Source organism: Mirounga leonina, unplaced genomic scaffold (genome assembly GCF_011800145.1).
Source record: "Mirounga leonina isolate KUSES-001 unplaced genomic scaffold, KU_Mleo_1.0 Mir_99, whole genome shotgun sequence".
NCBI classification, from domain to species: domain Eukaryota; kingdom Metazoa; phylum Chordata; class Mammalia; order Carnivora; family Phocidae; genus Mirounga; species Mirounga leonina.
This window is the reverse complement of record NW_023270971.1, coordinates 6,544,338-6,650,182: the sequence shown is the minus strand read 5'-3', so window position 1 is coordinate 6,650,182 and position 105,845 is coordinate 6,544,338. Positions and strand designations below refer to the sequence as shown.

The 105,845-nt window shown below is 52.2% G+C and overlaps 4 protein-coding genes across 9 annotated transcripts in view; 2 read left to right on the top strand and 2 right to left on the bottom strand.

Moving 5' to 3' along the window:
• Window positions 1-20,445, top strand: part of ANXA6 (annexin A6) — a 45,673-nt gene extending 25,228 nt beyond the window's left edge. The window contains exons 14-26 of one of the 2 annotated variants that reach the window (XM_034999587.1): window positions 131-209; window positions 1,862-1,943; window positions 3,104-3,198; window positions 3,803-3,916; window positions 5,830-5,920; window positions 6,576-6,655; window positions 7,198-7,251; window positions 12,421-12,438; window positions 13,222-13,315; window positions 14,481-14,576; window positions 16,007-16,065; window positions 17,357-17,479; window positions 19,651-20,445. In XM_034999587.1, coding sequence (XP_034855478.1) covers window positions 131-209; window positions 1,862-1,943; window positions 3,104-3,198; window positions 3,803-3,916; window positions 5,830-5,920; window positions 6,576-6,655; window positions 7,198-7,251; window positions 12,421-12,438; window positions 13,222-13,315; window positions 14,481-14,576; window positions 16,007-16,065; window positions 17,357-17,479; window positions 19,651-19,710 — 1,045 coding nt within the window. In that variant the 3' untranslated portion in view covers window positions 19,711-20,445. The remainder of the gene's footprint in view (window positions 1-130; window positions 210-1,861; window positions 1,944-3,103; window positions 3,199-3,802; window positions 3,917-5,829; window positions 5,921-6,575; window positions 6,656-7,197; window positions 7,252-12,420; window positions 12,439-13,221; window positions 13,316-14,480; window positions 14,577-16,006; window positions 16,066-17,356; window positions 17,480-19,650) is intronic. The other variant, XM_034999589.1, reaches the window with a different exon arrangement.
• Window positions 20,446-31,204: 10,759 nt separating this feature from the next.
• TNIP1 (TNFAIP3 interacting protein 1) lies at window positions 31,205-81,010 on the top strand. Of its 5 annotated transcripts, none has more exons than XM_034999576.1 (18): window positions 31,205-31,225; window positions 52,021-52,192; window positions 53,372-53,506; window positions 54,861-54,946; window positions 56,296-56,379; window positions 59,005-59,196; window positions 62,805-62,899; window positions 64,479-64,599; window positions 68,695-68,784; window positions 70,609-70,674; window positions 70,831-70,962; window positions 72,999-73,127; window positions 75,232-75,363; window positions 76,654-76,779; window positions 77,264-77,329; window positions 77,638-77,829; window positions 78,664-78,754; window positions 80,257-81,010. In XM_034999576.1, the coding sequence occupies exons 2-18, from the start codon at window positions 52,057-52,059 to the stop codon at window positions 80,289-80,291; spliced, it is 1,908 nt and encodes a 635-aa protein (XP_034855467.1). In that variant the 5' UTR covers window positions 31,205-31,225; window positions 52,021-52,056; the 3' UTR covers window positions 80,292-81,010. The 5 variants fall into 5 exon arrangements, with proteins under 5 accessions (XP_034855467.1, XP_034855468.1, XP_034855469.1 ...); XM_034999578.1 differs by lacking the exon at window positions 31,205-31,225 and adding an exon at window positions 37,120-37,283 and having other exon boundaries at window positions 78,668-78,754; XM_034999575.1 differs by lacking the exon at window positions 31,205-31,225 and adding an exon at window positions 37,120-37,283.
• A 536-nt stretch (window positions 81,011-81,546) lies between these two features.
• GPX3 (glutathione peroxidase 3) lies at window positions 81,547-90,505 on the bottom strand. The gene is made up of 6 exons (XM_034999581.1): window positions 90,324-90,505; window positions 85,411-85,564; window positions 84,114-84,231; window positions 83,339-83,438; window positions 82,470-82,705; window positions 81,547-82,389 (listed from the first exon to the last, which is right to left on the bottom strand). The coding sequence occupies exons 1-5, from the start codon at window positions 90,408-90,410 to the stop codon at window positions 82,484-82,486; spliced, it is 681 nt and encodes a 226-aa protein (XP_034855472.1). The 5' UTR covers window positions 90,411-90,505; the 3' UTR covers window positions 81,547-82,389; window positions 82,470-82,483.
• A 13,825-nt stretch (window positions 90,506-104,330) lies between these two features.
• Window positions 104,331-105,845, bottom strand: part of LOC118006757 (zinc finger protein 300-like) — a 17,250-nt gene continuing 15,735 nt past the window's right edge. Inside the window, exon 5 of the mRNA XM_034999529.1 lies at window positions 104,331-104,617. Coding sequence (XP_034855420.1) covers window positions 104,469-104,617 — 149 coding nt within the window. The 3' untranslated portion in view covers window positions 104,331-104,468. The remainder of the gene's footprint in view (window positions 104,618-105,845) is intronic.

Sequence of the window (105,845 nt, the reverse complement as noted above, 5' to 3'; positions counted from 1 at the left end):
TGTCCGAGCGCGTGCCGACACGTGGCCGTGTGTGTCCGAGCGCGTGCGCACACGTGGCTGTATTGTATGTGTGGAGGGTTGCCCACGATGACGGGCCCTCCTATCCTCTCCCCAACCCCCTCCCTTCCAGTGCCGCTGGCCAGTTCTTCCCGGAGGCAGCGCAGGTGGCCTATCGGATGTGGGAGCTTAGTGCAGTGGCCCGAGTAGAGGTCAGACCCTCCCCTCCTGCTGCTTGACCTCTTGACCACAAGCTTCCAGTCTTCTGCTCGCACCTTCCTGCTGCTCTGGTTGGCACCCAGCTGCCCCCTGGCTGCCAACCTGAGACACTGGTTCTCACATCTGAAGCTTCCTTGTCTTCTAGGAGTGAGGAGCTGGTGGGCGGGCACTCGGGTGTGGGCGTCTGATTCCTGCTGCAACTTCTAACGCGCCGGGAAGCATTCTGGCCCCCCGACTACTAACAGGGCTTGCTGAATGGAGGCATGTCTGGTTCTGTGGAGGGGCCTGTGTCGTCCTGGGTCGGACAGTTGGCCTTTGGAGGCATGACAACGAACAGAGGGCCACCGCTCGGTGCACTGGATGATTCAAGGTTGTTCTGACCATCCTGAGACCCAGGGTCCACAGACGGACTTGGGGCAAACCATTCCCGGGACTGGTAGCACTTGGTCCACATGAAAATATTTGGAACCTTGCCTTCTCTCTGTGACTCACGGAGCCATTTTTGGCAGGTCCCTACCCCTTTCCGGGCCTCTGTCTCCATCTTCAGAATGAGGCGTTAGACACGGCAAGCCCAGTGTCTTCCGAGGGCTCTTGAGCTCTGATGTTCCAGAACAGCATTTCCCAAATGACAAGGCAAGAACTGTCATTGCAGATGACCTTAAATTATATAAGAAATGAATCCTTTTGGGTGAGGAACCTCCATGGTATTCAGTAACACGGAACCTCACGTAGTGAGGGAGCGACTCCTTTTCGATTGCATCCACCTTCCTCATTCTGTCAGAGTCTGGTTTGGTGCTATACTCACTAGCTTTCCTTTTTCACAAACAGAGCTGAGAGAGCTCGCTTTAAGTGCAGAGCTCTTGACAAGCAACAACGTCTCGTCAAATTTGGTGATATTTGACAACACGGTTTTTTCTCTTTATTACATTTATTGTCATGGGTTATCATCTGTTGATGGCACATAATACCAGTTTTCTCTTTATGATAGTGATATAAAATTATTCTCATTCATTAATCCATTTAACAAATATTTCTTGAGTGCTTACTTCTGTTGTAGGCACTTGGGATCTATCCAAGAACAAAATGAACAAAACCTCTTGCCCTTTAGGAGTATTTAAATACTTAAACACTTAAAAATGAATGCATTTAAGTAAAACAGAACAGATGTTGAATTAAGTAAAAATATTAAGAAATAGCACAGGGTGTATGCAAATAGGGAAACACTGAGAACCCCACTGAAGGAGTGACTGAAATTTGGGAGATTCTGCTCTGGTGTTTCAGACGTTTTGGTTGCCTTTTCAAGGGGAGGGGCTCTTGAAGAGGCAGGAGGGCCTTGGGGACAGGGCAGGATTCTGAGGGACTGGGGAGGCCCCAGTGCAGCTGGGCCAGAGCCGACTCCTGCGGCAGGAAGCTGGCTTGACCAGCACTTGCCACGCTCCCAGGCCTGGGTCTGTCTCTCCCCTTCTCCTTTCTCAGCTCTAGGGCAGGGGTCTGTCTGCTGTGCCTTCACCCCCGCCTCTTTCCCCTCAAGCTGCTTGGTGTGGAGCTCGTGGGGAAAGCTTCCCCTCCCTTGCATGCTCCTCTCTTGGCCTGGCCCCCAGGGGGGCCTCCAGACACCTGCTGAGTCTCTTTCTGCTTCTCCCAGCTGAGGGGAACTGTGCGTCCAGTCGACAATTTCAACCCTGACGCTGACGCCAAAGCACTGCGGAAGGCCATGAAAGGACTCGGTAAGGGAACAGGAAAGGGGCGGGTTGGCCTCTGGGGCAGCAGATGTGGGAGCTGAGGCCTCAAACTAGGGTCCACAGAACGAGGAGGGTCCTGGCTCCCTGAGTCTGGGGAGGAGGGGAGTGAGGGAGTTTGTAAGGAACTGGGCACAAGCCCTTCCCTGAGACCACGATGTCCCCAGCCTGTCAGGACCAGTGTCCTGGTGTAGAAGAAAGTACTAGGGCTTAAGGCCTGGGTTCTCCCCCTGGCTTTGCCTGAGACTCACCGTGTGACTTTGGGCAGGTCCTTCGGTGCCTCTAAGCGTCCATTTCCCCAAGTGTAGAAGAGATACAGACCCAATTCTGGGACGGGAGCGCCCCCTGCTGGCTCCCCCTTCAGGGCCTCCATTTGGAACTAGTGGGAAGAACTACTCTATGGGTGGATGCCCTGTTCTCAGAAAGGCCAGCAGGGACGGAGCGTCCAGGTTTGGCCTCCGTCACTCCCCCTCCCTCGCCCCTGCCCATCTAACGGCACCTCCCAGAGGCCTTGGCTTAAATCCTCCCCCTCTGGGCCTCATCTTCATTTGTCTCTTGGGAATGATAATATCCACCGGGCATATGTAGGACTGTGAGAATACAGGCGTACTGGAAAGGTAGAGTCCTGTGCCGGATCTGAGGTCGAAGGCATTAATCCGAGAGGCGGGCAGTGGCGTCCTGATGTCTTCCAGAGTTGACCTGCACCGATTAGAAGGACTTGGGCTCCAGCTCCCGGGGAGTTGAAGAGAAAGGACCCGGGGTCCCCATGGGGTTTAGAATGCCAGATTGGAAGGATCCTTTAGTAGCCACTCGGCCACTTCGTGGCGTAGGTGTGGGAATTGAGCCCCAGACAGGGGCCAGGCCTTGCTCCACCATGGCCAGAAGCAGGGCTGGACCAGAGACCCTGACTCACCGCAGGCAGGGCTCTCTGCTCCTCTGGGGGTCTTCTCAGCAGTGACCCCACAGAAGGCAGTGCAGGGAGGAGCCTGGCCTAAGTCAGCGGTGTGGGCCAGAGGCAGGGCTCCTGCAGGCGCTTGGAGCTCTAGCCAGGCTTCTGCCCTGACAAAGATCAGTGCAGCCATGGGCAGGGGGATGTGGGGAAGCTGGGCCATGACCTCCCTCTGAGCCACGCGGCTTGGGTGATTCAGGAACTGACGAGGACACCATCATCGACATCATCACGCACCGCAGCAACGCCCAGCGGCAGCAGATCCGCCAGATCTTCAAGTCCCACTTCGGCCGGGTGAGGCCTCAGCCGGGGCCCCGCACCACCCCCACCCCCCACCCCCCACCCCGGGGCTTGGCCTGTGACAGCCAGCTCTGTGCACCTGGGCGCCCGGGTCTTCACGGTCACCTGTTCTTGGAATACCACCCTCATTGGTTTTGGGCTGCCTGCAACACATTCTGTCCATCCCCCAGTTCCTTGGGATCAACGCCTATGGGAATGGTTCAGCGCAGGGCTGAGATGAGGGACATGAGTTGCTTTCACACAGCATTTTCTGGATCTCGAAGTTCCAGAGGCTTCAAGGCTGAGCGTCAGTGATTACCGTGCCTTCGTGGGGAGCTGGCGAGTCGCCCCCAGGGTGGGAATGATGGCCTCCAGCCCTGCCCCCTTTCCTGTCCGGTCTCCTTGCCACCAAGGAGCGTGGATCTTCCCGCTGCTTGGGTTTTTTCCCCTGTCCTCTTTGCTGTCCTCTAAGGAGTAAGCATCAGCAGAGACAGACGCGGGCTCCCGCCATCCCCTGCATTCACACGGAGCCCCTGTTTCCTCGTTCCGCATCTCCCTGTCCTGGGTCACACGGGAGCATGTGCTGATGTTGGCATGACCTCAGCCCTGCCCTTTGTAGGACTTGATGGCTGACCTGAAGTCTGAGATCTCTGGAGACCTGGCGAGGCTGATTCTAGGGCTCATGATGCCACCGGCCCATTACGATGCCAAGCAGTTGAAGAAGGCCATGGAGGTATGGTGGGGGCACCAAAGGGATGGGATCCAGTCTGCAGGTGTTGGGGCGACACAGGTGCTCCCCACGAGCCCAGGTGTGGGTTGGCTGTAGCTCCTTGGCAGAGCCCTTCCCACGCCCAATTCAAACTGGCATGAACACCAAAGGGGACGTTGGTTCCCGTAACTGAAAGATACAGGACTCCATCTGGTTTTAGACGTGGCTGAATCCAGGGACTCGAATAATGTTATATGGACTCTTGTTTCTCCCCTACCTTGGTTGGCTCTCTCCTGTGGTGGCCTCACTCTCAGAGAGCCTTTCTCCTCGCGGTTGTATGTCCTACCAGCGAGCACCTCTGTTCCTTCTCCCCAGGAGTTCCACCAGTCTTGGCTTCTACTCTGGTTGATTCAAGTGAGGTCACATGCCCAGTAATCAGTGGTGTCAGGGGGATTTCAAGGAGCAGCTGGTGGAAGCAGGATGGGTCTGGAAGGGAAAACACCAGCAGTCGGAGTCTGTATTCTAGTCCAGGCCTGCCACTAACTCACTCTGTGATGTTGGGCCCCTTACACTTTCTAAACTTCCATGCCTTCGGCAATCATCCCTGCCCTTCAAGCATTGGAGTGGGTCAAGCAAGGTCATGGGTGTGAAGGGCACTGTTAACTCTGACGACTGATTAGCAAGAAAGGACGTGGTGTCCCGGCCCAGCTCTTGCTGCAGCTGCTTTGCTTCCCAAGGCACCAGCTGTCCGGGGCTCCTCTCAGTCGTTAGAGCATACAGAGACCCGTCCTGAGCCCAGCTCCTTGTCTCATCAACCCACGAGGCAAGGCTATCGTTTTGTCCCCATTTTACAGATGAGGAAAGTCAGGCTCAGCCTAAATCACTTGATCAAAGTCACAGCATTACGAGGTTTAACAGCCGGGGTTCAGACCCAGTCTGTCGGACTCTGGAGCCTGACTTGACAACCACGTGACACCACTAGGGCTTTGGGTCCCTGGAGGATTCGGGGAAGAACAGACATTTCCCTGGGCAAAGCAAATTGAGGTTCTCGTCCTTTTAAAATGCCTAGACAAAAAAACCAAAGGATTTGAAAACATGGAGTTTAGGCGTTGAAGGGACTAGTGAGCTAAACTGACCCAACCCTTTCCATGCCCACAGTTGGGACCAGCCGCCCCACAGGCACTGACCTCTAAGGGCAGTGAATGTGCTTCCTTGCCTTTTTTTTATAGTTGTGGCCGCAGCGGCTTGTGCAGTGACGGGCACATTGCAGGTGTTCAACAGATACTTGAATCTATCGATCCGTCCGTCTCGTTCGCCTCCCTCCCCTCCCCCAAAGTGAGGACCTTTGAGCAGCTGTTTCCCAGAGCTGTCTCAGTCTAGAGGACCTAATGTGTCGGTCCCTAGGTCACTCCTCAAATGCAAATATCAACAGACACAGCATGTTTTTCCCTTAAAGCACAAAACCTTTTTTCCTTCTGACAAAATAATATGTGAGAAAGTCTACACAGAGCAAAAAAGAAGAAATGAGAAATCGCCTGTGATCCTTCGCCCACCCAGAGACCACAATCACTGTTACACTATAATGCATGATCTCTGTTCTTGTTATATACTTAAACATAAGTATTTCTATTCAGATATATATGTGTGTGTGCCTTTTAATATACACATGCCTATAGACCATATATTATTTCCTTTTTAATTTTTGGTCCAAAGCAATTCTCATGGGAGGTTCTGGAAATCTTGACAAGCTGGCATGTTCCGCCCTGATTGTGCTGTCTCTGGTCTGGGGGTAAGGAGAAAATCCAGGAAGGCTTGGTGGTCTGAGCATTTGCCTCCTGGGTGGTTTCTTGAACAGGGGCCTTCTTGGCCAGGGCTCCTCGGGTCTCTGCATGGGGGTCAGGGCTGTGGTTCAAGTCTTCTTGGTCTTGACATTCTAGGGGGCTGGCACCGATGAAAAGGCGCTCATTGAAATCCTCGCTACTCGGACCAATGCAGAAATCCGGGCCATCTGTGAGGCCTATAAGGAAGGTGAGTGTGGGAGGCCTTGGGCCCAGCACCACTGGGAGGAGGTGGCAAAAGAGCCAGCTCACCCCACAGCACTGCCCACCTCCCTTCTCTCAGGCATGAGGCTCTGATAAGCCCCTGGGGATGCCCAGCCCTGTGCCTGAGAAAAGGGCACCCCATGCAGAGAGTCCCGGCTGGAGGGGAGGAGTGAGAGGAGAGCGTGTCCAGGCTGCCGGGGAGCCGGAGGGCGGCCTCCTGGGTGGGCAGCCTATGCAGTCACTCCAGGCCCTCGTTCAGAAGGCCTGTGCTCGGTCAGAATATTATTTTGAAGGATCTTAAGTACCAGTCAGAAATGTTTAAACTTTTCCCCTGGTAAGCAGCTTTAAAATGGGAGAAATTTTGAGTGGGGGAGTAACCTGGCCAGAACTGTGGCCAGAGCTTATGGGTCCGGCGCCTGTCCTACGGCGAGGGAAGGTAGGCGAGGGAGGACAGGGTGGCTGTGAAGCAGGAGAGGCAGGATTCCAGGAGCCCTCAGCTGGGACGGGGAGGGAGGCGATGGACTGAGGCGTCAGTGTGTCAAGATCCGCAGTGGCATGGCAGGTTGCTGCCAAGAACCAGCTTCTAGAAGCACCCCCCATCCTTAGCCAGCAGCTGCCCACACCCCCTTTCTCTGTTTCAGACTATCACAAGTCCCTAGAGGATGCTCTGAGCTCAGACACGTCCGGCCACTTCAAGAGGATCCTTATCTCTCTGGCCACGGTGAGTTCATGGCCCCAATGCCTGCCTGGCTGGGAGAGGGGCAGGGAGCTAGGAGCCCAGTCCTAATGAAGAAAGGGTGTCCTCCCCACTTGCCTTCTCGGGCCCACTGCTGAGGCCATGACTGGCTCGTGTAAGGCCTTCTTCCTCTGTTCACTTTTCAAAGCTGGCCACTTCTCCGGGCAGCCCTCCCTGATGGCCCTCAGCCTGGGTTTTCGGGCTCCCAGCTGACAGGACAAGGCCATGTGCGTGACCCGCATGTTACCTGCAGGTTTCCTTCGCCATCAGTTGTATTCCTGCAGCCCAGACACTAGGCTCTGATGCACAGTATTGAAGATCCTTGTGTCTGAGTCACCTTGGGCTGAGTGTCTTCAAATGTAATGTTCACCACAGGCTCCCCCATGAGGGCAGGATCATTGTCCCCCTGTTACAGCTCAGGAAGAGGGTTCAGAGAGGCAGAGTGGCTGAGCCAAGGTCCTGTGGCTGCTGAGGGACAAAGAGGGTGGATGTTTGGGGACTGACCTTTCTCGCTGGTCCTGTTGCAGGGGAACCGTGAGGAGGCAGGAGAAGACCGGGACCAGGCCCAGGAAGATGCCCAGGTGAGAACCGTCCCCTCCAAGTGGCTCCAGCTCATGTCTGTCCATGCCAGGCCCTGGCTGTCCGGGAGTGGGGAAGGTTCCTGGCAGGGACATGGCTGATTTAATTGGTGAACCCTTAGACTTGTGGACCCCTTGCACCTCTCTACCCTTAGAAGCGAGACTGAGTATTTTCACAACTTTCAGAAAGATTCTCATGAGGGCGGTGTTGGTCTTACTGGCATTTCCTATGTGGAAAGTAGGCTGAGAGCCTCCAGACCTTCAGAGCTGGAAGGGACTTACAGATCAGCCAGGTCAAACTCCTTATATTACAGTGGGAAAATGGAGGCCCAGAGAGGGAGGGATAACTTCTGAAGGTCACACAGCAAATCAGTGGCCCAGGTAGAACTGAGCCAGAGGGAGCAGGTCTGGGAGCCTGCTAGGAAGGGGGCCTAGGTGCTAATGGTCTCAGTTTATTATCTATGAAATGGGACCAAGGTTGAAGGAAGTGTTCTGAGAGAGCCTAAAAGTGAGTTCATCAAGGGCTGGGATCTTTGTTTTGTTCACTGATGCATCCCAGGTGGTCACATGGTCAGAACTCAGTAAATATTTGTTATTAAATGAATAAGGGAGTCAGGGGTTCTCTTGGGTCACTTGGCTGGTCTGTTTCTGCCATGCCCCCTAAGGCTAAGGAACTTGAGGTCTGGAGATGGTTTCTCATGGAGGCTGGACAACCCCACATCCCCTAAGGGTCCTTATGGTTGGGCAGGCCCTCTTAAGGCCCCATGCACTGTCCCCACTCGCCTGTGCCTTGCTCCCCGCACCCTCTGGCCTGGCCCAGGTCCAGGTGTTGGGCACAGACATCACTGACTGCAGATCCGGCCCCCTCCCTTGACAGTTGCTGGGTTGAAAAGAGCCCTGTTGGATCGGGAGTGGAGGCACCAGCTCTGTGCCCTGCTCCACTTATAGAAAAGTGTGGAGTGTTATAGCAGCATCTGAGCTGGAAGAATCCTTAGCTATAAACCTGACAGTTACAAAACTATAAAATGCGTACTAAGTACTGAGCATGATGCTAAAAGACTATTTTATACTTTATTATGCCCCCTTTTTTACTGGAGGAAAATGAAACTCCTATCCAAGGGTATGGTTTCTAAGTGGCTGTGGTATGATTTGAACCCAGGCCCGCCTGACTCCAAAGCCTAGGTTACTACTATTTGATACCCTCCAGGACCCAGTACAGCAATTTCCCTACAGCCTCTGGACCAGGTAGCTGCTACTCTCCAGTTATGCAGCCCCCGGTTTGGAATGCAGCTGTCTGAAGCTGCAGGGCTGCATTTAAATGTGGTTTTCCAGCTGCATGTGAGAGTGTTTATGAGGGCTCACTTGGGAACCCAGCCCCTGGGGTGGTCTGTTGAGGCCACATTTCATTCACTTACTCAACATATATGTATTAAGTACTACTACAAATACACTTTGTCTCATTGCGCCCTTGAAGGTCTTTGATCCTGGCTTCCTCCCTAGAGCTCACCCCAAAGCCATCCTCTACCCTGAAATTCACCCTCTAGGGAATGCTTCCACCTGGGTGCTGTGCTGGGGGGGTGTGCTTCCAGTTGTTGCCAGCAGGGGGCAGTGGCGGGCTGCATTGGCAAACACTTTGCAGACGAGAAGGGGTGAGAGAGAACCTGGGGGCGCAGAAACAAGGGAGCCCGGCCCAACTCAGCTGCCTGTCCAGATTCACAGACGCTGGACCCTGATTAGTCTTAGTGGGGACTCATTTTCTTAGAGCCAGAATATTCGGTTTCTAAAGTAAGACCTATCCTTTTGTAGAAACTCTAGAAAATAGAGACAAGCCTAAATAAATAAACAGACCAATCAGTCAATCAATCCATAACCTACTAGTGACAGCCATTGTTAATATTTTGGAATATATCACTCTAGTTGTCTTTTTATGCATATATATAAGTGGATCCCTGAATTAGGACAGTTAGAAAGTAATATGCCGTGAATGCGGTTCATACTATTTTTAAAAACCGACGTCACCTAATGGCCATGTCCTATTCCACTGAAGAAGCTACTACCAAGCTTTATTTGAACAGCCCTCTTCCTGGTCACCAACTCTTCCCTTGTATGCAGGAGTGTTTTCCTTAGATAGGTTTTCTGGAGGCAAAATGTGAATGCCAGAGGAGGATGTGCACAGAAATGGAAGGTGTTCGATCTGCAGGGCCAGGTTCCTCCTAGGAAGATGATGCACAGGGGGACTTGGCACAGTCTGTGTCACGCCTCCTCTTTCCCACACTCTACCCTGGGCGTCCAGCACACCCCTGAGCTCTTGGAGGTCCGGGTCTGCGACCACGGTGCATACAAGTGCGCGATGTTCACCCATGGTCCCACAGGGATCGCTGACCACTTCCCTTTCTCCGTGTTCCAGTTTGAGCAACAAATAACATAGGCAGTCTAATCCAGAGGGAAGTGAAGACCTGTGGCCAGTTCAGGATGATTCAGTCCCCAGGCTGTTTTGTAATATAACAGTTTTGTTGAAATTGAACCCAGACACCATGCTATCAGCCCATTGAAAGCAAACACTTCAGTGGCTTGTAGCGTCCTCACAGACGTGTGCAACCATCACAAGTCAATTTTAGAACGTCTCATCACCCCCAAAGAAACCCTGTACTCGCTCCTCATTTCCTCCCCGCCCTTCGTAACCACTAATCTACTTTCTGTCTCTTTAGGCTCACCTATTTCATATAAATGGTGTCATACAGTATGTGGCCCTTTGTGACTGGTCTCTTTCACTTACTATTTCCAACATTTGTATTTAGGCTGTATCGCTACTTCATTCCTTTCTGCTGCCAAATAATATTTCATTGCATGGCCATATCACCTTTTGGTATGCATTCAGCAGCTCCTTGACATTTGAGGTACTTCTCAAGAATAATGCTGCTTGCTGTAAACATGTGTGTACATGTTTTGTGTGTATGTATATTTTCATGTCTCCCAGGTAGATAGGAGTGGAATTGCCGGGTCATAGGATAACTCTTATGTTTAGGTTTTGGAGGAACTTCCCAGGTTAATTTTTGCGTGAAGTAGCTAGGCTAATAAGGAAAAGCCTTTATGTTGAGTATTTGGATATTTGTTTTAGTAGCCTACTGCATTTATCATATTACACGTATTATTGTCTTAAAGATGCTCTGACAAAACAAATATGTCTGGGGTTCTCTGACCCAAATAAATGAAGAATGGCACGTTAGATTCTTTTTTGTTTGATATATATATATATATATTTTTTAGAGGGGGAGATCTCGAGAGAGAGGAAAAAAAGGGAGGGGAGGGGCAGAGGCAGAGGGAGAGAGAGAATCTTAAGCAGACTCCACGCCCAGTGTGGAGCCCTACGCAGGGCTCGATCTCACGACCTGAGCCAAAATCAAGAGTCAGACACTTAACCGAATCAGCCACCCAGGTGCCCCTTTTCTTTGATTTTTAAAATTGCTCCCTCTCTAAAAAAAAAACAGGTATTTTTTAGCATCGCTTTTTAAAAATTGTGGTAAAATCACATAATACATAATAAAGCATGACACAGTAAAATTTGCCATCTCAACCATTTTTAAGTGTAAAGTTTAGTGACGTCAATCAAGTACATCCACATTGTTGTGCAACCATCACCACCATCCATCTCCAGAACTCTCTTTATCTTGTAAAACTGAAACTGTGTTGTTCTCATTAAACAGTAACTGCCCCTCCCCCTCCCCCAGCCCCTGGCAACCACCAATTCTACCTTCTGTCTCCGAATCTGACTATGCTAGGGACCGTGTGTAATTGCAGTCCTACAGTATCTACCCGTTTATAACTGGCCTATTTTCACTTACCATAATGTCCTCAAATTTCAACTAGGTTTTTAATACAGAAAGGGATGAATAAAAACCAGAGGTATCCCATGATCCCAGTGGCCCTGATAATTCCTACTGGACATTGAAATAAAACATCAAAAGAACATACTTGCATGTTGAGAAAATGTAAACATTTCAGGAAAAATCAAATGCAAAAGCTTTCCCAGTCCTTCTCAAAGGTAACACCACTGCCCATGGCATCTTGACCATGCCTTTAGCATGACTTCCCATCAAATATGTAAGAGTGACATTTGTCTTTTCAAGAGTGCATTTATCTTTTCTTATCTAGATAAAAGGAACACTGTTGTAAACAATATGCTATACTTTACTTTTTTGCTTAATTTAAGGGGAAACTCTCTTTTTGGGCACTGTAGACTCATTCTTTTTAATAGCTGCGTGGATTTCCATTATTGAATAACCATAGTCTGTTTAACAGATCATCTATTGGTAGTTTCCAGTTTTTCTCTATTACGAAGAATGCTGCAGTGAGCACCCTTGCATGATATCTTGAAAGGCTTTCCTAGCAACGTAATTGCTTGATCAAATGTCACGTGCATTTAAAATTTTGAAAGACATTGCTAGTGTATATACTGAAAAGAGCTTTTTAAAGCATAAGGCTATTGTGAAGTTTACAAGGAGGATGGTTTGGGTCTGCCCAATAGAATCAAGTGGTCAGTAGAGTTGTAGGGAGACAGGCAAGGGCAAAACCCAATCTGGGGCACACGGGGCTGCCTAGATTTTGTTCCCAGGCACTCCAAGGCACTGCTACTTACCTAACAGAATCGCGTCCTAAGGACTCAGCATAATGCAGTGATCAAGTCACCCTTGTAAAATGACTGGAGAGCTGGCATTTTCCCACCGGATTTTGGCTGTGTGCCCCCCCACAAGTCCCCTCCCCTTCCAGCCTCAGCTTCCCTGTCTCTCCTGCCCATAACATAAAGGGGTAAAATGGCAGGTCTCAGACCCCTTGCGGTAAAGGGTGTGGGGGATTCAGCACTTCTCTTGTTCTCACTTCTGGGCGGCTCTGTGGAGACCAGCAGGCTGAGGGTGGAGTCGCCCTAGGTGGCCGGGAGTGACAGGTAGAGTGCCCTGTTCTGTGTCCTCCCCGACCCCTCAGGCGAACACTTTAAATAAATTCCCAGGCCTATCCCCATTTGAGGCTCCAGCCCAAAGATCAGGAAAAGGTGTTTTCCCTCCTTCCCGCCCCCCCCCCCACCAGACCCCTGCCCCTGCCCCTCTCCCAGCCTCCTCGGTCTCCTCTGACTCAAGCCTTCCCTCTCTCCCTCCTCTCTCTCCTCCCTGCTCTCAGGTGGCTGCTGAGATCTTGGTGAGTGTCCTGTTCTTCAAGGGGATTTTCATGGCTTCTCCGAGTGAGGGCTGAGTGGCTGTGCCTCTGGGCGGGACGAGCGGCCAGGCAGGCAGTGGTTGGGGGGCTTGCCCGTAGGTTCTCTCTCTCCCTTTCATGACTTTTTAGGAGCCCCACTGGGTAAAAAATGGGCCAGGCAAGTGTTTCCCAAATTTCAGCCACTTACCTCCCACATAATTTGTGCTACATACCACCAGCTGTGGGTATTTTTCTTTAAATGGATCCTTTTTAATCTGAAATGAATTCTTCTGAAGGGAAGTTTAGTGTCGATATGAATGGAGCTAGTAACTGGCTGGAAGATGCTTGTGGGAACATATATATGCGGTGTGTTACAGTATGTTTGCCTGTCTGCCACACTGGGGGAAACCCTTAGCTCAGCCATTTTCCTTGCAATGACAGACCTGCGTCCCCAGAGGACCTCTCAGAAGGGCTTGAGAACAGGAGAACTCCGAGTCCCCGTGCCCAGTGCCTGTTTGCCCTCCCTTGGGCCCCAGTCTTGAGGTCCTGAAGCCAGAGTGGAAGTGCCCTGTGCTAAGCCCCACCCCATGTCAGTCCAGAGGGTTCCTAGAAACTGGAGGAGGGGATGCAGAGGCTGAGGAAGGAAGGGGCCAATGTCAGCCTCCTTAGGTGGGTTGGCCCAGCTTCTGACCACCCTCAGCCTAGTCAAAGACATGAAAGTGCATAATAACCAAGGCTTTCTGGTGTTTTCCCTCCCAAATCCTTGCCCCCACCTGGGATCCGCAGGAAATAGCAGACACACCCAGTGGAGACAAAACTTCCCTGGAGACCCGCTTCATGACGATCCTGTGCACGCGTAGTTATCCGCACCTCCGGAGAGGTGAGGTCTCAGTCCCTCCCCTTCCCGATGCAGCAGGAAGGTCCCCAAATCTGATGGGAGCCTCTCAGCTCTCTATGACGAGAGGAGCCAGGTGTCCACCCACCCATTCCTTACCCCAGCAACGGAAGATTGTGGCTGGTGGGGAGTCTGGTCCTGGCTCTAACACTCAGCCTGGGGCCAACTCCCTTCACCTCCTTAGGGAAGCAGGTGGGATGCCTGGGATACGGATGGCAGGTGGGTGCCACCTCCAAGGCCACTCCAGTAGATTGGTGGTGGCTGCCTCCAGTGCTGCGCTGAGGATTCAAAGGTTCAGTGTCATGGCCCTTTGGTGGTGTCTGCCAGGAACAAGGCAATGAGGTGTGTTGATGGCCCAGGACCACCCACACGTCTTGAAGCCCCAGGCGGCCACATGCACAGGGCGCACCTGACGTTAGGTGCTCATGGAGTGCCCTGGTCACGAGGACATTTATATTTTAACATGGATTCGCCTGGCATTGTTCAGTAAAATACTTACGGTGCTTTAGCATAGTGGCCGGAAGAATGCACTTGGGAGCCGGATCGCCTTGATTTGAATCTCCCACTTACCAGCTGTGTGACCTTGGGCAAGTTAGCGAATATCTGTGCCTTAATTCCCTTACCTGTCAATTGGGATTTTAGTTCTACCTCATGTGATTGTTCTAAAGATACAAAAAATATAATGCATGAAAAGCACTTAGCATAATGCCTGGCGCATGGTAACTTCCTCAGTGTCCTCGTTATGATTACTTACGTTAATCTCTATCCCAACTTGACACAGGAGGAAGGGGAGGCCCAGAAGGGGGGAGGGGTTCTCCCAAGGTCATTCAGTGAGCTCAGGGCAGAGCCTTTACCAGGACCCAAGCTCCTTTTGCTACCCCAGCTGAGGTTCCTAGAACGCGTCTAAGGCTCTGGGGCAGCATCTGACTTGACACAGATTTGGCTCTGAGACCAAGGCAGCCTTGAGGTCAGAATTTCCCTCCCACCACGATCCTGCCTTAGGCCTGGGCTGCGACCATACCTGCTGTCCCTTTTCCCTTTCCTGGGGCACGGCCTGCGAGGGGAGCTGGGTGGGCAGGGAAATGGTGATCTCTCCCCTCCCTCTGAATTGAAGTTCACCCCCCACCTGTGGGGCTTCTCTTGGGGCCAGTCTTCCAGGAGTTTGTCAAGATGACCAACTACGACATAGAGCACACCATCAAGAAGGAGATGTCCGGGGACGTCAGGGACGTGTTTGTGGCCATCGGTAACTGATGGGACCAAGGGACGGGGATGGATGTCCTGGGAAAGGGCTGGGGGTGCTGGGAACGTGGCCAGATTCACTGGACAAGTGTGGCCTTGGCAGCTTCCTGAGCTCCTAGTATTAGAGAATAAACCCCAGCACTGGGGGGGTCCTGCCAGCATGTGGTTGGGGGCGGGGGGTTATTGTGAAGACTTGTTCCAGGTTGCGGGGCAGGATGACAGAACAGCTCTCCCCAGGAGAGGTCACGGGGAAGGCGGTGGCAAGGCGGGGAGGGGCCCAGTGTTCTGCAGGACTAGGGTGTGCATGCGCGTGCATACACACACACACACGCGCGCGCGCATACTATACATGAGGAGCTGGGAAGGTTGGTGTACGATGTGAGCTTTCCCGTGGGTTCCTGAGCCCGTGCATGACACATAGCCCGAGTGACTGTGCCCTTGGAGTGTGTAACCCCAGCCTCTTGCCCCTTGCCCTCCTCACAGAGATACTTTTATATCCAGAGTCATTCTGGATTTCTGATACAGGTGTCTGATTCCTGCTCCTTAAGCTGCCTGAGACATCCCTGTGTGGGCCCTGGAGCCTTGAAATTCAGCAGCTGCCGAAGGCTGGAGCCCCCCCCCCCCCCAGGCCTTGAGAAGGGGCTGGGACTGGTAGAGCCAGGCAGCATTATGGGGGGGGGGGGTACGTGGGGAGCCGGGGCTGCCAATGCACCTAGAGTGGGCAGGCTCTGGGGCCACACTCAGCCCCAGGGATGGGCACAGTGCCTTAAATTACACCTACAGACAGTCATTCTCTGGCCTAGTCTTCCTCTACATCAGTCGCTCTGCAACATGAGGCTGCACCAGAGTAGGGAGACCAACCCTTCTGGTCTGTACTAGAACCAGGGATGTCCCTGGTGGAGTGGGACAGTTCGGCCACCTCCTTTCAGAGTTGCAGTCTGAGCACATCTGGGATGGGCCATGAGAATTTGCATTTCTACCAGGTTCCCAGATGCTGCTGCTGGAGCCGTCCAGGAACCACGCTTTGCGAACCACTTTGCAAAATATTTCTTGGATCTGAATCTGTGGGGTGGCACCTAAAACCCAAGTTTTAATCAATTACTCCAGTGATTCTGAGGCACTTCGAAGTTTGAGGCCCGGTGCCTGGGGTTAATGAGGAGTTTCTTCCCTTTGAGTCCTCGTCTGACCTTGGTCAGCTGCAAGCCCCTTAGCAGGAAGTGAGTTGCAACCCAGTGAGAGCCAAGTCGAAGGATGAGCCAGAGGAGGTGGCATCGGGAAGGAGGAGTGAAGGTCTCGGGCCCTGAGTATGAGCCTGGGGTTGGCCATGACCTGCACCCCAGGCTGGAGGGAGAGGAGGTGGGAGAAGACAGCCCAGCCCATAGTCTGGGCACACCGCCTCTGACCAAGTTTTCTGCATCTCTCTCTTCCTCCCAGTTCAAAGTGTCAAGAACAAGCCTCTCTTCTTTGCCGACAAACTTTACAAGTCCATGAAGGTAAACAAACTGTTCCTTTCCCTTCCAGCCCTTCTGCCCACTCACAAACACAGATGTGTGCAGTCACCTAGGTCAGGACTGGTGGCCACTGTTTCTTCCCCCTTGATGTTTATCAGCATCTGCCCTGTATTTGGCTCTAGGATAGTGATTTTGTCCCCTGGCAAACATTTGGCCATGTTCAGACTCATTTTGGTCGCCACTACTTGGGGAGTGTTGCTGCTGGCATCTGGTAGGACGAGAGCAGGGGTGCTGTTAAATCCTACAATGCACAGGATGGATCCCCAAAGCAAAGAATGACATGGCCCCAGAGGCCAAGGTTGAGAAACTTGCTCTGGGGACACAGGGCTGAGTAGGGCTCAGTCTCTGCCCTCTTGGAGCTCACAGTCGAGCAGGTGACACAGTGTCTCCCGTGACAGATGATCACAAAGGTAGCCAGTGCTGGACACCGGGACTAGCCCTGGCTTCCTGAAAACCCAGGTCGCTCTGGCCACCCTCTCAGCCCAGTGAGTGGAGACTCAGCTGCTGACAGAGCCTGGGCAGGCTGTTTGGTGGGAGCGAGCCTGAGACCCCTCTCCGCCTACAGTCCCCAAACATGACGGCCATTTATTGAGCACTCGCCTTTGCCAGCTTTGACTCCGAAGATGGTGTTGCTGAGCCCCCTCGGAGCTGTTCCTTGGGCCCCCTATTCATTTCCCAGGGTTGCTTTAACAAATGACCACAGACTGAGTGATGATGGAAATTTTACTTTCTCGTGGTTCAAGAGGCCAGATGTCAAGAATGAAGGTGTTAGGTTCCTTCTGGAGGCTCTGAGGGGAGAACTCTCCCACGCGTCTCTCCTAGCTCCTGGTGGTTGCCGGGAATCCTGGTGTTTCCTGGCTTGTGGATGCGTCCCTCAGGCTCTGCCTTTATTTTCACATGACCTTCTCTGTGTGTATACCCATGTGTCCTCTTCTTATAAGGACACCGGTTGTTGGATTTGGGGCCCACCCTAATCCAGTATGCCCTCAACTCATTACATATGCAAAGACCCTATTTGCAAATGAGGTCATGTTGTAAGGTTCCAGGTGGACAGACTTTGGGGGGCACACCATTCAACTCTTACAACTCTTGTGTCTGGCCAGTCCTAGGCACAGGGGAATCTGGGTGACTATTTGTGGAAGACTGAGGCAGAATATCTCACCTGGTTTGGGAGGGAAAAGGAAGACAAGCAGATGGACACCCACGAGTTCTTGCCTGACCTGACCCTATTTCCCCTCCTGCCCTGTGTCTCCCTCTCCCCTGGCTCCACCAGGGTGCTGGCACAGATGAGAAGGCCCTCACCAGGATCATGGTCTCCCGGAGTGAGATCGACCTGCTCAACATCCGGCAGGAGTTCATTGAGAAATACGACAAGTCTCTCCACCAAGCCATTGAAGTAAGGGGGAAGGGCTAGAGATCAGTGGGGAAGGGCGTGAGCGTCACATCCCTGACCATGGGATTACGAGTCCTTTCTATTTCCAGTCTTTTTTTTTTTTTTTAAGATTTTATTTATTTATTTGAGAGAGAGAGCACATGAGAGGGGGGAGGGTCAGAGGGAGAAGCAGGCTCCCTGCCGAGCAGGGAGCCCGATGCGGGACTCGATCCAGGGACTCCAGGATCATGACCTGAGCCAAAGGCAGTCGCTTAACCAACTGAGCCACCCAGGCACCCTCCAGTCTTTTTCTCTATGAGTTCTCTCTGACAACAGAGATGTTGATAAATGAAATGACCACATTTCACTGTGTATACAAAAATAAATTCCAGATGGCTCAGAGGTTTATAATGAAGGACTTCTAAATAAAATAGCCCATTTTGGGGGGGCTTTTTAAAGACAACTTCATGGAAGCATAATTTATATACCATGAAGTGCACCTATTTTAAGGTGCATTTAATATTTTTTAGTAAGTCGAAGGAGTCATGCCTCATCGCCACAATGCAGTTTTAAAACATTTCCATCACCACACTAAGGTCCCTTGTCCCTGCTTACTTATTTCCATGCCTGCTGGTAAGCACCCATCAGGTGACTTTCTATCTCTGTAGGGTTGCCTTTTCTGGATATTTCGTAGAAATAGAGTCACGTGATATGTGATCTTTTGGGTCTGATTTCTCTCACTCACAGAGCCCATTTTTTTTGTCTTAGAGGTTGGCCAAGATCTTAAAGTTTGATACTGTGCTTGGTAGATAGCCTGTGGGAAATCTCACAGAGGCTTCACCCAGACTTGGTGGGGATGTACAGTAGTAGCACATCTTTGAAGGGTAATTTGGCAGATTTCAGAAATTTAAACGCATACACTTTGAACTTGGTGATTCTGCATATGGGAATTGATCCTACAGACATAGCTTACAAACCAGCAGTCTGGATACCGAGGTTCAGATTTGCATCCGCATGCACGTGCTTTCCAGCTTCTGGCCAATCTCCTTCCCTCCCTGAGTCTCTACTTTTCTTATCTACAAAATGAGAGAGTTGGGCAAAAGGATGTTGACTTTCTCTTTTAACATTGACATTGTAGGATGTGCCCCCAAATCATCCCCTTTCCACTTCCCTCCTTCCATAGCTACACATGTTCCCAAAGATGTGGAGAATTTATGAATTTATGCCAGCATTGTTTACAGGAGCAAAAGACTAGAAGCCTTCATACAGAACTGGTTAGAGAAAGTGTGGTACATCCATAGGATAGGATACGATACAACCATGAAAAAGTGCGCGGGGGCTCTATCTGCTGATTTGGGATCTTCTCTAAGTCAAAAATGTATGTCCCAGAAGAGTGTGAATGCTGTGTGTCCATGTGTGTAGAAAAGGGACATTCTACACCTACACCTGTTAGTATATGCACAGACTGTTGCTGGAAACCCAGACAAGAAAATAGTCACCATGCCTCTCTCTTGATTTGGGGAAAAAGGGGTCAGGGATGGGAGATTTTTATCGTATAATCTTTCCTTTGACTTACATTGTTTATAATAATGATTTTTTAAACCAAATACCAAAAATTATAAAAGAAAAGAAAAACAGCATATATCATAAAAATGACAGGAGCCACTGTAAAGGAGGGGGAGTCTGGCCTCCCATCGCTCTACTGTAGGCCAGACATTATGATGTGTCATAAAGACAGTGAGGTTCCCATAAATTCCTGCAAGGGCCTGGTACTCGGTAAGTGTTCCATAGTGTTTGTTCAAATGAGGAGTCTGGTTCATACATGTGTTAATGGCTGTGGGAGGAGGAAGGCAAGAATCGAGGGCAGGAACACTTCACAGAGGAGGGGGCATCAGAGGGCAGGCAGGATTTGGGGGCGGTGCAGAGCGCGTGCTGGTCGGAGGCGTGGTAGGTATTAAAGTGGGAAGATGAAGCAAGATGCTCCCAGAAGGGAGGCGGGAGGTGAAGCCAGACCACAAAAGGCCTTGAAGCCAAGCTGAGAGCTTGGCCATTTTCCTGAGGGTAGTGGGGAGCCACAGAAGGACGCAGTCACATTTGTGTGTTTGGGAGACATTACGCTGACAGCAGCTGGGAGGAAGGGGCATTGAGGCCATCAGGATTGTTTTCACTCACTGCTCTCCCTCTGCTCCTGCCAGGGTGACACCTCTGGAGACTTCCTGAAGGCCCTGCTGGCTATCTGTGGAGGCGAGGACTAGGGCCACCAGCGTTGGTCAGGAGCACCAGCCGCCATGACTGAGCCTGATTGCTCCAGCTGTTGAGACTAAGGAAGGGACGGGTGGGGCGGGGGGGGGTCGGGTGGGCTCTTGTCTTCAACTGGGGTTTAGGGAAGGCTTCCGCTCCCACAGGCCACTGAAGGCCCAGCACGGTCACCCTGCTCCCGTGAGAGCAGCTGAAGAACCGTAGCCACAGATCCCGTCCACCTCCACTCCCCGTCTTCCTCCTCAGCCCTTCTCGGCTTCCGTCCCTCGCTGCAGCCACTGCCCTGGTTTGGGCTTTGTCAAATCCAGAAACATACTGAGCCTCTGTCTGTGAAACGAGTGGAGTGTGTGCTTTGAATGGGTGGGGTGGGGTGTGGTGGCTGGTACCAGCTGAGTGTTCAAGGGGAAGGGAGGGACGGTCAGTGTCTTCCTGCCAATTGCCAGGCCTCCCACCATTTCACTACCCGCCCCATGCAGGTTTTTGCGCGAGAGATGGAACCAGGAGTCTGGATACCAAGGTTCAGATTTGCATCCGCACACACGTGCTTTCCAGCTTCTGGCCAATCTCCTTCCCTCCCTGAGTCTCTACTTTTCTTATCTACAAAATGAGAGAGTTGGGCAAAAGGATGTTGACTTTCTCTTTTAACATTGACATTGTAGGATGTGCCCCCAAATCATCCCCTTTCCACTTCCCTCTTGAAATAAAAACAGACCTACAGACTCACAAACACATTTCCAGGGGGGATCTGTGTTTTTGACTTAGACCTGCAGCCTGAGGTATTCACCCACCAGGGAGTAAGTCCTTGCCTCCTCCTGTCGCCGAGTGAGAGCGTGAGCTAAAGCTGGCCCAGCCCCCTCCAGGTCTCGGCTTTCCTCTCATCCCTCTGCTGCCTGGATGTTTCTCTGTGTTCTTCATCCATTACAACCCAACCCAAACTTCCTCTTTTGAGCTCTTCAAGGGCACCAGATGCGATTGTGATCTGGGGAGGCCTGTGGAAAGTTTCTCCTTTGTGAAGATCACTGATAAGCAGCAGGCTCAACTGCAACTTCTCGGTCTCCCTTCCGTGAGCTGTGTTTCTGCTCTGACACTTGGGTGTGAAGCTGTCCCCTGAGTGCCGTGAGGGTGCGGGCTGGCTGGAGGGCCCTTCTCCCTGGCCTGACTGGCCTCATCTCTGCTGGCAACTCAGAGCACGTCTACGGTAGTAGCTGCCCAGGGAACAGGGGGTTTGGGCCAGCCGCTGTCCTCCCTGGGCATCTGGACAGCGGGGGTGGGCCCACCAGTTTTAAAGAGCCCCATCTTCATCTCTGCCATAATGAGGCTGAAAGCAAGAAGGTTACCTTGTTCTTCCCTCCACCAGGCTGTGAGCCCGGACACCAGGAGGGTCCGCTGAGAGCTTTTGGGGGGGATTTACCCAACTTCACGCAACTGTTACCAAAAGATAGAATTAACAAAGTGGTTAAGAGCTGTGGAGTCAGATCTTTGCCACCAAATGACCGTGAGCATGGCATTTCTGAGCCTCCAGTTACACCCATCCCCTAGCCTTTAGAGGAGGAAATGAGGTGACACCTGCAAGCGCTCAGCAGGGGGCTGCCCTGCCTGGATTTGGCTGTCAGCACCACCAGCCTGGGGGCAGGCCCCACTGTAGGAGCTGGTAAGTGGATCCCGAGATGATTTCTGAGCTCTCTTGTCCAGAAGTCAGCTGCACATCACAGAGACATCCAAAGACAAGCACGAAGTGCCTTAAAAATTTGTGCCAAGAGGAAAATAGCTCTGGAGTCGAAAGAGTGATGGAATCTGAGGGAATAGAATTGGGAGGCCCCTGAGGCCAAGGGGAACACAAGCAGAGCAGGAATTTCTAGAATTCCTAGAAACCAGGAATGAGCTCAAACGGAGCGCTTGCAATGTACAAGACCGCTCTAATTCCTCACCGGGCAGTTTTCACTTACTTTTCAGTTATGGTGGGCTGCAGTCTGGGATTGGTCTCTGGTAGGAGGGAGACCCTCAGGGTTTGTCGGGCAAGGCAGATGAGATTGGAAATGGGAGTTTGCTCCCTCCACTTACAGAGGCCGTCAGGGTTTTTTCTTAGAACGCAGGGGGAGCCTTCGGAGGTTCTTGAGAGGGAAAGTATGTGGCTAGCCACCCACTTGAGAAAAACGTGTGAAGGAGGGCTGGCCAGTTGGGAGGCTGTTGTAACAGTCCCACTTGGGGTAAGACCCAGGTGCCTGCAGAACGAGCCACATTTTCCCTCTTGGAGCTGTGGCAGAGGGCAGAGTGGCCTCTATTCCGAATCCCGGGCACCTCCATCGGTCATTCATGCAGGCAGCGTATACTGACCGAATGCCCCGCCTGATGCTAAAGCTGTAACACGGGAGACTGTTGTGTCCTGATCCCCAAGAGCTGACACACGAGCGTCCCTCCCACCCAGCCTTCTCCAAAACGCGGTGTTGAGTGACACCAGAGATCGTTTCTGTGGCCAAAGTTCAACGGAGACAAGTGGCAGGGACTAAATTAAAACTAAAAGGAAAGAGAAAGCAGAAGCCCAGACCGCTGCTGTCTCAAAGAGGGAGAAAAGGAGGATGGTGATGTTCTCAGTGTGGAAGGGGCCCTCGGAAAGTCTCACCTCCTTCTCGCACTTACAGACAACTGTCACTTCCACAGAGGAAGCGACTGGCCCCGGGGCACTTGGCGTTTCAGCGGACGACCGAGCTGGAGCCCCGCAGTCCTGCCCGGCCCGACCTCCCACTGCCTTCCCTCTTGCCCTGGACCCCGGCTTCTCCCTCCCGCAGCCCCGCCCCGCCCCGCCTCTAGCTCCTCGCCCCGCCCCCTGCCTCCACTCCCGCCTCCACTCCTGCATTTTCCCTAACGAGGGAGCAATTCTCAGAAGTTCTAGACCGGGGTGCTCCGACCTCGGTCTTCGGGGCCACAAGGAAATGTCCCAAGTGACCGGCTGGGAGGGGGTTGCCGGGAACCGCCGTGGCCACATTTCCAGCCGTTGGAGAGCAGCGTGGGGACAGCTGGCTGTCCGAAACCCCCTGACTGTCCGGTGCCCCGGTTTTGCTGAGCAGCCAGTAATCCCCTAATCCCGCAGGAGGAGCTTCTCCTCCGCAGCCGAGACTTCAGTTGCGGTAGTGCCCGGTGATCCCCTTATTCTCCTGATGAGGAATCCGAGGGACCAAGCAGTGAAGCAAACTGCCTGAAGGTACAGGCGACACATCATGGATGGAGCCGGAAATGGGCCGAGAGCTCATCCAAACCAACGCCTCTTGTTTCACGAGTTTGAAAATCAAGGCCCCGTGACCATGGTATTGCTAAAGGCTGGATCTGGGGTCAGCACCCCGGTCTCCTGATTCCTGCTGTGCTCACTACTGACATGTCCCCTTCCTCCTCCTCTTGATTAAGGGAAGCCAGACCGCGCTGAGGATGGGAGGGAGAAGTGTCAAGTTGCCCAACCCGAATTTCAGAACCCCAAAGCAGCAAATCGGTGTTTCTAGCAGGCCTCTGAGACCTCAGGTTTCCCCAGGCAGACTTCCCCACTTTACAGCTGAGTTAGGCAACCAGGAAATTCTAGTTCCTAACTGAGCCCTCTACTCAGCAGTTAATCTATAGAGGCAGGCAGGCTGGCTGGATTGGAAACTCAGCCAACCATTTAGAAGTAGCTAAGTCACTTGGCCTCTCTATGCCTTGATTTTCCCATCTGTAGAATGGGAATCACAAAAGTTTCTATTTCACAAGGTTTCGTGAAGATTAAATACAGCAACGCATGGATACCTCTGAGCACACTATCTGGGACATAATAAGGGCCCCATATTGGGTCTTTGGTATTAATACATAGGCTGGATTCCATGTCCTAGAGAAAGACTCGGAGGGGGAGTCTCTATCAACAACCTCTGATGACCACTGAGTCCCTACACTGTGCCCCCTAACCCCTCAAGAGCTAAGTGGGGAAAGAAGAGAAAAATATAACCAAGACACAGAGCAAGGGGTACCTCGTGCAGAGGCCACAGATAACCACAGAAGGACTGACACAGGATCCTTGGAAAAGGGGCATGTGCGAGGCACCTCAAAAGGTGAGGAGAGATGCCTTCAACACTAAAGGATATTGAAGGAGAAAGGGAGTTCCAGGCAGAGGCAACAGTGGGAGCAAAGGCCCAGAGGTGGGAAGTGGAGGCCATGGGAAGTGCCCTTGGGGGCCTTGGACCCCACATCCAGGGCATGAGGACTCGGTCTGGGAGGGTCACAGAGAGTCCAGGCTAGAGTGTGGACCTTACCCTCCAGGCCCCAGCCAGCCCCGAAGGTGCCAGGGACGGGGGTAGCGTGAGTAGAGCTGTCCTTTAGAAAGAGGTCTCTGCGGCCAGTGTGGAGAAGGAAACTGGCCGGGAGACCAGTGGACAGGCTTGCAGTATTTCTCAGAAATGGAGGGATGGGGACATGAGCCAGGGCGGAAGAAGCAGACATGGAGAAAAGAGAAGAAAGACGTGGCGGTGTGAGAAACCAAGAAAGCTGCCCTATCTGCTGTGGGGAATTAGAGAGGGAAGCAGATATACAAAGCCAGATGTCATTACCTGGGAACCCAGAGGCAGGAAGTGCTTTTAAAAAGCAAGATGTGATGCCAGAGGCCACCGGTGCCTGCTTCTCAGGTAAGGACTGAAGAAGTCCTAAACCAGAGCCAAACCCTTCCCCCTGAGGCCCAGCTGTTGTAGCAGTTTCCAGAACATTCATTTCCTTCTGTGGGATGGTCTCACCCCTTCCAGCTACCACCATCTGCCTATTGTGCTGCCAACTGCAGTCAGAACCACCTAGCGGCCACCTCATTACCATCACCATGGACCTTGACCTGGAGATAGCCGTGGGTGGGGACAGGGTGGCCTGACAGGCGGAGCCGGGAGGGTGGGGAACGGACCTAGAGATCCCACGCCTGTGCCGGGCCAGTAATTTCTGTTCTCCCACACAGCTGGTATCCACTCAAAGCCCATAAATGCTATCACACATGCAGAATTCCAAATCACTGCCAGTCATACCCACAGGGACACACCGTGTGTATCCAGAATCAGGAAGAAGCACACTGCTGGTAACACACACACAGAAACACACACTGCAGACCACGTGGGGAAAAATACAATGATTGCGCCCACAAACACACTGCTCAGAAGTACAGATATTGTCATCCATACATGTACTACGGGCCGTACAGGAATCTCTTCGCACAGCTACCTAGACTTGCCTCTCACACACTTGCCTTTCACACACACTCACCAGGGCGTGCATGCACTCGTACTTTGCTCGGCACACAGCCTTCGTGTCTGGCACACAACTCCAGACATCAGTGACCTGCCTGCTCTCTTACATACGTTCTTCCACAGGAGAGCCAACCACCGGACTCTATGGAGGGCAGACTTTGCACCCAACTGCTCTGACTTGAGCCCTGTTCCTACTTGCAGCCCTGCTCAGAGGAGGCAGGAGCAGCTCCTCGGAGAACCAGGCTGCAAGTGGGGTCAGCCTTCGGAAGGAACAAAATCCCCAGGGAGGTCTTCCTGGAGTAGTGAGGCTCAACGTGAGTGAGATGGCAAGAGACAGGAGGGAGAGGTTTTTCCTTCAAAAGCCCCCATCCCATTCTGTTCCCTTTTCTAGGAATGTTCTAGAAGCTGGCAGTGAAAGGGTTAACAGTGCCGGGGCCACACACCCCACCCGTGGGCTTTGGAAAACCTGAGTGCAGGGATTTGCCCAAGGGAGGTCAGGGTCAACTATCTCCCCATCTGCGTTTTAGCTGTCCACAGGATAAAACTCCCCAGGTGAGTGAGATGGAAACCCAAAATGAAACTTTGCTGCAGTTCTCTGACTCTAGCCTTGTCACTGTCACTCTGGTCAGCAGCAGCAGCGGCAGCTCCAAATCCACCCTCCTCGTGGCTCTCCCAGGCCGGCTCTCCCCTCGGGGTGGTACTGCCTTCTCTTGGGCCAATGTACCCTCCCCTCACCAGGCCTCAGGCTCCCAGCTCTCCTGGGCTGCGAGGCTGTTGCAGGAACGAAATGAGATGCAGCCTGGTCGAGGAGCCTGGCACAGGGCTCTGTGATCAGGCTCTATCGCTTGCCTTCCCCATTTCCCTGTCTCCCGGGCCTCTCTCCCCAGGCCCCTCTCCCATCCTGGGGTCCAGGTTAATTGGACTGCATTATTTGCATAGACATGAGACCTCACCCCCGGGGAAATTCCCCTTGGTGACCAGGCTTCCTTTCTGAGGTCAGGCCACATCATCAGACGCAGCGCCTTCCTTTCCAGCTTGCCCCAGCCTCCCGCTGCCTTTGGCCCCGATTATCTGGCAGGTGGAGATCCAGGTTCACAGATTTAGTCCCGCCATGTGACCTGGGGGTGCTGTCCGAGAGAATGTGAGCATAGAGGCTGGGCTGGGGGCCGGAGCAAAGTCAGAAATGATAGATACTGGAGGCCTAGAGGAAAGACTGTAGGCAGGAGGCCGTTGAGAAGCCTAGTAATACTAGCTCTGTCAGCAACGCCCTACCTGACCTTAGGCACATGCCTTCGCCTCCCCAGGCCTTAGTTTCCCTTTCTGTCCAGCCAAGGGAGTGGTCAAGATAATCTCTACGTTTGTTCCAGATCTAATGAGCTAAAAAGCCACTTCCTTTAGCAGCACAGTCTTGCAACATTTGTCCTTGGATCTTCTTCCTTTGACAAGAACCTTGCAACATAGTGCCTTGAATCCATTTCCTTTCCTCTCCTTGGAAAGCACAATTTTGCAAAATGCATTCCTGAATCCCATTTTTTTCAGATGCTGCCAGAATTACATGTACCTCCTCTCCTCGTAGTGACTTGGTTTGAGGTTGAATATTTCCTTTCAAATCCACTATGTATAATGTCCTGTGGCCCACAAAACATGGAATAGAGCTCTCTTCTCTCCAGATTCTAAGATCTGTTGTCCTCTTAGTCTCTGATGCTGGTACTGAGAAGGCACATTCCCTGGAACAAAAAGGGGAACAGTGAGGTCCTGGGACCACCTGTATCAAAAACAACTGTTAGAAAGGCAGCTTTGAGAGCAGGAGTCACAACTTTGAATCACCTGGGGAGCTTTTAAATGCCAATCCCAGGCCACACCCCCCACACCCCCCAGATCCTGATATAATTCGTCTGGGGTGGGGCCTGAGCATCTGTATTTTTACAAAGCTCCTCGGGTGATTCTAACATGCAGTCAGGATTGAGAACCTCTGATCTCAGGCCCCACCCCAGACTAAATGGGTCAGATGATTCTGGCAGACTCTCACATTGATGACCGCCTGACCTATGATACTCTTTATGAAATGATCTCAACGGGCACTTCTATGCACACAGGTATTCCCAGGATTATAGATGGGCAAGGAGAATCGCGACCCCCTTTCACAGATGAGGAAGGTGAGGGACAGAGAGAGGAATTGCTGCTCATGTCACACAGAGAGGTAGTAACAGTAGTGGGCCTGGTCCCTAGTGGGAACTTGTAGACTTGAAGCATTTTTGCAAAAGTCATGGATTTGATGCGTGGGTGACCCAGAGAAGTACCAGGATGCTAGGTATCTCCCACTGGTCCATGACAGTGAATTCTTGGCTGCCTTTATATGAGCAGTTAATGCTTACTTTGGAGCTGGAAGACCCAGTAAGGGAGCTTGGGCCTCTCAAACTACTAAGTACTACGATAACCCCTGGGAGCTTACTAAAAATGCTGCCTCTAGGGCTCTACTCCCCAAAAAATATGATTTCTTAGGTCTATGGTGGGTTCCAGAAATCTGCCCAGAGGCCTGGACTAGGTCCCTGTGGCATAAGGAATTCCCATCCTTGGGGAGCATCAGCAGACTTGGTGAATCAGAACACCCATGGAATCAAATCCATTCATTTGCTAAATAAATATTGATTGACTATGATGAGACTGGCCCAGTTCTGTTCTCACAACATCAGCAAGACCAGAGATGTCAGGGTGGGAGCGGTGGGGCTGGGCAATTAGGTATCAAAGGAGTGGGCCTGTGAGAGGTTCCCTGTGTATATCCAAATTTCAGCCATCTTTTGAGGTCCAGCATGGATCATGTCTCCCCCAAGGTGAGTTCTGCTGACATGACCTGAGTTTGAACTCCAGTTGTGCTATGTACTAGGTGTGACTTAAGCCACGTCATCCATAAAGTAGGGGCACCTATGTCCTAGAGTTCTGATGAGGAAAGCATGAAACAGTTTAAGAGCCCTTAGTATCATGCCCAGTACACGTTAATCTTAAATATTAGCTATTAGTGGGCACCTGGGTTAAGTGTCTGCCTTTGGCTCAGGTCATGATCCCAGGATCCTGGGATCCAGTCCAGCATGGTTCGCTCCTCAGCGAGGAATCTGCTTCCCCCCTCCCTCTGCCCCTCCCCCCTGCTCTCCCTCTCCCCCTCTTTCTCTCTCAAATAAATAAATAAAATCTTTTTTTAAAAATTAGCTATTAGTGTTATTATTTCCTAACCATCTTGGCCTGCCCTGATTTCTCCTTTTTCTCAACTTTTGGACTTCCTTACAGTGTCAAAATGGAAGGTCCCTTAGTGATCATCTAGTCTGATTCCTTCACATTATAGAAGGGGAAGCTGAGGACCAGAGAGGGGAAGGGACTTGCCCAGGCCACACAGCAGAGCCAGGACTCAAACTCAGCTCCTCTGATGCGCAGTCCAAGGGCCCCTTCCTCCTTGCTATCCATCCCATGGCCTGAACAAGGAAGGCAACTTCAGGGAATCCATGGCTGAAAGAAGAAGAGGTGTGAGAGAAGGTGGGAGAAGCTAATTGTGCTCAGCATTTCAGCACGGAGAGCCCAGAGCCAATCATCCCCCAGGACGTGCAAGCCAAGTGTTCCTGCCTAGAGATTCTAGTTCACGTGGGGCCAGCTTCTTGAGCCTCCTTAGCCCTTCAAGGTCATTCCACCATCTAAGATGCCATGAGCAGGAACCAGTCCAAGCAAGGCCTTGTGAATTCACCGAGGTCTATGATTACCGTGGCCTGTGGAGAGAAAATGTCATGTTTAGAGGAAACATTGTAATCCAGGAACGTCAGGGCTGAATTACACACTATACTGATGAGGAATCTGAAACCCGTTTTCCTCAAGGAAGGGACATTCCTCAATTTCACAGAAGGCCCTGGCTGACCCAGATGGCTGGTCACAGGCCACCAGGAGGCTTCCCAGAGGGAGCCAGGGACAAGAGCCTTCTCCCTGATGCTGAGTCCTGTCACCATCCTGTTCCTGCCCAGTTGGGGACATGGGTGAGGAAGGCCCTGCAAGCTGGTATGAGAGGACAGAGAGGGGAGCATCTGACACTGTCAGCGTGCGGTGTAATTTACTCCCTGCAGAGAAAAGGGTCTATGTGCTGGGAAGTGTATCATCCTTTCCACCTGATCTAGCTCGAGGATTGGTGCTGCTAGACCTGTAGAACTTTCTGTGTTGATGGAAATACCTGTACAGGCTGGTATGGAAGGCACTTGCCCATGGGGCTATTGAACGTTGAAAAAGTGGCCAGTGCGACCAAGGGACTGAGTGCAGTGTGGGAAAGAGCACTGGACTAGGAGTCAGGAAGTCCCTTCATTTACTCACCTGGGAAGTCACTTCCCCTGTCTGGCCTTCACTTCCTCATCTGTTGGGCCAGGAGTTCTTTCCAGCATTCCCCATGGAATCCCAGTCTGGAGAACACAGAAGCAGCAGAGGATTGGATTCAGGGCACTCACCTCCTATCCTCCACCTCCCAACCTCCTGCTCAAGCTGAGTGTGGCCCCTTGTGACTTGGCCTTGCTTATCTCTCCAGGCTCACCTCTTTACTTCCCCCTTGCTTCACACTCCATGTTCCACTCAGAGTGAACAATTTTCAGTTCCATGAATGTATTCTCTCTTTGCATATTCTATTCCCTTTGCTAAGAACAGTCTTCCTTGTGCTCTTGCTTGGCTGCTTTCAGGTCTCAGCTGATGTGTCACTTCCTCCAGGAAGACTTCCCAGATCCCAAAATCCTGACTAGATGCTCCTGTAGCTCCCTGTATTTCTCCTGTCACTCCCTGTATTTCTCCTGTCATAACACATCTCTACCACTCTTCATTATAATTACTTATTAGCCTACAGCCCCCAGAACAATGCTATCCAGTAGAACTTTCTGTGGTGATGGAAATGTTCTATACATGTGCAGCCTATGGGATAGCCACATGTGGCTACTGAGCACGTGAAATATGGCGAGCTCTACTGAGGAACTAGTTATTCATTTATTTAACTTTAGCTAATTTATATTTAAATAGCCATGGGTGGCCTATGGCTACCGTACTGGACAGGGCAGCCCCAGAGTCTGTGACCTCTGACTGGGCAGGAAGTGGGTCTGACTTATCCATTCCTGTATCCTCAGTGGTCTGTAATGTTGCTGTTAAGAACAAAGAAATTCCGGGGGCGCCTGGGTGGCTCAGTCGTTAAGCTGCCTTTGGCTCTGGTCATGATCCCAGGGTCCTGGGATCGAGTCCCACATCGGGCTCCCTGCTCCGCAGGAAGCCTGCTTCTCCCTCTCCCACTGCCCCTGCTTGTGTTCCTGCTCTCGCTGTTTCTCTCTCCATCAAATAAATAAATAAATAAAATCTTTAAAAAAAAAAGAACAAACAAATTCCGGAACCTGCAATGATCAAGAAAGGCCAACTCATCCACAGTCAACCCATGGCCTCACCAAGCATCTTTTCTGTGGATAATGAGCTAAGATCTTATGTTTGTAAAGTACTCAATCCTTTAGAAAGGATGTCTGCGAATCATTCTATTTTAATCACCCTCATAGGAGGCAGGCCCAGAAGGACTCATTATCCCCATTTTACAGCAGGGGATTACTGAGGCTCCCTTGGGATGGGGAAGTGAGGCGCAGGAGAACCACCTGGTTAGTGTAGAGCTGGGCTGCTCCTTGGTGGGTAGGTCACTAAGGCCCACTGGACATGGAAATGAGACCCAGCACAGAGGGAAGGAGTGGCCTTTTCCTTCCCGTGGAGAGTCCACAGACACTAAATGGAAACAGATGGAATAGGGATGGGGGGAGGAGGATATGGGCTGGGCATCTGGCCATTTCCTGAAGGCCCTGGGTGCTGGAATCCCCCACCTCAGGCAAAGAAGGAATTAGCAGTCTTCGGGAGAAGTGGGGGGGGGCGGGGGGGCCAGTGGGATGTTGGGTGGGCAGACTGGGCTGCCCCTGTGCCAGTTCCTGGTCCAGCCGCAGAACCATCAGGCTTCCAGCGACTCCCCAGAACTCCCTCCCCTCTCAGAATGCTTGGCAAGTGATAGCCAGTCTGGGAAGTGACAGGTGGGGCACTGACAAAGAAGGGCCCTGTGCTCTGCCAGGGGGGCAGGATGGGGCCTCAGCTGGGCCTTGTGGGGCTGCCTCCAGCTCGGGGAATTCCCCTCCTGCCTAAAAGTCAGCCCAGCCCAGCCCTCCTTCCTGCAGAAGCACAGTGAGCCGAGGAGCCTTCACAGGGTGGCAGCCCCAGCTGTACCCACCCTCGTCTTCTCCTGCTCCAGGTAAGTGACCCAGCCCAGGAGCAGCGGGCCAGGACAGGGCTAGGGCTCACTTCACGAGGGTGCCGGGGCTGCCAGACCACCCCCCAGCTCTACGCCAAGAGCCACCTGGCCTCCTACTTTCCTGCCAGCTGGGGTCGGCTGCTCCCCTGGGCCAGCTCCCTCTTCCCCCACCCGGGGCTTGGCTCTGGGTCTCTCTACCTCCTTGCCTGGCCTCATTCTGCTCTTGCTTCTCTCCCTCCATTTCTTATTTCCTCTTCCTGCCCTCCTCTTCTTGCCCCTTCCTCAGCCGCTGTGTTTCTTTCTCATCGCTGCTAGTTTTTCCCAAGGGAAGGAAAAAAAGAAAAGTCTATTTTTGTCTTATCCTTCCCTGAAGGAAAGGGATTGGGTTCACAAGTGTGAGCGTGGATTTGTGTTGGTGTGAGAATGTGTGTCTATGTTTGTGAGCATGTGTCAGACCTGTTGAGGCATACGTGTGAGTGCAAGTTCACAAGCATGTCTATGTTTGCATTGTGTCTGGGTCATTACGTGAATGTGTGTGTGTCTCTGTGTGAATGTGAGCTTTGGAGGGTGGGTGTGTGCCTGCATACTGGGCACGTTAGTGGTCTATATAGCGAGGTAGGAAGAGACCAGGTAGGAGCCTAGCGCTGCCTCCCTGAGGAACACGATGGAGGGCTGGGACGCTCCTCAGAGCTGGAGCAAAGGGATCTCTGGAGGGCTCTCCCACCTGCTTTCCTCCTAGGGCTGGCCGGGCCCTTTGGTGGTTGAACCTTCAACACAGGGTCTGAGGCACTGGGAGGGGGTGATTGCTGGCAGACAGTGGTGGTGGCCTCCTCTTTAATCACCAACAATCCAGATTTTTCAGAGCTGGTCAGAGGCCCAGCCCAGGGAAGTCCCTGGCTAGGAGGGGCAAGGTGTAGAGACCAAGTCACTGTCAGAGTGGCTTCTGGGCTAGAGAAGAATGGAGGGAGCAGGGGGGGGGACCCTGGAAGGGGGAGTATGAGAAAGGACATGGGGTGAGGCTGTAGGAGGATTGCTCTCTGGGCCCTGTCAGGGCTTCCCAGGATTGGTAAATGTCTGGTTCCCGCGTGACTGCCTCCCTCAGGGGCTGGGCTGGGCTGGGCTGACCTCTCCCCACTTCCAGGAAGATGACAAAAAGCAAGCTTGGATCCAAACTCAGATCTGGCTTGACACCATGACCTGAAGACAGGGAGGCCAGAGGGAGAGGAGGTGGACTAGGGGAAGCCTAGGGCTCCTGGGAACTGTGGGAGGTGCCTGGCCACATATGCTCTGAGGCCGGGAATTTCCTCCCAGAGTCACTTGGCTCTTTCTTCTCCGTCCACCAGTGGCATCCTAGAAACCCTATCGTAAATGGCAGGCCCAGGGCCACAGTGGAAACAGCTGGGAGGGAAAAGGAGGAAAACAGGAAAGACCTTGGAGAAAAAGTCGGGAGACATGCCTTCTAGGCCCGGTGCTTCTGAGAACACTTTGTGAGGTCTAGGGCAAGTTCCTCTGCAGCTCTGGGCCCTGGGCTTTGCTGCCTTTAACTCATGCCAGTCCCTGTGGCACCTCATTCTTTCTCTACCCTATGCACTGGACTCTGCCCTTCGTGTTCTTGGTGAAGAAAGAGGCAGAGAGCAATCACAGGTATAAGGGCGGGCAGGGCTATGACCTAAACCCAAATCTGTCTGACTCCAGAGCCTAAACCTAACCCTTGCATGACCCACATCCTCTTGGAGGAGGGGCAAATTGTGAGTATGATAGAGTTTGATTCACCTTCAGGTGCCTAATGAACGTGAAAACTTAGGGATCTCTCAGAGCCGTCTGTCCACCCCTTATGCGGTGATTTGGGAGGAAGATAGAGTTAAAAATGCTTCTGAGGCCAAGGGTGAGAAACAGGGACCATAGGTTCTGCTCACTTCTTTATTTCTTACCCAAAAAATATGATTACCTACTACAATTTCAGTCAACATCATGGGCTTGACATGCATTTCTCATTTAACTATCACTCAAATCTCTCTCTCATGTGCACACACCCAATACCAAAAAGCACCTAGAATCCACCATGGGTTTTATATTCCCCAGATTGCCTCCGGCTATAGAGCTGGGAGACTGGGTGGAAGGAAGGGACCCAGACCCGGGATCCCTCTCTTCCTAGTTCATTAGCCGCTCAGCTTGAGTTTCATTCCCCTGTAGCCAAGACCCAACTCACAAATTCACCTACTAGAGTAAGGCTGAGCTGGTTGGCTTTAGAAGCTCGTCTTCCCAGCCGTGGGATGTGTGGAAATAGCACTGCTCTGGGAGAAGGAGCCTTGGGTTCTAGCCGTCAGTACTGATCACAAACTTGCTGTGAGACCTCTAGCAAGTCCCTACCCTTCTCCGGCCCTTGGTGGCTTTATCCTTGTGAGAGAAAGCCTGGGTCTGATCCTTTCTAAATGAGCTTTTAAGGACTGGCATTTTGAGCTCTGTCTTACTGGCTGGCAAGACTCCATCGCCTAATGCTTAAGAGCGGAAAGAATTTAGGACTTGTTGCTGTATAAGACCTTGGGCAAGTCATCTAACACCTCAAAGCCCCAGTTTCATCTGTGAAATGGGGATGACAGGGGTAATGACCTCGGGGTGGTTGGGAGATACCCTGTTATGTCAAACTGCAGACCCAGCACACGGCAAATACTCCGTAAATATTACCTCTTAATGTTTTTAATACGTCACCGCCACTCCTTTTTAGGCATTTGATTTAAAGTTCAGTCAGTTATGGGTGAGTTTCTTGGTATGTTTTTTTTTTTTTTAATTTTTTATTCTTATGTTAATCCCCATACATTACATCATTAGTTTTAGATGAAGTGTTCCATGATTCATTGTTTGTGCATAACACTCAGTGCTCCATGCAGAATGTGCCCTCCTCAATACCCACCACCAGGCTAACCCATCCTCCCACCCCCCTCCCCTCTAGAACCCTGTTTGTTTTTCAGAGTCCATCGTCTCTCATGGTTCGTCTCCCCCTCCGATTTCTTGGTATGTTTTTTAATTCCCTCAAATCTGGGCTTCGGTCTTTCTTTGGAGCATCCTTAGTGGAGGGGATGCAGAGGGAGGGAGTGGTGGAAAGGAGACTGGGAAGTTGCATGCTTTAAAACAAAAACAAGATAAAACACAGGCCTTTGAGTCTCCTCCCAGGTGGGGCTTTGTGCAGGTGCCTATTGTCATTCTGGAAGAGCAAGAAATTTCCAGCTGCCTGAGTCACTCAGCTCTTGGCTCGGACATCTCCTTCCAGATCTGGGGGTGGCAGGGGGTGCCAGGCTAGGGGCCCTATTTCCATCCTGCCAGGGGTCTCGGGGACCACTGAGGATGTGGATGGTGACATGGAACTTGGGGAGGGTGCATTCCTGGGTTTAACAGTGAAGTTCTGTCCAGTGTTTGCAATCTGTGTCTATACACCACTATCGTTTCTCGAATGCCTACTCTGTGCCAAGCTTTCCTTGCATTAACTCATTTATCCTCATGATCACCTGAGGGGTAAGATACAATTTCCTCCATTTTTCTTTTTTTTTTTCTTTATTTTTTATTTTTATTTTTTTAGATTTTATTTATTTATTTGAGAGAGAGAGAGAATGAGAGAGAGCACATGAGAAGGGGGAAGGTCAGAGGGAGAAGCAGACTCCCTGCCGAGCAGGGAGCCTGATGCAGGACTCGATCCTGGGACTCCAGGATCATGACCTGAGCCGAAGGCAGTCGCTTAACCAACTGAGCCACCCCGGCGCCCAGTTTCCTCCATTTTTCAGAGAGGAACTAAGGCTTAGGGAGACCACCCAGCTATCAAGTGGTTGAGTAGGGGTTAGAACCCAGTTAGTTAAATTCATAGCCTGTGTTCATAATGAGTGTTGAGTTTCTGTAGGAAAAATCATGACACTGGAAAGACAACATGGTGCTGTGGAAAGAGCACATATAACTGGAAAACCAAGGTCCTGGCTTCCAACAGGCATCACTCAATGGATGTGGCCCTGAACAAGTCCTTTACTATACTGAGGCCTCAGTTTACTTATCTGTCAAATAGGGGATAGTGAACAATGGTCTCCATGGCTTCTAACATGGTGGGAAGTTCTGAATTCAAACTCTAAATTCAATTTAAGACTTAAAAGGAGGGAAGGGGTAGGTGTGGTCATGACTTTGAAGAGCATTTTCTCAAACATTGTGTTAAGAAAAATTATGTCAAAATAGGGAATCAGTCAAAAAAAAAAAAATGACCACATGACCTTTTTATGTCATACCAGAGTACTGTCCAGCAAGTCCACTTAGGGGTCATCAGGCACTTTAAGGGATGAAGCTTTTGCCTAACTCTCGAAGGTCAGACATTTTACAAAAACAGTTGAAATTGTTTGGAAGCAAAATGCAAATAGGTGGAGACTCTTCATTTTTTAAAGTAAATTTCAGTGTTCATGAGAAGACTTGGGTTGAGATTAGGAAGACAGCATTCCAGGAGGCAAATTGGGAACTGTAGACAAAGAGCAGGAAGAAAGCCGGTTTGGGGAAGCCTAATGGGTAGGGGTGATTCCTGTGAGCCGGTGGTGAACCAGCCCCAGATTCTAATCCTTCTGTACCCTCCCCTGTTGATGACACTCAAAGGTGCTTTGCTTGGCCTTTGCATCCTCCTCTCCCCACCCTCTTTAAAATCAGAGTCTATGAGTACTTCTTTTCCTAGTTAAAATGAACAAAAATTAGTATTGTTCTGAGAATGTGGTAACACTTTTGAAGTAACTAAAGGCATCCCAGAATTTGAAGACAGCTTTGAATTAATTGAAGTCACAAGGCCTGAGAGGAGAATCCTCCAATTAGGTTTCTACTTGGATAGGGGTGTGTGTGTGTCTGTTCACAGTCGCAGTTGATTGACAGATCTCTCCTTCTGTAAAATGAGGGCCTGTATGACATAGCTCGCCAAGTCATTTCTGAGGACCAGGGCCTGTCAATGACTGTTTTCATCAGTTCCCAGGAAATAAGTCTTTTGCAATTGGTTTCTCATAAAGCTATATTTACCCCCACTTAAAGAGCTGTCCTTTATTCCCAGTTTAGGTCCTTTTTTGAAATTAAAACTCTCTTAAATAAAATGATGGGCTTAAAGAGAAACCAAAGAAAGTGTTCCCACCGTTAAACCAAGCCGCTCCTTAAGGGTCTGGGAAATCCCACAGCTGTTTGGACGATCTGTCCCACAAATACGCAGACAGGGTGGGAGGCAGACTCTAGATTTGCCCACCAGGGTTCGAATCTTGGTTCAGCCACTTACTGTCAACTAACCTCTCAGTGCCTGTTATGTTAATTTATTTACAGTAAACAAGGGTGGCCCTGCGAAAGAAAAAAAGTAAAGCATGCAAAATGCTTACAATGTCTGGGGCAGTAAGTATGCAAAAAAAAAAAAAAAAAAAAAAAAGGAAAGAAAAGTTCTTTAGGGGGTCCTTTCAGCTTGAATTTCTGGGAGCTCTGCGAAGTTGTTCGGGAGCGCCCTGGACCCAACTCTGGGGCCCTGAGCTCTAGCTCTGGCTCAGCTCCAGATGCTTACGTGCCTTTTGGCAAGTCCCCTCCCCGCTCTGGTCCACGAGCCCCTGGCAGCAAGGAAAGGATGGGGTGGTCTCTGCGGCTCGTCTCCGCTCTGAAATTCCGGCCTCATCCCGGACTCTGGGGCTTCCGGCGCGGGGAGTGCCACGAGGGGCTGCCCAGGCCCCGGAGGTCACCGCCCGAGGGGCTGGCCCGCGGGAAGGGGTACCCGCGCCGGCTCAGCCGCTCTCGGCCCCGGACCTCCCCGGGCGGCTGCTGTTTACCTCGCTCCGTCCCACCCCCGCGGCCGCGGGCCCGCCCCGACGGCGTAGCGCGATTGGGCGAGCGGCCTGTCAATCGCCGGGGACTTTCCCCGGGGTAGGGCGGCCCTGCCCCTGACACTTCCTCGTCCCCGGCGCGGTCCCCCGCCCCGGCCCAGGAGCCCGCGGAGCGCAGGAGGGCCCGACACTGGCCGCGGCCGATAACCCGGGGCTGGACGCAGAGAGGGGGACGGTGTGCTCCAGGGCCCCAACCCCAGGTAAGCCGGCCGGCCGGAGCGGGGCTGGGGCGGAAGGGAGTCCGCGACCCGGCCGTTCGCAGCCTCGGCGTGACCGGGCTGCGGAGGAAGGGGCTGGTCGGGCCCGGCCCGGTGGCCTGGGCTTTTCGGCTCCTGGGCCCCGGCGCGCGAGGTCCCGGCGGCGGCGACTCCCGGCCCCGCGCGGAGGGCGGTGGGCGCGCCTGCGCACTGCGTGGGCGAGCGCGTCTGGGAACGGCGTGCGGACCAGCCGGGTGGGGGAAGTGGGCCGGCGCGGGTCTGGGTTAGTGTGCGAGACCAGCTGGGAAGCAGTGTGCGGAGGTAAAGAAGAGGAAAATAATAATTCATTGGGTGCTTTCCAAGTGCTGATCTAAACCCTTTTCGTGTATTAAACTCTTGTAGTTGTCACATCTTTCTTTAAAATGAGTATTGTTATTATCATCCCCATTTTACAGTTGAGGAAACCGAGGCACCTGGAGATTGGGGTCACACAGCTAGGGAGTTGCAAAGTCAGGATTCGAAGCCTGGCGTTTGGCTCCAGCGTTCCTGCTGTCCAGTTTCTTTTGAACGTACTTGGCACACTGTTGGAGGCAACATTTGTGTGCATGTGCAGTGCAGGGTAGCTGGAGTGAGTTTCTGGGAGTGATTTTAGGTGTGGAGTTTTTAGGTATGGGTGAGTTTTCCACTGTAGAACATTTGTGTATGTGTGTGTTTGTGTGTGTGTGTCATGGTACATATGGAAGTGATTACATTGTACATTCATTAATTGTATCTATGGAGGTGGGCGTGAATTTTGTGGGACCGGGTGAGAGATTGTGTTTTGGTTGGGGTGGTTTGTGGATGATGCAGAAGAATCAGCAACGTCCATCCCCACCTTCTTGCAGAATGACAGTACAGAGAAATCTGTGGATTCCTAATGCATCATTTTAATTGCACAGTATCATGAAAATAGAATTTAATCAGCATGTATTTTCCAAACAGCAGGGTATGGTAGAGGGGAATTCAGCATCGGATGAGAGGTCAGGAAACATGAATCTCAATTTTTTTTCTTTATTCCTGATCATGGATATTGCATTAGGAGGCGGAATATTTATTAGTACAAAGGCATAGGAGTCTTGTGATGTTGTATTAATATCCTTACAGCAGACAGAACCGAGGTAGTGAAAAACCAAGAGCGGTAATGATGACAGCGTACATTTATGAACACTTACCTCTGCCAGGCACAGTGCTTTATATTCAGTATCTCATTTAATCTTTTCAACAACCCTGGGAGAGAGTCACTAATAGTAGCCTCAATTTTCAAATGGGGAAATTGAGGCCCACAAAGGTTAAGACTTGGCCAAGACCAGTAAGCCTTGAATAGTATCACTCTGTTCCTTTTCCACTGACCAAGCTTTCTGTCCTCTCTGTGTCCTGGGAAAATAGTATAATCAGGAACTGGCCCTTGGTGGAAGCACTTGATCATGGCCCCCTGGGGGCTGCAGTTGTGAGTGTCTTATATTCTACATACTTCTGTGATCCTGTTTTCCCCCACCAATGGGTGCCCTGGGGGTACGGTAAGGTTCTCATGCTGAGGGGTGGTACCCGCCCCTATGCCCACACCAGGTCTTTAGGGGCCCCAGGAAGCCGTGGGGTCTGACTCATACCCTTACCCCTAATGCTGCCTGTGAGTTGGGGCCCAGATGTCCTGGGGTGGGTCAGGCCCACCTGGTTTGAGCACCTCACAATCGTAGGTGGTCGTCTGTCTGTCTGTCTCTCTGAGTACTCCTGGGTACGGCAGCTGCTTGCCCTGCTATTTAGCCAGGGCAGCCTGCTTTTTTTTTCCCTCCAACGTGCCAAGCTTGTTCTTGACTTGAGGCCTTTGTATGTGCTGTTCCTTCTGCCTGGAACGCCTTTCCCCATTTCTTTACATGGCTGGTTCTTCCTTATCTGTCAAGTCTCAGTGCAAATATCACCTCCTTAGAGGGGCCTTGCCTGACCTTTCTATGCAAAGTGGCCCCTTTTTTCACTTTCTGTCATATTACTATTGTGTTTTTCTACGCTCATCATGCTCTGAAATAATCTTGTTTATTTGCGAATGAGAAAGTATATGTATGGAACTTAGTGTCTAGAATATAATAATGTTTAGAGTTTCCTTGTTTGTTGCTTTTCTCTTTTCCTGGAGCAGAAGGGAGAGAGCAGGAACCACTTTAGTGCATGTGCATCTCTGATCCTGGATCAGAGTGTCTGGGGGTAAGGCTCTGCTGGGTTTGTTCAGTGGATGAGTAGAGTAGAAGAAACAAGAATAATGGTGCATTTCACAGATGCGGGAACTGAGGCCAGGAGATGGGAAGGCGCTTGTCCCAGAAAGGTAGTGGCAACGTCAGGATGAGAACCAGAACTTGCTCCCCAAGGGGATTTTTTTCTTTCTTTCTTATAGTCAGCAAATTTTCCCCGACTGGCCTCATGCCCAGGCTTCTAGAGGAGCATGATGCTCAGGTGCATAAGGAACGAGCCTGGCCCTCCAGAAACTTGTAGTGGAATGGGGAGAAATGTGCTCTGAGTGTGGTCTGGAAGGCATTGCGTGCCAGCAGGTGTCCAGCATAAGTCTCACTGGAGTGCAGGGCAATTCGGGGGCACCAGGGGGCCAGGGGGCTTCTCGGGGGAGGTAGCTTCAAGGCCAGGCTCTAGTAAGATGATGAGTGCAGAGTGGGGCCTGAGTGCCTTCTGGAACGTAGTAGACTGGGTAGAGGGTTTGGGGTAAGGCTCTGTTGGGTTGGGGGAGCCGGCCAGCCGGACCAGGAAAAACCCTAAGGTCTTGGCTACCAGGCAGAGAAGTCGTGGTTTCTCCCTGTGGCAGCATCGGGAAGTGATTAGAGTGGTTGGTTGGCAAACGTAAGCGTGCACGTGAAGCACCTGGGTGGCTTGTTAAACACATATCGGACCGTGTCCCCAGAGGGGCTGATCCAGAGGGTGGTGGCCGTGCTGCTGCGTGGCTGTGGTGCACTGGGGGAACCCCTGTGCTTCAGAGTTTGGCACACCTGAGTGGGTGTGGCCCCTGCTCCCGGGTCTGTAAGGTCCTCCCATGTCAGTGCTATCTTCTCTGGTGCTGTGAATGAATGGGACAGCCCAGGGCTGATCAGTGCTAGCTGCTGATCTTGTGAGTGAGGATAATCGTGAGCATGCTGATGGGATTTCAGTAGGAGATGGTGGGGATGGTCCGATTTTTCATGCTTTGGGATAACTCGCCTTTAACCCCTCTGCCACCTATGGACCATGCTGTGTCCTCTCTGGATGGGTTGTCCTTTGCTCTGGGTCCGATGTCTTTCCATCCCTGTTTGGAAACATGGACACTTACATGCGGGAGGGGTGCAGAGGACATCTGGCCCCCGTCCCCTCAACAGTACCCAGCCCCTCTGCAGGTGATCATCCAGTCTCGGCTTGACCCCTACCCCCAGAGTCAGGGAGTGCTGTACCTTATAGGCAGCCTCCTCCCATGTCATGGCTGGTTAGCTTTCAGTGAGTCCCCCTAGGGGCAGCTTCTTCCAATCTCACCTCCCTTTTCCCTCCTTGCCCAGCTGACCACTTGGAGGGAGGAAGGGCACGGTGCTGTGCGGTAAGAGAGTGCACGGCTGGCACCCGAAGGCCTAGGTTTGCCTCCCCTCTGTGTCATTGCCATCCTGTGCAGCCTCCGGCAGGTCTTCTTCCTTCGCTGGCTTTGGTGTCCCAACTGCAGCGTGGAGATTGCACTGGCTGACGTCTTAGAATGTTCTCTTTCAGCTCTTAAAAACTCTGGCCCAGTGACCGGGCTGCCCTCTTTCTGGCTCCATCCATTCCTGAGCTCTTTCCGGCGGGCCAGGCCTCTCTGGGCGCCCCCTCCCTCCCCACTTCTCCTTGCTGCTGCCCCCCTGCCGGCCCGCAGTGCCTGCTCCTCTTTGCCCTGTCCCTGTTGGAAGGGAAGGTGTCCGAGGCCCTCTGGAGAGTTGCCAAAAGGAAGGCTCAGGGAGGCAGGGGGAAGCTCCCTTTGTTCCACGGAGCAGAGCTCCCCAACCTCCAGAGACAGACCTTGGCAGTCACCTCAGCCTGTTAGTTGCAGGAAGTTTTTGATGTGTCTTCCCCCCCCCCCCCCCCCCCCCCCCCCGTGACTGGCCCAGGACAGTCACTCTTCCAAAAGGAACAGATGACTGGCCTGAGGAGCAGCTAGCTGGTTCTTTGTCTTCAGGCAAGGCTGAGCTCTTCTCTCCCCAGGGACCTCACCCTGAAGCTGTTCCCTGTGTCCTTGAACGCCTACGGGGTGGACAAACTGGGTGGCCCAGCAGATGTATGTGTGTGGGGGGGGTGGGGGCGCCGTGGGAGTTGTGTCACCAAGGAGTCATACTCAGAGGCCAGAGCTGGTATTTTTAGGGCAGGCATGGGGGGTGGCCCATGAGTCAGGGGCCTTTGGTTTGGTCTCCACCCACACTGGAGAGTGCTCGCTCCACTTTCCACTGTCTGGCAGGCCATCATCCTGGCCTTCTCGTGACCAGCTTCATCAGTGCTCTGGGGAACCCTGGTGCCTCCACATCGCCACTTCTGCCCCTGCCAGTGCTCTCCCCTCCCCAGGCCCAACCCCAAGGAAGAACAGGAGCCGAAGGAGAGCAACACTAACTTTTGGAAAACACGAAGGAATCTTTCAGATGTAGAGGGTAACATGCACACACCGGGCACCCACCCATCTGGCTTCGGAAATGACACATTTTTGTACACCTGAAATTTCTCCTTGATCATCCCCTTTCCCTCCCATCTGGAAGTAGCAAGAGTTCTGAATTTAGAGTTTATTCTCTCATATTTCTCTATAGTTTTATTATCAGTGTAGGGCTCCTTACACAATGTGTAGTACAGTTTTGTATGTTTAAGAATGTTGTTTAAGTTTAAGTGCCATCATACTGTCCGTATTGTGCAACTTCCTTGTTTTGCATAATACTATATTTGTGAGATTCAGTGATGTTCATATCTCTAGCTGTATGTAGTTCATTCATTTTCACGGCTGCATCGTATTCCCTGGTATGAACTTGCCCCGATGTATCTATTTGTTTTCGTCTTCATCAGGGAGTTTCTAGCCTTTGCTGCTAGAACAAGATATCTTTGGCTTTTATCTGAGTGGTCTTACCCCTGTCCAGTTGTCCCCTTGCTAGCCATTATGGCTTCTGTTGGGGTGGCACTTCTAGGTCTATAGAGAGCTCTGTGGTTCCTAATTGGTCCTCCCAGCATTTCCATAGGGAGGAACAAGGGAAGTGAGGCCAGCTCAGGGTCACATGGCAAAGGAGCAGAGCCAGGATTTGAACCCAATGAGCCCTCCTTCCACCATATTTAGAGAAGGGGAATTCTTAAAAGTTGTCCTCTTCCCCCATAGAGGGGGGAGTTACAGGGTTGGAGAAACCCTTCATTGGGTAAACCAGCTTTTGGGCACACTGGGGACGGGGAGACAGAAGGACAGCCAAGTCCTTCATCCCTTTTGTCTAAGAGTGGACCTAGTGCCCTTTGTCCCCCTAGCTGATAGTCGAGGCAGTCCTTGTGGGCTAAGTGAGGTCCCAGCTGCTGGGAGGAAAGCCGGCTTCTAGGTGTGGACTTTGTGTACCTGTGGATCCCAGAAGCTGAGAGGAGGCATGCACGGAATAGAAGGAAGGTGGGCTGTGGTTGCCGGGGCTGTCTTCCCAGGGAGCTTTTTTTTTTTTTTTTTTAAGATTTTTAATTTATTTATTTGACAGAGAAAGACACAGCGAGAGAGGGAACACAAACGGGGAGTGGGAGAGGGAGAAGCAGACTCCCTGCCGAGCAGGGAGCCCGACGCGGGACTCGATCCCGGGACTCCAGGATCATGACCTGAGCCGAAGGCAGTCGCTCAACCAACTGAGCCACCCAGGCGCCCCCCCAGGGAGCTTTTGGCGACGGGGAGTACAGGGTGGGACCAGTGATGTGATGATCAGGTGTGGGTTCTGCTTCGTCCCTTGGGAATTGTGTGGCCTTGAGCCAAGCCCTGCACCTGTCTGGGCTCGGCTTCCTCTCCAGCAAAGCAGGTGTACCTGGTGTGAGGACCCACAGGCAGTGGGCGGGGAGCTTTGTACTTGTTCCCAGTTGAGGGTGGTTATCCAAAGTCTGCTGCTTCTCTTCCCATCTTTGTCACCTCAAGGCCAGCCCTGGCCTTCCAGAAGCAAGATCCAGGTACCAGGTTGAAACTCTCTTCTGCAGTTGCTAACTCTCCACCCACTGGCTTTTCTGACTAGAAAACTTGTTTCTAGACTTTTCCTCCTTATTGATGATCAGATCCCTCCAGCCTTGTGTGTCCGTATGAGGCAGGTACATAATGAGCTCTCACCCTTCCCCATAGCCCTCCAGCCTCATTTGGTGCCAGAACAAGGGGACTTCCCTATTATTCTGACCTTGTCAAGACACTTACATTTTTAAAACTTAATTTAAAATATCCCTTTTTTAAAAAGCTACAAAATAACATTCTCATTGAAGGAAAAACCCCCCAAACTCAAGCAATACAAAAGATATAAAGTAAAAAGTGAAAGCTGTCTTCTCTCTCCTTCTTCTCCCCTGCCCCTGTTCCCACTATATTTTTAAATTAATTTTTTTCAATAGAACAGGACTAGATTTCCCTTGTAAAGAGTTTAAATTTTGTAGGTAAAATGAATGTTTCTTTTGTTTGCAGTCCCTATTCCAGGTCCTCCTCTAGAGCTATCTACCAGTAGCAGTTTGGTGTATATCTTTCCAAACTTTTTCCTATACACATTTAAAATTTTATATACGTATATGTATATATACATATATATGCACATACATACATATAGACATGTACGTAGTTGTATGTTTAGAGAAAAAAGTATCCTGGGGTGTGTGGCTGGCTCAGTTGGAAGAGCATATGACTCTTGGTCTCCAGGTCATAAGTTGGAGCTCCACATTGGATATAGAGATTACTAAAAAAATTAATAAACTTAAAAAAATAGTATTCTATTATACTTTGCTTTTTATTCTTTTTTTTTTTTAAGATTTTATTTATTTATTTGTCAGAGAGAGAGACAGAGCACAAGCAGGGGGAGCGGCAGGCAGAGGGAGAAGCAGGCTCCCCGCTGAGCAAGGAGCCCGATGTGGGACTCGATCCCAGAACCCTGGGATCATGACCTGAGCCGAAGACAGCCGCTTAACCAACTGAGCCACCCAGGCGCCCCTTGCTTTTTATTCTTAATGATGTTTTATGAACATCTCCTTGCAAAGCAGTGTGCCCCATTCTTTTTGATGGCTGCATAGTATTCCAGTGAGTGTCCGCACCGTGGTTTATTAAACCAGAGCCTCCCTGATGGACATGTAGGACGTTTTTGCTGTTATAAAGCTGTGGCAATGCAGATCTTTGTTCAGCCCCTGTGGGCAGTGACGAAGAGATTTCTAGAATCTTAGGTAGAGGATTACTGATTCAGGCAGTATCCTCTGGCCCTGTAGGTAACTAAAACCTCAAAGCATACTTTTCTGTAAGAGAACTTTGTTCTCAGCTAATCAGGTGTGCAAGCAGGTGTTGACATCATTGAGAAAGGACAGTCTTTGCTGTGGGTGGCCCAGCTATAACAAAAACAAGTGTATACAAGGCTACATCAAAAGAAACATAATACCTAAAAAGGTGGAAGTGAAAGTTCCTCTGTTTGGTCAGGTAAACCACACCTGGAGTGTTGTGTCCAGTTTCAGGACCCACTACAGATAGGGTAGGGGTAGAGGGTTGAGCGGGGTGGATAGGGAGGGGTCTGCAAGCCAGTCCTTCAAGGAACAGCACAGGGAACGGGGTCTGATTAGCTTTAAGAGAATGCTGCAGGTTCCACGTGTCTTCAGGGCTGAACTGATTCCAGACTCCTGATTGCAGAACCCCAGAGGGCAGAGTGAGGGCTGGTGGAAGGAGAGCTGGGAGTTGTCTGACTACAGCCAGTGTTGGCTCCCCAGGGGAAGGCCCTTAGGGAGGAAGTTGGGTCACCAAAGATGGTCATCCGGAGTCCCTTGGCTCCCCTGGGGACTGGAGAAGCACAGGGCTGCATTTCCCCTGAGCTTCCTTGCAGCCTGAGATTCTAAGCCCCGGTGACTGCAGGTGATCAGGGGCAGACTGGGACCCAATTGTACACAAAGTTAGAGATATGTAGAGGCAGGGGCTGCGAACCTGGGAGTCTGTTCCAGATAGCCGGGTGGCAGGACTGGTTTCCTCCCACTGAGCTTCAGCCTGTTGTCTCTCCGGCCTTGCAGGGAGCAGGGGGTGGGGGGTGGGGGGAGCAGTGCTGGAGCCTGGCACGTTGAGCCCAAATTATTTGTTCTGCTGCTCGCCAGCTGTGTGTTCTTGGGCAAGTGACTTCACCTCTCTGAGTCCGCTTCCTTATCTGAAAAATAGAGATACCACTATCTAGCTGGGAGGAGGTTTCCTTGCTGGAAAACAGGGATAATTTTCTTCTTTATGCAGTGAGAAGAAAATGAGGCCATGTGCCTCATGATGCAGCCCAGCGCTGGGCCTCTGGTGGCCCTTGACTGCCGGCCTCTCTCCCAGCCCTCAGCAGAGGCTCCTTGTCCGTCTTTCCCAGTGGTTCCAGCTGGCTCATGGCTCTGGTCCACCCCCTTGTCCCCAGGCTATGGTATGGAGCCTGGGTGCTGTAGGTCGAGTGGAGGCAGTGGGCCTCCCTCGGAGGGTGAGTCCACACAGGGGAGGGAAGGAAGGAGGACACAGAAAAGATGCATGCTGTGCGTGAGGGACACAGTCCTCAAGCGGGGCTGGAGCCAGGGTGCATGCTAGGGAGCGGGGGGAGCACCCAGCGAAGGGCTGCAGACATCATCTGTGGGTTTCCGACTGCCCTTGGGGGAGGTGAAGGCACCCGGATAGCACTTGTAGGAGGCCTCTTGGTTCAGGGAAATCCACCTGGGCATTAGGAGGGATTGGAGCTGAGGAGAGCAGCCTTCTCAAGGTCAGAAGGTTATAGAAAGGGGTGATAATAAATTGCAGGTTCCAGAATGTCAGAACTAGAAGGGGCCTTAAAGGTTGTCTAGTCGATCCCTTATGTTATTGCTAGTGTTGCAAATACAAACCCCTCCTTTTGGGAAACTGAGGCCCAGTGAGGGGCAGATGTTTGCTCTGGTGGTCCTTGCCTAGATCCCACAGCTTCTGGGCTCAGTTCCTTGTATTACATGATATACCTGCAGCCTCTTTATTACTGAATTGTTGTAAAGACCGAGTAAGCCCTGGGCTCGTGGCAAGGATGCCAAGGTGGGCTCTTTGATGGATGACCCTGGGTCCGTAGTTCCCCTGATGGTGAATGGGGCTGGGGTGGGGGTGGGGGGGCAGAGAGCATCATGAAGTAAGAATATGGAGAGATTTTTGCTTTAGTTTGCAAGGTGCTTTCATGACTTCCTGTCATCCCTGGGGGATATTGCAGGATATTCCCACCTACAGTTGAGGAAAAGGAGGCTCAGATGCTCCCCTGTCTTTCAAGAGTGTGGTTTCTCGGTCCATCGGCTTTTGGGAGCCGCATCTTCACTGACTGTGGTTGGACCAGTGTCCCTGCTTAATGGCTTTTTGCAGTTACCAGAAATTAAGTGGGTGTCACAACCTAGCTTACTGAGCCAGCAGAGGAACCTAAAAACTCCATTAAAAGGGGGAGTAGATGGGAGTGGGGGAGACTTGGCCCTAAATCAGTGGGGCAGAGTTGTGGGGCTGCCCCAACCTTTTACTGAGAACCCATTGCGTGCTAGGCATTTAACTAGGTGCTATACACAAATCATTATTACTTTGGAAATTTTATTATTATAAAATGAATGTGTTTCTTGTTGAGTAAATCAATAATCAGGAAGTACGAAGTAGAAAGTGAGAACTCCCTTCCCACCGTACACATATCGTTGCATTTAATTTCATTAATCTGACAACAGGTAGGTTCTCTCCTTACCCCTGTGTTTTTTTTTTTTAATATAAGATTATTTATTTATTTATTTATTTGACAGAGAGAGAGACAGTGAGAGAGGGAACACAAGCAGGGGGAGTGGGAGAGGGAGAAGCAGGCTTCCTGCCAAGCAGGGGGCCCGATGCGGGGCTCGATCCCAGGACTCTGGGATCATGACCTGAGCCGAAGGCAGATGCTTAACGACTGAGCCACCCAGGCGCCCTCCTTATCCCTGTTTTGCAGCATACGCAGTGGAGGCTCAGAAAAGGCATGCAGCCTCCAGCGGGGGACAGGGGCAGACAGGGCTGGGATGAGGGAGGGGCAGACACTGGTGAGGCCCCCAGGTGCAGCCCAGGAGCAGGGCTCCTGCCTCCCAGAACCCCTTTCAGTGTTGTGCTGCGTGCCTCACCTGCTTCACCCCACACCCCGCATCACGTCGGGACCCTTTCTTCCGGACTCCATGGCTGTACCATCCTGAGTATGTCAGATCCCCTCTCTTTCCTTGCCTTGCTGCTGGCTCCCGAGGCTTGGGTCTCTGTGGATCCTTAGGCCAGCTCGACACCATCACCTGGTTTCTCTAGTCCAGGTTCCTCCCTTTGCACACGAGGGAACTGACGTGCAGAGAGTGCACAGGCTTGCCCATGGCCATGAAAGGCAGCAGAGTAGATCTAGCACCTTCTGATTCTCTGTCCTAGAGACCACTTCCCTTCAGCCCTCTGTTAGCCTCTCCCACTGGCATCCCGGGCAGCCCCTGCCTCTGCCTGGGGAGGTGGCCGTTGGCGACCTCCTGGGACCTCTTGGGACCTCCCGGCTCCCGGTACCAGAGATCTGCTTGGACTTTTCCCTCTGGGGCGGGGAGAACTTCATTTACCCCCAGCGTGTGGCCAGTGCCCGGCGGCCTTAGTTTGAGCTTATTAACGTTCCCAAGTGGGCCTCAGTTTCCTCATCTGTCAAACGGACACCGGCCCTGCCTTCTTCCCAAGACTGTTATGACAATCAGATGGGAAAACAAAGCTTGGGAAAATACTAGGTATTTTGCAGATGTTACAGGCTATGCAAACTCATCTCCTTTGGAGGGCCTGGGAGCCCCCCTCCCGGCACCAGAACGTGGCTGATCACAAGACAGTCTCTGCTGGGCCAAAGCTCTTCAGTGCAGGAGCTGAAACGGAGTGCGAGGGCAGTGGGCAGACTAGAGAGAGAGCAAGGACCTTCTAGTCCCAGCTCCATCCTGACTTGTTGGGTGACCTTGGTCTTCATGTTCTGGGCCCTGACTCATTGCCCTTACACCGTGAGGGAGAGTCAGGTGAGCTGATGCCCAGGATGCCTGGGCACTGACCTCCGGTACTGCCCCGTGTAGGGGCTGGGGTCCGCACCTCCTCCCCCCTCCACACACACTGTGCCGTCTGTGACGAGCAGAGGCCAGCCGTCCGCTCAGGAGGCAGGGGAGTGACGCAGCCCCTCCCTCAGAGGGCCTCTGGATGCCTGCTAATGGTCATCCTGTTGCTCTTGGAGATTCCCTTCCAGCTCTGTCATCCTGGGAATGATTCCCCTTTTCAGGAAACGTTCTAGAAACTACACTGACAGGAGGAGAGTTCCTGTCTGCCCAGAAGTCATCCTGGAACTGTCCCTGACCATCTGGGCATGAGGTCAGCAGGATGTGGAAATTCCCTGTTTCTCTATTTGTGTTTCTTCCCTCCGGAAGCCCAGGCCCTCCCCGGGGTGGCTCCCCCTGAGCTCCAGAGAGGGTTTTCTCACATCAGGCTGCTTTGTGTGGGTTCTGTTGGCCTACTGCCTGCCATCCTGTTCCCCCAGCTCCGCCTGCAAGGCCGGAATCCGGGGGAGTAGCCCTGCTTGCTCCTTCCTTGGCTTCCCTGACCCCCCTTCCATGTCAGCTTCCCAATGCTGAAGGAGAACCTGAGCATCACACAATTTGGAGGACACGGAGATGGGGTTTCGATTCCTGTAGCCCACATCCTGCTCTGTCGCTTGGCCGTATGTCTGGGCATCTCTGAGGGAGCACGGTTGTGCTAGCCCTGGTTCCAGAAGTATATGGTTGTCCAGAGTACCACTGGTCGGTGGGTCACAGCCGGGCTCTCGGGATGCTTTCACATGGCCTCTTGTGACAGAGCCAGGTCACGGGCTCCTTTGGTCCTTCAGTCTCTCTGATTAGAGGCTTACTGAAGCTCTGTTCTGGACCACCCGGAACATACACTGGCGGACAAGGTGGACCTGGCCCTGCTCTCGGGGAGCTCCTGGTCTACTGGGCAAGCCAGATGTGGAGTGAAAAACATACCCACATCATACGTAATGTCAGCTGTGAGTTCTGTTCAGGGCGAATGTAGAGGGGTGAGCAGGATCCAGGACACATGGGACCGCGTATCACCAAAAGTGGCTACAAGCCTCCTCCAGCCCTCTGTCTCCCCGTTTGGGAACCCCGTTCAGTTCTCAGTCACGGCTCACCTTCCAAGCACCAGACCTGTGCTGGGGGCAGATGAGCAGAGCACGCTCCCTGCTCCAGGACCTTCTCCGTCAAATGCGCAGGTGCTTACACCAGTCACTTGCACTGCATCCTGGGCCGTAAGGGTTTTGCTGGAGAGGCACCTGAGGAGGAGTGGGGAGCACAGAGGAAGGACTCCCCGCCCCCCATGTCTACCAACATTCTGAGCACCTTGCTATATGCCAGTCAACATGCTAAGTGCCTTATCCCGTCTCATACTTCAGTGAACACTTGGGTGCTTGAACTGCTCTGCTGTGTAACTTTGACCTTCTCAAGTTGAAAACAAGCCCCCCCTACACTAAGTGATGACTTTTGTGTTGGGCGTGTGGGCAGCTGTCCTTTGCTTCTGTGGGGCCCAGCCGGGCGTGGGTGCCTCTCGAAGTGTGTTTTCATCTTCTGCTTCTCAGTCTTTGGGGGAGGGGTCCCACTCATGAGAACTCTTGTTTTTCTTTCTGGCCCACGTCATTCCGCGCTAATATGGACCCTCGGGGCAAAATCCTTGTTACTTCCTGTGCCGCAAGGTAAGGGAAACAGCCCAGAGGGTACCTGATGGCTGGGCAGGTATTACCCCCCAGGCTGGAACTCGCTGGGGCCTGAGTCTTGTTGGGGATGTGGAGCCAGTGTAGCTGGGGGGTAGGGGGTGGTTAATTTAACTCGCTTTCTGAGGCAGAACCAGAGTTGCATCTTGACTCTCTAGTGCCGGCCACGTAATCCTGGCTGCATTACGTCACCTCACGGAGCCTCCCTCACACAGCGAGGTTAAGGCCTGTATCTTAGGGTTGTTGAATGGCTTAACGGAGATAATGCCCCCGAAACGGTGAGTGCGGTGCCTGGCAAGGGGGCCTGTCATGATTAGTCCCGGTTAATGAATGGGGCTGACATTATTAGTCCTTGTTCACTCTTTTCTTTCAGTGAGCCCTGTGTGGGTGCTCAGAGGGGCTTTGTGGATTCCTGACTGAAACAGTCTTTGCCCTAGGGGTGGTGACCTTGGGAGGGAGGTTTTGGGGCCCCGAGTCCTTCTGAGGCCCCCAGTGGAGCTCTTTCCCGTTGGCCAGCTCTTTGCAGGGCTGGAAGCTGGATCAGTTTTTCAGCCTCGGGACCTTTGCACTTAACTCTTCTCTCTGCCTAGAGTATTCTTCCCTCAGGTGGCTAGTTCCCTCAACCCCTTCGGGTCTTTGCTAAAATGCCTCCTTCTCTGCAAGGCCTTTCCCTGACAGCTCCACTTAAAATTAAAGTCCCTGCGTCATACTTCCCTGCTTAACTTTTGTCCATAGATGTTTTAAACACCCCTAAAAATCTGTTTATCTTCCTCTCTTCCTTGGCCCTTCCTTGGCCACTAGAAGGTGAGCTCCATGAGGGCTTTTTGTCTGTATTATTAGCGGATCATTTCGCAGCACCCGGACTGGTACCTAGGGCAGAGTAGATGCTCAATAAATAACTGCTGGATGAATGGAAGAAGGATGTTTCTCTGCTAAGTTACAGAACTAGGATTCTGAAGTCGCTTTGCACGGCGGTGTCAAACGAAATACAGCAGACGAAATGGAACGGGTTGATGCAAAACCCTGGCTGCAAGAGGAGAGAGTGGTTAGGTGGAAAATTCATCTGTTCATTAGAACTGGAAGGGACAGACCGTACGTGACATGGGACTGAAGGACGAGGGTGACAGTGTCAATTAGCGTATTAAATGTTAGTCAGGGTTTTTTCTTCTTCTTCTTTCTTCTAGAGAAGAGAATGTACCTATAAATGAAACTTGGGATTGGATTGACTTGCTTATCCCTTAGGGCCCAGGCGTGTTACTCTGAAGATCGCTGATTCCGTGTAAGACTTTCATTTCCCCTCAGAGCGGGGAAGGGACTGCCCGCGGTCCCGCAGTGAATTAATGGCGAGGCCATTGATTAATTCCCTAAGCGTTCACTGGGCACTCACTTTCTAGCTCTACTGAGCTGGGCACTGGGGCTGCGGTGATGCAGGGTCCCCATCCTTCTGGACCCCACCGATAGGACAGGGACTCAGGTTGTTTGACTCCCAAGTCCGTTGCTCTTTCTTGTACCCCACTGGCAGCTCACGCAGGTTGCTGTTCCAAATGAACCAGCAGTGCAGTGAGGCTGCTGAAAGGAACTGCTGCCTCTCTGGGGTTGTCTCTTAATAGAGATGCAGTGTCCAGCTCAAAGGAGGTGACCGTGCCGCTCCGCCATCCTGTGGCCAGAGCAGCCCCAAGCGCCGTGTTCTCTTCTGGGTGATGGGGACCGCCTTCCGGGGGCGCGGACGGACTAGGGTGCGCCAATGGCCTGGCCAGCCCCCTCATCTACTGCTGTTGTCCTTACAGCCAGGTGGGCGCCGCGGCAGGGGTTGAGCCGCCCTCATGGAAGGGAGAGGACCATACCGGATCTACGACCCTGGGGGCAGCGTACCTCTGGGAGAGGCTTCTGCGGCTTTTGAGCGCCTAGTGGAGGAGAATTCCCGACTGAAGGAAAAAATGCAAGGGATAAAGATGTTAGGTAAAACAGAGCCTGCGCTCTCCCTGCAAGCCTCCTCCCCGCAGCCTGCCATGCTAGCTGGCATCTGCCTCCACCCGAGTCGTCCCTCTGCCCCGCCTGGCCCGGCGTTGGCTCCTGCCTCGCAGCTCTGTCTTTGTGCTCTTCCGTAGCATGTTGGCAGCATCCCCAGCCCCGATTCTCAGCACCCCAGCACCAGGATGGTAGGACTCAGGATACCCGAGGGACCTAGAAGGAGGCGTGGGGTGGGGGAGGGAGGAGGGGCTGGAATGGCCGTTTTGTGCTCGTGGAAACAGAATGGTCTCGTCTTCTGGAAGCACCAGCAATGGGAGAGCTGGCCTCACCAGGGCAACAAGGGCACAGTCCCCATGTGTTGGAGCAGGGAGCTGAGCTTGGCTTGAAGCAAAGCGGGGATAGGTCCCTTGGTTTCTTTTTTCCTGGCTTTTGCTCGAGCTGTCCCCGTTGCCTGGAGCAGGTCTGCTTACCTCCCCATGACTGAACCAGCCCGGAGGCCATCTCATCCTCCATGTGCAGGATTCACTGATACCCTGTCCAGAGGAGTCTCTCTGCTCTCCACACCCCTAAAACTCTTCCTTTGCTTTGCTGCCACCTTCTCTGGCCTTAGGCTTTGGGGGTGAGCATAGGTCCCTGATTTTCCAACTGCTTACTCCTTGCTTGGCAGATCTCTGCTTGGAATGGCAGATTAGAGAAGGAGGAATGGAGTTTCCCATTCTCCACTTGTAGAAGGAAAACTGAGGCCCAGAGGGGTGGTGGTATTACCCAATGTCTCCTCCCTTCAGGCAGCCCCTGACTGGGGGGTGTAGGCTGTGGGTAGCCCCCAGGGGCCATGATGGCTGGTCTTGGAGAGCCCCTGGCTTTCTGTAGAGTCCCTGGCCAGGTATGGCAGGAGTGGGGCAGGAGGACAGTGCCTGGAGGCCAGGAGTTTGTCCTCGGTTCCTTTCTACTCCATTTTCCCTGATTGCGGGGCCCCTTCTTTCCCTGGCCCATCTCTGCTTGGGGGCTGGAATGATGTGTGTCGCACTCAGCCCACGGGGCAATGGTGGGGGCACAGCCCAGGGCCCGCAGCATCAGGAGCCACACGGAAGCAGGCTTATGGGTGTGGGGCCAGGAGAACGGGTGCACTGAGCTAAGTAACTCCTTTGCTCCCCGTCGTCTCCCCAGGGGAGCTTTTGGAAGAGTCCCAGATGGAAGCATCCAGATTGCGGCAGAAGGCAGAGGAGCTGGTCAAGGACAGTGAGCTGCTCCCACCACCATCTCCCTCTTTGGCCTCCTTCGACCACCTGGCTGAGCTCACAGGTACGAGGGGGGCCCAGGTGGACCTCTGCCTTTCCCCAGACTCCTAACTCTCTAGACGCTGAACAGTGGTCTCCCTCCTCATTTGGAAACCCACATCTCCTCCATTGATCCTGAGGCCACAGACCCTCCTCCTAGTCATGTTTTGTCTACAGCATCCCTCAGAAGGTCAGACATGGAAGGAACCTCAGAATAATTCTGTCCAAAAATGGCTGGTGACTCAGCACTCCTGAGGCCCTGGCAGACATTAGTGATGGATCACAATCCCCTGCACCCAGGATGTGGCCTCAGTATCTGTAGCAGCATATTTATTCAGCAGATCTTTAATGAGCAGCTACTATGTGCCAGGCATAGAGTTCCCCGCAGCTACTTTGGGTCGCTCAGAGTTGGCACATGGGTTGAAAGCTCTCTGGGCTGGCCCCCCTTTTTGCATTTTACCATGGGGGAAGCTGAGGCCCGTGGAAGAATCTGGATTTCCTATTAGCCTGCTGCAGTGTATTTCAGGTGTAAGGTATGCATACTACCTATTAAAGGAAAGCATTGGCTATGAGGAAGGCTTGCAGTCCCGAGTGGGGTCACCGTGCATTCCTCAGCGTGTCTCCAAGTACAGGGCAAGGTCGGGGACAAGGAAAGAAAAGGTCCCCACACATGAGGCTCAGGTGCCTTCTGCTGCAGCCCTCCTCCAGTCTTTGCCCAGGCCGGTGTGCCGGCCTTCTGCTGGCTGGTGGTTACATTAGCTGAATGGACAAGTGGAGGAAAGTGATGAGACCAGAGTCCACTGTGCTGCAGTCAGTGGGCGCTTCCAGCCTCCACTGGTCCACTCAGCGGTGATTGCAGAGTCCCAGCTTGGCGCCGGGCCCACCCCCCGAGGGAGAGGTGCAGCCACCCTCCAGCGGCTCCAGGAGGTCAGAGGGAGGGCCGAGTCTGAGCCCTGGTTTTGCCGTGGCTGGCCATGTGACTGTGCGCTGGTTGGTGACCTTTCCCTGCGTCCCATTTTCTTACTTGAAAATGGAGATACCGAGCTGACCCAAGAACTGGCTGAGATGATAAATATAAAAATACTTTGTTAATCGTAAAGTGTCCCCCTTGTCATCACCAAGGCAGGTCCAGGGTAGCGAGGAGCAGTGGCCACCTTGGGATTTTCCCAGCAATTCCAAAGAAGATGGTCTGTCTGCCCAGGCTCTATCTCATCATTTCAGTCATTTTCCTAGGCTACCGGTCCCTGGTGGGACCACCTCCCATTTTCCAAGACTCATGTAGGGAGAGAACTCTTCTGGCCCAGGCTGTCCTCGAGGGCGTGGTATGTGGGCTTTCCCCCCTTTTCCTGCTGCTTATCCATGTGTTCTCAATTTTCCAGGAAAGGATACAGGTGGCCCAGCACCGCCTGCTGACCCTGCACACCCCAGCGACAAACCAGAGCCGGTCCAAAAACCTCCATCCAGCGTAAGTTCCATTTGGAGTCATGGCTGAAAGTTGTCTGGACCTCAAGGGCCCATTGGCAGATACGAGAACTTGGAGAGAGAGGGTTGAGGTCAAAAAACTTGTGTTTTGACTTGCTAGGTGATACTGGACAAGTTGATCTCTGTCTCCCTGGGGCCTCGGTTTCCCTGTTTTCAAACGAAGGTCATAGTTAACACTTACCAGGAAGACCCCGGGATGCACAAGGCGTTCCTCCCATCTGCAGAGTTGCGTAAGGCCAACCCTGTGTTGACTGTGCACAGTGCTGGGAGAGTGGATAGATGTGACCTGGAACTCTCATTCTCCAAGGGCGTTCAGAAAGTGTCTTCTCCAGATTTGCCTTGAGAATTTCTTCTTGGTATCCTAGGACTGGAAGGGACCCTAGTGGCCATATTGTGTAGGGTCTTCATCCTACAGATGAGGTCCAGAGAGGGAAGAGAGTTTTGTCGTGAGGTCGCACAGACCACTGGGAAGTGGAGGTGAAAGGGAGACTTTCTCGGGCAGGGCTGAGATCCAGAGCTGGGCTCTTGGTGGCCGGGAGGCTCAGCCAAAGCTGAGTGCAGAGATCCTTCTATGTGTCTGCCCATTCCTGGGACGAGGGAAGGCTGGGATAGTCCTTGGAGACCAGATTTAATAGCAATCCCAGAGCCAGTTCCGGGTTGAGGGGAATCAATGGCCTATCCGTTGGTTGCACAACCAGTGCATTCCACTTGGTATGGCTGAGAGGTGTGAATCGTCTGGAAGTCCCTGACCACCCTGCTTTTGGGTGAACCCTGGAGGTCTCTCCAAATTTGTTGGTGTACCCTTAGGACTCATTGCAGATTGGTCCACTCCTCTGGGATCTCTGGCACTGGGTTGGCAAGGCTGGCACGGGACTACCTTGTGGTGGCCATATTAACTGCTCTCTGTGTTGCCTGCTTTTGCATGAACTAATGACATGCCCTCGGTTTCCGCGTCTGTCCGAAGGGGACATAGCCCTCTGACCTCTCTGTAGGTTGCTTTGAGAAACAATGGAATTTGTGAAAACATTTAAAAAGTGCAAGGCCCTTAAAAGAGAATACAGCTGTAAAGTGCTAGTGGTTCAAGGTCACTAGTCCAATATCCCTGTTCTGCAGATGAGGGAACTGGCCGCGGAGGGGAAAGTGACCTCAGATCACACAGTGGGGTGCGGGAATCCTGCTCTGTGGTCTCACAGGAAGTGATATGGAGTTGCCCCGTGAGCTCAGCCTCCACGTGGAGGGGCTGCCCGGATGAACTGCTGCTCTGTCACGAGGCCCCGGAGGAGGGGCGAGGTGTTTTCCTCTCAGGCAGTTCCTAACTCCCTTTCTGTACAGGGCACCTCCTCTGAATTTGAAGTGGTCCCCGCTGAGGAGCAGACTTCTTCGCCAGCGAGCGGCGGCCACCCCAGAAACACCATGGTGAGTAGATGGCGGGTCCCCGGCTCATCCCACGTCTCCTCTCTGTTTCAGTCACCTGGCCCTGGTGGAGAGGCACAGGATCCACTCGGATCCCTTGGGCACTCTGGAGTCACTGGGGGATACATAAGGGGCCAGGGCAGGGGGTGCTTCTCGCTCACATATGCAAATTCCTGGCTGGTGACTTCCCCTACTGGGGCCATCCAGGCACCGGACCATTGAGAAAGTCTGGGCACATTGCCAGCCCTGCTGGTCTCGGCCTTGTGCTGGGCACCTCCACACACTATGACTCAGCTTTTGGGCCTGTGGGCTCCTAGCCTGGCTGGAGTAGAAAGGGCCAGAGAAACCCAGAACAGCTTAAGGCAGGTGATTTACCCTTTTGTGCAGGCTCTCTGTTCCTCCCAGGCACTCCTTCAGGGCATTTATGCACACACACACACACACACACACACTCCTTCAGCTCTGGAGGTGTCTATCCAGCATCCTCTTTCCTTATCTTACCCTACTTGTTGCCTTTATTCCAACTGTGTCCCCCTCTGCTGTCTCTTAAAATGGCAGACTTAGTGGAGAACCATGCAAAAGGTCTAGAACATCCTTTTTTTTTTTTTAATAAAGATTTTTATTTATCTATTTGAGAGAGCGAGCGTGGCGGGGGGAGGGTCAGAGGATGAAGCAGATTCCCCGCCAAGCAGGGAGCCCGATGCAGGACTCGATCCCGGGACTCCAGGATCATGACCTGAGCTGAACCAACTGAGCCACCCAGGCGCCCCCTGGTCTAGAACATTCTTGAAAAGTCTTAAAGTGCTGTCCTCTCCTCCTTCTCCCTCCGTGTCCACTTTGAGATTTTTTTGGTGGTGGTTATAAGGCAGTAAGTGGCCTGACTCTTCCCCATGGTCTCTGTTTCCTCCTCCCACCAAGAACTAGGGGGCAGATGTTGCTCCTTAGTTCACTGGTGGCATGTTGTATCTGTTAGTTTCCCCTCCCCCCCTGTGCAAGGTCCCCATCAAGTGGTCATCCGGCTTACACTAGCATGCCCTCAGTGACAAGCGGCTCCTCACCGTATCAGGTAGGTCTGAGTATCAGAAGGGTTCTCCTGCTCTATCCCTGAAGGTTCTGAGATGCTGGTTGAGGAGGAAAGACACTCCCCCACCCCCCCACCCCCTCACCCCCCCGGCTCAGAGAGTATTTCACTCTCTCACTTGGACCAGTAGTTAACCATCTTGTTAATAAGTTCCTTCTTAGCCCCACCATGTGCCTAGTCTGTGCCAAGCAGAGGCAAGACGGCCTCCCTGCCCCTTGGGAGCTTGCAGGCTGGTGGGAGACATCGTAGGCATGAAGCAGTTCATGAGCCTTAAATAGAGCAGCGTTCACCACCTCAGATCCTTTGTGGGAAGAGGCAGTGGGGGAATGAATGCCCAGTTGAAGCAGGAGCTTTCCCTCCTGTTAGGAGAAGGGGCTAACAATGCTACGGAGGCATTCGCTGAGCACCGCATTGTGGCCGTAGGGCATTTCCAGGCCGCGGAGCACAGAGACAAGGGAGCTCCGTGTGGCAGGGCACTGAACTGGATCAAGAGTCAGAAGCCTACATTCCAGTCCTGGCTCTGCCGCTGAATCACTGGGCAACTTCGGACAAGTTCCTTCTGCCCGTGCTGTGGTTTCTCAGCCTGAGCCCTGAGGCTCCCCATGGCACTGACGTCTGTGACTTCCATAAATGTTTCGGGGAGGCTGCTAGAGGAGCTGAAACGTGGGCAGGGCTGGGAAGGATGGGCAGAGGGGACACTGCGGGAATGAAGACTGAGGGGGCACGGGGCCTGGTATGTAGAGGCTCAGGCAGGGGAAGGTGGGGACTCAGATACCCGTCAGGGGAGCGGGGCTCGATGCGGTGAGCTGTAAGGTGCCAGTGAGGATCCTTGGGCATGGTGTTGGCATAACTAGGGCACCATTGTCTTTGGTAAGAATGTTCTAGGCAGAGGAGAGGTGGCTAAAGAGAGAGAGAGAGAGACTGATTATTGAGATTGGACTCCCACAGTTTGCTTCATTTCTTATATACTTTACTAGATTGGGACTCTTTGAACCCTCTAAAGCAATGGTTCCTGACCCGTTTTGACTCTGGGGTTCTCTGATGAGTTGGTAAATGCTTGGACCGTTCCCTAGAAGACACACCTGTAGACGTAAAAGTCAGACAGTTTTGGTCTCTGCATGGCTCCCTGCTCAAGGGTCCCGGAACCGAAGAAGCAGTGCTGTTTATAGAGTGACACCCCTCTCCTGAGCTTGCAGCTTTCACATGTCATTCACCCTCATAAGAACCCTATGAGGTAGAAGGGAAGGGAGGAGTGTGTGTACATTTAGTAGAGGAGGATTTAGAGGCCTGGTGGATGAGTGGTTTACCCACAGGCACTCAGTGAGGCCCAGAGTGTGGGAGGAAGGTGGCCTGCTGCTGGTAAGCCAGCCTGTGGCCTGGGAGTCCCAGGTCCTGCCCCATGAGTCAGCCCCAGACAGGGAACCTGTGTAACTGGAGAATTTCCCTGGGCTGAGCGAGGCTTAGAGGGGAAACTGAGTCATGAGGCATGGGGAAACCAAGGGAGAATGGCCGGTGATGAGTGGTCGGTGTGCCTTCCCTCCCGCCAGGCGTTCGACCCCCCACCCCACGAGGACAGCAACCTGATGCTGCATCTGCAGCGCCTGGAGACCACACTGAGCGTGTGCGCCGAGGAGCCGGACCGCACCCAGCTCTTCACGCACCTGGGCCGCATGGCCCTCGAATTCAACCGGCTGGCCTCCAAAGTGCACAAGAATGAGCAGCGCACCTCCATCCTGCAGGTGAGGCCAGCTAGGAGGGGGGCCGCGGACGGCAGGTGTGCCCCCCCACCTGCCCCCGTTCTTCCTGGGAAGCCAGGGGTACCACAGGCACCTCTGAGGATGACGTTGGGGGCTGACTCCGGGCTTACCTTTCAGGGTGGTGAGCAAGGTCAGGAAGGTGTGGGAAGGCACGAGGAAGAGGAAGGAAATTGGAAAACGTGGGTGGGCAATGCAAATTTCATGGCTGGGGATACCACCGGGGCATGGATGTGGGCAGGTTGGTAGCAGTCCTACCTCTAGTAGGTGGAAGAGTTGGGATTCAGACCTCAGCCTATCATGCTCTAAATCCCATGCTCGAAGCATCATCCTCACCTGCCTCCCAACCCTCCCTGCATCGTGGGAGTGAAGTCAGATTCCTTCCTAGGCCAGGCCAGGCCTTGGAATAGAATGGTCCTTGGTTCTAGTAGTGACTTTTTGGGGTTTTTTGCTGTATGACGATGGACAGGTCACTTATCCTCTCTGTCCCGCACTGTCCCTTTCAGTAACATGGAGTTGGGAATGCCTGCCTCCTGGGATTGCTGTATTAATGAAGCAGCCAGGGCAGCCTCAAACACAGCAAGTGGTCACTGGTAGGGTTTCGTGGGCATCAGTCATCTGTACTGGGCAGGGGATCTTAGCCTCAAGGGCCTTGGGTAGGGAAGGATTCCCAGATAGCGAAACTGAGGCTCTAGGAGGACCTGAGTGCCTGTCACCTTAGTGACAAGGCATAACCTGAAGTCTCCTTCCTCCCTCTGTGCCAGTCACTGTTCGGTCACGGATCTATGGTCTCACTCGTGTCAGCAGACATTCAAGATGGTCCAGTTGATTGGGGGCAGTGGTGAGGGGGGAGTCTGCTGTGTGTGACCTCGGGAAGGGCTGGGCTGACAAGAGCCGGAGGGGGGTCCAGGCTGGAGACAGGTGTGAGGAGAGAGGTGAGGGGCAGAGGACTCCAGGGAGAACGCAGGACTCCCATCCCACCATGAGGGAAGGGCATGTTGAGGGGAGTCAGTGGGGGACACAGTGAGGGCCTGGGGGTTCCAGGCTGAGGGAGAAGTCTTTCTGCTATCACAGAGGCTTAGAGGTGTCCGAGCCGAGCTCTGGGGAGGTGAAGATGGTGCCCTGCACCCGTTCTTGGTGAGATCACTTTGAGTGTCAACTTTTTGGCTTTGAAATGGCGATTGATACCGGGCCTCCTAAAAGAGGGTCCTGCCAAACTCTCGTATTTTTTTATATCTCGAGCTCCTGTGTGTGTTGCCTTCTTGGCTCTTACCATAGTTTGTTAATAACTTTATCTTCTTGGGTGGTTTATCTACTTTGTGCTTCATTTTTTTTCCCCTGCGCTCCCTGCTCAAATATAAGGCTCACAAGGCGGGGCAGGCACCTTCTCTGTCATATTCACCACTGTATCCCAGTGCCCAGCATTTAGCGGGTGTTTCGTGCACATTTTTGAGCGGGTGAGTGAGTGAGTGATCAAAGGACCTCACAGGTAAGCTCTCTTGGCCCCTCTGATGGAAGGTGATGATCTTAGTGACATCCTCCCTCCACCGGCTGTTTCGTTTCTGGGGCATTTGCCCAGAGACGCGGAGAAAATAGCCCTCTGAACTGGGAGGTCGACAGCACACGAGTCCTCGTCCCGGCCTTCCCTTAGTGACTGGGAGCAGGATATTCTGTTCCCGCCCAGGGCCGTGGCATCCTGGGTATTTGTCTAGCCTCTGGGTGGAGGCACATTAATCTAGTTCCTCCTCATTTATTCATTGATTTGTTTCTTGGTTCACTCAACAAACACTGTCAAAGGCACGTATGGTGCAAGGCCTCTGCTAGACACTGGAACCAGTCACGGTAGTGTTCTGTCCTCTCGGCCTCGGATCCCTCGTGTCCTACCAGCCTCCATTTCCAGGCTGTCTCCTCCACGCAGCCTTCCCGGGTCTCCCCTGTGTTAGCCAGAAAGGGCTGGGTTTTGCTGTGGAAACAGGCAACTCTGAAATCTCCCTGGCTACTGTGCAGTTTTCTCTCAGATTCCGTGTGGTTGGGGCTTGTTTCTGCTCCTCAGTTACTGAGCGGCCCATGCCGACAGACAGCCCGGCATCTCGTGCCCTTTGGCACGAGAGAGAGAGACCGGGGAGTTGTGCCTGGGCCAGCCCAGAAGTGGACTCATGTCACGGCTGCGCACTTTCACGGGCCAGGAGTAGTCAGCTGATGGCAGAGAGCCCGGGGCTTGGAACCGGAAGGGAGCCATGGAAGGCGGTGATTGCCACGGGCTACAGGCCTTCCCGCCCCTCTCTGCGCCCGCGGCACAGCGGGGGGCGGGGGGCAGCGGGGGACACCCCGCTTTCCGTCTGCCACATGGAGTACAGTCCCAGTGGTGATTCTTAGCAGCTGTGCAACCTCATGCACATCACATCACCTGCACTGGCTGCTTTTAAAACAGAGATGAGTTAAGTAGCTTTGGGGAAGCCGTGCAGCTCCCACAAGCAGCGAGCAGAAGAGCACCTGGCCATGGACGTGACATATACTAGGTGCTCACTGAGTATTTGTCGGAAGAGGGAGTAACTTCGTACCGACACCTGCAGCACATTCCTAGTCGGCACCCCTGCCCTCCCTGGGCCTGGCCGTCCCATCTTCCATGCCCCATCCCATCGCCGTGCTCCCAGCAGGAGTCCTCAGATAGCATCAGGGGACCAGCAGGCCACAGGGCCCTTGCACCCCAGGGCTCTTGCTTGTCTGTAAAGGAGGCAGAGGAGGAACGTTGTCCCCATGCGGAGAGGGGGGATCTGTGTCTCCGAAGTGAAGCAAGCCCGAGCTACACCTGAGACCTTGCTGAGGTCTTGACCGAATGCCCTGTCTTGCCATCTGGCCACACCAGAAGCCTCTGACATTCTCCAGATTGACTAGCTCACAGGCCTCCTAGGACTCCTCTCCTCACTGTTGGTTCCTTCACTGGACCCCTCCGTCATGCAGTCGGGCATTCCTTCAGCAGAGTTGAGCGTTGGCTGCGTGAGGTCCTGAGCTGGGCTGGGGATCTGGCAGCGGACAGGAGAGCGGGGAGGGGGTCCTGGGCCTCCGGGCGCTCACAGACTGGTGGTTCTTCAGCTGTACTTGTCACAAGTCCTAAGCAGGGTGAGAACGGGGCCTGTGAGCAAGGATAATGGCAGTGACCTCACTCACCCGAGGTGTGGGAGTCGGGGAGGCTTGCTCTATGACGTGATGTTTAGGCTAAGACCTGAAGCAGGAATAGAAGTCAGCTGGGGGAGGGCTGGTGAGGAAGGGTGTTCTACGCTGTGGGAATAGCAGTGGAGGAGGAGGAGGGATGGAGCCCTCTGCCTAGTAAGACCAGAAGGTCCTGTGGCTGATTCTTGGTCAGGCATCCTCATGGCTGGCTCCTGAGGGGGAGGATGCATAGAGGAGCCTGCATGGGCCTAGCACCTGGATTCCCAGCTGTCCTGAGAGGGCCTGGGTGAGGGCCACGCAAAGGGGATAATGTGTTGGGACCTGGTGTGTCTATGGCCCCTCCCCTGTCCTCCATCCTCAGCCTGCATTTGGGATGCACCCCTTCCCTCACCTTGCCCCTTGTCTACCCCTCTGCTGTGCAGACCCTGTGTGAGCAGCTGCGGAAGGAGAATGAGGCCCTGAAGGCCAAGCTGGACAAGGGCCTGGAACAGCGGGATCAGGCTGCTGAGAGGCTGTGGTAAGTCCAAGCTCCTCAGGAGCGAGGAGTCAGACGGGCAGGAGGAGAGGGGTAGTACCTGGCACCGATTTCTGGGCTGAGGGTTGAGGGCTCTGAGGCTTTGGATGTCAGGTCTCTTGGTCCTTCTCCTTGGGCACCTTCTCTGGCCCTTCTAATACGGTTCTAGAGTGCCTTGAGAGCTTCAGAAGAAGGTCCGCACAAATTGTGCTCCTTGGGAACTTGGCCCCTTAGCCTGGTAACAGCGAGCGGCCTGCCTGCTGTTGGGCAAGGGCTCAGCGCTTTGCTGCCCTCTGCTGGTCACCATCGTGTCCTGCCGTCTTCCTGCTGACCGTCAGGGGTCCCTCATTTGCCTGCTGGCTCTCGGATTTCATTATGCCTCAGGATCACTGAGGGTCAGGGAAGGCATTACACGTTCACACTCCCACCCCTCCCTCCTCTGCTGAGATCCTGATTCAGTGGATGAGGCAGGCCTAGGCATTTTCCCGAGGGCCTCTGTGATTCCAATGTAGGTAGACCCAGGATCACACTTGAGAAACACTGCTCTTGACTGTCAGAGTTTGAAGGGCCCCTCGAGGTTAGGCAGGTCAGACCCCGCATTGTGCAGAGGGGAGACTGAGGCCCAGGGAGCGCCATGTGTAACTACTGATTCACTGTGCCATTTTGAGTCAGCATATGTGTATTTACTTCCACATGGCCTAACAGTTGGGAGTGTTAGAGCCATAATGACTCCATCCATGGATCTAAGACCGCAGGCTGGAGGAAAGACTCATGACTAGAAGGCATGAGTGCAAGTCCCTGCTGTGTGACCTTTGGAAAGCCACTTGACTTCTTTGTTTTTCTATTATTACATGGAAACTTAGCTGGCAGATACAACGTAAATATTTTCCCTATTTCAGTCATACCTGAACCCACATCAACACTTTTTATTATGTCCTATGTCACCTACCTTATTGATTTAAGAATTTGCTTTGATTTGAATCATGTTTTTACTTAAAATTATGATAAAGAAAACTTGCCCTGGAGTTAATGGAAAACAGCATTACCTGCAATGAATAGAAGACAACCCCAACAATAAATAAAATGAACATGGAGGGGTGTTACTAAGTTCTGGCCAAGTGCCGCGACCCACGGGAGGCTCTGAGCCTGAAGCCTGCCCTCTCCCTGTGAACAACGCAGACCAGCATGTCCTGGAGGAGAGCTCCAGACCTGTTAGCCTCAGCTAAGACTGTTCCCTGCTCCACACAGGAAGTTTGAAACTGACTGGAAAGGGTGTACCTTTCTCCCTGGAGCGTGATCAGGGTCGTTTAATGCAGGTTTGGATGCATCCTGGAGATCTCATGTATGCAGACCTCACACAATTGGGAAACCCTGCTGTTGATGACCAGAGACTTCTAGAGAAGCCCAGATTGCCAGCAAAGGGGCCTAGGGATGCCTTCTTTTGTTCTCCCCAAGGGCAGGTTTCAGGGTTCTGCTTCTTCTCCAGGATGCAGCTACACTTCAGATGAGTAGTAGGTCCGAGGACCCCAGCCTTCTTAACGCAGGGCCAGCAATGTGACCTCTCTGTTTGCCTCTGACCCAGGGAGGAAAATATGGAGCTCAAGAAGTTGTTGATGAGCTGTGGCAAAGAGAATGCCTGTGGGCAGCCAGGCTCACCAAAGACAGAAGGCACAGGCAAGAAGGGAGTGGCCGGACAGCAGCAGGTACGTGCCCAGAAACTCCTTCCATGGCATCCTCGATCACCAGGGTCAGGCCTCTGCTGCTGCGTCCCATGGCAGTGAGCCCACCATCTCCTGCTGCAGCCAGCATCCCTCTTACAAGGTTTTCGATAGACAGCGTCTCCTTAGCTTAGCCTGACAGCCCGCGCCCCTGGAGCTTCTACTCCTCAGCCCTCATTCCGCATCCCATCCCCTGGCATACACGCTCGGGCTGCTGGCCATGACCATGGCTCGGTGGCCCCCACAGACCTTCTCTTCTCCAGGCTGAGTAGCTCCAGTTCCTTTGGCCACTGCTCATAGAAAGTGGTGTCGAGTCCTTCGCTCGGTCTGGGCACATTCCCTAAACGTGTTCCCGTTTGTGAAGATCTCTGTTGGGTGGGTCTCAAAAGTCAGTTTAACATCTCAGATATTCCTGGCAGAATTAGGGTGTTGGGTGGAGAAAGCCCCTCAGGGGACTCTGGTAAGCTCCTGGGATTGCGTCCTGGGGCCTCTGACCTGGAGAGAAGTAGGGGTTAGCTGACATTGCCATGGCCGGGCACCCCTTCCCACGGCCGCTCCCAGCTGTGGCTCACATCCAGTTCCCACACACGAGCTGGCACGAGCTGGCTCTCCTCCCTTGCCCGGTCTGTGCCTTTCCCCTTCCTGCAGAGCTGAGTCCCAGCTTTTTCCTGACACGTTTTCCCCTTTTAATGGGGTTTAATGGCTGCACAGCAGGACTCAACATCTTTAACAAACCCCACACCTATGTAATAGCAACAATTACCTTAATAACTTAATTTCTCGTTACTATGTGGCAATGGGGAACGTACCTGGGACTTGCAAATCTGTCATCCTATTTGGATCTCCGCTCTGCACGTATGCTAGGCAGGGCCGGGCCAATTACTCCATGACACAGCCGTGGCAGGAGGTGTGGAGAGGTCACGTGACTTCCTGTCATCAAGATCCCTGCATCACCCGCCAGCAGGCCACCAGCAGTGCGGCAGAGACCCATGCTGTTAAATGACGGTCTGCACTCCAGCCCGTGAAGCCCCTCCCTTCCTCCATTTACCCCTCAGGGCAGAGCCTGCCTTGGCCGTCCTCTTGTGCAAGTGCCCGGTGGAGCCCCCGGTCTCCCGTGCGTTCCCTGAGCCACCACGGGTGTGGGACTCAGTGGGCAGGCCTCCTCACTTTCCCGAGCGCTTCGGTGTCCGCTCCTGCCGCTCGACTCCCCGGAGGTCCAGCTCATGCTAGCAGCCTGCCGGGGAGGCAGGGCCCGCGGGGGGCGTGTGTTTCGGCGGTGGCGGAGCTGGCCCCCTGGAGCCACACGCGGCCTGAATGCTGGCTCCGCCTCTGGCCAGCACGGCCACCTTGGATGAGTTACGTAGACCAACCGTGTGGCTTCAGTTTCTTCTTCTGTAAGATGGAAGCGGTAACACTGGCCTCAAAGGATGGTGGGAGGGCTCAGTGACGTGATACCCATGAAGTAGGTTTAGCGCGGGGCGCGTGGTAACCCGTGAACGTTAGCTGTTGCTTTCTTTTTTTAAAGATTTTTTTTTTTTTTAAGATTTTATTTATTTATTTGAGAGAGAGAGAGAATGAGAGACAGAGAGCATGAGAGGGAGGAGGGCCAGAGGGAGAAGCAGACTCCCTGCCGAGCAGGGAGCCCGATGCGGGACTCGATCCCGGGACTCCGGGATCATGACCTGAGCCGAAGGCAGTCGCTTAACCAACTGAGCCACCCAGGCGCCCAGCTGTTGCTTTTAATGGCCGCTTTGGTGCTAGCAGCCGGGTGGGCTGACTCTTCTCTTCTTCGTGGAGGTTAAGGGTGTACCCCCAGGAGCCCCCATCCCCTCTTCCTCCTTGCCCTGTAAGGAGGCAGCGGGCTTCTAGGGGCAGGCCCATCTCTTGCCTTCCGGAAAGGCGAGGGTCCCTGGAGGGCTTCCCCAGCCCGCTCCCCTTCCTCCCTGGTTCTGTGGTGTGCTGACAGACCTTAGCCTGCAGGGGGCACTGGAGCCTCACGAGTTCTGCCCTCATGGCCCGCCCCACCCTCCACTCCCACCCCAGCACTGGGGGAGTGCGGAGGGGGCAGGAAGGCAGGGGATAGAGAGAATGTGGGCAGTGACCCCAGGACAGATGCTGACAAGCCCACAGGACACCAGAGTCTGGGGCCTTTGGAGCCCATCTTGTTTGACCTCCTGGTACCAAGGCCCAGAAGGGGTGTGGGTCTTGGGCTCAGGCTGGACTCGGAGCGAGAACCAGCACTCCGCTGCTGGCCTCCTGAGCCTGTTCTGCCCTTTCGCCCCAGCATTTCCTAGTTCAAAAAATTTTTTTTCTAAACTTTACTTTGAAATAACTTTAGATTTACAGAAGAGTTGCAAAAGCAGTCCAGAGAATTCCCATACCCCCTTGACAAGTTACATAACTGCGGTTCGGTGATCGAAACTAGAAAATAAACAGTACTATTAACTAAACTATAGACTTTGTTCAGATTTCACCAGTTTCTCACTCGCGTCCTCCTCCTGCACGTTCCGTGTGGGCGCCGCCAGTCCAGGACTCCACATTTCCTTAGCTTCCTCCAGTCTGTGACCATCCCCAGCCATGCCTTGTCTTTCACGAGCTTGACACTTGGGAGTTCTACAGGCCAGTGATTTTGTAGCGCGTCCCTCAATGTGGGCTTAACTGTGATTAGATGAAGGGTGTGCACTTGGACGAGAACACCACAGGAGTGACGCTGTGCACTTCCCGGTGCGTCCTGGCAAGGGCACGTGACATCAGTGTGTCTTATCACTGTCCACCTGATTGCATGGCTGAGGGGGTGTGTGTCAGTTTCTCCATACTAAAGGAACAGTTTTCCCCTTGTAGTTAATAAGTACTTATTTTTGAGGAGGAACTTTAAGTCTGTGCAAATATCCTGTTTCTCCTTATACTTCTCACTAATTTTAGTATCCATGGTGGGTCTCACCCGCAGAGATCATCATTACCGTCGTAGATTTTGAATTTCCCTCGCTCCTTCTATATTCAGTAATTGGAATTCTTCTGTAGGGGAGAGTCATCCCTTCTCCCCCACTTATTTATTTATTCAGCTATTCCTTTCCACCAGTTATGGACTCGAGGATATTTATTTTATTCTTTGGGTTATAATCCAGTACGACCATGATTTATATTTTTGTTCAGATTGTTCCAGCTTTGGCCATGGGACGCTCTTTCACGTTGTCTCCTGTACCCACAAGACATGCCTTTCTTCTTCTTCATCATATTATTATTGAGCACTTCCTTTTTTTTTTAATAAGATTGATTTATTTATTTTAGAGAGGTGGCGGAGGGGCAGAGGGAAAGATCTCAAGCAAGCTTCACCCCCAGTGCAGAGCCCGACATGGGGCTCGATCTCACAACCCCGAGATTATGCCCTGAGCCGAAACCAAGAGTTGTGTGCCTAACTGACTGAGCCACCCAGGTGTCCAGGCACTTTCTTATTTTCTGGTACAAGATACTGCAAATTCTTGCTTATGTTTTCCCTGCCCCTGGAATCAACCACTTCTCTAAGGAACCCTATGTCTTGTTGTTGGAGAGCAGCACTTAGAAACCAAGATCTGGGCACTAGGTGTGCCCACTGCCACTGGAGTGTCACCGTGTTAGGCTCTCGCAAAGGACAGAGCTAGGAAACACACATACATGTACTGATCACACATGCACGTCTTTATTCCATATCTTTCTAAAAAGCTTTATAAGTAAACATTTTAGAAAATGTTAAAAAAAAATCTGTAACTCTTGCCTTCTAGGTCAGAGGATTTTTGGTTGATGTTGGGTGGGGGATGGTGGCAGTACCTTAGAGATGGAGTCTGAGCAGGGCAAGAGGTGGCCATGGGAAGGGGAGCGAGCGGAGGGCAGGAGGGCAGGGGAGGAGGAATGATGATCTGGTAGACTTTCCAGAGCAGGCTTAGTCATGGCTGGGATGTGTAGTGGTGTCCTGGCCGGTGGGCAGATTAGAGAAGTGGGAGACCAAGGGCTGGGTCCCTGGGTGTAGGCCTTCAAGGAGCACCGAGTGGGCGACAGAACTGTTCTTTGAGGCTTTGCTGAGGGCCGTTCTCTGGTGCTCCCCAGGCCTGTGTGGCAGCAGGGAAGACCCCAGAGGTGGGGGCCTTGGGTGCGGCTGAGAAGAAGGTGAAGATGCTGGAACAACAACGCGCTGAGGTAGGTGGCTGGAGGGGGTGGTGGTGGTGGTCAGGGAGGACTCTCCTTCCCTCCTGGGTCTGGCAGGACAAAGGCCCTCCTGGCCCCCTGTCTCATCCCAGGTCACCGTGGTTAGTTGCCATGGTGACCACGGAACCATCTGCCCGTGGGAGAGACCTGCTGCCTTGTCCTGGGCTCTTGTTTCTTAATCAGTTCCCCTGCCTACAAGGGTCACTCGGAAGAGGTGGCGTTTGGGGCCTGGCCTAAAATTGTTGGCAGGGGGATAGTTTAGGAAGGCTCCCGTGGTACACCCTGGATGGTGGAAGGAGGCTGTGATGAGGTAGGCAGGTGGCAGCATCAGGGATGGGGAGCCTGGGGCTCCTCTGTCACTGGGGAAGCTGGGTCGGGGCGGGGGGCGACTGTCACAGAAGGAGAGGATCCGACGCCTTCTAGTAGCACTGCTTCTCACCAGCTGGAAGTCTCCAGAGTTGAGGCTGTGCCCATGTGCCTCCTCCATCTCCCATCCCGGGCCAGTATTTCCAGACTGGAGGTGGAAGCCCGATCCTGTCTGTTGTCTTAGCCACTCCTCCCCTCACAGCTCAGCTTCTCCTATGGATTCCTGGGCCTTGCTGCCCTCCCTGGGCCTCCAGCACATGTGCAGGTCAGGCCTCCCTCAGTCTTTGCTTATGTGTGCATATCAGTTCTAGTTTTCTTTTTGTATTGCTGTGAGGTCTTTGTTATGATGACAAAAGTAACATAATGCTCATTAGAAAAATACTGAGAACCTCACCACCTAGGGATGCCCACAAGTTGGCAACAGTCCTAAGTTTTATTATGTACTTACTAATGTATAATCGGTTTTTTTTTTTTAAGATTTTATTTATTTATTTGACAGAGAGAGAGACACAGTGGGAGCAGGAGCACAAGCAGGGGGAGTGGGAGAGGGAGAAGCAGGCTTCCCGCCGAGCAGGGAGCCCGATGCGGGGCTCGATGCCAGGACCCTGGGATCACAACCTGAGCCGAAGGCAGACGCTTAACGGCTGAGCCACCCAGGCGCCCTATAATCTGTTTTTTAAAATAAGCAGAAAAGTTTATATCCTTGAACTGCATGACTGCAGATTACTGTTTTTCTTTTCTCCTCCCAAATTAGCTGTATCTTTAAGGGTAGTTATTTATGTATCAAGCATACACTATATTTCTTCACTTCTGAGTACTCTTTGTCATATGTTAACATGTCTGAAATGGGGATTCCCATTGTTTTATGTAGTTAATGGTATGGGATTGTTTTTCTTCCCTGAGGAAGTGTTCTGTCACGTCTGGCAAATAATTGGGGTCATCTTAGAAATGCAGCAGTGTATCGGGGGCCTGATTTTCTTAATAACTGCACAGCACCTCATTTTCAGTCTGTAGTACGATTTTCTTAACCCACCTCCTATGTGTCGGTAGTCCTCTAGATTTTGCAGGCACACAGACGTTGCCGAGACGGCCAGCCTGGTACGCGTGTACTTACACACGCTTGTGCAAGTGCTTCTTCGGGTTTCATTTTCAGAGACAAAGGAGGCTTTTGTACGCAATCCCGGTCGCACGTGTGTAACTGTACGCCAAAATTCCATGCTGTTCCTTGGGTGTTAGCCTTGCGTCTCTGGCGAGGATAAAATAGAGCACCTGATGAAGCCTCCTCCTTGGGGATCACCGAGTCTTCAAGGAGGGAGGGTTTCAGGCAAAGCGTCCGCGGCCACCGTTGCCCCCCACACGCCGCGCGCACCGTGGGCAGCTGGTCTGCGTGGGCTTGTCCCTCTTTGTCTCTTCGCGGCTTATCTCCTGCTAACCCGTCTCTCCCCACAGCTGCTCGAAGTGAACAAGCAGTGGGACCAGCATTTCCGGTCTATGAAGCAGCAGTACGAGCAGAAGGTAGTGTGGGGTGATGGGGACTCGAGGCTGAGCCCCAGTTCCCGGCTGTGCTCCCGGGACCTCCCCCGTCTCGCCTGCTGCTTCCTTCTCGGAGCTTGGAACCTCGGAGGTTCACCCCTTCCCTCACGCACTCCCACTCTCTGCCTTTGAACCCAGATCACTGAACTTCGCCAGAAGCTGGCTGACCTGCAGAAGCAGGTGACTGACCTGGAGGCCGAGCGGGAGCAGAAGCAGCGTGACTTTGACCGGAAGCTCCTCCTGGCCAAGTCCAAGATCGAAATGGAGGAGGCGAGTTGACTGCTGGTCCCTGCTGGCTCCGCTCAGGAGGCCTGGGGGCTCCAGCTCTGGCTCAGGCGCTAAGGGCCGTGTGGCCACAGGCGGAAGCACTGTCCTTCCCTGTCCCTCAGTTTCCCGTCTGAACACTGAGAGATTGGACCAGCTCTCGCGTTCCATATTTTCGTGTTTGCATGCAGAAGAGCTGTTTGTTCACTTAAAATGGTGCGGACCAGGGGACCGTACAGGGAAGCACAGAGTATAAAGGACACATGCAGGCTGCCCGGGTGCTTGATGGGAGTGGGCTGCTGCTGAGTGTTTAGAGTAGTGATGGCTGTCTGGGGGGGTGGGGGGGCTCAAATATTAGACAGAGCTCCCTTTCTTCACTCGTCCAGCCGCTGTTCAACAGAGCGTGCACTTGGCGCCGTGCTGGGCGCAGAGACTCAGCGGGGAGCAGATCAGCGGGTGGGAAACAAGTCATTGCAGAAACAAATACGAACAGGTGTGTTCAAGTATCACAGGAGAAGTTCCAGGGAGCGGGGGGAGGGCGTAAAGGGGAACCAGGTCAGTCTGAGGGGGGCCAGGAGCAGGTGCCCTGAAGAAATCGCATCTGATCCGTCAGTGTGTGACCGATAGCAGCCAAGGCCTCCAGGATCCTGGGCGAGCTTAACAAGGAAAGGCCTCAGGGCCCCCAGACTCTTGGAAGATTGTATTTATGTCATAGTGTCTTCCCCTTCGTGGGAACTGGGCACAGGCTGCTTTGGCCTAGCTTAAAAATGGCCATTTTCAACACGGATTGCATTTCAGAGTTCCCTCTGTCAGCATGTGACACCCAGGGGCTTTATCCGAGGGGTCAGCCTACCTCAGTGACCACCCCTTGCCTTGAACGTGTGTGTTAGTTAGGGAGGACCCTGCCTGTCTTTTCTCCAAGTGCAGTCACATCTGCGACTGTCCACCGGACCCCTGGCTCTTTTGTCCCTTCCCCCAGCTTGCATCCGTGGGTGAGATAAGTCCCCAGGATGGGACCATCCTCCCTGTTAGCTGGGGGGGAGGTGGCCCAGTGTTAAGGACACATGGTGATAAGAGGCCATGCTAATCCTGGAGCCTCTCAAGTGGGAGTCCAGAACACCTCCCACAAGGTCTTCCCAAGGCTGCTCTCCCCAATCTTTGGCTGACCTCCCCTATTTGAAACACTTCCTTTGACTTGCAAGGGGAGAGGGAGCACCAGAATTAGGAGACTGGCTTCTAGCCCCAGCTCACTGTGTAGCCTTAGGTAAGTCACGTCTCCTCTCTGGACATTCATTTGCCATCACATCAGGGATTAGGGTTTGATGCTCTCTTAAAGGCCAGTCCAGCTGTGGCCCTCTGCAGTGAAGGATCCCTGCCTGTTCCATAGTGGGTGTGGGAGCAGGTCTTCCACCTGGACGCCCTCCCTGGTTTCTTTGTGGCGCTCTTTCTTTTCACCTCGCAGTACTTTGTTCCTCTGCGGAGGAACACTCTCTACCTTTTATGCTGCATTTATTTAAGTGTCTTCTCTCCTAGGCTTAGAGGCTGTAAGAGCTAAAAGGTCCTTTCAGTGTTCTCAGTGGTTGATCACTTCTGTGCCTCACAGAAGACCCCGTGCAAATCTCGTGGAAACTATGGCTCTTCTCCTTAGAAAATTGCACAGGCAAAATTTTCCCTCCCGTTTTGGGGCTCACAGACCTCCTGACACCCATCCGTGACTCCTGTTAAGAGACCCCGACCCATGGCAGAGAGGGGAACATAGACCAGAGAGTACTGTGGCAGTGGCCAAGGTCTCAGCTCGTTGGCAGAGTTGCTGGTATCAGAACCCAGAGTCTTTCAATGAACTGAGCTGCCTTTTCCTTGAGGACAGGACGGTATGGGCATTACGGCTCTGATGCCCTGCATGGTGTCTTCACGTGAGCACTGGGGACTGCTGAGGGAGAGGCAGAGAGGAGGCCTGGCTGACGGGGGGCTGGGGCAGGCGGTGCGGTGCGTTCAGGCCTCCTGGAGGGGCTCCCTGCTGACCAACCCTGTGTTCCCTGCAGACCGACAAGGAGCAGCTGACAGCAGAGGCCAAGGAGCTGCGCCAGAAGGTCAAGTACCTGCAGGATCAGCTGAGCCCGCTCACCCGGCAGCGGGAATACCAGGAAAAGGAGATCCAGAGGCTCAACAAGGTGGGCGCCTTGCATCTCCTTTGATGGCCTGTTTGATGATCTGTCTTCCCCTCTGGGGGTTGGGGGGAGCTGCTCCTCTTCACCAGCCTGTGTGCCCCCAGCGCCCGGCACAGTGCCTGGCACCAAGCGCATGCTCAGGAAACACCTGCTGAAGGGAGTGGATGAGCAGAGGCCCGAGGGTTCCTGCCCTTGAGAATCGGGACCCAGGGAGATGGGGCATCCGGGTGGAGGCTGGATTTTATTTTATTTTATTTATTTATTTTTAAGATTTTTATTTATTTATTTGACAGAGAGAGAGATAGCGAGAGCAGGAACACAAGCAGGGGGAATGGGAGAGGGAGAAACAGGCTTCCCGCTGAGCAGGGAGCCCGATGTGGGACTCGATCCTAGGATCCTGGGATCATGACCTGAGCCGAAGGCAGACGCTTAACGACTGAGCCACCCAGGCGCCCGGAGGCTGGATTTTAAAGCAGAGGCCTGCTGTTTTGAGCCAAGGCGAGTGGGTAGGGGTGAGGCCGGCTCTGGGGGCTGGTTCTAGTCCCAGCTTACCCACTCCAGCCTCTCCGGGCCTCAGTTTTGTCATCTGAACCCTGGTTGGACACCTTCCAGCCCTGCCTACCTTCCAGCCCAGGGGTTAAAGGAGTGAACTAACAAGAGGAAGCTTTGAAAGGAAACGTTCTCTGCAAGCCTGGAGGAGTTGTCCGTGGTTCATCTTTGCCTCCTTTCCTGTCTGTCTGCCTTCCCCCCGCCTCCTGACCTTGCCCACAGTAGGCTCTGTCATGAGTTTGGCATATTCACTGGGCCCCAGCCCTGCTAGGGGAACCCTTCCTATTTGGTTTTGGGGTTTGATAAGCATTGATTTTGCCGAGTCTGGGGAACCTTGGGACCTGTTCTCAGAAAAAGAATGACCTGTCCCGAGCTGGGGGACTTGGAGGCCTAAATCCGGGCACGATATTGCACATGGTGCCAGATCCTAGAGGTCACTCAGGTTGGATCACTGCCCTCCGGGTTTCCCTGGCATTGCGGGGGACAGAGACACACGTGTGGGTGACTGCTTTGCTTGTGACCTCAGGCAAGTCTCTCCCCGTCCCTGGACCTCAGTCTTCTCATCTAAAAAATAGGCACATGGAGCAGGAGGATAAAGTAGAGCCATGACTTCCCCTTGCAGTGTCCAGGGCTTACTCTCGGCTCAGCAGTTTCCATGGGTTTCTGGGAGAGTCAAAGAGACTAAGCGGGGGCCCAAGCCCAAGTTGGGGGAGGTTTTCTTTGTCCCCCCACTGTCTAGGGAGGCGCTGTGGGCACTGCTAATGTGTGGCAAGCAGAAGGCTAAAGTCCAGGTGGCGATGAGCGTGGTGGGTGCTGAGCAGCGTTCCAGAGTTCTCGAATACCGCATTCACCGAGCTGAAGGGAAAACCCGTTAATAGAGACCTTTTAAGTTCTGAGCACACTGCTTCCATAAAGGAAAGGATTTTGTGAGCGTGGTAGAAGAAGGGTGCTTTTATTTTCTGTTTTCAAAATGTTGTTTGGTGATGTTTCAGCCCATTTTCAGGCTTAGATAGGCAAAATACTAAATAAGTCCAAATTAAATTCCAGTGTAATCTAACTAGAGAAGAGCTGGGGACAGAAAGATTGGCTTGGTAACCATAGGTTTGGAAAGCTCAAGAATCAGAGGGCAAGGCAGTGGTTGAGGACATGGAAGCTTCCCCGAAGGGCTTAATATTCTCTCTAGGTCTGGGTGCTAGGAATTGAGCTGCACCTGCTCGGGGAAGGGGAGATTCTCCCTTCTATGTGAGGACCCCCCCAGTTAGTCTGCTTATAAGCTGTGTGACTTTGGACATGTCATGGATTTCTGAACCTCAGTTTTCACATCTGTCAAATGGGGTTGACGATCATAGTCTTTCTTCATAGGACCGTGGAGAGGATCCAATGAAATGTTGTGTGTAGAGTGTAAATAAATATGGTAGCACTTATTAAATAGTCCTGGTGGTGGCAGTTATTATTGTCACTCATGTCAGGAAGGCGGTCACTGAAGATGACCTCTCCAATGGGGCCAAACTTCCAGGGCTTCTGCTAATGGGCCTGTCTCCCTTCTTCCCAATCCCAGGCCCTGGAGGAAGCACTGAGCATCCAGGCCTCCCCCTCCTCTCCACCAGCAGCATTTGGCGGCCCAGAAGGAGCTGGTGGCCTCCTAAGGAAACAGGAGCTGGTCACACAGAACGAATTGCTGAAACAGCAGGTGAGCCCGAGAGGTAGGAGGTGCTGAGTGGGGAGCTGGAGCATTCCTGAGGACCCACAATGGGCTTGGCATCATGTGGAAGCTCTAATTAGTAGTCCACATTCTGGCTGCTGGCCTGGACCCCTGTCTGGTTATAGGTTTATCCTTTCTAGCACTGTGTCCCTAACTAGGTCATTCCTCTGCCACCTTTTTGAGTCAACCATCTCTATACCCCAGTTGTGCTATTATTTACCTAATATTTAAAAAAAATTTTAGGGGCACCTGGGTGGCCTCAGGAGGTTGAGCATCTGCCTTTGGCTCAGGTCATGGTCCCGGGGTCCTGGGATCGAGCCCTGTGTCGGGTTCTTGCTCACCGGGGAGCCTGCTTCTCCCTCTTCCTCTACCATTTCCCCTGCTTGTGCTCTTTCTCTCTTTGTCAAATAAATAAATAAAAATCTTTTAAAAAATAATAAAAAAAATTTTTAATTAGTTACTTTCAATAAATATATTTAAAAAGGAACTTTATATCACTACTATAAATGGAAAACACTGTTTATAATTTGCCACAAATGGAAAGTAACTGTAAGCAATAAATACAGTAAAAGAAAAACAGTATTATTAAACTCTAACTGGATACTCTTGCCTGATGAAGACTCTGAACTTGAGTCCTCTTCGAGGGAAGGGAAGGGAAATTAATAAGTACTGGAAAGATGTGAAAGACGTGAGAGCATAAATGGAGACTTTCTCCTTGAGGGGCACAGAAGGACTGAAAGGAAACTGGAAAGGCTAGGGCTCGCCCATGTGTTTCCATTTGACGTCATGCTCTGGAGCCTCATAAACCATCTCTAACCCGGCCAGTGTCTCACTGGTCTGCAGTGGGATATGAAAGTGCAGGCTCAGAAGCAGGGAGCCGCGAGGCACCCTCGAAGCCTTGGGAGAGTTCTGTAGGTCCTCTGGGAGCCAGGAGACAAGCTCCAGTCTTGCACCCACACTCTGGGCCTGTGGCTTCACCTCTCGTGGGGGCCTTAACAGAATGAAAGGGTTGGACTGGCTGGGGGCTTGTGACCCCCCCTTTTTTTTTTAAGCCACAGATACCTTGTTTAAATAAAGCCCTATGTTGAGGCCCAGAATATAAAATAGAGGGACCCAGATCTACCCTGTTTGCAGGTGGGCGTGGGGAGCCAGAGGTACACCCGTTCCCCTCTTCACAATGTCTGTGAGGATGGGGTGAAACCAGCAGGGGGCCAGAGCGGCCTGAGCCCCTCCTCCCTCACCTTCCCCACCCCTCCCCTTCTCTCTGTTCCCCTCCAGGTGAAGATCTTTGAGGAGGACTTCCAGAGGGAGCGCAGTGATCGAGAACGCATGAATGAGGAGAAGGAAGAGCTGAAGAAGCAGGTGGAGAAACTGCAGGCCCAGGTCACCCTGTCCAATGCCCAGGTGAGAGCAGCTGGGCCAAGGAAGGGGCAACCAGCCTGTCCTCACAGGGTGGGGGTGTGGATCGGAGGGTCCCTGGTGAGACTGGAAGTCAGGACACGCACTGGTTCTTCCAGCTCTGCTACCAGATTTCTGCGTACCTCCGCAAGTCCCTTCCCCTCTCTGACCTCTGACTCCCACCCCCACAGTCGGAGCCCCCCACTCTCACTGAGTGGAACTAAAGGGTGTTAATAGGGATGCAGAGCAATAGGAGGCTCGTGTGAGCCCTCCTGACCTGTGTTCAGGCCCCCCACGGTGAGCAGGCCTCACCTGCAGCCACCAGCCGGGGCTGTGCTCTGCCCCACGGGGGCCTTCCCTCCCCGGGCTGGGCCAGGCGGGCCGCCGAGAGTGCCGGCCCCGTGCATCCGTGCGTCAGTCCGGCCTGGGTCCAGGCCTGGCCAGGAAGCACCCGAGCCAACAGTCTTCTCTCCCTCCCTCCTCCTCTCAGCTAAAAGCGTTCAAAGATGAGGAGAAGACAAAAGAAGCCCTCAAACAGCAGAAGAGGAAAGCAAAGGTGAGGAGGTTTGAGGGAGGAAGCAGCACTCACCTCATCTTACCTCATTCAGGGAGCTACAGTCTGAGGGGAGAGGCAGTGTCTGCTCAGCTGTCCAGCTAATCACGGAGGTAATGCAGGTCGAGCACTTCGACAGTGCTTGGTACAGAGTAGGCGCTCGGGACACATGAGCTGTCATCGGTGGATATTCTGTGCCCATCGACCAGCCTTCAGAGAACTAAGATACCAAGTAGAGAAAGGGAGAGGAGACGGGTGTCACTGGGGATGGCCTGTCACAGGCCAGAGCCCGATGTCAACATCTCTTGCAGGCCTCGGCCGAGCGCTACCACATGGAGCCCCCCCCAGAGCACGTGTGCGGGGCCTACCCGTATGCCTACACGGCCGTGCCAGCCCTGGTGCCACACCACGGCTTTGAGGACTGGTCCCAGATCCGCTACCCCCCGCCCCCCATGGCCATGGAGCACCCACCCCCGCTCCCAAACTCACGCCTCTTCCATCTGGTGAGTCTGTGTCCCCCCTTCAGTCCAGAACACGCGGAGCGGCCAGCCCACGCACTTTGCGGAGGGCGAGGCCAAGTGAGGGGGTCTGAGACCGCATCCTTGGCTCTTGGCTGAACCACACTGTGGTGTGCAGGCAGATGTCCAGAGCCAGGCAGGACCGTCCAGCCCAAAGCCGCTCAGGGTCTCTGGTGTAGGACGGGAAGGGCTCAGGGAGGGCAGGAAGGAGGGCTCCCTCCAACCAAGCAGGCCACAGGGATCAGAGTTTGGGTTTGACTTTTTCTTAGAACTTGCACTTGTAACCAGGTACCAGGCCCTCACCGTGCATTCCCTCCTTTGCTTTCCTTCTCTTTTCCCCTTTTCCAGTTTCCCTTGCATTCCTGTCCCCTCCCCTCTCTTCTTTCTTTCCTTTTATTTGCAAAGAGCTCCTGCCACCTGTCCCGTCCTCTCCTTCTGCTTTGGTGTCCCCACTCCCACCTGGACAGTGGCAGTGCCTCCTGCCTGGCCTCTCCCAGCTCTTCTGCTCTGCCCAGTCCTTACACACATCCTCTTGGCAATCTACACTGGAGTGGAATGCGGGCCTTAGGAGAAGGGCTCTGGGGTTATAGAGACCTAGAACCGAAGGTTGGCCCCCTTCTTAGCTCGATGACCTTCAGCAAGTTTCTTAACCCCTCTGAGCCTCAGTTTCCTTCCCTGTAAAATGGGGATGGCCCCCTGGGTTGTCGTAAGGATTCAGTTGTGCTGGGTGAGCACGTGCTCAGTGCCTTGCTGGCGTGGTGGCCACTACTGTAACTTTGGAGCGTGATTATTGACTACTAAGCACCACTTTCGTTGCAGCCAGAATACACCTGGCGGCCGCCCTTTGGAGGCATGCGCAATCAGAGCTCCCAAGTGATGGACTCGCCCACAGCCAGGCCTGTGGAACCAGGTGAGCGTGGTCCAGTCCTGGGTCTTGTCTTCCCCTTGGGGAGATAATGTCTTACCTGCCAGGAACGCCCCAGTCTGGGGATGATATCACCACCTTCTGCTTTTGGTGGAAGAGAGACCTCATGTTCCAAAACAGTGTTGAGAGGATGGGGAGGTGACTGCGGGGGGAGGGGGTTGAAGTCATTCATTCATTTATCTGAGTGTGGTGTCCAAATGCCAGGTGCTCTGCTGGGTGCCAGGGAAGCCACGTGAGTACAAACAGATAATGGTTCCTGCCCTTGCGGAGCTTACTGCCTAGTGAGGGAGGAAGAAATGAGTAAAATGCACACACAAAGTCACACAGACGGGCCTTTGATTGCACTTAGGTGCCGTGAAGGAAGGAGAGCAGGTTTCTATGAGAGCAGATAGCAGGGTGACCTGACCTGGGCCGGGGGGCAGTGATGTTGGAGTCGGGACCCTCAGAGTGCATGGCATTAACCAGGTGAAGGGGGGACAATGGAGGATGTTCTTGCAGAGAAATGACAAATACAAAGGCCCTGGTGGGAGGGAGGGGAGAAGGGAAGCCAACTGGAGGATGGAGAGAAGGCCAGAGAAGACTGGAGAAGCCGAGGACAAGGTGGGGAAGGAGAGCTGGGCGAGGCAAGGTCAGGAAGGTAGGTGAGTCCAGGCTGAACAGGGACCTGCAGATGATGGACAGGGGGGCTGGTCTTTATCCTAGCGACGATGTGCTCCCCTTGGACATGTTTAAAGCAGAGTGGCGTGACAGATCAGATATGCATTTTGAAAAGCTCCATCCGGTCATGGTGCTGGCCAGCAGCAGCTGAGGACCGGAGGTTGGTTCACAGGTCACAGGAGGACTCCGGGGCCCCAGTGACCGCCTTTGCTTTCTGCGGGGCTCTGCGGGGCCGAAGGCACTCCCTTGCCTCCTGGGGGGGAGCAGGGGAGCCGAGTCCTTCTCAGCACAAACAGGTGTTTTCCACGGGTTGTGGCTCTGCCGGGAGGGAGAGGGCCCCTCACAGAAGGGATGCAAACAGGGGCTGCAGGAGGATGTGGAGGCACTGTGGGTGGGAGGAGGCATCGGGCTGCTCAGCTGTTTTCTCATGGCTCCTGGCAGAGCCCTAGAGGTTGTGTTGGAGCCCCTGGGATGTGGCTGGGATGAGGGGCGAATGGGCGGGGCTCTCCCCACCCCGAGAACTGCTCCACCTCTGGGATCTGGAGCCAGATGGGCTAAGCCCAAACGCTTCCTAGATCTGGAACTTTAGGCAAATTCTTAAAAATCTCTCTGTGTCCTTATTCCCTCCTCCATAAAGGGAAAATAATCTGCCTGCTTCAAAGGGCAGGGCAAGGATTGAATGACAGATGTACCTAAGGTCCTAGCCCAGGGCCTGGTGCTCAGCAGCATTCAACTCTGTGATTTCCATTGTTACTTGCTCGTTTCTCTAGGCCTTTGAAACCTCCTGTACCCCATCATTTTTAAAGTCCTCAATGTTTTTCTTTATTTAGAGTCTACGAAAAATGACCGTGAGGGGCCTCAGTGAGACCAGATTATGTCACTTGGCTCCACCTTCGTCTTACAGAGCCACCTGATCTGATTGCTGAAAAACTAGAGGCCATGTTCTCTGTGTGGCCAGAGCCTTGGTTGGACGGGAGGCTGATGGGCCACTGGGTTGTGCCCCAGCCCGAACTAAACCGTTTCCGGACTGGAGAGGCTCGACCCGGAAGGCTTCCATTTGGCCCCTCCTTTGTGGTGACCAGGAGAAACTCACTACCTTGCAGCCAAGTGGCGAGAGGCCTCATCCGACTTTGACCTGCCATGCTTTGTGGAATAACTGGGGAACCTCAGTCTCAACAGTGGGGTGCAGTGGAGACCCCTTCCTTTCGAAACTTCCCTGGAAGTGGTTCCAGCCCCTCGGTGGAACATGTCCCATTCACGTGTGTGTTTAAGTTTTGCTTCAAGCTCTATGGTAGCCGGACCCGCCCCGTGCCCAAGCCTTCCCCTCTGAGGAGCTGCGGGAAGAGCGGGTTTGCTCCCAGAAGCAGGAGAGAATGACAGGCGTCCTGTTGCAGGACCACTTCCACCCACGGCAGCCTTGCCAGCACCATGGCAGCCTGGGATGAAGGCCCCGCCAGCCACATGTGCTGAGGGGCCCACCGTGAAGCTGGAGGCTTGGGGTGCCAGAGGCCCAGATCAAGGTGGCTGGCTGTCCCTGGGCAGCTGTTTGCACGAATCTTGGACATAAATCCAAGTTGAAGATCAGTGTTCTATGATTTGTGTTCTTTTATGCCCTGGCTAGCGTTCCCCTCCCAGTCAGTGAGAGTGCTGCTTTCTGTGTCCCGTTCCCCCTAGTCCCCTGAGAGCATCACCAGGGCTCTGGGCAGATAGCCCCGGGGCTCTGCTCTGAGCCTCTCCAAAGGTGAGGCGCCCAGGGCCAGTGGAAGGAGTCTGGGCCGAGAATCAGGGGACCTGGGTTTCAATTCCCGTCCTGCCCCTCACACGTCAGGGGGCAGTGGGCAAGGCCGGCCCTTTGGTGAGGCTGTTTCCTCACCTGTCACAGGGACTACCTCGTCTCAGCCCCAGCTGCCTGGAGAATTGTGGGAGGGAGTGAGCGTGGATGGGAACTGGTTTTGTAAACTCCAAATGCCAAGTTAGAGAAGCAGAGTGGGTCTAGGTAGAAACCAAACAGCAGGGGCCCGAAGCATTCCCTCCATTTCTTTTTTCTTCCTCCAACTCCCCCCGCCCCCCCCCCGCAACCAAGGGTGGCCCCATGGAGGAAGCACCACAGTAGGCTCAGGTGTTGCAGAAAGGCCTTTACTAGGCAGACGGGGGGTGGGGGGAGTCTAATGCCAGGGACCAGGGTGAGGGGAGAGGGCACATCCTCCGGAAAAGCAGGGGCGGCATCCCTGCCCAAGGGCCTCAGCCTGAATGCACTAAGGGCTGGCCCTTCGGACAGGCTCAGGGGAGGTCCGCCCATAAGGGCTTCGGGCCCCTCCTTCATGGAGATGCCATTCCTGACCCGGGGAACGTGGCCCTTGCTCTCACATCTGCCTTGGCTGCTGTCAGGGAGCACTATGGGGTGGGGTAGGGGGCTTGGGAGGGCCCTTCAGGAAGAGAGGGGCTGCATGGTGGAGAGTAGGGAGACTGGGCAGTGTGGTAGACCCAGAAACTTCTGGGCCTTTCAGTGGTGATATCTGGAGGCAATGGGAGATGCTGGCCCCAAAGTCGAGGTGTAGGTCAGAACAGAACAGTTGGATCGAGAGCTGGTTTTACCGTGGGCTCAGCTGAAAGTGAATGGTTATCGTCAGAATTGGAGAGAAAGGGGAGGTATTTTCTCGCACTCTCTGCAGCACGCAGCTATGCGTACGCATATGGTATGCGTTGCCCATGTTCCCGCAGGTGGACCCAGGTGGCTGTTCACTCGCGCGCACACGGGGTCACACGCGCCTATGGGCATGCGTGCAGACACCCACGTGCACGGCAGTACAGACACAATCGTACGCACATGTTTGCGTCAGGCGGGGGCCTTGTGGAACAGCGAGGGGTCTATGGCGGGAGTGTGGTGTGGTTGGAGAAATGGATTCCTTCCTGAATGGAGCCCCTCCCCAGCCCCCGCACGGTGGACACGGGGGGGGGGGGGGGGGGGGGGGGAATTGGTTTCCCTCCCGGCCGCCGCCCCCCCCCCCCCCCCCCCCGGGGGGGCGGGGGGGGGGGGGGGGGGAGGGCAGGTCTGATTTACTGCCCCTTGACCGCCAGAGCCGCCTGCCGCCGCATGTAAGCCAGGATGTCCATCTTGACGGTGTTGACCGTGGTCCGGTGGTACCAGCGCATGATGGGTACACCGTCCGGCCCCACCAGGAACTTCTCAAAGTTCCAGCGGATGTCATGGACCTTCATAGGCTCCCAGAAGAGGCGGCCCGGTGAGCCCAGGAGCTCCGAGGTGGGAGGGCAGGAGTTCTGCAGCGGGAAGAAGAGTGTCAACCCTGCTCGGGGCCCTTCCCACCCTCCCTCTCCAGGCCTTCCGGGGTGGAGGTAGGAGAAGCCTGGCACTGAGCAAAGAGCACCAGTTTTTGAGTTGAAAATGGAATCCCAGGGGCGCCTGGGCGGCTCAGTCGTTAAGCGTCTGCCTTCGGCTCGGGTCATGATCCCAGGGTCCTGGGATCGAGCCCCGCATCGGGCTCCCTGCTCAGGGGGAAGCCTGCTTCTCCCTCTCCCACTCCCCCTGCTTGTGTTCCCTCTCTTGCTGTGTCTCTCTCTGTCAAATAAATAGATAAATAGATAAATAAATAAATAAATAAAAATAATAAATATTAATTAATTAATTAATAAAAAGAAAATGGAATCCCAGGACTGGCTTTGGCTCTAGCAGGTTGTCCCTTCTGGGGCCCTGCTTGGGCCTTATCTATAAAATGGGCTGTTGAGATCCTAGAGTCTGCCAAGCCTTATGGTTGGAATGCGAGATGCCAGGAAATCCCCCCAGGGGCCTAAGGCACGGGCCTTGTCTCCGCATGGGCTGGAGCCAGGAGTGACTGCAGCTCTGTCCAGAACCAGGGTCAGCTGGGCTGAGCACAGCGGCAGCTGTGCACTCACCTTCAGGAATGTGTAGAACTTCTGCTCTTTCTCCCCGTTCACATCGCCTTTCTCAAAGAGTTGGAAATTGGGGACGAAGCCCCCGCCCGGTCGGACATACCTACAAGGAATATTCTTATGTGGGTCCCAAGGAGATGGGGCCTAGGGCTCAGATGACAAGAAGGGACTGAACAGGGCGCCTGGGTGGCTCAGTTGGTTAAGCGACTGCCTTCGGCTCAGGTCATGATCCTGGAGTCTCGGGATCGAGTCCCGCATCGGGCTCCCTGCTCAGCAGGGAGTCTGCTTCTCCCTCTGACCCTCCTCCCTCTCATGCTCTCGGTCTCTCATTCTCTCTCTCTCAAATAAATAAATAAAATCTTAAAAAAAAAAGAAGGGACTGAACAGGGAGGAGGCGCTGGGAATCTGGATTTTATTCCTCACCAGGCAGTGGGAGCTGATGAGTATTGAATGGGCATAGGCATAGTGTGGGTGTGCAAGCTTCTTTTTCTGGTTTGGTACCTTCTCAGTAACCCTGTCCCCTGCCTGCACTCTCCCCACCCACGCCCTCCCCCCGCCATCCCATCATGCACGCACACACAGTCGTCCCTGTGTCCAACCCCTCTTCCGTTCATGCCAGTGAACGGGGTTCCTGGAAGGGGAGCGTAGTTCTTGGTGGCTAAGTACCCATCATGAGTAGGGGCCAATGCAAGAGAGGCCTGGCGCCTCGGCTGGGGCACAGGGGCGTTGTGCTTTCTCAGAGGAGCTTTCTCGGGACACCAAGCAAGCAAGCACTCACTTGAGGCTGGGTAGGATTTCCGAGTTCTCTCCTGGCTCCTGTTTTCCGAATTGGTTGCAGGGGAAGCCCAGAATGACCAGGCCAAATGGTTCAAGCTCTTCCTGTAGTGCATTCAGTTCTGGGCCAGGGAGAAGGAGAGCAGAGATGAAGGTAGACCATCAAGGACTCCTGCCTCGTCTGCACCACTCTACCTGCTCACCCACCGTGAGCTGAAATCACCGAGGCCTGACAGGGGAAGGGCCTTGGCCAAGATTGCCTAGGGAGTGTGACAATGCTGGGATACAAGCCCCATTCTCCTGACCAATCTGGTTGGGTTGGAGGTCTGGGGAGGAAAGAGCAGTACCCTTTCTCAAATCAGGAGTCAGTCAGCTGCCCACTGCCACTGGGCCAGTAGGCTGAGGGCTCCTTCAGGACTCTCAGGATTGAGTTTCTTAGAGCAAGAGCCATACATCCCTGGGCAGAAGGCAGAGGACTTCCCGGCAGTTTGGGAATCGAAGGGAGGCCCTGGCCCAGCTCTCCAGTTCCCTCAGTGCCAGCAACCAGCCCATCTCTTGCACAAACACACTCTGCTCTATTCCAAGGGCTGGACAGAAGCATTCTAGACAAGAGTACCCAGTGCCCACCATCATTCCACTTCCAGGAATTTGCCTGAGACTGCCGGGCAGACATTCAGGGTCAGGTTGCCCTTGCTTCCCCCCAACCCCGCCAGCAGACTGTGCTCAGCCCCACGACATTTTCCTGTGGGTGCGATCAGATGCCTCTGGCCTGCCTGTTCCCTCCGGCTATCTCCTCTGCCCTAGCTCGGCAGAGGGGAGTGAGGATACCAGGATCACGAAACCTGGGTGAAACACCCGGGATTGCCACTGACACACGTACTCAGGGCCTCCGTCTAACTGCCTGGTTTCCAGATGGGGGCCAACAGAAGCACTAGAGCAGATGGGGCTGAGGGCAGATGGGAAATTCTCAGCAGGATAAAGCTACCATTTCTTACTCCACTGGAAGAACACACCAAGCACAGAACCAATCTCCTCCATCCCTCTGCTTTCAGGGCGGTTGGGGCGCCCAGGGATGAAGGGTCACTGGGAATCTTCTAGAACATAATCTGAAGGCAATCAGACCTCAGGCTTATATGGTAATCTTCACGGAAATATTGAAGACAATAGAATTGGGATACAGGGCTTGGAATCTCATGATAAGGGTCACCCCTTCCCACTTGCACCAAAAAAGCTCCTGTGATTAAAATGTGCCCAACTGGCAGAAACAGCCCTACAGCAGGGGAGCAGGGCTGGGCTCTTACCAATGTACTGGCCTGTCAGGCCTCAGTAGCTGGCCACGTTGACAAAGAGGATGTATTTGCCAGCATACTGCTTGAAGGGGACGTACTCCTGCCCGTCGATGGTGAGGGCGCCGTACTCATAGATGGTGCCGCTCACGTCAGCGTGGCAGTCCGTCTGGAACAGAGGAAGACCAGCACCAGGGAGCGGTGAGAGTCGGAAGGGAACCTGGGCATCTCCATTTTCGGGATCATGAAAGATACCAACAGGGAGAGTGACTTGCCCAAGACCACTCCGAGAACTGGAACTGGACCAGAACCAAGGTCTACTTCCTTGTGCAAGGGAATGCTTATGAAAGCACTTAATCTGCTGATGAGTGTGCGGAACCCTGCCGTACTGCTTACTGTGACCATTACTTCGCCTCCCGTGCTCGCATGGAAACGTTTGCCAGGCCCGGAGAGAGACCGTGCCGGGACGGGCGGTTGCCTCATCAGAGGCGCTGCTGGAGGCTCCTGGGGCGGCCATCGCAACCAGCCTGGCAGGTGACGATGTGGGCCTGAATGACAGCATTGTGAAGGAGGAACTGAACAGAAAGGAAGAAGGGGCCGTGTAGAGAGGGGTGATTCAGATCTGGAGGACTGGAAAGCTGAGGCTGTTGCTATAAAACAGGGAAGCAGGAGGAGCCAGGAAGGGGAGAGGCCTGCCAGAAGGATTCCGTGTGCCGGCAAGGGGAAAGCAACAGGGCCTCGCCCATGGGACACGTTCTCTGTAAGCGTGCAGCTGGGATGACCGGTATGTCTTCCTCCGTGCCCGGCTGCTGCCCCCGGTCAAATCTAGAACAAGTATCAGACGACGGACTCGGGTGGGGGACCTGGATTCCATGTCCAGCTCTGCCACTAACTCCCTGTGTGGTCTGGGGCTAGCCCTCTCTCTTCTCTGGGCCGCAGTTTCCTCTTTTCTGAGATGAGAACCTTGAGCTGGATCAGCTATGCTCAACCATGATGGCTCACCAGCGTCACCAGCAGTGGGGGAGGAGGAATGGGACCACTGCCAACCAGCAGGGCATTGCATCCCACTCCACTCTACGCCCACCCCAGCTCTGGTACAGGCCATGAAAACCCGGGTCTACTCTTGAAAGGGTGTCTTGGCACCCATCACGCAGTCAGCAGCGGCGATGGTCATGACGGGAAAGGAAGATGATTGCCAGCATTGTATCAGGTCATCTCTGGCTGTGATGGAGGAGGAGAGAGGTGCCAAGACAATAAGCAAATGAAGTGCAAACTAGCATTATAGATCAGGAGAGACAGAGACAGGTGGTGGGAGTTAGAAAAGCAAATCCACACCCTCTCCTCACCATCAGTCCCGGAAGGCTTGCTGTTGAGGTGAGGTACCTGGGCCCAACTGGGTGAAGGGAGTCATCTGGCTGGCAGGGTGTGGCCCCAGGAGGGTGTAGAAAAGCCATCTCAGTCTGGAAAATGTCGTAGGCCTGCTGAGCCAGGCCTTGTCGTAGGCCTCCTACAAGCCATTCCCAGAGAGCTGCAAGCTCTCTTCTTGGCTTCAGGGCCAACTCCCTGTTTTCCATGAGACTGGCATTCCATGCCCCGTGACTTCTGGTGGGTGCTGGAGGCACGTCCAAACCTTAACTCCTCTAGCCCCTGTGCCTCCCTGGCCCCAGCTGGGTCAGTTCCCCCACAGAATACAACCAGAGCCCAACAAACCCAGCCCTGCTGGCCGCAGAGGTCCAGCAGCCGGAAGGCAAGGCCTCCCGGCTCACCCCTCCACCCTGATCCAAAGACAGATTCTGGGAAATGAAGAGAACAAAAGCCAAGAGGAGGTCGAAATAACAGAAGCTTGTAAACAACAGGACGATCCACTTCTGGGCACAGCTTCGGGATGGGGGTGGGGCGAGGGGAATCTCCTCTCACTAGGCTTTTTAGTCTTTGCTGGCCCTGGCGAGTGAGTCACTTTTACTCTCTGAGCCTCAGTAGGCTGACAGGCGAGGATAATGCCACCTGCCTCCCCAAATGGCTGTAAGAATCTATGTGCAAAACAAAACAGTCTTGAAACCCTCTTGGAGAGAAATCCCCACATCAGGAGATAGTGATTATTCTGCCTACAGCTAGAGTGAAAAGCCCTGAGTTTCCTCCGTTATTGTGAAGAAGCTTTGATGGTCCCCAGCCAGTGTAGAGAAGATGATGCTGCAAGGTGTCTCCGGGGGAAGGGATGAGGACAGAGCCTCCAAGCTGTCTACCGGGGCCACTGAGACCAGGGTTGTGGGTTCAGACGGATGGGGGTCAGAGGGTGGCCCATGGTGGTGGAAGCCATGGCCTAGATCAGGACTGAGCCTTAGGTGAGCTGTGAGCTGTCCTTAGGTGAGCTGTGGGCCCCCTTCCCTCCTCTGGGGCCCATGAACGCCAGAGACCCTGCACCTTGAACAGGGAGGCCAGAGGAGGCGGCAGGTGGGGGACTCAGGTGGGGGGTGGGCAGTGCACATGCCCCAGTCCTGCCACGGCTGGGCAATATGGCAGAGTGCTGCTGGCTTGGCAGTTGGAGGGGGTCTCAGCCAGAACCCTGGCTGGCTTGGACTTCTGCTCTTGGACCTTTCTCCTCTCCCATCTACCACTGCCATAAGTGTGGGGTGGTGAAAGGAGCCTGGGCCTGGGGGCGGGAGACCTGAGTTCTGGGCCTGGCTGGGACTCTGACTCTGTGTGACCACTCCTTTCCCTTCTGTGGGGCTCTGGCTGCTCGCCTGTCAGATGGGCTCAGAGTCAGTGTTGTCTTAAGGGCTCTTCAGCTCTGTCAGCCTGCGGTTCCATGATTCTCTCTGCCTCGTTTAGTCACCTAGAAACCAGCGGTTACTAGGATCCCATGCACGTCAGCTGTTGTTACCCTCTCCAGCTTCTGCAGAGTCCTTCTGCACAGCAAGAACAGGGAGCCTGAGTAGCTTGAAGCTGGACTGCAGAGAGGACACAGCAAGGGAAGGAGGATTTCCTTCCTTATCCGGCTCCTCCCTTTGAGCTGGGAGGAGGCAGACATCCTTCCAAGACTGTCCCCTATTGCCCATCCCATTCCTCACGTGCCCCACCATCCTACCCTTGGCCCTGGGAGTCGGAGGCAAGGTAGATGGTTGAGTCTTAGAATCCGGAGCTATGACATCTCGACTCTAAGGGCCTGGGAGCAGAGATGGACATGCCCAGACTGTCGTTAGTAAGCAAGTCCTAACCGGCTGCATCTGATAGGATCATACCTCACCCTAAGACTTTTCTAGACCATACCCATCCTGTTCTCTTTGAATCCACCTATTCCTCCCCTAGAGTCCTGCAAAGAAAACACAGCTATGATGAGTTATTCATGGGGTCCACATTCTTCCCTCCAGCCTTCTCGAGTCAGGGCCCAATCTTCTACAGCTTTCCCCAAACTGAGAGTCAAGGGCTGACTCCATGGTGCTGGCCTGCCTACGCCTACCTCTACCCCACATCACAATCTTGAAACTCAGTCCCATCCCTGACCTGGAAAATGCCTTTTGAGCTGGGGATAATGAACAGGGCTGGATACAAAGGAGAAGAGGGGGACGAAATGCCTTCATAGCCATCCAGTTTCTAGGATTACTCCAAAAAGAAACAGACTGAATGGGATTTAGCTGAGGACAGGACAGGATGGGAGGTTAGAAACATGCAGAAGGAACCCTGTGCATGGAATGGGCTAATTGAACAGCAGATAGAACTTTGGAAATAGAATTGGACTCCTAAGATCTTAAAATAAAGACCCAGAAGATTTTTAGAAAGACAGAAGCTCAAAGCTTCTCTTGAGCTTACACAAGCATGTGGGGTGTGTGTGTGTGTGTGTGTGTGTGTGTGTGTGTGTGTGTGTTGGGAGGGTGGAGACGAATCTCTCTCTCTTTGGGTCTATACCTAAGCCTGGCTTCTGCCTCCCACCCTGCGTGAGAAGAGCGGTCTACTGGGCCCACTTTTGCAGGTGCTATCCTAGGAGATAAGCGTGCTGGGTCACCCCACTCTTGGCTTCAGCATCCCCACTCTAGCTAAGGGTCACACACACTGCTGGGGGTAGATGAAGGCTCAGGAAAATTCTGCCTTTCCTATTGAGCTGGCAGTCCCCAACTTTCTCCGACTACCAGGTTTGCTCAGGCTGCTGTGGGCAGTGGGTGGTGGGTAGTGAGGCTGCCGCAGACAGACCTTCACAGAGCAGCGTGTGGATTTTGCAGTTTCTCCAAGCATTCGCTCTGAAACCATCAGCTTCATTGTGCCCCTCCCCCACCCTCCCCACTCCAGCCCGCCCCCCACAGATGGACAAATGGAGGCCAGAAAGGATTGAGGGTCTAGCCAGGGTCCTGGGGGTTGTGCACTGCCAATCCAGAGTGCTTCTTGTCACAGATCGCTGCCTCTTCTACCAACGCCCTGGAATCCAAGTGGGCATATCTACCTGCATTAATTCCTGGGCTAGAAGAGGCCTCGTCGCAATTCTTCCAGACGGGGACCACCCAGCTCCTTCCCTTTCTCCTTGCCTGTCAGTCTCCCCGGGGAACCTCCGCAGCCAACCCAGACGCGGAGTCTCTAGCCTTTCTCTGTGCCCCCACCCTCTTCAGGCCCTCCTGGAGGGGAGTAGCTGGGGACAGTCTTGGCATGCACGTAGCAAGGCGACACTGAGGTAGCCGTGGGGCAGACGGGGTCAACTCGGCGAGAGTGACCCTCCTCCCTATTCATTCTGCCCACCCAGGGCACCCAGATCTCCCATAGATGAAACTGCGAAGACACGGGCGCGCCGGGTGGGGGTCCCGGAGGCGGAGAGGGAGGTACCGGAGTTAAGGGTCAGCGCACGAGGTGTTGGCTCTCCTGGAGGGGAGTCCGGGAAGAGAGGTGCCTCGCCACCGACAGGCTCTGTTCGTCCCGCCGGGCCCCCACCCCCGAGGCTCACTCACCTTCGACTTCTCCTGCCCCCGGCCCGGCGGGACGAAGCCAGCCAGGAGCAGTGAGAGAAGGCAGGACGCCCGCAACAGCCGGGCCATGGCGGGCAGGGGGCGCGTCTGCGGTCTGAGCCCGGGCCAGCGCCGTCTGAGGTGTCCGATGCTCTCAGCCACCTTTCAAGCCCTCAGCGATGACCAATCCGCGGCCGGGCCGGAGCCCCTGCAGCCAATCGCAGGGCGGCTGGCATTTCAGGGGCGGGCACAACTTACCCTCCTTCTCCTCCCTGGGCTCCGAGCGACAGTGACATAAGCAAGTCTGGGCAGAAATGGGAGCCGGTCCTTGTCAACCCATGAGGCTGGCCCCTCTTCTTTGGGCTCTAAAGTGCAAGAGGAGGCAGGCACTACGTCCTCCAGCACAGCCAGGGGACAGGGCTTTAAAATATCACTGAAGAACTGATGGAAGCCTCAATCCTAGGAAACATTTCTTACTCCTAGGTTTTGAAACACCCCGTGGTGCTCCCTCTTTCCTCCTTCCTCCATTCCAGTTGAAGGAATGTTGAGGATTAAAAATGACAGCAAGCTCTGAAGTGAGACTGCTAGGAACATTTGCTCCATGCAGGTTTAGCAAGTAAGAAGCACAGAGTGGAGGCACCTGGGTGGCTCAGTCGTTGAGCATGGGACTCTTGTTTTGGGCTCAGGTGATGATCTACCGTGGTGGGAGGAAGCCCCACATCAGGCTCCATGCTTGGGGAGGAGTATGCTTTGGATTCTCACTCTCTGTCTGCCGCTCCCCCTGTGCACCATCTCTCTCTCTAAAATAAATAAAATCCCCCCCCTCTTTTTTAAAAAGCAGCAAAGAGTGGATGCCACAGATTTTGAATGCAGCCCCCTCCTGGAAAGAACACTGGGATACCTCAGCCGATTTGGGAGCAGAAAATACATTTGTTCCCTGTGTAGTCTTTTTTTTTTTTTTTAAGATTTTATTTATTTGACAGAGAGACAGCGAGAGAGGGAACCCAAGCAGGGGGAGTGGGAGAGGGAGAAGCAGGCTGCCCGAGAAGCAGGGAGCCCAACGCGGGGCTCCATCCTAGGACCCCAGGATCATGACCTGAGCTGAAGGCAGACGCTTAACGACTGAGCCACCCAGGCGCCCCGCTTGCTGTGTCGTCTTGAATGTGTTGCTTTCCCCCTCTGGGCCTTGGTTTCCCCAACTGTGTAATGATGGGATTAGCTGATGACCTCCTGATGCCCTTCTGGTTCTGGCTAGCTTCTAAAATAAGTGAGAGACCTAGAACAGAAGTTCCTTGAGAGTAGGGACCATAATCACCACCTGGCCCAGGGCCTAGAGCACAGGTGCTAAATATTGCATTAATCAACCAAAGAATTCATTTCTCTGCTCGGAGATACCATTGATGAGGTAGGCAGCTCTAGGTCTGGGCTATCTTGGTATGATCCTGTTCATAGATAGGGGAATGTGTTGGGATCAGTGCTTCCCAAATCTGCCCGACTACCAGAGTCACCTGGGAAGCTTCTAGTCGATTCCCAGACCCCACTCCAGAATCACTGTATTAGAATCTCTGGGGGCAGAGGCTGAGAATCTGCCTTCAGACACGTTCCAAAGGTGGTTCTGAGGCAGGCGATCCTGTCTTCTGGCAGAGAAGTGCCCTGAGATAGCATGCCTTTCCTCTGACTGGCGATATTGTCCCCGTGGGAATTTGGAAGTTCTCTCTCAAGTCCCACATTCTCCATAAAGCCTTTCTTCAAACCACAGCCTGTTGAAAGGAAGGGAACCTTGAAGTCCAGAAAGTCTTTAAGTGAGTTAAAGCGCAGAAGTGTTTGAACAGCAGCTGACACAGAGCATGTGCTCAATAAATGTTATTCAACCGCCTCATTTCCCTGAGGCCTAGAGATGAAGAACAATCTGCCCAAGTTCCCACAGTAAATCGGTGGCAGAGCAGGGACCAGAATCAAGATCTCTAGACTCCAGGGCGCCTGGGTGGCTCAGTTGGTTAAGCGACTGCCTTCAGCTCAGGTCATGATCCTGGAGTCCCTGGATCGAGTCCAGCATCGGACTCCCTGCTCAGCAGGGAGTCTGCTTCTCCCTCTGACCCTCCCCCCTCTCATGTGCTCTCTCTCTCATTCTCTCTCTCAAATAAATAAATAAATAAATCTTAAAAAAAAAAATCTCTAGACTCCAGTCTCAGGCAGTCTTCCCTTTGTTCTGTTGTCTTTTGAAGGTCGTATTTACCCAAAGATACAAATGTCTGTACACCTATCAGTTTGTCAGAAATCCATTGTTCATTATCCTCAGTAGGCATCTAGTGACCCTCCAGATATGTTCCTGGCACCATGTTAACACCATGAGAGACGTCAGAGAGTTTTCTGGAAGTTGCAATCTCCATCCTCAAGGTGTGTCCCACAGAGCCAGGAGTAGGAGGAGGCCAGTGGCCACCTAGGGTCTTGCAAGTGCTCAACTGGCAGCCGAGAGTGAGAGCCTCCTTCAATTTTGCACCCTATGTGCCTGACTTGCCTTATCCTAGTCCCAGCCCTGGTGTTCAGTTTCTTTGGGGGAAATAAGAAGGAGTCAGAAGCCGGAGGCTTGCTGTGGGGCCACACACAAGTTACTTTCCTTCTCTGGGCCTCAACTGGTCCAACTCTTAATCAAGAGTCTTTGGCAGTCTCTCGGTGATGGTCTCTGCGGCTCTACAGTTCCAGAAGGGTCTAAGGAAAGCGTGTCTACAAGAAACTCATGAGTACTGGCCTCACAGACAGGTGGGGGGACCGCTGGGGGTCAGGGGAACATGGCGGGCACTGCAGACTGCCTGCACACTACTTTCAAGAGGGCTGAGCCTTGGCACCAAGAACATGAAGACAAACATGGAAATAGTATGCCCCAGTCTTTTCACTGCCCACCTTATGAGCTCATTTAGTTGATTTGTTCCCAGAACCCTATGTTTTGAAAGATGTTATTCTCCACCAGGCTGTTTCCTCTTGGCCCCAGGTTGAAGTCCAAATTCCTTAGTGCTTTAGACAATGTCCTCAAAGTCCAGCCACACTCCTCTCATTCTCTCTAGCCCAGCTGTACTGGGCCTTTTTCTCGTTCTTCCAACATACCTGATTCTCTCTTACCTCCAGGTTTTGTCTCGGCTCTTCCCTCCGCCTGGAGCACTCCACATTCTCTCCCTAACTGGTTCACTTTCACCATGTTTCAGGTCTCCACTTCTGTTCAGGTCCCCTTGCTTAAGTATTGTTCCTAGAATATTTGATACTTTCTATATCAACCCTTTGTTGTCCTTTATCATCATTTCTTTTTTACTTTCTACACCAAGTCACAAGGGCCACAAAGGCTTCATTCCCAAAACTTTGCACAGGGCTTAATACATAGTAGATGCTCAGTAAATATTAAATAAATGTCAAACAAAACACTATTTAGCATCTAGAATAAGCAGAGCTTCAGGTCAGCATGTGCTAACAATTTGAGCCCACAAAACTGGTCGGATTCTAGCAGCTAGGAAGATCTGAGACATGTGAGTGATGCGAAGTGAGCTTATCACAGGAGAGTAAATGATTTGCATTGGGTTTCAGGAAAGGAAGGGTAGAGACAGATGCTGTAGAGGAATCAGAAGCCAGTTATGCTTCCAGCCCGAGAATGTGCTCTACAGAGTCCCAGACAAGTGGGCACCCAGTGCCTCTTCATTTTTTTTGGAGACATACACAGGGAGCTTACTACTTACCTGTTTGGTGGGTAGGTAGGGACTACAGATGACTTAAAGAAGGTTTTTTAAAAAGTGCTGATGCTCTGTGTCTTTGAGGAAGACAGAACATGAGTTAATAAACAAGAAGGGCTGTAAAAAGCCAGAACAATGGAAGCCAGCCTTATCACTGCTGAGTAGGCACTGGACTTGACGATGGGGTCAGCCAGCCCAACTGATGGGTCGAGATGGGGGCAATAGAGGGGAGGCCCAGCCCCCATCACCTCAGTGCCAATTTCAAACAGTAGCCCTGTTTTGCAATCAAGAAGAGATTGCAGAACCCAGGTATGGCCTGTTGCTGCTGGTTTTCTGACTAACTGGCTGACCCAATCTCAGAGTCAGCCAGGACACAGGGAGTCCATCAAGAGGAGACGTAGCTAGAGCCTTGACTTTTGAAACCAGGGCCTTTCAAACTCAGGGCCTTAGTTTCCTCATCTATGGAATGAGGAGTTGGACAAGTTGATCTCAAGGGCAAAACTGTTGGACAGTAAGAGTAACCGCCAGCATTCACCCAACATCCTACATGTCCCAGGTATTGTTTTAGATTTATTAACTTTTTGAAAAATCCCTGCAACCTCATGAAGTAGCTAACATTATTATCCCCATTTTGCAGATAAAGAAACTAATACATAGAGAGGTTAAGTAATTTTGTTTAAGGTCATGCAGTTGGTAGATGGTAGAGCCAGAATTCTGACCCAGATGTTCTGTTTCCAGAGACCTTGCCGTTGATCGCTCACCTGTGTTGTCCAACATGGCAGCTACGAGCCAGGTGTGGCTAGTGAGTGCTTGGAACGTGGCTAGTCCACATTGAGATGTGCCACCAGTATAAAATACACATGGGTTTTTGAAGACTTCATATGAAAAAAAAGAATGTAAAATATCCCAATAAATGTTTATATCATTACATGTTGAAATGTTCATATTTTATATATTGGGTTAAAGAAAACGTATTTTTTTAAAAAGACTATTTATTTACTTTAGAGCTAGAGAGAAAGAGAGAGCGAGAGCCTGTGAATGGTGGGAGGAGCAAAGGGAGAGGGACAAGCAGACTCCGCGCTGAGTGCAGAGTCCAATGTGGGGATTGATCCACGACCCTGAGATCATGACCCAAGCCAAAATCAAGAGTCAGATGCTAAACCGAACGAGCCACCCAGGCACCTTGAAAATATATATATATATTTTTGAAGATTTATTTGACAGAGAGAGTGAGAGAGAGAGAGAGAACACAAGCAGGGGGAGCAGCAGGGGGAGAGGGAGAAGCAGGCTTCCTGTTGAGCAAGGAGCCCAATGTGGGGCTCGATCCCAGGACCCTGGGATCATGACCTGAGCAGAAGGCAGACACTTAACTGCCTGAGCCACCCAGGGACCCCCTGAAAATATATTCTTGAAGTTAATTTTACCTCTTTTTACATTTTAAAATGTGACTGCTAGAAAACTTTACATAGGCAACTGATGTTATATTTCTACTGGACAGCACTAGTTTAAGCTATATAATCTTAAGAGATTGGTAAAGGATTATGGTTGCCTGTGAAATCTTGGCTTATCACCTGAGGTCCCCAAGACCATTTCTAGGTTCAGTGATTCACAAGGACTCATAGATCTCAGCATATAGTCATACTCATGCTATCACTTATTATAGTGAAAGCTCACAAAGCAAAATCAGCAAAGGGAAAAGGTGCATGGGACAAGCTCTGGAGGAAACCAGGAACAAGCTTCCAAGAGTCCTCTCCCAGTTGAGTTACACAGGATGTGCTTAATTCCTCTAGCAACGAACTGTGACAACACATGTAAAATGTTATCTGCCAGGAAGACTCATCAGAGACTCAATGCCCAGGGCTTTTCCTCGGGGCTAGCCATGTAGGCATCCGCTGTTTCGCATGTACCAAAGTTCCAGACTCCCAGAAGGAGAGCAGGTGTTCAGCATAAACCACATTGTTTGTATCAACAGTTTGGGCACAGTGACCCACTCTTACCAATTCTGGGAATGGTGGAAATTCTCCTGAAACTGAAGTTCCCAAAGCCAACCAAGGGCCAACTGTGCAAACAGATCTTTCTTTTTTTTTATTTTTTATTTATTTATTTTTTTAAAGATTTTATTTATTTGACAGAGAGAGACACAGCGAGAGAGGGAACACAAGCAGGGGAGTGGGAGAGGGAGAAGCAGGCTCCCCACAGAGCAGGGAGCCCGATGCGGGACTTGATCCCAGGACCCTGGGATCATGACCTGAGCCGAAGGCAGTCGCTTAACCAACTGAGCCACCCAGGCGCCCAACAAACAGATCTTTCTAAGCAGAGCAGTCCTGCTACGTTTACTCTTTTCTGCAGATCTCCCAATTAAACTTGACCAGGACCTGGCCTGGCAAGTTTGACCAGGTTTGTTGAGTTTACCTGACATGAAGTGAATGACTCCCATTTGCTCCAAAGCCTGTTTAGTGGGAGGGAGACTTTTAAAAAGGGGAAGAGCCCCTCTTAGAGACTATCTCATTCAACCCTCTCATCTGAGAGGTTGAATGATTTGTTTAAGGTCCCACAGCAAATACAAGCATCTATAAGGGTGACACCTAGGCTAAATGCAGCTGCAGGCTTTCAGCCAAAATGCCCCTTCCATTCTCTTGGATGCCCTTACATGTTGCTAGAACCCCAAACTCTTTTTCCCATTTCTTAGTAGTAGGGAGTCCTACCTATGTCTCTGCTGGCCTCACACCACCCACCTCTATCCTTTCTAGGTTATTGTTGGGCTGGGAGAAACTCTAGTGCTGGAAGAGCAGTAATAACCCTCATAAATAATCACTTACCAGTGAACAACCCACATCCTACTTCCTGTGGGTTAACTAACAATGCACAAAACCAATGAGGACTGGAAGGAACTGGTAAACTCCAGAGCAGAACAACAAGATGGGGTAAGTAGCTTATCCCTGCCCCTCCCCCACTGGCTTCTCCCAACATGACCACAGCTAACAAATGGCCAGGTCAGGTCCATATCATTCCTACCCCTTCCCCAACTCAGAAGGTTCATGTCAAGGGGGCTTGTGAAGTCTACTTGAGAAGGTTTTGGAGTGACAGTCTGGAGTCCTGGTCCTTTCTCAGTATGTGCCATAGACTAGTCCCTTCTCTCTGATCCTTGCAGTCCCTCCAATTCAGAAATGAGGAAATTAGAATTCTGGGGTTTTGTCCATCCTGGTCAGTCTAAGAGGGTGCAGCTTCTCATGAACCGAACCCAGGGAGGAGTCCATGATGACAAATGGGGTGGTGCCTAGCAGAATCTGGGCTGGGTTACAGGGCGAGGGGTACTGTGGGTAAATCATATGGTCTCCTCCTTCGTGGCTTTTGTCTCTCTCAAATGGCTATTTTGATTTGAAATGCTAGGACACGGGTAGTTCAGAGTCTGCATATTACCATGCCCATGCACATCTCCCACAAGGTGAAGAGGTTGGGCCGAAGTCTCTAGGGCCCTAACCTTATTCAGACATACTCTAACACTACCTGCCTGGGTAACTTCAGCCAAAGCAGATTCACCCCTCTGGGGCATGACCTTCCCCTGGGAGGTGTTAAATGGGGTCAACGCCTTCTGCCCTGCTTGCTCAGTAAGCCTTTTAGAGGGCTCTGATAGAGTGTTGGAGCCGAAGGATGCTAGAACATGAACTTCAACAAGAACTGAGGAGGGTTTTTTTTCCTTTCCAATTCATTCTTTCTCTCTAGAGCTATGCCTTGTCAGTGCCTTTTCCTCATATTACTGAACTGTTAAACTTACTAAACCAAGTATTCCATAAGCACATTAGTAAACAACAGGTGTCTATTAAGCACTTACCAGGTGCTATGCACTGTCCCAACTGCTGAGGATTCAGGGACTCAGAGTGAATGAGGAGTGATTCCTGCCCTCAAGAGGCTCACAGTTGGGTAGGGAGGTGACCATAAGCCGACTGTGCAGGGTGATGGATACTCTCACAGGGGAAGTGGCAATACAGAGTGAGAAGCTGAACTCAGCTCGGTGGCTGCAGGGCTGACTTCCAGGTAGAAGTAACTAGTAATCTGGGAAGGAGTAGGAGGACTCCTTCACGATGAGTGAGACACAGGAGTGTTTGGAGCCGGGAGCCGAAGGAACCACTGGCTCAAAGGCTGACTGGCCTCTTCCAGCTTTGATACTCTGTGTTCTTCATGGCTAAAGCAGAGAGCTCAAGGTGAAAAGTGAGGAGAGGTAAGGCTGGAGAGGTAAACAAAGGCAGATGGAGATGGGCTTTGATGACCTTGGACTCTATTCTGAGGACAGCAGACAGAAGCAGCCTCCTTCCCCACATCACTTTGTTTTGTTACTCTTTTATTACTTTTCACAATTTTAAGTGAGCTCATTCATTTATTTATCTACCTATCTAAGTAAGGTCTATCCCATTCTCCCAACTCCAACGTAAACAACATGGGCGGGGGCCAGGATTAGGGAGAAGGGATGAGGTGGACGGGGAGAGGGGAAAGGCAAACATGTTTTAAATACCCATTGGTTGTGCTAAACACAGTGCTAGGCACCTTCTCTGATATTCTTTGAGGAGAGCCCCATTATTACCCCCATTTCACAAGGGAGGAAACGGAGACTCTGAGGGATGAATTACCTGCCCAAAGTTATTAAATGTGTCTAATGTGGAAATGGATCTTCTCTCCATTATGGAAGAAGGGCGACAGAAGGGGACAGGAGAAGAGAAAGGAAAGAGGAGGAGAGCCATGGCAGGGAGAAAGAAGAAGGGAGTAAGGTGTGGGGGCCCTGGCGCTCTGCCAGGCAAGGGCAATGGGCCCAGAGTTGTCCTTGCATCCCAGAAGGCTGACGGGGGATGTTTATGAGAAATCTCAACATTCAGAAGGAGCATGACCTCCCAGCCTGCCTGTTCCTGCCTCGTGACTGCTCCTGGCTATAAACAGCCTGTTTACTAACTCCAGAAAACTGGCTCCTCTACCACTTAGCTTTATCTCCTGGGATAGACGGGCTTGGAGAGCACGGGGTGCCTGGCCAAGAGTGTCCAGACTGGCAGAAGCAGCTGCTGGAAACTCAATGATCCTTAAAGAGGTGGGTCAAAAGAAGCCACAGAGAGCACACATTCTGTCTACATCCACCCCCTTGCAGAATTGTCCAAGGCTGCATGGTAGGTTAATGGGCCCGAAAAACCCTTGACCCGATGGCTGCCACTTCAAGGGAATTAAAGTTTGACTCATCTCATTATTTTTCCTAATGACCACCATCATTAGAGCACTAATGGTGAAAACAAATGAAATGGTGGTTATAAAGGCACTTGGCAAACTGAACCCCCCTGAGCACTTGAGAATTTGTTTCCAGTCCGGTCCCTCATGCTCTCCAATTACCACTGTCCCTACTTAATCCCTTAGGACAAACTAACACAAGGAGACACACACACACACTCACCCACCACAGCTAAAGCTGTGAAATGAGGGTCGTTATTATTTTTTTAAGATTTTATTTATTTTTGAGAGAGAGAGAGAGAACGAGAACGAGTGTGGGGGGGAAGGGGCAGAGGGAGAAGCAGACTCCCTGCTGAGCAGGGAGCCCAATGTGGGACTCAATCCCTGGACTCTGGGATCATGACCTGAGCCGAAGGCAGATGCTGAACGCACTGAGCCACCCAGGCATCCCAGAAATGAGGGTTATAATAGTACCAACTAGGTTGCTGGCAGGATTAAATGAGATACTTATATGAAGTTTAGCACCATGCATGGCACCTCCATGTGCTCAGTCAGTGTTAGCTACATCCATGCCGGGTGTCCCTTGAGAAATTCCATTAAAAACTTCCCATGGCAAGTGACCTGGAACAGGAATATTTTTGAATGGGGGACAAGAGACATGGCAGGTATTTACTGGGTTTTCATAGTCTGAAAGACTGGAATGAGAACACCAAGAACCCTGGGGAATTTCTGGGAAAGGAGGGTATGTCCAAACACAAGTACTGGATGAAATGTCTTAGGACATTTACAAGTCAGAAAGAACAGAAAAACACCAGCTTGTTCCAAGGCAAGTGGTAGGACACGGTGACCTTTCAAGGACACAGGAGCTTGGCTATAATTGAAAGCTGTTGAAAACTAGCTAAGCTCACAGGGCTCATCCTGCTGGTTGTCCCTACAGAGTGGGTGAGTGCAGAGGATCCCCCTCCCCCCGCCCCCTTGCACTTCCAGAAACTTCTCCCAGTGTTTCCATTAATATTGACTTACCTTGAGTCTTGGAATATGTCCCTGTCTCTTCCATTCTCTCTTATTCTCATTGGACCTATAGATTTTTTTAATAGTTTGAGAATTTTCATTCACATAATATATGATTACATTTCTCTTGTAAAATCAAAACTTGATAACTAAGGCAAAAATCCCATTCCACTCCTTCTGCTTTCCATTTTTGTCACAACTCTTCTCCTCTAGCATAATTAGCAGTCTGTTTATCCTTCCGGAATTTTCTCTGTGCACCCACACCCATCACTTAAAATACGTACGTGAAAGCATTTTTTTGTTTGTTTGTTTGGCATTTTTCTCCTTTATTTTTTTCATGGCACATTATTATTGTGCTACAATTTGCCTTCCTCGTCCACTGTGTGTTTTAGAAATCTGTCCATGTGAGCATTTTAAATCTACTGAATTATTAACCCCTACACAATGTGGACATTTTATGGTTTATTTGCTCACTCCTCCCCTCACGCATCCTTTCGCTGTGACAGCCAATGCTGCCTGAACATCCTTCACACATCTTGTCACAGGTGATTTTGCTTCTCTATGACAGAAATCTGGCAGTGGAATTACAAGTTATCAGGGTATGAACGTCCCCTGCTGAATCTTAAGTATAAATTCTCCCTAGCCAGTTCCTGGGGCAATTTCTTATGATTCCCAGGTACCATATCTAAAGCACAAGCTTCCTACTTCCAGCTCCTCAGTGAGCATCTCCACCCAGAGCTCCCTCAGGCCCCTCAATCTCACATAAGAAAAGTGACGTCATCTCCTTTTCCCTCCCAGCAGCCTCTCCTCTGGAATACACATCCACATTCTCTGCTACCCAAACCTGGAACTTTAATCATAGCTTTCCCTTCTCTCTCCCCAACATCTGATGAAATGTCAAATCCTATGGATTTTCCCTACCTAGTCTCCTTGTCCCCTTATGCAATGCAATAACTTCATCTTGATAAAGCACAGGTCATGTCATTCTCTTTGGTTGGTTCCCCCGATTACAAAATCCACTAGGATCTCCTTGGCTTGCTATTCCCAGACTTCTCCAATCTGGTTCAGTCTTCTTCTAGTTTTGATCTCCTCAGATTCCTCTTCTTTCACCCTCCAGGCACAATGATCACCTTGCATTTGCAAACGTCCTGGTATTTCTTGACTCCAAGACTTTGTTTCCATGTTTCATCTCCTAAAAGTCTCTTTCTGACCTCTGCCTGTTGAAAGTCTACCATCCCTATTAGGTCCTATCAACTGACTTGAAGGATGTGGATTCTAGCATTCTTCTACAAGTAGCCAATTTCTTAACTCTCTGACCATTAATTTTCTTTCCTGTAAAAAGGATATAATACCTTCCAGGTCTATGGGGGAACTTTTTTCTTTTTTAAAAAAGATTTTTATTTATTTGAGAGAGACAGAGCACACAAAGCAGGGAGAGGGGCAGAGGGAGAGGGAGAAGAAGACTCTCCAATGAGCAGGGAGCCCAACGATGTGGGGCTCACTCCCAGGACCCTGAGATCATGACCTGAGCTGAAGGTGACCTGAGACTGAGCCACCCAGGTGCCCCATATGGGGGAATTTCTAATAAATGCATATAAAGCACTTAGCACAGTGCCTCTTAGAGAGTAAAAGCTAAATAAACCTTAGCTCTTAAAACTATCAAGTCTCTTTCATAAAGCCATTCCTAGTCTCACTACAAAGTGACTTTCCTGCCTTCCTGGGCTCTCTCTATTCTGGTGGGCATTTAGTCACTCAGTTATTTATGTATAAATCTGTCCTCACACCTGATAATGACCCTCTGAGGGGCAGGGATTCTCCCATTTATTTCTGCATAGTATGCCAGCCCAGTGCCTAGAACTGAACTGAACGTGGGGAGAAAGTTTTACTGCTGTCAACTTCGGAAGCGCAGGGAAATGAAGCAAGCAAGCTGAATGGAATCAGAAGACAGCTTTGAATCCCACCTCAGCACTTACTGGTTGGTGAGAATGACTCTCCTCACACCCAGTTTCCTTACGTAGAAAATGGGGAAAATATTAATATCCACCTCACAAGCTTGGGGTGAGCTTATATATGCCAAAGAACTTTCTAGTTGTTTTTTGCTTTTAGAGCTTAGCTTGTCTTCTCACAGTAGCTTGCTTCCCCCTTGTGGATAAAATTCAAACTGCATATTAAGCTCATAATCTAGAAGCCAGAGGTTATCTCAGCATCGTTTAGATTACTGAAAAACTGAAAACAAACCAGGCCTCCAAATAGGCGTTTGGCTAAATATATTGTGGCATATCCATAAAGAGGAATATTATCAAGCCATTTTAAAATAATGAAATAGATGTCGATGGTGTACTGCTAAGTAAAACTCTAGTTATAAAACATATAAACTACGCCCTGTTTTTTGTAAATATCTATGCACATATGAAAGGATAACCCATTAAATGTTAATAGTGTTTACACTGGGTGGTGGAATACAGCTGCTTTTCACTTTCTTTACAGTTGTATGTCCGATTTCTCACAATAAGCATGAATTATTGCTATTAGAAAAATATAGCTCCTTTGGGGTGCCTGGGTGGCTCAGTCGGTTAAGCATCTGCCTTCGGCTCCGGTCATGATCCCAGGGTCCTGGGATCGAGCCCCGCATCGGGCTCCCTACTCAGCAGGGAGACTCCTTCTCCCTCTCCTTCTGCCTGCCGCCATGCCTACCTGTGATAGCTCTCTCTCTCTGTCAAATAAATAAATAAATAAAATCTTAAAAAAAAAAAAAAGAAAAATATAGCTCCTTTAATCGTGGGGGAACCTGTCAGTAAAACCAGATACCTATAAGTTACCTGTTGTGACAAGCCAAGCTGATTTGGGGAGTATTCTGAATCATATTTTTAAAAAAGATTCCATGCTCCAGGACAATGCACACACACCATAAGCTGATGCTAAAGTCACCCCGGGACACATGGGCCTCTGAGAGTGGCAGCGTCGACAGTCATTTATCTGCTCCTTGGGTCTGCTCCAGGAGCTCAGGGGATAGGAAGAATCTCCTGGGGCAGAGGGTAGGAAAAGTTCCTGGAGGAGATGGCTTAAGTAAGTTTAATAGATGTTGGTTCAGTGTTTACTCAGCATTTCTCAAAGACTCCACACCCAAGGGCCACTTCACGGACATCCAGAGCACATAAAAACTCTACAGTTTAAGTGTTTTAATAATCACGACTTAAAACAAAATTTAAATGATAAAAAAGTAACACTCTCATATCATCAGCAGGAAGGGTGATGATACTGTTTTCAGTCTTTAACCAGGGCCTGTATATCTGGCTCTATGAGGGAAGGTCAGTTTTCAGCTTCCAGTTTTTTTTTTTTTTCTTTTTCTTTTTATCATATTAGAAAGTCTGAACTTAAAACTGTACATCAGAAGTCACTGCAGAAAACAGTATGGTGGTTCTTCAAAAAATTAAACATAGAATTACCATATGGCCAAACCGTTCCACTTCTAGGTACATACCTAAATAAACTGGAACGAGGCACCCCAAAACTTGTGCTCTTAATCACTGAGCTATACTACTTCCCCAGGTATCCAGAGAGTTTTTAAAACTTAAATGACAAAAACTGACCCCATTAGTACCAAAAGGCAAGTGAAAATCTAAATGACAGTTACATGCAGTGGCTCTGGGCAGAATAACCATTTACAGAGCCATGAATACATGGGGCAAGCTTAAAAGGCTTGGTGCCTTTGGTGCAAACATCATGATGAATTTACAAGATTTCCATGGCTTGCAGATATTATCTTGAATCTTCAATGTTCTGGACAGAAGAAGGGCAGGAGGACACTGTGCCATAAACTCTGGAGTGTAGGTCAACTCTGCTGCTTACACCAAGTCTGTGACTTAGAATTCTGAGATCACGGTCCCTGTTTCATGGAAATGAGGCTCTCCTTGTGCTCCTTCTTCAAGAGTTCTGAAGGGTGCCAGGACAGCAATACCTCCTTGAGCATGGGAAATTGGTGGGCTTTCCTGGAGGATCCCCAAGCCACTTGAGCACTGGTGTGGAGGAGTTAGAGGGCTGGACTAGGTCACTACAAAAACCTCTGCTTAGACCAGGCTATTGTGCAATGTTCTTCCCGAGCTGACAATCTCCACATGGGGGTGAAATCTGGGGGAAATTCAGTACTTGTTTGGTATCTTCTATCTGGGTTCAGAAGGTGGGTAAACCCTGTGAAGAAAGTGCATGTGGGTTCCCTTCAGCTGCATGGCAGAGACGTTCCTGGGGTAGATGACAAATGGACCACTGGGTCCTCAGAACACTTGTCCGAGGATACACTAAAAATACCTGGTGGGTATCCTTCCAGGCTGTTCCTCCCACATGCTTCTAAAGCCTGAATTTTGGAACCTGTTAGATGATAATCAAAATGGACACAACTTGAGATTTTCTTTCAGGGGTCAGTAAGACATCAAGCCCTATCACTGCCCACCTGCTCTCCTCCCATTACATTCTCATGTCGCTGCTCTTGTGACTTTCCTGTACTCCCTTCACTCTCAACAACAGGAGCCCAGTTCCTAGTGCTTTACTGATGGTGTCTTGTACTAACCTGGTGGGACGGGTGCTTCTCCTACTCTTCATTCTTGTCCCTCTTTTCAACTTCAGTCAAAAATAATAATAAAATAAATAAATAATAAAATATGTTAAAAAATAACTGCTACATCCATACAATGGAATATTATCCAGTGACAAAAAAGAAATGAGTTATCAAGCCACACAAAAACATGGTTGCATCTTAAATACATACTGCTAAGTGAAAGAAGCCAAATGGAAAAGGCTGTATACTGTATGATTCCATTGATAGGACTATGGGCAAGAAAACTATACAGACAGTAAAAATATCATTGGCTTTCAGGAATTCAGAGAAGGGGAGGGGAGTTGAACAGGGGAAGTACAGGTGATTTTTAGGGTATGAAACTATTCTGTGTGACACTGTAATGAAGAATATACATGACACTGAAATTGTAAAAACCCATAGAACTTAGCACAAACCATGAACTTGAATGTAATCAATTAAAAACATAATCTGGGCAGTAGGAGGATTTCAGGATGGAGTTTAGGCTTTGACAAAAGAATCTAACTGTAGCACACATGTATGAAGTAACCTCACTACAGGGGGTGAGGGGAAAAAGTATTGGCCTAAATTAACTTGGGAAATGGGTGGAAGAGTAAGACTAGAGGCAAATAAACACTGTACCCTAGTTGCTAATGTTGTTTTCCACAGAGGTACAAGATAATAATCCTGAACCACTACACATGTATACTGGAATTGAACAATTAAATAAATGGGTGGTAGATGGGGGAGCCAGGTTTCTCATTGTTGGAGTGCCAGGTTATAGATAAGTACGTGGGGAAGGTTAGGATGGTCTACATGATACTGGATTAGAGCTGGAGACTGTGAAATCATGCTTAGTGACGGTGGGTACAGATAGATATATACAGAGATACTTACAAGTTTGTGGATATACAGGAGTTAATATAAACATATTTCTTTCCTCTCTCAGCTGACAGGGCCTAGAAGCTGTGATGCTCCAGTAGCAACAAGCATTCCCAATCCCAGATCTGGTTTCCTTCCCCT

Excerpts from the sequence above, each read along its gene's own strand:
- TNIP1 (XM_034999576.1), top strand. The coding sequence starts at position 52,057 with ATGGAAGGGAGAGGACCATACCGGATCTACGACCCTGGGGGCAGCGTA. Across the intron at positions 77,330-77,637 it reads AGCAGAAGAGGAAAGCAAAG|GCCTCGGCCGAGCGCTACCA; the intron begins GTGAGGAGGTTT and ends CATCTCTTGCAG. Across the intron at positions 77,830-78,663 it reads ACTCACGCCTCTTCCATCTG|CCAGAATACACCTGGCGGCC; the intron begins GTGAGTCTGTGT and ends CTTTCGTTGCAG.